We start from the raw sequence: 120,460 nt of genomic DNA on the forward strand, positions 1-120,460 counted from the left end.
CTATCCTGTTGTAACCTTAGACAACCTTCTTCCAGTATACCACCAATTTTGATGTCATCTGTAAACTTACTAATCATGCCCCTACATTCACATCCAAGTCATTAATACATATGACAAACAACAGAGGGCCCAGCAGCGATCCCTGTGGCACACCACTGGTCACCAGCCTCCAATCTGAAAAACAACCCACCACTAACACCCTCTACCTCCTATCACCAAGCCAATTTTGTATCCAATTGGCTAGCTGACCCTGGATCCGATGTGTTCGAACCTTCTGGACCAGCCTACCATGCGGGACCCTGTCAAAGGCCTTGCTAAAGTCCATGTCGACAACGACCATCGCCCTGCCCTCATCAATCCTCTTGGTCACCTCCTCGAAAAACTCAATCAAATTCGTGAGACATGATTTCCCACGCACAAAGCCATGCAGACTATCTCTAATCAGACCATGCCTTTCCAAATGCATATAAATCCTGTCTCTCAGAATCCCTTCCAATAACTTTCCCACCACTGATGTAAGGGTTGTTTTGTTTCAACAGCCTGGCAAATATTGGTAACACCAGTGTTTACGCAATCTGCACATTCAGAAATGATTCTACTGCTCCTCAGGAGGTTGATAAAGTTATTGTGTACCACGAGTTCAGAGACAACACAAAGAACATCTCCACCTTAGGAACATATTCACTGGACAAAAACAGCCTCTACGTAAATGGTATTTTTCATTTTGGATTATATTCTGTCCATTCTATTTGTTTGAATATGCTATTTCGATTGAATTTAGCTAATTTTAGAAAAAGAACCCTGAATTTTATTACACTTTCTAAAGATGATTTTCCACGTGGCACATTTCATACAAAACACCTGCTGTTGATTTTTCAGGTTACCATGTCTCAACTCCTTTACCCAGTAAGTATTCTTTATATTCCTTTGTTCCATGACTATTTCTTTCTATTAAAAGGGTAACAACAAAGCAAATTCTTTATTGATACCTCTTTATATATTGTCAAATTGCACCACATAATTAGAGATGCAATGTTTCCCATTTAATCATTTGTTGAAATGCTGGAATTGTGAATCTATGAAGGTTCAACTCAAAGTTATGAGCGTGCTCTTGTGTCCTGTTTCTTTGATGTGAGGAATGTCAATGCACTGATACTAAAGGTGTATGTAACTAGAACAAGAACAGCAGATAGTACTTGGAACCAGACCTACCACCCAATTCGAAGATTCCATATCACTGGTAGCCACCCAGTAATAAGGGCTTAATTCATCACTAGAGATGCAATACATTCCAAAACCACTATGAACTGCATGCTCTGTACCTACTCACATGATGCTGTAGAAAACATTTGCCTCTCTAATGAGCACACATATTCGTCAGCATTTCAAAAACTTCTGACACTTGCCTGGAAAATTGATATTAGGAATTTTTTCTTGATCGTTGTGTATTTTGCCTCTCGTACAAATGAAGTTCATACAGGTTGCTGTATTCTCAATCTAATATTTTCCTTATCTCTGCTGATAGCGATATCACCAACTGTGACCACAGCACAAACTCCAAGCCTCGAAGTGAAGCCCATTGAATTCAATGTGACCTTTGTTATCACTAACTTACAGTTTACGCAAAATCTACAAGATTCCAGTTCCTTTCTGTACAATTCTGCGTCAAATATTATTTCCCACCAGGTAACCAATATATTACACTATCATATGAAAATTGATCACTTTCCAGATAAGTTAGTGTTATGATGTTGGTTAAAGAAAATTACTGATGGAAGTATTCTTACTGTCATTGAGAGATTCTCCCTCAAACGCTGTGATTGTGTATTTATTGCAGCTCACTGACCTGTACAACAAGAGCAAAATTAATGCAAGGTTTTCAAGTTGTAAAGCTGTTTCCTTCAGGTGAGATAGTTCACAACTATATATTGAAAATTTGTATCAACATTAATTCTAAATATAAGACCACATTATAGAAGGGTGAGTAGATTGTAATTCCTTGAATTGTGTGGAAATGTTTACAATTGCTATTAGCTGTTCAAAGTACAACTCACAAGGAGTATTCTGTGTCTGTATGTTCTGTGTACTGCTGTGTGTTCCCTGATGATGTTGTTTTATATTTGTTTTACATTGGTACATTTCAGTCACCATCATTAGTTCACCAGAATGACATTTGAAGTATTAGCCATAGAACTGTTTCCTTCACCTTTTTCTGTTTCATTATTTGGACATTTGGTTTACCCTGGTATGCAGTGATGGAGGCAAGCACCTGTGTTTGAAACCAGTCTTTTGAGAATAGTGATTGATTGAGATTTATTTAAATTACTGGTATAGAGGATGATTGCAACTTCAGTGAATTAAATACAGAATTGGTGGGGTAAGAAATACAAATTACAATGACAAATAATCTGTTCAGAACAATATATGCTATTTATTTTCCCACTTTAACATATTTTATAGAGTCATAGATTCATACAGTATAGAAACAGGACCTTCAGCCCACCGCATCCATGCTGACCATAATGCCTATCAATACTAATCCCACCACCCTGCATTAATTCCATATCCCTCTATGCCTTGCTCATTCAAGTACCTGTCCAGATGCCTCTTAAATGTTGCTACTGTTCCTGCCTCCACCACCTCCTCAGGCAGCTCATTCCAGATATGCACTATTCTTTGTGTGGAAAATTTACCCCTATGATCCCCTTTAAACCTCCTTCCTCACCTTAAATCTATGCCCTCTAGTGTTAGTCACCCCTACCATGGAAAAAGACTCTGGCTATCTACCCTATCTGTGCCTCTCATCATTTTATATACCTCTTTAATGTCCTCTCTCAGCCTCCTTTGCTCCAGGGAAAACAGAAACAGCCTATCCAATCTCTCTTTATAACTCAAGCCCTCCAAACCAGGCAACATTCTTGTGACTCTTTTCTGCACCCTCTGCAGCTTAATCACATCTTTCCTGTAGTGCGGCGACCAGAACTGCACACAGTACTCCAAATGCAGCCTAACAAACGTTATGTACAACTGTAACATGACGTCCCAACTCCTGTACTCAATGCCTCGGCCAATGAAGGCAAGCATGCCATACGCCTTCTTCACCACCCTGTCTACCTGTGTTGCCACTTTCAGGGAACAATGTACTTGCACCCCAAGGTCTCTCTGCTCAACAAAACTCCCCAGGGCCCTGCCATTCACTGTATTTGTTCTGCCCTGGTTTAATATCCCAAAATGCATCACTTCACACTTGTCTGCATTAAATTCCATTTGCCAATCCCTTGCCCACTTTCTCAGTTGATCTCTATCCTGTTGTAACCTTAGACAACCTTCTTCCAGTATACCACCAATTTTGATGTCATCTGTAAACTTACTAATCATGCCCCTACATTCACATCCAAGTCATTAATACATATGACAAACAACAGAGGGCCCAGCAGCGATCCCTGCGGCACACCACTGGTCACCAGCCTCCAATCTGAAAAACAACCCACCACTAACACCCGCTACCTCCTATCACCAAGCCAATTTTGTATCCAATTGGCTAGCTGACCCTGGATCCGATGTGTTCGAACCTTCTGGACCAGCCTACCATGCGGGACCCTGTCAAAGGCCTTGCTAAAGTCCATGTCGACAACGACCATCGCCCTGCCCTCATCAATCCTCTTGGTCACCTCCTCGAAAAACTCAATCAAATTCGTGAGACATGATTTCCCACGCACAAAGCCATGCAGACTATCTCTAATCAGACCATGCCTTTCCAAATGCATATAAATCCTGTCTCTCAGAATCCCTTCCAATAACTTTCCCACCACTGATGTAAGGGTTGTTTTGTTTTAACAGCCTGGCAAATATTGGTAACACCAGTGTTTACGCAATCTGCACATTCAGAAATGATTCTACTGCTCCTCAGGAGGTTGATAAAGTTATTGTGTACCACGAGTTCAGAGACAACACAAAGAACATCTCCACCTTAGGAACATATTCACTGGACAAAAACAGCCTCTACGTAAATGGTATTTTTCATTTTGGATTATATTCTGTCCATTCTATTTGTTTGAATATGCTATTTCGATTGAATTTAGCTAATTTTAGAAAAAGAACCCTGAATTTTATTACACTTTCTAAAGATGATTTTCCACGTGGCACATTTCATACAAAACACCTGCTGTTGATTTTTCAGGTTACCATGTCTCAACTCCTTTACCCAGTAAGTATTCTTTATATTCCTTTGTTCCATGACTATTTCTTTCTATTAAAAGGGTAACAACAAAGCAAATTCTTTATTGATACCTCTTTATATATTGTCAAATTGCACCACATAATTAGAGATGCAATGTTTCCCATTTAATCATTTGTTGAAATGCTGGAATTGTGAATCTATGAAGGTTCAACTCAAAGTTATGAGCGTGCTCTTGTGTCCTGTTTCTTTGATGTGAGGAATGTCAATGCACTGATACTAAAGGTGTATGTAACTAGAACAAGAACAGCAGATAGTACTTGGAACCAGACCTACCACCCAATTCGAAGATTCCATATCACTGGTAGCCACCCAGTAATAAGGGCTTAATTCATCACTAGAGATGCAATACATTCCAAAACCACTATGAACTGCATGCTCTGTACCTACTCACATGATGCTGTAGAAAACATTTGCCTCTCTAATGAGCACACATATTCGTCAGCATTTCAAAAACTTCTGACACTTGCCTGGAAAATTGATATTAGGAATTTTTTCTTGATCGTTGTGTATTTTGCCTCTCGTACAAATGAAGTTCATACAGGTTGCTGTATTCTCAATCTAATATTTTCCTTATCTCTGCTGATAGCGATATCACCAACTGTGACCACAGCACAAACTCCAAGCCTCGAAGTGAAGCCCATTGAATTCAATGTGACCTTTGTTATCACTAACTTACAGTTTACGCAAAATCTACAAGATTCCAGTTCCTTTCTGTACAATTCTGCGTCAAATATTATTTCCCACCAGGTAACCAATATATTACACTATCATATGAAAATTGATCACTTTCCAGATAAGTTAGTGTTATGATGTTGGTTAAAGAAAATTACTGATGGAAGTATTCTTACTGTCATTGAGAGATTCTCCCTCAAACGCTGTGATTGTGTATTTATTGCAGCTCACTGACCTGTACAACAAGAGCAAAATTAATGCAAGGTTTTCAAGTTGTAAAGCTGTTTCCTTCAGGTGAGATAGTTCACAACTATATATTGAAAATTTGTATCAACATTAATTCTAAATATAAGACCACATTATAGAAGGGTGAGTAGATTGTAATTCCTTGAATTGTGTGGAAATGTTTACAATTGCTATTAGCTGTTCAAAGTACAACTCACAAGGAGTATTCTGTGTCTGTATGTTCTGTGTACTGCTGTGTGTTCCCTGATGATGTTGTTTTATATTTGTTTTACATTGGTACATTTCAGTCACCATCATTAGTTCACCAGAATGACATTTGAAGTATTAGCCATAGAACTGTTTCCTTCACCTTTTTCTGTTTCATTATTTGGACATTTGGTTTACCCTGGTATGCAGTGATGGAGGCAAGCACCTGTGTTTGAAACCAGTCTTTTGAGAATAGTGATTGATTGAGATTTATTTAAATTACTGGTATAGAGGATGATTGCAACTTCAGTGAATTAAATACAGAATTGGTGGGGTAAGAAATACAAATTACAATGACAAATAATCTGTTCAGAACAATATATGCTATTTATTTTCCCACTTTAACATATTTTATAGAGTCATAGATTCATACAGTATAGAAACAGGCCCTTCAGCCCACCGCATCCATGCTGACCATAATGCCGATCAATACTAATCCCACCACCCTGCATTAATTCCATATCCCTCTATGCCTTGCTCATTCAAGTACCTGTCCAGATGCCTCTTAAATGTTGCTACTGTTCCTGCCTCCACCACCTCCTCAGGCAGCTCATTCCAGATATGCACTATTCTTTGTGTGGAAAATTTACCCCTATGATCCCCTTTAAACCTCCTTCCTCACCTTAAATCTATGCCCTCTAGTGTTAGTCACCCCTACCATGGAAAAAGACTCTGGCTATCTACCCTATCTGTGCCTCTCATCATTTTATATACCTCTTTAATGTCCTCTCTCAGCCTCCTTTGCTCCAGGGAAAACAGAAACAGCCTATCCAATCTCTCTTTATAACTCAAGCCCTCCAAACCAGGCAACATTCTTGTGACTCTTTTCTGCACCCTCTGCAGCTTAATCACATCTTTCCTGTAGTGCGGCGACCAGAACTGCACACAGTACTCCAAATGCAGCCTAACCAACGTTATGTACAACTGTAACATGACGTCCCAACTCCTGTACTCAATGCCTCGGCCAATGAAGGCAAGCATGCCATACGCCTTCTTCACCACCCTGTCTACCTGTGTTGCCACTTTCAGGGAACAATGTACTTGCACCCCAAGGTCTCTCTGCTCAACAAAACTCCCCAGGGCCCTGCCATTCACTGTATTTGTTCTGCCCTGGTTTAATATCCCAAAATGCATCACTTCACACTTGTCTGCATTAAATTCCATTTGCCAATCCCTTGCCCACTTTCTCAGTTGATCTCTATCCTGTTGTAACCTTAGACAACCTTCTTCCAGTATACCACCAATTTTGATGTCATCTGTAAACTTACTAATCATGCCCCTACATTCACATCCAAGTCATTAATACATATGACAAACAACAGAGGGCCCAGCAGCGATCCCTGCGGCACACCACTGGTCACCAGCCTCCAATCTGAAAAACAACCCACCACTAACACCCTCTACCTCCTATCACCAAGCCAATTTTGTATCCAATTGGCTAGCTGACCCTGGATCCGATGTGTTCGAACCTTCTGGACCAGCCTACCATGCGGGACCCTGTCAAAGGCCTTGCTAAAGTCCATGTCGACAACGACCATCGCCCTGCCCTCATCAATCCTCTTGGTCACCTCCTTGAAAAACTCAATCAAATTCGTGAGACATGATTTCCCACGCACAAAGCCATGCAGACTATCTCTAATCAGACCATGCCTTTCCAAATGCATATAAATCCTGTCTCTCAGAATCCCTTCCAATAACTTTCCCACCACTGATGTAAGGGTTGTTTTGTTTTAACAGCCTGGCAAATATTGGTAACACCAGTGTTTACGCAATCTGCACATTCAGAAATGATTCTACTGCTCCTCAGGAGGTTGATAAAGTTATTGTGTACCACGAGTTCAGAGACAACACAAAGAACATCTCCACCTTAGGAACATATTCACTGGACAAAAACAGCCTCTACGTAAATGGTATTTTTCATTTTGGATTATATTCTGTCCATTCTATTTGTTTGAATATGCTATTTCGATTGAATTTAGCTAATTTTAGAAAAAGAACCCTGAATTTTATTACACTTTCTAAAGATGATTTTCCACGTGGCACATTTCATACAAAACACCTGCTGTTGATTTTTCAGGTTACCATGTCTCAACTCCTTTACCCAGTAAGTATTCTTTATATTCCTTTGTTCCATGACTATTTCTTTCTATTAAAAGGGTAACAACAAAGCAAATTCTTTATTGATACCTCTTTATATATTGTCAAATTGCACCACATAATTAGAGATGCAATGTTTCCCATTTAATCATTTGTTGAAATGCTGGAATTGTGAATCTATGAAGGTTCAACTCAAAGTTATGAGCGTGCTCTTGTGTCCTGTTTCTTTGATGTGAGGAATGTCAATGCACTGATACTAAAGGTGTATGTAACTAGAACAAGAACAGCAGATAGTACTTGGAACCAGACCTACCACCCAATTCGAAGATTCCATATCACTGGTAGCCACCCAGTAATAAGGGCTTAATTCATCACTAGAGATGCAATACATTCCAAAACCACTATGAACTGCATGCTCTGTACCTACTCACATGATGCTGTAGAAAACATTTGCCTCTCTAATGAGCACACATATTCGTCAGCATTTCAAAAACTTCTGACACTTGCCTGGAAAATTGATATTAGGAATTTTTTCTTGATCGTTGTGTATTTTGCCTCTCGTACAAATGAAGTTCATACAGGTTGCTGTATTCTCAATCTAATATTTTCCTTATCTCTGCTGATAGCGATATCACCAACTGTGACCACAGCACAAACTCCAAGCCTCGAAGTGAAGCCCATTGAATTCAATGTGACCTTTGTTATCACTAACTTACAGTTTACGCAAAATCTACAAGATTCCAGTTCCTTTCTGTACAATTCTGCGTCAAATATTATTTCCCACCAGGTAACCAATATATTACACTATCATATGAAAATTGATCACTTTCCAGATAAGTTAGTGTTATGATGTTGGTTAAAGAAAATTACTGATGGAAGTATTCTTACTGTCATTGAGAGATTCTCCCTCAAACGCTGTGATTGTGTATTTATTGCAGCTCACTGACCTGTACAACAAGAGCAAAATTAATGCAAGGTTTTCAAGTTGTAAAGCTGTTTCCTTCAGGTGAGATAGTTCACAACTATATATTGAAAATTTGTATCAACATTAATTCTAAATATAAGACCACATTATAGAAGGGTGAGTAGATTGTAATTCCTTGAATTGTGTGGAAATGTTTACAATTGCTATTAGCTGTTCAAAGTACAACTCACAAGGAGTATTCTGTGTCTGTATGTTCTGTGTACTGCTGTGTGTTCCCTGATGATGTTGTTTTATATTTGTTTTACATTGGTACATTTCAGTCACCATCATTAGTTCACCAGAATGACATTTGAAGTATTAGCCATAGAACTGTTTCCTTCACCTTTTTCTGTTTCATTATTTGGACATTTGGTTTACCCTGGTATGCAGTGATGGAGGCAAGCACCTGTGTTTGAAACCAGTCTTTTGAGAATAGTGATTGATTGAGATTTATTTAAATTACTGGTATAGAGGATGATTGCAACTTCAGTGAATTAAATACAGAATTGGTGGGGTAAGAAATACAAATTACAATGACAAATAATCTGTTCAGAACAATATATGCTATTTATTTTCCCACTTTAACATATTTTATAGAGTCATAGATTCATACAGTATAGAAACAGGCCCTTCAGCCCACCGCATCCATGCTGACCATAATGCCGATCAATACTAATCCCACCACCCTGCATTAATTCCATATCCCTCTATGCCTTGCTCATTCAAGTACCTGTCCAGATGCCTCTTAAATGTTGCTACTGTTCCTGCCTCCACCACCTCCTCAGGCAGCTCATTCCAGATATGCACTATTCTTTGTGTGGAAAATTTACCCCTATGATCCCCTTTAAACCTCCTTCCTCACCTTAAATCTATGCCCTCTAGTGTTAGTCACCCCTACCATGGAAAAAGACTCTGGCTATCTACCCTATCTGTGCCTCTCATCATTTTATATACCTCTTTAATGTCCTCTCTCAGCCTCCTTTGCTCCAGGGAAAACAGAAACAGCCTATCCAATCTCTCTTTATAACTCAAGCCCTCCAAACCAGGCAACATTCTTGTGACTCTTTTCTGCACCCTCTGCAGCTTAATCACATCTTTCCTGTAGTGCGGCGACCAGAACTGCACACAGTACTCCAAATGCAGCCTAACCAACGTTATGTACAACTGTAACATGACGTCCCAACTCCTGTACTCAATGCCTCGGCCAATGAAGGCAAGCATGCCATACGCCTTCTTCACCACCCTGTCTACCTGTGTTGCCACTTTCAGGGAACAATGTACTTGCACCCCAAGGTCTCTCTGCTCAACAAAACTCCCCAGGGCCCTGCCATTCACTGTATTTGTTCTGCCCTGGTTTAATATCCCAAAATGCATCACTTCACACTTGTCTGCATTAAATTCCATTTGCCAATCCCTTGCCCACTTTCTCAGTTGATCTCTATCCTGTTGTAACCTTAGACAACCTTCTTCCAGTATACCACCAATTTTGATGTCATCTGTAAACTTACTAATCATGCCCCTACATTCACATCCAAGTCATTAATACATATGACAAACAACAGAGGGCCCAGCAGCGATCCCTGCGGCACACCACTGGTCACCAGCCTCCAATCTGAAAAACAACCCACCACTAACACCCTCTACCTCCTATCACCAAGCCAATTTTGTATCCAATTGGCTAGCTGACCCTGGATCCGATGTGTTCGAACCTTCTGGACCAGCCTACCATGCGGGACCCTGTCAAAGGCCTTGCTAAAGTCCATGTCGACAACGACCATCGCCCTGCCCTCATCAATCCTCTTGGTCACCTCCTCGAAAAACTCAATCAAATTCGTGAGACATGATTTCCCACGCACAAAGCCATGCAGACTATCTCTAATCAGACCATGCCTTTCCAAATGCATATAAATCCTGTCTCTCAGAATCCCTTCCAATAACTTTCCCACCACTGATGTAAGGGTTGTTTTGTTTTAACAGCCTGGCAAATATTGGTAACACCAGTGTTTACGCAATCTGCACATTCAGAAATGATTCTACTGCTCCTCAGGAGGTTGATAAAGTTATTGTGTACCACGAGTTCAGAGACAACACAAAGAACATCTCCACCTTAGGAACATATTCACTGGACAAAAACAGCCTCTACGTAAATGGTATTTTTCATTTTGGATTATATTCTGTCCATTCTATTTGTTTGAATATGCTATTTCGATTGAATTTAGCTAATTTTAGAAAAAGAACCCTGAATTTTATTACACTTTCTAAAGATGATTTTCCACGTGGCACATTTCATACAAAACACCTGCTGTTGATTTTTCAGGTTACCATGTCTCAACTCCTTTACCCAGTAAGTATTCTTTATATTCCTTTGTTCCATGACTATTTCTTTCTATTAAAAGGGTAACAACAAAGCAAATTCTTTATTGATACCTCTTTATATATTGTCAAATTGCACCACATAATTAGAGATGCAATGTTTCCCATTTAATCATTTGTTGAAATGCTGGAATTGTGAATCTATGAAGGTTCAACTCAAAGTTATGAGCGTGCTCTTGTGTCCTGTTTCTTTGATGTGAGGAATGTCAATGCACTGATACTAAAGGTGTATGTAACTAGAACAAGAACAGCAGATAGTACTTGGAACCAGACCTACCACCCAATTCGAAGATTCCATATCACTGGTAGCCACCCAGTAATAAGGGCTTAATTCATCACTAGAGATGCAATACATTCCAAAACCACTATGAACTGCATGCTCTGTACCTACTCACATGATGCTGTAGAAAACATTTGCCTCTCTAATGAGCACACATATTCGTCAGCATTTCAAAAACTTCTGACACTTGCCTGGAAAATTGATATTAGGAATTTTTTCTTGATCGTTGTGTATTTTGCCTCTCGTACAAATGAAGTTCATACAGGTTGCTGTATTCTCAATCTAATATTTTCCTTATCTCTGCTGATAGCGATATCACCAACTGTGACCACAGCACAAACTCCAAGCCTCGAAGTGAAGCCCATTGAATTCAATGTGACCTTTGTTATCACTAACTTACAGTTTACGCAAAATCTACAAGATTCCAGTTCCTTTCTGTACAATTCTGCGTCAAATATTATTTCCCACCAGGTAACCAATATATTACACTATCATATGAAAATTGATCACTTTCCAGATAAGTTAGTGTTATGATGTTGGTTAAAGAAAATTACTGATGGAAGTATTCTTACTGTCATTGAGAGATTCTCCCTCAAACGCTGTGATTGTGTATTTATTGCAGCTCACTGACCTGTACAACAAGAGCAAAATTAATGCAAGGTTTTCAAGTTGTAAAGCTGTTTCCTTCAGGTGAGATAGTTCACAACTATATATTGAAAATTTGTATCAACATTAATTCTAAATATAAGACCACATTATAGAAGGGTGAGTAGATTGTAATTCCTTGAATTGTGTGGAAATGTTTACAATTGCTATTAGCTGTTCAAAGTACAACTCACAAGGAGTATTCTGTGTCTGTATGTTCTGTGTACTGCTGTGTGTTCCCTGATGATGTTGTTTTATATTTGTTTTACATTGGTACATTTCAGTCACCATCATTAGTTCACCAGAATGACATTTGAAGTATTAGCCATAGAACTGTTTCCTTCACCTTTTTCTGTTTCATTATTTGGACATTTGGTTTACCCTGGTATGCAGTGATGGAGGCAAGCACCTGTGTTTGAAACCAGTCTTTTGAGAATAGTGATTGATTGAGATTTATTTAAATTACTGGTATAGAGGATGATTGCAACTTCAGTGAATTAAATACAGAATTGGTGGGGTAAGAAATACAAATTACAATGACAAATAATCTGTTCAGAACAATATATGCTATTTATTTTCCCACTTTAACATATTTTATAGAGTCATAGATTCATACAGTATAGAAACAGGCCCTTCAGCCCACCGCATCCATGCTGACCATAATGCCGATCAATACTAATCCCACCACCCTGCATTAATTCCATATCCCTCTATGCCTTGCTCATTCAAGTACCTGTCCAGATGCCTCTTAAATGTTGCTACTGTTCCTGCCTCCACCACCTCCTCAGGCAGCTCATTCCAGATATGCACTATTCTTTGTGTGGAAAATTTACCCCTATGATCCCCTTTAAACCTCCTTCCTCACCTTAAATCTATGCCCTCTAGTGTTAGTCACCCCTACCATGGAAAAAGACTCTGGCTATCTACCCTATCTGTGCCTCTCATCATTTTATATACCTCTTTAATGTCCTCTCTCAGCCTCCTTTGCTCCAGGGAAAACAGAAACAGCCTATCCAATCTCTCTTTATAACTCAAGCCCTCCAAACCAGGCAACATTCTTGTGACTCTTTTCTGCACCCTCTGCAGCTTAATCACATCTTTCCTGTAGTGCGGCGACCAGAACTGCACACAGTACTCCAAATGCAGCCTAACCAACGTTATGTACAACTGTAACATGACGTCCCAACTCCTGTACTCAATGCCTCGGCCAATGAAGGCAAGCATGCCATACGCCTTCTTCACCACCCTGTCTACCTGTGTTGCCACTTTCAGGGAACAATGTACTTGCACCCCAAGGTCTCTCTGCTCAACAAAACTCCCCAGGGCCCTGCCATTCACTGTATTTGTTCTGCCCTGGTTTAATATCCCAAAATGCATCACTTCACACTTGTCTGCATTAAATTCCATTTGCCAATCCCTTGCCCACTTTCTCAGTTGATCTCTATCCTGTTGTAACCTTAGACAACCTTCTTCCAGTATACCACCAATTTTGATGTCATCTGTAAACTTACTAATCATGCCCCTACATTCACATCCAAGTCATTAATACATATGACAAACAACAGAGGGCCCAGCAGCGATCCCTGCGGCACACCACTGGTCACCAGCCTCCAATCTGAAAAACAACCCACCACTAACACCCTCTACCTCCTATCACCAAGCCAATTTTGTATCCAATTGGCTAGCTGACCCTGGATCCGATGTGTTCGAACCTTCTGGACCAGCCTACCATGCGGGACCCTGTCAAAGGCCTTGCTAAAGTCCATGTCGACAACGACCATCGCCCTGCCCTCATCAATCCTCTTGGTCACCTCCTTGAAAAACTCAATCAAATTCGTGAGACATGATTTCCCACGCACAAAGCCATGCAGACTATCTCTAATCAGACCATGCCTTTCCAAATGCATATAAATCCTGTCTCTCAGAATCCCTTCCAATAACTTTCCCACCACTGATGTAAGGGTTGTTTTGTTTTAACAGCCTGGCAAATATTGGTAACACCAGTGTTTACGCAATCTGCACATTCAGAAATGATTCTACTGCTCCTCAGGAGGTTGATAAAGTTATTGTGTACCACGAGTTCAGAGACAACACAAAGAACATCTCCACCTTAGGAACATATTCACTGGACAAAAACAGCCTCTACGTAAATGGTATTTTTCATTTTGGATTATATTCTGTCCATTCTATTTGTTTGAATATGCTATTTCGATTGAATTTAGCTAATTTTAGAAAAAGAACCCTGAATTTTATTACACTTTCTAAAGATGATTTTCCACGTGGCACATTTCATACAAAACACCTGCTGTTGATTTTTCAGGTTACCATGTCTCAACTCCTTTACCCAGTAAGTATTCTTTATATTCCTTTGTTCCATGACTATTTCTTTCTATTAAAAGGGTAACAACAAAGCAAATTCTTTATTGATACCTCTTTATATATTGTCAAATTGCACCACATAATTAGAGATGCAATGTTTCCCATTTAATCATTTGTTGAAATGCTGGAATTGTGAATCTATGAAGGTTCAACTCAAAGTTATGAGCGTGCTCTTGTGTCCTGTTTCTTTGATGTGAGGAATGTCAATGCACTGATACTAAAGGTGTATGTAACTAGAACAAGAACAGCAGATAGTACTTGGAACCAGACCTACCACCCAATTCGAAGATTCCATATCACTGGTAGCCACCCAGTAATAAGGGCTTAATTCATCACTAGAGATGCAATACATTCCAAAACCACTATGAACTGCATGCTCTGTACCTACTCACATGATGCTGTAGAAAACATTTGCCTCTCTAATGAGCACACATATTCGTCAGCATTTCAAAAACTTCTGACACTTGCCTGGAAAATTGATATTAGGAATTTTTTCTTGATCGTTGTGTATTTTGCCTCTCGTACAAATGAAGTTCATACAGGTTGCTGTATTCTCAATCTAATATTTTCCTTATCTCTGCTGATAGCGATATCACCAACTGTGACCACAGCACAAACTCCAAGCCTCGAAGTGAAGCCCATTGAATTCAATGTGACCTTTGTTATCACTAACTTACAGTTTACGCAAAATCTACAAGATTCCAGTTCCTTTCTGTACAATTCTGCGTCAAATATTATTTCCCACCAGGTAACCAATATATTACACTATCATATGAAAATTGATCACTTTCCAGATAAGTTAGTGTTATGATGTTGGTTAAAGAAAATTACTGATGGAAGTATTCTTACTGTCATTGAGAGATTCTCCCTCAAACGCTGTGATTGTGTATTTATTGCAGCTCACTGACCTGTACAACAAGAGCAAAATTAATGCAAGGTTTTCAAGTTGTAAAGCTGTTTCCTTCAGGTGAGATAGTTCACAACTATATATTGAAAATTTGTATCAACATTAATTCTAAATATAAGACCACATTATAGAAGGGTGAGTAGATTGTAATTCCTTGAATTGTGTGGAAATGTTTACAATTGCTATTAGCTGTTCAAAGTACAGCTCACAAGCAGTATTCTGTGTTCTGCTGTGTGATTCCTGATGATGCTGTTTTATATTTGTTTTACATTGGTACATTTCAGTCACCATCATTAGTTCACCAGAATGACATTTGAAGTATTAGCCATAGAACTGTTTCCTTCACCTTTTTCTGTTTCATTATTTGGACATTTGGTTTACCCTGGTATGCAGGCAAGCACCTGTGTTTGAAACCAGTCTTTTGAGAATAGTGATTGATTGAGATTTATTTAAATTACTGGTATAGAGGATGATTGCAACTTCAGTGAATTAAATACAGAATTGGTGGGGTAAGAAATACAAATTACAATGACAAATAATCTGTTCAGAACAATATATGCTATTTATTTTCCCACTTTAACATACTTTGTTTCAACAGCCTGGCAAATATTGGTAACACCAGTGTTTACGCAATCTGCACATTCAGAAATGATTCTACTGCTCCTCAGGAGGTTGATAAAGTTATTGTGTACCATGAGTTCAGAGACAACACAAAGAACATCGCCACCTTAGGAACATATTCACTGGACAAAAACAGCCTCTACGTAAATGGTATTTTTCATTTTGGATTATATTCTGTCCATTCTATTTGTTTGAATATGTTATTTCGATTGAATTTAGCTAATTTTAGAAAAAGAACCCTGAATTTTATTACACTTTCTAATGATGATTTTCCACGTGGCACATTTCATCCAAAACACCTGCTATTGATTTTTCAGGTTACCATGTCTCAACTCCTTTACCCAGTAAGTATTCTTTATGTTCCTTTGTTCCATTAACATTTCTTTCTATTAAAAGGGTAACAACAAAGCAAATTCTATACTAATACCTATTGAAATATTGTCAAACAATACCACTGTATTTGGAATGCAATGTTTTCTAATTGTAGCTGGTGCATAATTTCTTTTTTTGTTGGTCCATTTCGTGAAACTTTGGAATTAAGAATGTATTGAAGGTTTAACCAGTGAGTCTGTGTATGACATGTGATCCTTTCAACTTTTTGTGAGGCATTCTAATCGACCAATCATATGGGCAGGATTTTCCATTTTGTGCCTGACTGCAGTGGCAAATATGGGTCTCGAACCTGCACTGTGTTGGGAGCAGTCAACCAACATGGATTTTTCTTTGGCTAATTATTGGCCAGAGAGTGCACGCACAGTTCAGTTAAGGATGATGGGTGGGTTCTTGAAGCTGGTGAGCCAATTTGAGGCCCTCCAACATTGCAGGAGCTCCAGGCTGCCATTGCAGGTCAGGGAGAGAGAGGGTGCCTCCATCTTGAAATGCCGTTTCAGTACTTTTAAAAGAATTAAATTAAGAAATTGCCACAGCTGCCAGACCACCATTGTGGAGGAAGAACCTCTCCACAGGGTGACCTGCGGCCACAGCTGTGACTAGCTAGGTGATGGTGGCTGCAGAGTCATCCTGGAGTGCTGGCCCCCCAGTCTGCTGCCAGAAGGCCATCTTTAGGCAACTGCCGTGCTGCTGATGCCATGGGGAGGGGGGGGCCCACAGGCCAACTGGAAAATTCAGTCAGCCTCTGATGAATGGCCTTTTTTGACCTTTTAATCACCTTAACTTGCTACGTACCGCTTGCGGGCATGTAGCCGTTTCACCCACAACCCGGCCTTCTTGAAAATGACTTGGCGACAGGATGCCTGCCCACCTCCATTCTCACCCTGACATCAAGATGTGAATCCTGCCCCATGACTGTGAGTAACTATAACAAAAGCAGAAGAATTTGTCCCACAGCATAACTTTTAAAATAACCTAGGTCAGTAAGAGACTCACTGAAAGTAGTAGGGCTTTCTCCATCAAAAATCAATCTACTGCATGATCAGTTGCTAAGATCGTAGCAGTGCAACTGCGCACGTGATAGAAAATGTTGTTAGATGGGCCTTTGAATGAGAGATCTCACCTCAAAACATTCCAGAATCATCTGGAAATATTCTGCTGTGGTTTCCCTATTCTTCAGGCTTCCACCCTTTCGAATATAAATTACGCAATTGTGCAATCAGGGAGATACTCAATTTAATACTTTTCTCATTTTTCTTAATAGCAACATCACCAATTGTGACCACAGCCCCAAACCTAGAAATAAGGCCCCTTGATTTTAATGTGACCTTCACTGTAACTAACCTGGCCCTGACAGCAACTCTGCAAGACTCCACAACTGCACTGTACAAATCTGCATCGATGATGATTGCTTACCAGGTTAGAGAATGACGTATAATTACAAACTAATGTTTAAATCAATTATAACATTTTATACATCTATCAATGTTCATTATTTTTCTCTCTAAACCTGTGATTATTCCTTCTCCATAGTTGAACACCTTATTTACCAACAGCAATATCAACACAACATTCTCAAGTTGCAGAGTTCTCTCTTTCAGGTAAGGAATGTTGACATAAAACCTAAATGTTGTGTGTTTCAAAATCATTTAAATGTTTAGGAAAATGCTTAATATTGAAAAATTAAGTTGGTTAAAATTTTCAGTTATTTTATAGAATTTTTTAAATTAGTTTTTGGGATGTGGGCGTCGCTGGCTAGGCCAGCATTTATTGCCCATTCCCAATTGCCCTTGAGAAGGTGGTGGTGAGCTGCCTTCTTGAACCATTGAATTCTAGTAGTTGTTTCTGTACTCAAATCTTTCATATTATTCAAGTGCAATTTGTTTTTCTATTTGTTCCATTTGACTGTTAAAACTCCTGCTGCTAAAAGCAGCAGTGATTTCCGTAGCTCACCAGTCAATTTGTTTGGGGTGTCAGCATAGACTGACAGGAGATATTTTCCTGAACACAGATTCAAGAAAGTGTTCTGTCATTGGTCGCTTATCCATTCAATGTTTCTACTGAAGTTAAAAGTTTACACCTCCTCTAGATTCATCTTTTGTTTCCCATTGCCATCTTCTTTTGCCTGCACCGTACAGGGAAAACAGCAATTTACTAGTACTTTCAATTTAGTGTACTGTATTCACTGCTCACAATACAGTTTCTTTTATGGCACAGTGGTGCAGTGGTTAGCACCGCAGCCTCACAGCTCCAGGGACCCGGGTTCGATTCTGGGCACTGTCTGTGCGGAGTTTGCAAGTTCTCCCTGTGACCGCGTTGGTTTTCACCGGATGCTCCGGTTTCCTCCCACAGCCAAAGACTTGCAGGTGATAGGTAAATTGGCTGTTGTAAATTGCCCCTAGTGTAGGTAGGTGGTAGGGAATATGGGATTACTGTAGGGTTAGTAAAAACGGGTGGTTGTTGGTCGGCAAAGACTCAGTGGGCCGAAGGGCCTGTTTCAGTGCTGTATCTCTAAATAAATAAATAAAATACTGCGAAGACCAAATGCAGATTGGGTGACCACTTTGCGGAACACGTCTGCTCATCCCGCACGTGTGACCCTGCAATTCAGGTTGCTTTTCATTTTAATTCTCCATCTCGCTCCCACCCTGACTTCGACTTCCTTCAGCGACTAGTGTATGAGAACACCCAGGACTCGCTGCATATTCCCCTCTCTCAGTTTATAGCCGTTCAGACAATAATCTGCCTTCCTGTTTTTGCTACCAAAATGGATAACCTCACATTTATCCACATTATACTGCATCTACCATGCATTAGACCACTTACTCAACTTGTCCAAATCACCCTGAAGCCTCTCTGCATCCTCCTCACAACTCACCCTCCCACCCAGTTTTATGTCATCTGCAAATTTGGAGATATTACATTTAGTTCCCTCATCTAAATCATGAATATATATTGTGAATAGCTGGGGTCCTAGCACTGATCCCTGCGGTACCCCACTAGTCACTGCCTGCCATTCGGAAAAAGACCCATTTTCCCCTACTCTTTGTTTCCTGTCTACCAACCAATTTTCTATCCATCGCAATACACTAACCCCAATCCCATGCGCTTTAATTTTATACGCTAATCACTTATGTGGGATTTGTCGAAAGCCTTCTGAAAGTCCAAATTAACCACATCCACTGGCTCCCCATCATCAACTCTACTCGTTACATCCTAGAAGAATTCTAGTAGATTTGTCAAACATGATTTCCCTTTCGTAAATCCATGTTGACTCTGCCCGATTCTACCACTGTTCTCCAAGCGCTCTGCTATAAAATCTTTGATAATGGACTCTAGAATTTTCCCCAGTACCTGCGTTAGACTGACTGGTCTACAATTCTCTGCTTTCTCTCTACCTCCCTTTTTAAATAGTGGAGTTACATTAGCTACCCTCCAATCTGTAGGAACTGTTCCAGAGTCCATAGGATTTTGGAAGATGACCACCAATGCATCAACTATTTCTAGGGCCACTTCCTTAAGTACTCTGGGATGCATACCATCAGGCCCCAGGGATTTATCGGCCTTCAATCCCATCAATTTCCCCAACACCATTTCTCTACTCATACTGATTTCCTTCAGTTCCTCTCTCTCACTAAGCCCTGTGTTCCCCAACATTTCTGGTATGATATTTGTGTCCTCCTTTGTGAAGACAGAACCACAGTATGCATGTAGTTGGTCCGCCATTTCTTTATTCCCCATAATAAATTCCCCTGTTTCTGACTGTAAGGGACCTACATTTGTCTTCATTATGGCTCGAACCAGAATTTCATTTCTGATTTACTTAGCTGTATGTCTATTTATTTTACAGCCCAGCAAATATTGATGACACCAGTGTGTATGCAATCTGCACTTTCAAAAATGATTCTGCTGCTCAGGAGGTTAATAAAGTTATTGTGTACCACGAGTTCAGAGACAACACAAAGAACATCTCCACATTAGGAACATATTCACTGGACAAAAACAGCCTCTACGTAAATGGTATTTTTCATTTTGGATTATATACTGTCCATTCTATTTGTTTGAATATGCTATTTCGATTGAATTTCGCTAATTTTAGAAAAAGAACCCTGAATTTTATTACACTTTCTAAAGATGATTTTCCACGTGGCACATTTCATACAAAACACCTGCTGTTGATTTTTCAGGTTACCATGTCTCAACTCCTTTACCCAGTAAGTATTCTTTATATTCCTTTGTTCCATGACTATTTCTTTCTATTAAAAGGGGAACAACAAAGCAAATTCTTTATTGATACCTCTTTATATATTGTCAAATTGCACCACATAATTAGAGATGCAATGTATCCCATTTAATCATTTGTTGAAATGCTGGAATTGTGAATCTATGAAGGTTCAACTCAAAGTTATGAGTGTGCTCTTGTGTCCTGTCTCTTTGATGTGAGGAATGTCAATGCACTGATACTAAAGGTGTATGTAACTAGAACAAGAACAGCAGATAGTACTTGGAACCAGCCCTACCACCCAATTTGAAGATTCCATATCACTGGTAATATGGCCACCCAGTAATAAGGGCTTAATTCATCACCATAGGAGCAATACATTCCAAAACTACTATGAACTGCATGCTCTGTACCTACTCACATGATGCTGTAGAAATCATTTGCCTCTCTAATGAGCACACATATTCGTCAGCATTTCAAAAACATCTGACACTTGCCTGGAAAATTGATATTAGGAATTTTTTCTTGATCGTTGTGTATTTTGGCTCTCGTACAAATGATGTTTATACAGGTTGCTGTATTCTCAATCTAATATTTTCCTTATCTCTGCTGATAGCGATATCACCAACTGTGACCACAGCACAAACTCCAAGCCTCGAAGTGAAGCCCATTGAATTCAATGTGACCTTTGTTATCACTAACTTACAGTTTACGCAAAATCTACAAGATTCCAGTTCCTTTCTGTACAATTCTGCGTCAAATATTATTTCCCACCAGGTAACCAATATATTACACTATCATATGAAAATTGATCACTTTCCAGATAAGTTTGTATGATGTTGGTTAAAGAAAATTACTAATGCAAGTATTCTTACTGTCATTGAGAGATTCTCCCTCAAACACTGTGATTGTGTATTTATTGCAGCTCACTGACCTGTACAACAAGAGCAAAATTAATGCAAGGTTTTCAAGTTGTAAAGCTGTTTCCTTCAGGTGAGATAGTTCACAACTATATATTGAAAATCTGTATCAACATCAATTCTTAATATAAGACCACATTATAGAAGGGTGAGTAGATTGTAATTCCTTGAACCGTGTGGAAATGTTTACAATTGCTATTAGCTGTTCAACGTACAACTCACAAAAGGATATTCTGTGGCTGTATGTTCTGTGTACTGCTGTGTGTTCCCTGATGATGCTGTTTTATATTTGTTTTACATTGGTACATTTCAGTCACCATCATTCAGTTCACCAGAATGACATTTGAAGTATTAGCCATAGAACTGTTTGCTTCACCTTTTTCTGTTTCATTATTTGGACATTTGGTTTACCCTGGTATGCAGTGATGGAGGCAAGCACCTGTGTTTGAAACCTGTCTTTTGAGAATAGTGATTGACTGAGATTTATTTAAATTACTGGTATAGAGGATGATTGCAACTTCAGTGAATTAAATACAGAATTGGTGGGGTAAGAAATACAAATTACAATGACAAATAATCTGTTCAGAACAATATATGCTATTTATTTTCCAACCTTAACGTACTTTGTTTCAACAGCCTGGCAAATATTGGTAACACCAGTGTTTACGCAATCTGCACATTCAGAAATGATTCTACTGCTCCTCAGGAGGTTGATAAAGTTATTGTGTACCACGAGTTCAGAGACAACACAAAGAACATCTCCACCTTAGGAACATATTCACTGGACAAAAACAGCCTCTACGTAAATGGTATTTTTCATTTTGGTTTATATTCTGTCCATTCTATTTGTTTGAATATGCTATTTCGATTGAATTTAGCTAATTTTAGAAAAAGAACCCTGAATTTTATTACACTTTCGAAAGATGATTTTCCACGTGGCACATTTCGTACAAAACACCTGCTATTGATTTTTCAGGTTACCATGTCTCAACTCCTTTACCCAGTAAGTATTCTTTATGTTCCTTTGTTCCATTAATATTTCTTTCTTTTAAAAGGGTAACAACAAAGCAAATTCTATACTAATACCTAGTGAAATATTGTCAAACAATACCACTGTATTTGGAATGCAATGTTTTCTATTTGTAGCTGGTGCATAATTTCTTTTTTTGTTGGTGCATTTCGTGAAACTTTAGAATTAATAATGTATTGAAGGTTTAACCTGTGAGTCTGTGTATGACATGTGATCCATTCAACTTTTTGTGAGGCATACTAATAGACCAATCATATGGGCAGGATTTTCCATTTTGTGCCTGACTGCAGTGGCAAATATGGGTCTCGAACCTGCACTGTGTTGGGAGCAGTCAACCAACATGGATTTTTCTTTGGCTAATTATTGGCCAGAGAGTGCACGCACAGTTCAATTAAGGATGATTGAATGAGAGATCTCACCTCTAAACATTCCAGCATCATCTGGAAATATTCTGCTGTGGTTTCCCTATTCTTCAGGCTTCCACCCTTTCGAATATAAATTATGCAATTGTGCAATCAGGGAGATGCTCAATTTAATACTTTTCTCATTTTTCTTAATAGCAACATCACCAATTGTGACCACAGCCCCAAACCTAGAAATAAGGCCCCTTGATTTTAATGTGACCTTCACTGTAACTAACCTGGCCCTGACAGCAACTCTGCAAGACTCCACAACTGCACTGTACAAATCTGCATCCATGATGATTGCTTACCAGGTTAGAGAATGACGTATAATTACAAACTAATGTTTAAATCAATTATAACATTTTATACATCTATCAATGTTCATTATTTTCCTCTCTAAACCTGTGATTATTCCTTCTCCATAGTTGAACACCTTATTTACCAACAGCAATATCAACACAACATTCTCAAGTTGCAGAATTCTCTCTTTCAGGTAAGGAATGTTGACATAAAACCTAAATGTTGTTTGTTTCAAAATCATTTAAATGGTTAAGAAAATGCTTATTATTGAAAAATTATGTTTTGTTAAAATTTTCTGTTATTCTATAGAATTTTTTTTATTATTAGTTTTTGGGATGTGGGCGTCGCTTGCTCGGCCAGCATTTATTGCCCATTCCTAATTGCCCTTGAGAAGGTGGTGGTGAGCTGCCTTCTTGAACCATTGAATTCTAGTAGTTGTTTCTGTACTCAAATCTTTCATATTATTCAAGTGCAATTTGTTTTTCTATTTGTTCCATTTGACTGTTAAAACTCCTGCTGCTAAAAGCAGCAGTGATTTCCGTAGCTCACCAGTCAATTTGTTTGGGGTGTCAGCATAGACTGACAGGAGATATTTTCCTGAACACAGATTCAAGAAAGTGTTCTGTCATTGGTCGCTTATCCATTCAATGTTTCTACTGAAGTTAAAAGTTTACACCTCCTCTAGATTCATCTTTTGTTTCCCATTGCCATCTTCTTTTGCCTGCACCGTGCAGAGAAAACAGCAATTTACTAGTACTTTCAATTTAGTGTACTGTATTCACTGCTCACAATACAGTTTCCTTTATACTGCGAAGACCAAATGCAGATCGGGTGACCACTTTGCGGAACACGTCTGCTCATCCCGCACGTGTGACCCTGCAATTCAGGTTGCTTTTCATTTTAATTCTCCATCTCGCTCCCACTCTGACTTCGACTTCCTTCAGCGACTAGTGTATGAGAACACCCAGGATTCGCTGCATATTCCCCTCTCTCAGTTTATAGCCGTTCAGACAATAATCTGCCTTCCTGTTTTTGCTACCAAAATGGATAACCTCACATTTATCCACATTATACTGCATCTGCCATGCATTAGACCACTTACTCAACATGTCCAAATCACCCTGAAGCCTCTCTGCATCCTCCTCACAACTCACCCACCCACCCAGTTTTGTGTCATCTGCAAATTTGGAGATATTACTTTTAGTTCCCTCATCTAAATCATGAATATATATTGTGAGTAGCTGGGGTCCTAGCACTGATCCCTGCGGTACCCCACTAGTCACTGCCTGCCATTCGGAAAAAGACCCATTTTCCCCTACTCTGTTTCCTGTCTGCCAACCAATTTTCTATCCATCGCAATACACTAACCCCAATCCCATGCGCTTTAATTTTACACGCTAATCTCTTATGTGGGATTTGTCGAAAGCCTTCTGAAAGTCCAAATTAACCACATCCACTGGCTCACCATCATCAACTCTACTCATTACATCCTCGAAGAATTCTAGTAGATTTGTCAAACATGATTTCCCTTTCGTAAATCCATGTTGACTCTGCCCGATTCTACCACTGTTCTCCAAGTGCTCTGCTATAAAATCTTTGATAATGGACTCTAGAATTTTCCCCACTACCGGCGTCAGGCTGACTGGTCTACAATTCTCTGCTTTCTCTCTACCTCCCTTTTTAAATAGTGGAGTTACATTAGCTACCCTCCAATCTGTCGGAACTGTTCCAGAGTCCATAGGATTTTGGAAGAATACCACCAATGCATCAACTATTTCTAGGGCCACTTCCTTAAGTACTCTGGGATGCATACCATCAGGCCCCAGGGATTTATCGGCCTTCAATCCCATCAATTTCCCCAACACCATTTCTCTACTCATACTGATTTCCTTCAGTTCCTCTCGCTCACTAAGCCCTGTGTTCCCCAACATTTTTTTATTTTCTTTATATTCTGCTATGATATTTGTGTCCTCCTTTGTGAAAACAGAACCAAAGTATGCATTTAGTTTGTCCGCCATTTCTTTGTTCCCCATAATAAATTCCCCTGTTTCTGACTGTAAGAGACCTACATTTGTCTTCATTATGGCTCTAACCAGAATTTCATTTCTGATTCACTTAGCTGCACGTCCATTTATTTTACAGCCCAGCAAATATTGATGACACCAGTGTGTATGCAATCTGCACTTTCAAAAATGATTCTGCTGCTCAGGAGATTAATAAAGTTACTGTGTACCATGAGTTCAGAGACAACACGAAGAGCATCTCCACCTTGGGAACATATTCACTGGACAATAACAGCCTCTACATAAATGGTATTTAGCATTTAAATTAGATGTTTTGAGCTTTTAAATTTTATTCTATCACGTGAATGTGTTAATCGGTTCAAATTGAGAAGAACCAAAGCCCTGAATTTCACTCTTTAATGATGACTTTCCACTGGATTCATTTCATAGAAAACACATACCATTGATTTTTCAGGTTACCATGAAACAGCTCCTTCACCCAGTGAGTATGGTTTCTGTTTATCTTTTTCTTTACAGTTTTCTTTTATTACAGTGGGTAACAAAACAAAATTTATACTAATCTCTGTTGTTATATTACCAATACATCCAACTTATTGTGGTTGTAATGTTTCCCAGTTAGAACTGTTGCATCATTTTAATTTCTGTTCGACCATTTAGTTAAATGTTAGAATTGAGAATGTTTAACCAGAGAATTTGTCTGTGCTATGTGCTGTGAGGAACATAGGAACAGGAGAAGGCCATTCAGCCCCTCAAGCCTGTTCCGCCATTCCATCAGATTATGGCTGATCTGTGTCTTATCTTCACCTACCTTCCTTCATTCTGTAATCCTCAATGCCCTCACCTAACATGAACCTATCAATCTAATTTTTCAAATTTTCAAATGACCTCTCCTCAACAGCTTTATGGAGGAGAATTCCTGATATTACCCTTGAACTGCCGAGCTCCAAGTTTAAGGTTATGCCTCCTGGTTCTGAACTCACCCATCAGAGGAAATAGTTTTCTTCTATCTACCCGACAAATCCTTCATTCATCTTAAGCACCTCAATTAGATCACTCCTTAATCTTGTAAACTCAAGGTAATACTAACCTAGTCAATGCAAGTTGTCCTTATAATTTAACCCTTTTAGCCCCTGTATTATTCTGTTGAACCTGTGCTGCACCACCTTCAAGGCCAATATATCGGGCTGGATTTTAAGAGTCCGCCACCGCTCTCGGCCGCGGGCTCAAAAAATGCCAAAGAGCCAATGCGATCTCCCGCACGGTAGCTCACTTGAATAGCCGGGGCAGCTCGCCCCCTGCCCCACTCCCCCCAATCATGTGGAGGGGGTGGGCTGTCTGTCACCGGTAATGGCGTCAGCTGCCTGAATTTGAATTTTTAAAGTGAACCCCCCTCCCCCACCAAAATTTGCAAAGTAAAATTGTAATGTCCTTTTCCAACCCCCCAATAAAAATTGCATTTGGTATTTGCCCTTCCCCCCCCAAAAACACATATCTTTTCAAGATGATCTTGCCCCTCACAGACTGCAAGAGTTTAAAGTTCACCCTTTCCCACCATCCCCTACACTCATTACATTTATTTGACCCCGTTCCCCCCACCAACACTGGAAATCTTAACACCTCCCCCCTCCCCACCAAAGTCATGCCAGCTTTCCCCAGACAGGGAATTGAAGGCATGGGAGCGCCGGCTGCCGCACTGAGGATCGCAGCGGGCCGGAAGGTTGCAGGTAAGTTCATTTAAATTTGTTCATGTCATTGATTAAAATATTGAAATTGAGGTCCCGTTTCCCAGCAGTGGGAGCGGGGCAGGGGCCACCATGGAGTCTCACCGCTGCCAGGAGGATCGGGCCGGGCTTCCCGGTGTCGGCCTCCGTGCAGGCTTCTGACGGAACCATCTTCTGCATCTCCCGCCCGCCACAGAGCCCAACGTCGTGGGCTTGGTAAAATCCAGCTCATCCTTTCTGCAATGTGATGCTTTACGAAATAGTTGTCGAATGGCTTCACAAAATTTTCAGAAATTAATTGAATACTTTAAAAGAGCTCTGTCTCTCTCTCTCTTCCTCTCTCTCTGGCTAAATGTTTCCCAGCAGATTGTTTCTTCTGACATGAATAAGCTCTTTTCATCTGACCAAGGACATAGGTTAGGTACAGACCTTTGTGAAAGCTTAGCTAGATCTGATAAGAAGTTAGGAGATGTACACATATCAAAAACAAACTGTCTGGAAGAAAGTAGCAATATATACAAGTGATAAGCAAAGATGATCTCAGCACTAACCCCCAAAATTAAGGTATATAAAGGGGCACCGGACAAGGGAATAACAGAGACAAAGGGAGGAGACTCTTTAGGATGGGTCCATGCTAGCTTTGGTTTAACACGCTGATCAGCCCAAAGGCATGGAAGAGATTGTTATGACAGGCAGCACAGAACATACCGTTCTGTCCGTCCAGTCCAGCATCGGTAAACTTTCTCACCTGTCATGGGTTGTATGTTTGCTATGTCTACTCTGATTATGTGTTATATTCGAACTGCTGCCCTTAGCAAGCTGCTTTACATTTTTGTGACTCCTCGACCCCACCCTTTTTGGGTAATCTGTGACACTTGATCAAATCTTAGAATGTCCAGAACTTCACACTCTCGATGGGGTCTTACCAGAGCTTAACTGTTCCATAAATTCTACTGCTTTGTATTCCAGCCCCCTTGAGATAAAAGCCAATATTCCACTAGCCTTTTAAATTATCTTTTGTACCTGTCTATCAGTTTTAGTGACACAGTGCTCTAAATCTTTCTGCTCCTGCACAATTCCTAGTTTCTAACCATTTAAAAAATACTGTGATTTATCTTTCTTAGGTCCAAAATGCATGACCTCACACTTCCCACACTGAACTCCATCTGTCACAATTTTACCCATTCACTTAATCTATCCATATCCTTGTGCAACTTCCTGCTCACATCTACACTATTTACAGTGCCACCTCACTTGGTGTCATCAACAAACCTGAATATATGACTCTTGAGTCCTTCGTCAAAGTCATTCATAAATATACTGAAGAGCTGAAGCATCAGCACATGCTTGGGGGACACCACTAATCACATCTTGTCAAAATGAATACATACCCACTATCCCTACTCAGTCTCCCATCTCGTAACCAATTGCCTATCCATGTCAATAAGTTACCTCTAATTTCATGCGCTCTTATTTTTGTTAATAGCCCTTGTTTGGAACCTGAATAAAATCCTTCTGGAAGTCCATGTAAATAAAATCCGTAGACACGCCCTTATCTATTGCTTTAGTTACCTTCTCAAAAGGTAGATCAATAGACTGATAGTTAAGCTGTGAATAAATGGAACAGGAGCAGCAGTTAGTATTTGGAATTCGACCTGCTGCCCAAAATTAAATTAGGCAGAAGACTCCAAGTCAGTAAGACACTTAATAAAATCAGGACTATTTCATACATAAATAAGCAAATTCCTGCATGATGACTGGATAGGGCAGTTTGCATCCAATTGTATACAGGATAGAAAATGTTGTTCATTAGCCCTTTGAGTGAAAGGTCTCACCAAACCTTATAAAGTTCAGCCTTAAATATTCTGCTGTGATTTCTGTGCTCTTGGTTTATTTTGTCACCACTGTCTTTAATACAAATGATGCAGTCATAGGGATGTTTTATTCTCAATTTAATGCTTTCTCTTGTTTCTTGATAGCAATATCACCAACTGTGACAAGTCCAAACCTGCAAACAAAGCCCTTTGATTTTAATGTGACCTTCATTATTACTAACCTGGTCCTGACACCAAATCTACACGATTCCAGTTCTGTACTGTACAAATCTGCATCATTTGTTATTACTTACCAGGTCAGTTGACAACCTTACTATTCCAAATATGCATTTTAATTAATTATATTACATTTGTCTCTGAACTCTGACTGTTCCTTTGCTTCAGTTGAACAAGCTCTTTGCGAACAGCAATATGAACAGAACATTCTCAAGCTGCAGAGTTCGCTCTTTCAGGTAAAGAATGTTAACATTAAACCTCAGCAGTATTTGTTTCAAGATTGTTTTAAAGTTTAGTATACTATTTCATATTGCATAAATGTTAAAATGGTAAAAGCTTCTAGTTATTCTACAGAATTCTGATTATTGTTTCTATGATTAGATCATTGATATTATTTAAGTTTAATTTATTTTTGTTTGATGTCTGTAGATCCTATAAGCAGAAATGTTTTTCTGTTAGTTCACCAAACAGTTAACCTCTTTGGGCTGTGAGATTTAAATTACTGCATTATTTAAAAGATAGATTTTTCCGAGCAAAGACGCAAAAACATCAAAAGGTCACAGATTCTTGCACATAATCAGACATAAAGGAGGAGTTACAATTTCTACCATTTTTTGTAAACAACTCTCAGGAATGTACATCTTTGCTCTCTACTGTTTCTGGAAGCTACGATATTGAATAGTTTAATTGGCAGTGGTCACACATTTGCATAGTCCTCGAGCCATTTTCTGTTGTTGAAGGTTATCGGACCTTACAAGTGCCTGAATGACAACATTAGAGGAGTTAATGGCACACAATGTTGATGTTTCTCCTGAGCCGCCATCTTCTTCCAGGAGAAGGCACAATTCATTTACTACTTCTTTGAAAAAGCCGCCTGACACATTGAGCCTCAGTGAGGTCAGTGCTGCTTTGCCACCTTGGGTCGTGGGTTCTAGTGGTTAACCTGTTTTTGCTATTTACCTCCCTGGCCATTTTCAGGCTAGACCTTCATGTGCCGACCTGCTGGGAGATGAGTTGGGGGGTGGTGGCCGAGTAGTACGTGGGAAACCTGGAAGTAAGTGCATTGAGTCTGTCAGTGGCCTTTTAACTTAGCCATTTCATTATTATCTCACTTCTGGGTTATCTGTGCAATTTAAGATGGCATTCCGAGGGGTGAATTTAATGAGCCCATCACGGTTCCTGGCAGCAGGCCTGGAAGTGGGTGCCATTCCATCTAGTCATGTGGGCAGCTGGCCCACTATGCTCACACAGCGGGCAGCCACTTTATATAATGGAGGTGCGGGGCCCAGCTAATCACATGGCGGGGGAACGGGATGCGAGACGCTGAATACAGCATTGGATGACTCTGTAGCAGGTGCTGGCGCCATATTTAAAGCACTGCCAGCCCTGCTTGCATTCCTGCCTTGGACTCATTTGCTGCCAGCTCTTCACAACTGAGACCGGTGTTGCAGAAACTCTGGACCCCCCAGGGTGACCCCTGTGATGGCTCCCTCCAGATTCGCTTCCAGGCTGCAAAGGAATGGTGGTAAGTCCTCTTCCCCAGGGATGGCAAGAAGTGGAGCTCCCACCTGACCAATCAAGCCTGGATGGAAATAGCTGAGGAGGTTAGCAGCCATAGGGTCACCCCCCCAATCCTCCGGACACACGTACAGTGCCACAAGAGGGTCAATGACCTCCTTCATTCTGTCAAGGTGACTGCTCCATACCTCTCTCCTTTTTCAAGATTGCGTTACACAGGAAAGAAGCGGGACATGGGGAGGGAGGCGTCACAAATGCACTTGCAGAGGGGGTTAGGCATCACCTCATCCTGACAGATGCATGGCTGCATCTCAACTACAGATCACCTTCTATCATAGCTCACCCCCATTAACACCCCTGAGAGTGGGCAGGAGCATGAGCTGTATAGGGAAACCCCAGTAGGGGACAAGGGGCTGATGGTAGCAGAACTGTCATGTAGATCTCTCTGTGAAGTATGACGATCTCCTTCTTTCCATTTGCAAGAGAAGAGGGCCCATAACAGGAAGAAGACAGCCCAGACTGCAGAGGCATCCCAGATCTTTGGCTTTGCCCCACAGCAGAGGAAGAGGCATTAGAATTGGCAGGGACCCTGGAGGGTCACTCCATATCAGATGGAGAGACTAGAGTCTTTGCACAAGAGAGTGAGGATTAGCTTCCATCGACATATGTTTCACTTCTGGAGACCCACTTCATGTATGGTTGGCATGATGAGATCTGCACAGCTTAACCCACACATGTTTGTTTTCTCTCATGCAAGTTGGCATCCACAGGAGACTCAAGCAGAAGGAGGACAGCCATTAACCTCTGAGGAGGAACCATAGTCAGGGGAAGCACTATCTCATGACTCTACTGTGCAGATACTTTCAACTGGGATCTGCTGGCCTTAGAACCAGGGTCACAAGCTGGTGAGGGCACCACACACACGCTCGAGCAGCTGGCTGGGGCTGAGACAACCGAGGCCTCTGACAGTCAGAGGACTGTGGGTGGCCAAGCCCATGCTGAGCCCCAGGCTGATGACCAGTCTCTGGTGTTGACAGCACATGTCTTGCTGGAGTTGCAGAGAAAGATAAGGCAACATCTGGCAGAGATGCCAGAGGCCATGCGTAGCCATAAGCGGATAATGGAGGAGTCCATCCATGCCATGAGTGCTGCTATGTATCAGGCATGTGATTGCATTGCTTCCTCCATCAAGAGGTTCCTGAGCTTCATGGAGAGCCAGATCCCACAAATGCGACAGACACCATTGCCTTGGCCATGAGCTGAACTCAGCAGTGGCAAGGCAAGAGAAGGTTGAGGTGCCTGGAGTCTTCTCCAACTTCTCGTCCCTTTCTGGTGACCAGGGAGGTTCAAATGAGTCTTGAAAGGGAGAAGGAGAGGCTGACCTCCACAGCAAGCTCCCCTCAAGGTGCTCCGAGTGTGGACAATGGCTCGTCAGCCCCTCCGCCAATGAGCTGAGCTCCAGCAACCACGTGCCTGAAGAGAGTCCTGCAACAGTGCAGGAAACCCTCAGGCAGCCGGGGCTCTCCAGACCTCAGGCAGCCAAAGGATGTCCGCAGAAGTCCTCACCAGCCAAGGGCAGCCTGATGAGCAGTCTGCCTCCAGCCCAGTTGTTAGTGTTGGGTTCACACCTGGTAGAAGCACTCATAAACGTATAAAGAAAACCACCTAGAGACATTTGGGGGTTCACAGATGTTTGAAATTTGACATGTGCTGCATCATATAAAGTTCTTTTGTTCTGGCAATTAACTTTCATTGTATAAAAGTGATTATTTTAACATGCATTCATTGTGAGCTCCTGACTTCCCCCTTCCCCCTTAGTGGAATGCAAATGTAGGTACAGCCCTCATTTGAATAGGATCTCCCATGGGCCATAGCGCGTGGTGCAGCTGGGTGCTAGGCATGGAACACAAATAGAAAGGAGACAATAGACGGCATCAGGGTGGTTGGAAGTGTGCAATATGAGATTGTCTCTTGCCTCCTTGACCTGTTGCTCAATCTGCCTGGCCTCAGGTGCAAGGGCTTCAACATCCAGAGCTGCTTGAGTGAGCCTGTATCCTCCTCATCAGTGCAGGAGTGTCGTTCAGTCATGTTATCATCATGCAAGGCCTTCCCCCCTCTGCAGTGCTAGATTCCACAGAGCATCACAATATGTGAAACTCTCGCTGAGGCATACTGCACAGTTCCACCGGATTAATCTAGGCAACGGAATCTCATCTTCAGCAGCCCAATGGCCTGCTTGGTGGTTGCTCGGGTGGAGCAGTGACAAATGTTGCATTTCTCCTCTGCTGCATTGCGAGGTTTCCTCACAGGCAACAGTTGATTGTTCATTGAATGGAAGCCCTTCCTGTTGATGAAGGCAGCTGGCTGGTCCATTGGAGCCTTTATGACCACATGTATGCAATCCACCACACCTTGCACCCGGCGGAATTCAGCAATGGCCCCAAATCCAATAGCCCTTTCAGCCTGACTGTCAGCGACGATGCAGTAGCGCACATAGTTGCATTGGTCACCTCCTTGATGCAGCGGTGGGATGCTGCCTAGGAAGCCCCACATATGTCCCTGGTGGATCCTTGGAACGATCCAGACACATAAAAGTTTAGTGCCACTGTGATCTTCAGGGTCACTGGCATAGGATGACCCCTAAATCCCAGAGGTCACAAATCATCCTGTAGTATGGTGCATAAATTGATGACAGCCTCCTTGGAGGGTCGTGGTCTTTGTTAACAATGGTGCTCAGACATTTGGAGGTAGCTGATTTGAGTCTGGTACACCTACTGGCACAGATGGGCCCTTCTTGGCATTGCCACCTGCTGCTGCTGGAGCTTCACAGGCAGGCGCAGTTGCTTCCTGGCCCTCCCTCCATCTGAGGCACCGCATCACGCCACGGTGGTCCAAAAAGATCGGGTGTATGAGACTCATGCCAGGTGAAGAGTGGACACCCAGAATGTTGTCGGTGCAGAGTCAATCCTGTCTTGGCAGCTGTGCCTTTGCTACTTCTCCCGGCAGACATCCTGATGGCCCTCAGTGCCCTCCCTTGATGATAGCTGACCCTCTCATCCAGCCATATGTGCAGCTAAATATCTCACCCAACAGTATGGTTTCCCGATACAGCCACCCAAACCCAAGCCCCCAGTTGCAGACCACCCGAGAACCTGTTCAGCTGGCAATCCCACCCGAGATCCTGCTCAGTTGGCACTTCCCCCCGAGACTACGACCTGCCTCTCGCAGAGCACCCAAAACCACGACCCCCCGGCTTGGAGAGCACAGAGCTTTGCAAGCCAATAATGAATTCCGCTCCCCCTTGCTCTAGGCAGTGCTGGTCACAGCTGCCTATTTGTCGCGGCACTGAGGCCCCACCTCAGTGCTGTCAGCTTTCAACAGTCGAGAATTTGAAGGCACGTGAGGGCTGCCCGTTGTCCACTTAATCCCAAACCTCCCAATTGAATCATGATAAATTGAATGCTAATACATTAAAAGTAAGTGTTCTACAATTTAAATTGCACTCCCATCGTGTCAGAGCAGCGATGCGGCCTTGGTGCGTTCCTGCCACTGACTAAATTTGGAATGACGTCACGACACTGGATTTCCGGGTAGATGCTTCCGACGAGATTCTCTGTTCCCTCACGCCTCCATTCCTGCTCCAAATAGTCACACTAAATTCAGCCCATTGGGCTGGATTTAACCAGGCCCCTGACGTCAGGCTCCATGGCAGGGGGTTTGGAAGATCATTCTGACAGAGGACCGCCACGGAGCCCGATGTCAGGAGGGCCCGACCTAATCTCCCCTGGGTGACAGGACCTCAATTTCAATAATTAAATCAGTAAAATGCATACATTTAAGTGTACTTACCCTCAATCTTCCGGGCCTGCCTCGATCTTCAGTGCGGCGGCTGTCACTCCCGCACCTTCAATTCCCCATGTGGGTAAAGCAGCCGTGACACTGGTGGGGAGGGGCGAGGAATTAAGGTTTTCAGTGCGGGGTGGGGGGGGGGGGACAGGGTCAAATAAATGTAATAAGTGTAGGGGATGATGCGAAGGGATGAACTTTAAACCTTGCGTAGTCTGGAGGGGGGGAAAGGTCAGATTTAAAAGGTAAGTATTTTTTTGGGGGGAAAGGGAAAATAGTTAATGTAATTATTATTGGGGGAGTGGGAAAGGGGCGTTAGAATTTCACTTGATAAATTTTGGTGAGGGGGATATCTTTAAAAATTTTATATTTGCCGGCAGGGCTGGCTGCCCTTTAAAAAGGGCACCAGCTGACGCCATTGCCGGAATCGGACAGTGCGTCTCCTCCACACAATTGTGGGGGGGGTGCCCTGGCTATTTAAATGAGCCGCCACATGGGAGATCGCAGTGGCTCTGTGGCACAGGCCTCCATTCTTTTCGCCCACCTCGGCTCTCAAAATCCAGCCCTACGCCTGGTGCCCCAGTTGCTAAGTCTGCCCCTGCACAATTGCAGGTGGATCAGTTTTTAACGGGGCTCTCATGGGCTCCAAAATCCAAAAGACTTCAGCCAAGAACAATTCAACAGTCAGAGCAGGGATCTGAACAGCCTGCCTCAACTTTTGTTGATGCCATAGGGGTTGCACCAAGTAGAAGTGCTAAGAAAAGGAAAAGATTTGTAGTTGCACAAGAGTATGCATATGGGTGTGTTACACACTGTTAGATTTTTTTTTAGAGCTACAGCACTGAAACAGGCCCTTCGGCCCACCGAGTCTGTGCCGACCATTAACCACCCATTTATACTAATCCTACACTAATCCCATATTCCTACCACATCCTCACCTGTCCCTATATTCCCCTACCACCTACCTATACTAGGGGCAATTTATAATGGCCAATTTACCTATCAACCTGCAAGTCTTTTGGCTGTGGGAGGAAACCGGAGCACCCGGAGGAAACCCACGCAGACACAGGGAGAACTTGCAAACTCCACACAGGCAGTACCCAGAATTGAACCCGGGTCGCTGGAGCTGTGAGGCTGCGGTGCTAACCACTGCGCCACTGTGCTGTGTTGGATCTTTGAACCACATAAATATTATTCCTATGCACCACTTTTCCATCTTGCCCTTTCTTGTTTGCTGGCTGGCAGGTAGCCATTTCAATTGTGTGATGATGAATGGGAAAACATCAATTGGCATCAAGCCATGGAGGCTTGTGAAAGGATGCTTAATTGTTTGCAGAACTGCGTTGTGTTAATGGAATTAAGGCGAGGTGGGGTTGGAGGGGAAAAGGTGCTTTTTACATGTGGCTGTACGATGGTTGCATTGGTGTAAACTAAGTTAAACTGGCAATAACGATGGCCTCCCATACAACGATGTGCACCATTGATGGTGCATCAACCTCCATCTCCTCTTCTTCCTCTTACTCCTCCTCAGAATCAACCAAAGACATTCGGTGCTCTGTGCCTCGTTCCTCCTGCAGCTCAAAATATTGCTGCTGCACAATGCTTTGCAAAGCGCATAATGAGGGGTTCTTCCAGATCTGTCCAGGCACCTGAAATGCTTCTTCAGCATGCTTATGGCTTGTTCGATGACACATTTGGTGGCTATATATTCATTGCATTGCTCCTGGCTTCATTACTCAGGTTTCTGGGAGGTGTCATCAGTCAAATTTTAAGTGGGTATTCCTTGCCACCAAGCAGCTTCTGATAACTTTGCTTTGAGGTGCAAAGAGATCAGGGAGAATGGACTGCCAAGGGACAAAACCATAATGGCAACTGCCAGGGAATCCTGCACACAGCTTCATAAGGATCTTTTTTGTGGTTGCAAACCATCTACACATAGATGGAAACACTTGTGGTTAATGAGTTCTCCTGGGTGATCCAGGAGTGCCTTAACTGTCATATGCATGCAGTCAATGATGCCCTGCACTTGTGAGAAGCCAGCGAGAGCTGCAAACCCAAGTGTGTGTTCTTTCTGACTGGCATCATTGCAGGCAAAGTTGACATAATCAGCAGCCCCTGGCAAACTAGCCTGTGTTCCATAGGCTGCAAAATGTGCAAATGTCATCGGCAGATCCTGGGAGGATCCAGAGGCAAATAAGTTGAGGGCAATGGTGACTTTGACAGCCACTGCTAAAATGTGACCAGCAGGTCCAGTTGGCTGCAGGCCTTGTTCTAGCAGGATGCACATGTCTACCATACCTGGCGGGACACCCAGAGACCCCTGAGACACTGAGACAAATGCCAAGGAAGCTTACCCACTGCCTGCAAACTGTGTGTGCCAGGTATGTCCTCCTGCAAGCTGCTGATCACCTCTCTCCTATGGAACTGCAGGTCTGTGAGCAGCAGACTGTTGGTATTGCTGCTTCTGTTCATCATTTTGGTCCTCATCTAAAGTCAAATCTAACACAGCATGAGCAACATCTAGCTGATGAGACAGATCACAGCTCCAAAGTACAGATCAGACTGTCAAACCTCCAAAATGTAGATGAAGCCTCCAAAGTGTGTAAAGTAACCTGTAATTGTAATTACTGTGAACAAACCCTTTCACACAAGCAGGCAAGAAAGCAACTGTGAGCATTGAGTACTTAGCATCTTTCCCTGTTGTGGCCTCAGCACCCCCAATTGCTGTTGTATTCTCACCTTGCTTTCACTGGCGAGTTCCAGGAAGTGTGGGAAATGAAGTTAATGTGCAAAACCCACGTCAATATCTTTCTAATTGAGTAGTAATATATGTTCACTGACAATTTGCCTCTCCCTGGGGGATAGCTCGCATTCAGCCGAATGCCTATTGCGAAATGCAGAAGTCAGCGTGTTGGAGCCAGCTTCCCGATGTGCTCACACTTTTGCCAGATTCAACTCCTTACCAACCCCATGTGTTCCTCCAGGTTAAAATTCCCCCATTTGTTTCTCCTCCACTTCCTCCAACATCTCCAAGAAAATAATGTTTCATTGATGCACCAAAGCCACTGTAAGACTAAAACAATTAACTCAGTTTTTACAGTCTCTTCTGCTGTGTTCCAAACTCTGTCAATTCTCTCCATGGTTTAAACCAACTTTTACAGGGTGTCATTAATACAAAGTGGGTGAGATGGAAAGTATGAATGATTTTACACAGTCACCTTGAACTGAGGTTTAACTCTTCTTCTTCTTTGGCCTCCTTGTCTCAAGAGACAATGGGTAAGCGACTGGAGGTGGTCAGTGGTTTGTGGAGCAGCGCCTGGAGTGGCTATAAAGGCCAATATTAGAGTGACAGACTCTTCCACAGGTGCTGCAGAAAAAATTGTGTGTCGGGGCTGTTACACGGTTGGCTCTCCCCTTGCGCTTCTGTCTTTTTTCCTGCCAACTGCTAAGTCTCTTCGACTCGCCACACTTTAGCCCCACCTTTATGGCTGCCCGCCAGCTCTGGCGATCGCTGGCAACTGACTCCCACAACTTGTGATCAATGTCACAGGACTTCATGTCGCGTTTGCAGACGCCTTTAAAGCGGAAACATGGACGGCCAGTGGGTCTGATACCAGTGGTGAGCTTGCTGTACAATGTGTCTTTGGGGATCCTGCCATCTTCCATGCGGCTCACATGGCCAAGCCATCTCAAGCGCCGCTGACTCAGTAATGTGTATAAGCTGGGGATGTTGGCTGCCTCGAGGACTTCTGTGTTGGAGATACGGTCCTACCACCTGATGCCAAGGATTCTCCGGAGGCAGCGAAGATGGAATGAATTGAGACGTCGCTCTTGGCTGACATACGTTGTCCAGGCCTCGCTGCCATAGAGCAAGGTACTGAGGACACAGGCTTGATACACTCGGACTTTTGTGTTCCGTGTCAGTGCACCATTTTCCCACACTCTCTTGGCCAGTCTGGACAGAGCATTGGAAGCCTTTCCCATGCACTTGTTGATTTCTGCATCGAGAGACAGGTCACTGGTGATAGTTGAGCCTAGGTAGGTGAACTCTTGAACCACTTCCAGAGCATGGTCGCTGATATTGATGGATGGAGCATTTCTGACATCCTGTCCCATGATGTTTGTTTTCTTGAGGCTGATGGTTAGGCCAAATTTGTTGCAGGCAGCCGCAAACCTGATGATGAGACTCTGCAGACACACTTCAGTGTGAGATGTTAAAGCAGCATCGTCAGCAAAGAGGAGTTCCCTGATGAGGACTTTCCGTACTTTGGTCTTCGCTCTTAGACGGGCAAGGTTGAACAACCTGCCCCCTGATCTTGTGTGGAGGAAAATTCCTTCTTCTGAAGACTTGAACGCATGTGAGAGCAGCAGGGAGAAGAAAATCCCAAACAGTGTAGGTGCGAGAACACAGCCCTGTTTCACGCCACTCAGGATAGGTTATACACCAAAAACCTGTTATCAGCTTTATGGATTGAACAGATTTGATACTGAGAACATAAGCAAATAGGGAATGATGCTTTGTGAATACAAACATACCAGTGTTATGGGCTATTACTGCACTATTTTAAACAAATAATATCCTGGACAAAGAAATTTCAATGTACACATTAAATGTTCAACAGTCAATCAATCACCATAATTAAATCCCTTTTAATTTAAACCTATTCACTTTAATATACAGGAGACAAAAATATTAGATATACCACATTGAGGAAATCTGACCGCAGTATATTAACATTTTGCACACACAGCCATGAAAGCTTCGGGCACTGTCTAGAATTTCAGTTTATGTTTTCTGATTCACTTAGTTGTATGTCTTTTTATTTTACAGCCCAGGAAATATAGAAGACACCAGTGTGGACGCAGTCTGCACTTTCAGAAATGATTCTAATCCATGGGATGTTAATAAAGTTACCGTGTACCACGAGTTCAGAGACAACACGAAGAGCATCTCCACCTTAGGAACATATTCATTGGACAATAACAGCCTTTACGTAAATGGTATTTAGCATTTAATAGAGATCTTCTGTTCTCAACATTCCATTCTATCAACTTGAATGTGTTAATCTGATTACGCTGATTAAACCAAACCTATGAATTTTGTTCCACTCTTTAATGATGATTTCCACATGCCTCATTTTATAGAAAACACATGCTATTGATTTTTCAGGTTACCATGAAACAGCTCCTTCATCCAGTAAGTAGTCTGTCTGCTTCTTTATTATTTCCTTTTATTACAGTTGGTAACACAGAGGAAATTCTTGATTAAACCCGTTTTATCCATATTGTCAAATATATTTGGGATGCAATGTTTCATGTGTAGAGTTATTAGATTTTTGTATTCCTGTTTGACCATTCAGTTAAAAGCTTGGAATTTAGAATTTTTGAAGTTTCAGCCCGAGATCCTGGGCTGGATTTTATAGAGGCCTCAAAGTCGGGATCTGTTGTGATACGGGGCCGGGGGACATGAAAATTGCCCTGGACGAGGCCCGCCACGGACCTCAATGCCGGCAGGACCCGTCCCGATATTGCCGGTGGTGGCGAGGCTTCATTGTGGCACCACCCCACGCCCCCCTGCCGCTTGGCAACAGGACCGTAATTTAAATATTCAAATTAATTTACATACCTGCATTAATGATTTTCCCGTCACCTCCTAAAATGCCGCCGCAATCTTCATCCCAGTGGCTGGCACTACCGCGGCTTCGGATCCCCACCTGGGAAAACGAGGCGCAACACTGGTGGGGAGGGTGGAGAAGGTACGTTTATCAGTGTGACGGGGGTGGGGAATGGGGTCAAATAAACGTCACAGCTGTAGGGGACAGTGGGAAGGGTAATAGTTGAAAGTTTGTGCAGTTTGGGAGGGGTTGGGGGAAGGTCTCATTCTGAAGGTAAGTGTTTTTTGGGGAGAAAGGGCAAATAATTAATTTCATTGATATGGGAGGGTGGCAGTGGGGCAAAAGAAATGTTTTTATTTTCTTTCATTTAATGTTTCTTTAAATATTTAATTTTACTGGTAGGGCTAACAGCCCTTTAAAAATGGTGTCAACGCCTGTGCACAGGCAGCTGATGCCATTTCCGGAGACTGACAGCCCGTCCCTCCACATGATCGGGGGCGGGGAAGGTTGCAGCATGCCTGGCTATTTAAATGAGACTTGGAATCGCAGCGGCTCTTTGGCATGCGGCCCGCACAAGCAGACCGCCATTGTTCTTGTGCCTTATATAATTCAGCCCCCTCTGTGTGCTATGTCATCCTGTCTCTCTCTGCAAGTTATATTGATGGACTTATACCAAAGCTATGAACAACTAGAACAGAAGCAACAGTTTGTGTATAGAATAAGTCCTGGAGCCCAAATTTAAGAATGAGAAGACTCCAAGCCAATGAGAGACTAAACAAGAACAGAACTATTTCATACAGAAATCAGCAAACTGCTGCATGATCACTGGTTAGGCCGGTTTCTGTCCAATTACATACTTGACAGAAAATGTTGTTGGACAGCCTTTGAGTGAGAGGTCTCAACAAACCTCATAAAGCTCTAACTCAAACTTGTTTTCTATATTCTTGGTTTATTTAGCCTCTACTGTCTTTAAAACAAATGATGCAGTCACAGAGATGTTTTATAGCCAATTTAATGCCTTCTTGTGTTTCTTGATAGCAATATCATCCATTGTGAACACAACTCCAAACCTGCAAACAAAGCCCTTTGATTTTAATGTGACCTTCATGATTACTAACCTGGGCCTGACACCAAATCTACACGATCCCAGTTCTGTACTGTACAAATCTGCATCAAATATTATTGCTTATCAGGTCAGTTGATAACTTAATTATTACAAATATGTATTTAATTATATGATATTTGTCTCTAAAACTGTGACTGTTCCTTTGCTTCAGTTGAACAAGCTGTTTGCAAACAGCAATATCAACAGAACATTCTCAAGCTGCAGAGTTCACTCTTTCAGGTAAGGAATGTTAACATTAAACCTCAGCAGTATCTGTTTCACCATTACTATAATGTTTCATACACTACTTCATATTGCATAAATGTTACAATGGTAACATTTTCCAGTTACGATACAGAATTCTGAAGCAGCAAGGGTTTAGTTCACCAAACAACCAACCTCTCTGAGGTGTGAAATTCAAATCACTGCATAGAGCAAAAACATTTTCCTGAGCAAAGACTCAAAAATATCAATCGGTCACAGATACTTGAACATAGACATATTAGAGGAGTTATAATTTCTGCCATTTTTTATGAACACTCTCGGGAACGTACATCTTTGCTCGCTACTGTTTTTGCAGGCTAAGCTAATGAATGATTTGGCAGTGGTGACATAACATTTGCATGTTCCCCAAAAGGCTTGCTTTTCTGTTGTTGAAAATATTCAGACCTTACACCTGAGCTTGAATGACAACATTAGTGGAGTTAATGGCACCTTATGTCCCTGTAAAATACTGAATGACCCTTTAGCCACTTCTTCATTTGTAAGCTGTGACTGATTTTAATACATTCACCATCAAGTCAGTTTTTGACCTGGCCAATGTAGCTGTGAACCACAAATCTACTGATCTTTGCTGAGTCTCCTGCTATGTCGCGGAATGCGGCCTATGGCAAAAAATTAAATAGCATCTGCAGTATTATAGTTTCTATAGTAGAATCACTAATGTTTCTCCTGAGCTGTGGAATAGCCTCCTGGAGAACACACAATTTGCCTATTGCTACTTTGAAAATCCACCTTACACAGCGAGCCTCAGTGAGGTCATGAATGCTCTGCCACCTGGGGGTTATGGGTTCTAGCAGTTATCCTGTTTTGGCTTTAGAACTCTGTGGCCATTTTTATTTCTTCTCTACCTCTTTCAACATATTCAAGAAAATAATGTTTACTAATGCACCAATACCACTGTAAAGACTAAAACAATTAACTCGCTTTTTATAATCTCTTCTGCTCTGTTAGATATTGGAACTCTGCTAACTCTCTCCACTGGTTTAAACACAATTTTACAGTAGGCATCATTAGTACAAAGTGGGTGAGATGGAATGTACGAATGACTTTGCACAGTCACCATGAATTGACGTATAACAATTCATTAATGAACCGAAAACTTGTTACCAGCTCTTTGTGTTAAATAGCTTTGATTTTGAGACAAATTGTGGGAATGATAGCTGAAATGTGCTAATGTCTTGTCAATACTAACAAACTAGTGGTAGGAGCAATTAACGCACTATTTTAAACAATTGATATTACTGCACAAAGGATTTTCATTGTACATATTAAGGGCTGGATTTCAAGGGCCTGCTGCCAATCTCAGTGGCAAGCTCAAAAAATGGTAGCCCGCATGCCAAAGAGCAGCCGCAATCTCAAGCATGGTGGCTCATTTAAATAGCCAGGGTGGCTCACACCACCACCCCCCACCCCCACCAATCTCGTGGAGGGGGCAGGCTGTCCGTCCCTGGCAATGGCATCAGCTGCCTGCGCGTAGGCGCTGGTGCCATTTTTAAAGCAGCCCTGCCACCAAATTTCAATTTTGAAAGTCCTAACCCCCAAAATTAAATAAATAAAATTCTAACACCCTTTCCCACCCTCCAATAACAATCACAATAACTATTTTTCCTTACCGCCCAAAAAAACCCTTACCTTTAACATCTGACCTCTCCCCCAAACTGCACAAAGTTTAAGGTTCAACCCTTCCCACCATCCCCGACACACATTATGTTTATTTGACCTTGTCCCCACCCCAACCCCCACTGACAAACTTACCTCCTCCCCCCTCCCCATCAGGGTGCTGCGTTTCCCTGGACGGGGATCTGAAGGCGCTGGAGTGCCAGTGGCCACACTAAAGATTGTGCCGGGCCCTCAAAATTGGAGGCAATTGTATGTAAATTCATTAATTTTAATCATTTGCATATTTAAATTGTGGTCCCATCACCCAGTGGCAAGGGGGGTCACCATGGAGCCCCAACACTGTTGGGAGGATGGGGGGCCTCATCCGGAGCCATCTTCAGGCCCTCCCCGTCACAGATCATGACGTCGAGGCTTGGTAAAATCCAGCCCTAAATTTTCAACGGTCAGTCAATTAGCATGATTAAATCCTGTTTTCACTTTAACACACAGCTGACATAAATATTAGATATACCACATTGATGAACTTAGGCCACAATATGTTAACATTTTGCACACACACCCTGAAAGCTTAGGGCTCTTACTTGCATTTCAAATTATAGTTTCTGATTCACTTAGTTGTATATCTATTTATTTTACAGCCTGGCAAATATTAAGGACACCAGCGTGAATGCAGTCTGCACTTTCAGAAATGATTCCACACCTCAGGAAGTTAATAAAGTTACAGTATACCACAGGTTCAGAGACAACACAAACAGCATCTCCACCTTAGGAATATATTCACTGGACAATAACAGCCTCTACGTAAATGGTACTTAGCATTTCAAGGAGATATTCTGTTCCACTACATTCTATTCTTCAACTTGAATGTATTAATCTGATCAAATTGAGAATGTTTAAACCAAACACGTGAATTTTATTTCTCTTTTAAATGATGACTTTCCACCAGGCTCATTTCATAGAAAACACTTGCTATTGATTTTCAGGTTACCATGAAACAGTTCCGTCATCCAGTGAGTATGGTTTCCATTTCTGTGTTTCTTTATCACTTCCTTTTGTTACAGTTGGTAACACAGAGGAAATTCTGGATTAAACCCATTTTATTTATATTGTCAAAATATATTTGGGATGTAATGTTTTATGTTTAGGGTTAATAGATTTTCGTATTGCTGTTTGGCCATTCAGTTAAACTCTTGGAATTTAGAATTTTTGAAGTTTCAACCAGAGATCCTGTGTGTCATCCTGTCTCCCTCTAATAGTTACATAGATAGGCTGATAGCAAAGCTGTGAACAGGAGCAACAGTTTGTATTTGGAATTAGATCTGTGGCCCAAATTTAAAAATAAGTAGGAAACTCAAAGCCAATGAGAGACTAAACAAAAACAGGAATATTTCATACAGAAATAAGCAATCTGCTGCAGATCACTGGTTAGGGCAGTTTCTGTACAATTGCATACATGATGCAAAAAAATTGAGGCCTCACCAAACCTCATAACGCTCTAACTCCAGCTTGGAATATTCTGCTGTGAGTTCTATATTGGTTTATTTCGCATCCACTGTCATCAATACAATAGATGCAGTCACATAGATGTTTTATTCTCAATTTAATACTTTTCTAATGTTTCTTGATAGCAATATTACCCATTGTGAGCACAACGCCAAACTTGCAAACAAAGCCCTTCGATTTTAATGTGACCTTCATTATAACTAACCTGGCCCTGACTGCAAGTCTGCAAGATTCCAGTTCTGTACTGCACAAATCTGCATCAAATATTATTGCTTTCCAGGTCAGTTGACAATTTAATTATTACAAATATGTTAAAATAAGTATTTTAATTAATTGTATTACATTTGTCTCTAAAACTGTGGCTGTTCCTTTCCTTTAGTTGAACAATCTGTTCACAAACAGTGATATCAACAGAACATTCTCAAGCTGCAGAGTTCGCTCTTTCAGGTAAGGAATGTTGACATTAAACCTCAGCAGTATATGCTTCAAGATTGCTTCAATGTTTAATAAACTATTTGATATTGCATAAATGTTAAAAAGGTAAAATTTTTCAGTTATTCTACAGAATTCTTATTGTTGGTTCTACGATCAGATCATTAATATTTAAGTTTAATTTGTTCCTGTTAGATGTCTATAAAAATTCCTTTCTGACATGTTTTTATAAACACTCTCAGGAATGTACATTTTTGCCCTCTATTTTTTCTGCAAGCTAAGATAATGAATGCTTTGGCAGTAGTCACACATTTGCATGTTCCTCAAGTGGACTGATTTTCTTTTGTTGGAAGCATTTGTACTGTACACATAAAATCATAGAAAGTTTAAGGCACAGAAAGAGGCCACTTGGCTCATCGTGTCTGTGCCAGCCGAAAAATGATCCACCTATTCTAATCCCACCTTCCAGCATTTGGTCCGTAGCCCTGCAGCTTACGGCACTTGAGGTGCATATCCAGACTCCTTTTGAATGAGTTGAGGGTCTCTGCCTCAACTACCCTTTCAGACAGTGAGTTCCAGACCATCACCACCCTCTGGGTGAAAAAGTTTTTCCTCATCTTACCTCTAATTTTTCTAACAATCACTTTAAATCTATGCCCCCTCATCACTGACCTCTCTGCTCAGGTGAATAGACCCTTCACCTCCACTCTATCCAGGTCCCTCAAAATTTTGTACATTTCAATCAGAATTCCCCTCAGCTTTCTCTGTTCTGAGGAAAACAACCCCAGACTATCCAATCTTTCCTCATAACTGCATTTTTCCAATCCTGGCAACATCCTCGTGAATCTCCTCTGTACCCTCTCTAGTGCAATTACATCCTTTCTATAATGAGGTGACCAGAACTGCACACAGTACTCAAGTTGCGGCCTGATCAATGAGTTATACAGTTCCAGCATAACCTCCCTGCTCTTGTATGCTATACCTCAGCTAATAAAGGAAAGGATTCCATATGCCTCCTTAACCACCTTATCGACCTGTGTTGCTACCTTCAGGGATCTGTGGACATTCACTCCAAGGTCCCTCACTTCCTCTACACTTCTCAGTTTTTTCCCATTAGTCGTGCATTCCTTTGCCTTGTTTGACCTCTCCAAATGCAACACCTCACACTTCTCCAAATTGAATTCCATTTGCCACTTTTCTGCCCATCTGACTAAACTATCAACATCTTCCTGCAGCCTACAGCAATTCTCCTTGCTATCTACCACATGGCCAATCTTTGTGTCATCTGCAAAATTCTTGATTATGCCCCCTACACTTACGTCCAAATCATTAATATATACCACAAAAAGCAGGGGACCCAGTACGGAGCCCTGCGGAACGCCACTGGAAACAGCCCTCCAGTCACTAAAACAGCCGTCAACAATTATCCTTTGTTTCCTGCCAATTTCGTATCTGCCTTGCTGCATTTCCCTGGATCCCATGGGATTTTATTATTTTTAACCAGTCTGCCATGTGGGGCCTTATCAAAAGCCTTGCTAAAATCCATGTAGACCATATCAACTGCACTACCCTCATCTATCTTCCTTGTTACTTCTTCAAAAAATTCAATCAAGTTGGTCAGACAAGATCTTCCCTTAACAAATCCATGATGACTATCCTTGATTAACCTGTGCCTTTCTAAGTGACAGTTTATTCCGTCTCTCAGAATAGATTCCAATATTTTGCTCGCTACTGAGGTTAGACTGACTGGCCTGTAATTATTCGGTCTATACTTCGCTCCCTTTTTAAACAGAGGTACAACGTTAGCAATTCTCCAATCCTTTGGCACCACACCTGTATCCAGAAAGGACTGGAAAATGATGGTCAGATCCTCTGTTATTTCCTCTCTTGCTCCTTTTAACAGCCTAAGATACATTTCATCTAGCGCTGGTGACTTATCAACTTTCAAGGATGCTAATCCCATTAATACTTCCTCTTTTTGCCCTATGTTTATCACATCTAGAACTTCACACTCTTCCTCCTTAAGCACAGTATCTGCATTGTCTTTTGTGAAGACAGACGCAAAGTATTCATTAAGAACCATACCAATATCTTCCGCTCCTACACATAGGTTACCATTTTGGTCTTTTATGGGCCCTACTCTCTCCTTAGTTATCTTCTTACCTTCATGTATTGATAAAACATCTTTGGGTTCACTTTAATTTTGCTTGCCAATATTATTTCATGCCCTCTCTTTGCTTTCTTAATTTCCTTTTTGATTTCACCCCTCCACTTTCTATACTCCTCCTGGCTTTTTGTAGTATTGAGTTTTTGGTGTCAGACATAAGCTTTTCTTATTCGCCGCTCACAATGTGGTCTCCTCTATATTGGGGAGTCCAAACGCTGATTGGGTGACTGTTTTGCGGAACACCGCCACTCAGTCCGTAAGCATGACCCTGAGCTTCCGGTTGCTGGCCATTTCAACACCCCCGCACCCCCCCTGCTCTCATGCTCACATCTCTGTCCTGGGATTGCTGCAGTGATCCAGCGAACATCAACACAAGCTCGAGGAACAGCATCTCATTTACCGATTAGGCATGCTACAGCCTGCGGGACTGAACATTGAATTCAATAATTTCAGAGCATGATGGGCCCCCCCCCTTTTTATGTTTAATTATTTTTTATTTTTTATTTTATTTTAGGTTTTTTAGTGTGTTTAGTTTGTTTCTACTGTGCCTACCCACTGTTCCTGTTTTTTTCAAATTTTTTTAATGTTGTGCTTGGAGTGCTTTGTGCTTTACAGTCTATTCACACCCTCTCTGTACTAACGCTTTGTCTTTCAGCATACCATTAACATACAGTTTGTCTTTGTTCCATGACCTCCTGGTCAGTTATTCTCTGTGACCTTGTCCTAACTACACCTTCTCTTTTGTTATCTCTTTCCCCACCCCCCGCCTAACTTGCTTAAAATCTTTTATATTTCGGATATTTGTCAGTTCTGAAGAAGGGACACTGACCTGAAACGTTAACTCTGCTTCTCTCTCCATAGATGCTGCCAGACCTGCTGAGTATTTCCAGTATTTCTTGTTTTTATTTCAGATTTCCAGCATCTGCAGTATTTTGCTTTTATGTAAGCTTTTCTTTTCTGCCTTATCTTACCCTGTAGGTACCTTGACATCCATGGGGCTCTAGATTTGGCCATCTCACCCTTTTCTTTGTGGGAACATCTTTACTCTGAACCCCTTGAATCTCCCCTTTGAATGCCTTCCACTGTTCTGACATTGATTTATCTTCAAGTAGCTGTTTCAAGTCCACTTTCGTTAAATCACTCCTTAGTTTAGTAAAATCAGCCTTGCCCCAATTGAGAACTCTAAGTCCCATTCTGTCTCTGTCCTTTTCCATAATTATCTTAAAACTGACTGAATTATGATCACTACCACCAAAATGCTCTCCCACTGCCACTCCTTCCACCTGCCCATCTTCATTTCCTAAAACTAAGTCTAAAACTGTGGCCTCTCTTGATGGACTTACTACATACTGGGCAAAAACGTTCTCCTGAATGCTACTCTCTCAATTCCTTTCACACTAAAATTATCCCAGTTAATACTGGGGTAGTTAAAATTCCCTACTATTACTACCCTGTTGTTCTTGCACTTCTCAGAGATTTGCCTACATATCTGCTCTTCTATCTCCCTCTGACTGTTTGGGGGTCTATAGTACACTCCCAGCAGTGTGGTTGCCTCTTTTTTGTTCCTTAGCTCATTCCATATGGCCTCATTTGATGAACCTTCCAACATATCATCCCTCCTCACAGCTGTAATAGTTTCCTTGACCGAAATTGCCACTCCCCCTCCTTTTTTATCCCCTTCCCTATCGCGTCTGAAAACCCTGTAACCAGGAATGTTGAGATGCCATTTCTGTCCCTCCTTAAGCCATGTTTCTGTTATAAACATGATATCATACTGCCCTGTGTCTATCTGTGCCTTCAGCTCATCTGCTTTATTTGCTATACTCCTTGCATTGAAATAGATACCGTTGAGCACTGCCAAACTTTTTTTTAATTTTCTATCCTTCGTTTCCTCTGTCTTCCAGACTCATCCATTAATTTTCCACCTTCCACATTAATTTCTGATTTTGTCCCAACTGAGTCTACCCTCAGGTCCCCATCCCCCTGCCAAACTAGATAAAACCCTCCCCAACAGCACTAGCAAAACATCCCACAAGGAACTCAGTCCTGGCTCTGTTCAGGTGCAACCCATCTGGCCTGTACAGGTCCCATTTCCCCCAGAGCCAGTCCCAATGTCCCAGGAATCTGAAGTCCTCCCTCCAGCACCACCTTTCCAGCCACGCATTTATCTGTCTTATCCTTCTATTTCTATATTCACTTGCACGTGGCACTGGATATAATCCAGAGATTACTACTTTTGAGGTCCTGCTTGCTAATTTCTTACCTAGCTCCCTAAATTCTGACTGCAAGACCACATCCCTCTTTCCAGAGGCCTGCTTTAGGTCGTGAAAAAGAACACGACCCAAACCTGACTGAACCACAGTGGGCCCGGGCCGGACCCAGCCCGAGTCCCTCCGATTTTGCCCTGAGCTCGACCTGACCCAAACCCGCCACTACTCGGCCTGACCCAAGCCCGACCCGACCATCCCTTTACTTACCTTCCTGACAGAAGCTGCAGCGCATGCGCGAGACGTCATAGTGACATCACTCGTTCACTGCACAGACTCAGTTTTGTGCCGGACTCCCAGCTCAGGTAAGTTTTTTATTTTTAATACTTACCAGCAGAGCAGTTACTGTGTGCGTCTGGCCTGACCCGACCCGAGCCCGACAGCCGGCCCCGGAAGATGGGCCCGACCCGACCCGAACCCGACACATGTCGTCGAGTCCCGTCGGGTTCGGGTCGGGTAGCAGGCTTCTACCTCTTTCTGCCTGTGTCGTTGGTTGCAATGTGCTTGAATGACAACATCAGAGGAGTTAATGAAAGCTTATGACCTGGAAATACATTGAATAACCCTTTAGCCACTTCTTCACTGTAAGTTGTGACTGATTTTAATACATTCACCATCAGGTCAATTTGTGATCTGGGCAACGTAGTTGTGAACTACAAATCTACTGATCTTTACCAAGTCTCCAGCCACGTCACAAAAGCAGCCTGTGGCAAAAAGTTCAATAGCATTTCCACTATTACAATTCCTCATAGTAGACACATCTGCAAGTCAGTTTCCTGGAGAAGGTGCAATTCACCCACTGCTACTTTGAAAATCCACCTTACACAGCGAGCCTCAGTGAGGTCATGGATGCTCTGCCACCTGGGGGTTATGGGTTCCAGCAGTTATCCTGTTTTGGCTTTAGAACTCTGTGGCCATTTTTATTTCTTCTCTACCTCTTTCAACATCTTCAAGAAGATAACATTTACTGATGGACCAATGCCACAGTAGAGACTAAAACATTTAATACAAAAGCAAAATACTGCAGACACTGGAAATCTGAAATGAAAACAGAAAATGCTGGGAATGCTGAGCAGGTCTGACAAAATCTGTGGAGAGAGAAAAAGAGTTAATGTTTCAAGTCTGTGACCTTTCATCAAAACTGACAAAAGTTAGCAATGTAATAGGATTTGAGCAAGTGAAGGGGGTGGGGGGGGGGGGGCGGTTAGTGTGTAAAGAAGAACAAAAGGGAAGGTCGGTGATAAGATGGAGGGCAAGACAAACTAAATTACAAAAGGTTTCATGGTACAAAGCCAAAGGGAGTGGTAATGATACAAGTAAAGAAACAGAAGCTGTCTCTAGATGAGATTTGAATGGCAGGATAGCAGGCACCCAAACACAAAGTAAAGGGGTTATGAAAGAAACAAGAGAAAAAACTGAACCAGCAAAAAAAAACCAAAATGGGGGCAGAGGGTATGATCTAAAGTTGTCGCACCCAATGTTAAGTCCAGAAGGCCCAGCTGAAAAATAATATGCTGTTACTCAAATTAACTGTTAATTCACTTTTTAAAATCTCTTCTGTTCTGTTCCATATTGGAATTCTGCCAACTCTCTCCACTTGTTTGAATCCACTTTTATTGTGCATATCATTAATACAAAGTGGGTGAGATGTAAAGTATGAATGACTTTGCACAGTCATCTTGAATTGATATTTAACTCAGTAAGTGAACCAAAAATGTGTTATCAGCTTTATGGGCTTAATTTTCCCAACAGTGTGGAGACAGGTTTGGAGGGGAGGGGGACTGGGAAAATAGAAGGAAACCACGTCAGAATGGCTCCCCGATGCCTCTGGTGGAATTGTCCTGGGGTGGGCTGGGAACAAAATTGGTAGGCTGCTTCCCAGAGATGGGCAGCCAATTAGGCCAAATAAGGCCCCAATTAGGGGCTATTTTTTGAAAGGGATGGTGTGCCCCCACTCCCCTTACCATTGGATGTGGAGCCTGGTAGCTCCTTGGAAGCATCCATCCAGTGGCAGGCTGAGGGGGGGAGGGGAAGAGGGGGGCCGTCAGAGACAGAGGCTCCATGCCCCAATGAAGGAGCTGCCAGATGAAAGGCTGCAGCTGCAGCAAAAATCCTGTGGAGAGGCCCCCTCCACAACATTGTCCCTACCAGGTGTGGGCCTCTTCATTTTCAAATTTACAGAAGGTGTCCGAGAGAGTTTCCATACTGAGGCACCCTCACAATTGCATTTCTGCCTCAGCCTTTCCAACTCTCCCACTGGGGTTGGTGGCCCTCAGTTTGAGCCTCCTGCCTCAGGAACCTGCTAGTTGTCCTTAATAGGACAGCAAACATGGAGGTGGCCAATTAGGAGGCTTCCTCCCTTAAGGTTGCACCGCCGGGAGCCCTGATGACACGTGCTGTCTCAGGATACCCATATGATCCTGACGTTGTGGTCCTGATGCCCGCCAGAAAATTCAGCCCCATGTGTTAAATAGATTTGGTTTGGGATGAATTGTGGGAACATAAACAGAAATTTGCTGATGCCATGTCAATACTAAAACACCAATGTTATAGGAAATTAATGCATAATTTTGAACAATATCCCGGGACAAAGGAATTTCAATGTACATATTGAATTTTCAACAGTCACTCAATCAGCATGAATAAATTCTGCTTACTTTAAACCTATTCACTTTAACACACAGCTGACATGCATTTTAGTTATAACACATTGAAGAATTTCAGCCCCAATATTTTAAACATTTGCACACACCCCCATGAAAGCTTAGGACTCTTACAAGAATTTCAAATCAAGTTTTCTGATTCATTTAGTTGTATATCTGTTTACTTTACAGCCCAGCAAATATTGAGGACACTAGTGTGAACGCAGTCTGCACTTTCAGAAATGATTCTATTCCTGAGGAAGTTAACAAAGTTACTGTGTACCACGAGTTCAGAGACAACACAAACAGCATCTCCACTTTAGGAACATATTCATTAGACAATAACAGCCTCTACGTAAATGGTATTTAACATTTAAAGGAGATATTCTGTCCTGTAACATTCCATTCTATCAACTTGAATGTGTTAATCTAATCAAATTGAGAATGATTAAACCAAAACCATGAATTTTATTTCATTCTTTAATGATGACTTTCCACCTGACTCATTTCATAGAAAACACATGCTATTGATTTTTCAGGTTACCATGAAACAGCTCCTTCATCCAGTGAGTATGGTTTCTGTTTCTGTGTTTCTTTAACATTTCCTTTTATTACATTGGGAAACACAAAGGAAATTCCCGATTAAACCCTATTTATATATTGCCAAAATTATTTGGGATGCAATGTTTCATGTTTAGGGCCAATAGATTTTCCTATTCCTGTAAACCATTTAGTTGTGCTCATTGAATTGAGAATTTTTGAAGTTTCAACCAGTGATCCTGGCTGGGATTTTGTCTTGTCAACGGGGTTCTTGACCACTGGCAAAAGCAGTGGCGAGAGCCCTGCGTCGCCTCCTCTGGGGAAGGCCCGCCAAATCAAGTGCCAATTACGCACTTAAGTGGACAGCGGCGGGCCTTCCCCAGGATCAAGGACCCCAGTGACAGAAGTCCCGCCTACTGAGAGCTGTCAGCCAATCAGAGGCCAGCAGCTCTTTAACTGAGCAGCACCACCGCAGAGGCTGCTGCCGGGGAGCACTTCCCGAAGGCCCTGGAACCAGGCCATAGTTAAGTCACAGTGGGAGGGGCTTTGCAGGCTGGGGGTCGCGGGAGAGGGGTTTTTAGGGGGATCGGCAGCCAGGGCGGTGTGTGGCTCTCAGTGGGCCCCTCCCTTCCCAATGCCAGATCCCTTGTTCAGGTACTGTGCCTTTTAACGAAGGACCCACCACCCCCCCCAACCCCCGCCACCTGGAGCCAGCAAACAACCCACATGGGTTTGCCTGTTGTGCTCTCCATGCAGTGACAGGCCCACCCCCTGCTGGGCTAATTCTGCCGGCGATGGGATGAGGCCCTTAATTGGGCATTAATTGCCCACTTTAAGGCCTCAATGGTGGAGGGCGGGGAGGCCGTTCACAGGCCTTCCCACCCAGGACTTAATTTGCATGGAGGTGGGAAGGTGACAGGGTGCCCCCACTGCCACCAACCCGCCCTATTATGTGCTCTCCCCACCTCCAAACCTGACATGGTGGAGAGCATAAAATTCCTTCCCTGTGTGTGCTGTGTCATCCTGTCTCCCTCTGTGAGTCATATTAACAGACTGATACCAAAGCAGTGCGCAACTAGAACAGGAGCAGCAGTTTGTACTTAGAACTAGACCTGTAGCCCAAATCTAAAAGCAGAAGACTCCAAACCAATGAGAGACTGAACAAAATCAGGACAAATTTCTACATAAACTGTTGCATGATCACTTGGTAAGGTAGTTGCTGTTCGATTGCATACGTGATAGCAAACATTGCTGGATAGTCCTCTGAATGAGTGGTGTCACTCCATCTCAAAAAGCCCAAACTCCAGCTTGAAATATTCTGCTGTGGTTTCTATATTCCTGGTTTATTTTGTCTTCAATACAACTTATGCAATCAAAGAGATGTTTTATTCTCAATTTAATACTTTTCTGATCTTTCCTGATAGCAATATTACCAATTGTGAGCACAACTCCAAACCTGCAAACAAAGCCCTTTGATTTTAATGTGACCTTCATTATAACTAACCTGGCCCTAACAGCAAGTCTACAAGATTCCAGTTCTGTACTGTACAAATCTGCATCAAATATTATTGCTTTCCAGGTCAGTTGACAATTTAATTATTACAAATATGTGTCTTTAATTAATGACATATTTATCACTAAAACTGTGACTGTTCCTTTCCTTCAGTTGAACAAGCTGTTTACCAACAGCAATATCAACAGAACATTTTCAAGCTGTAGGGTTCGATCTTTCAGGTAATGAGTGTTGACATTAAACTGTTTTAAGACTAGTTAATAGTTTAGTAAACTACTTAATATTACAAAATTGTTGAAATGGTTAAAAAAAATTCCATTTATTCTACAGAATACTGATTGTTTTTTCTGTGATCAGATCATTAATATTATTGCAGTTTAATTTATTTTCCCACAGCTCACTGCACAGGGGTTTGAGATGTAAATCACTACATAGATTAATAGATAGATTTTCCTGAACAAGGACCCATGACAGTCTCCTGTAATAGGGCACTGATCCATTCAATGTTTCTAGTGAAGATATCCTATTGAAATATTTGTCAGTTCTGAAGAAGGGTCACTGACCTGAAACGTTAACTCTGCTTCTCTCTCCACAGATGCTGCCAGAACTGCTGAGTATTTCCAGCATTTCTTTTTTTTATCTCTATTTATGAAGCACAAGATCCCATATGTTTTGCTGACCACTCTCTCAATATGTCCTGACACCTTCAAAGATATATGTGCATTCACTCCCAGGTCCTTCTGTCGCTGCACACTCTTTAGAATTGCGCTATTGGCCGGGATTTTATGTAGGCCCCTGAGGCGGGGTTGGAGGAGGGGGGCACGGAGTATCACGATGGGTGGCGGGGAGCAGAGGGCCTGTCGCCAAGCAATCTTCCTGGGGGCAGGATAGGCCGATGATGGCTTTCCTATCCAGTAGCCAATTGAGCCCCTAAAGTGGCCTATTAACGGCCAATTAAGGGCCTCTTCCGGCCGCTGCTGGGGTCTTACCAGTGGCAGGGAGGACGCCTTATAACACAAGGTACCCTCCCTGCGGATTTGGGGGAGGGGTGTCTCCTCCATGGGCAATCTATGGCCCACTGAGGAACCCCGCCAGAACCACTTTACCACCTAGGACTCCCCTCCGCCTGTACTGCATGACCACTACCCCCCCCCCCCACCCTCGCTGGGGCCTTCCAGACTGACCCCGGTGACCCCACCTCACTTACCTGAGGCCTAGGGTTCCAGCGCTGAACCTGGGTCCGAGGCCTCTGCAGTATTGGCAATGGCCACGCTCCCAGTGTCACAGCCCATACTGCTGAGCTGCCTGCCCCATGATTGGCCGACAGCTCTTGGAGGCGGGATCCCCATCCTTAAAAGGACAGGGATCCCGGCTCTTGAAACTTAGATTTAAAAAGACTGGAGGATTGCTCCCGGAGGCACGAAAAGGCAGAGGCAGACTTTCTCCCACCTTTTCAGCCCAGTGCTGGAAATCCCGCCTCCAACACACAATTCAGCCCATTAAGTTTATCTCTCCATTCATTCTGCCAAAATGCATCAGTTCACACTTTTTTGTATTAAATTCATATGCGACTTGTCTGCCCATTCTGCTAACCTATCTGTCCTGTTGCAGTCAATTTGTATCATCCTCAATGTTTGCCACTCCTCCAAGTTGGTATTATTGGCAAATTTGGAAATGTTATTCTCTATTCCAATATCTAAGTCATTTACACATATCAGAAAAACAGTGGTCCTTGCACTGACCCTTAGGGAACACCACTGTTTACCATCCTCCGGACTGAAAAATATTCATTTACCACGACTCACTTTTTTTCTGTCCCAAAGCCAAATTTTTATCCAAGCTGACACTTACTCTCCCATTCCATGAGCCTCAATTTTGTTAGCCAGCCTTTTATGTGGTACTTTGTCAAATGCTTTCTTAAAATCTAAATAGACAACATCCATTGCATTCCCTTCATCAACCTTCTCTGTTACTTCAATTAGATGAGTTAAGCATAATCTGCCTTTTACAAATCCATGCTGCCTATCTTACTTAGCTCAAACCTCTCCAAGTGCCTGTTGATGGTTTTTCTCTATTATTGTTTCTAAAACCTTACCCTCCACTGATACTAAACTGACCAGCCTGTAGCTACTAGGACTGTCCTTACACCCTTTCTTGAATAAGGGTGTCACATTTGTCACTGTCCAATCCTCTGGCACCTCTCCCATATTCTAGGGAAGATTGGAAGATTGTGGTAAGCCTTTCTGTTATCTCCACCCCCACTTCCTCTAGCAATTTGGGATGCAAGCCATCTGGATCATGTGACTTATCCACTCTAAGCATAGCCAGCCTTTCCAGTATATCCTGCCTCTCAATTTCCACCCTATCCTTTACCTCTACCATTTCCGCTTCTACTGATATTTTGTTGGCATCCTCTTCCTTAATAAATACCGATACAAAGTACTCATTCAGTATTCTAGCCTTACCCTGCACCTAAGTATATATCAGCCACTTTTTCCCGAATAGGGCCTAACCCATCTCTTATTACCTCTTAGCATTTACATGCTGGTAGAAGATTTTTGGGTTCCCTTTTATGTTGACTGCCATTCTATTCTTATATTCTCCCTTTGCCAGTCATACTTTCCTCTTCCCCTCTCAACTTATTCTATTTGGGCTGGTTCTCACTGCAACAATTCAGCTGACATGCACCTTACATCCTCTTTTTATTGTTTCATCATATTCTCTATCTCCCTCATTACCCTGGCTTTGGTTACCAACCTGTCGTCCTTGTTGGAATGTACCTAGCCTCTAACTAAAGCATCTCCCCTTTAAAGATCACCCATTGTTCCGTTACAGATTTTTCTGTCAGTCTTTGGTTCCATTTTACTTTGGCTGGGCCCCTTCTGATCCCATTGAAATTAGCCCTCTTCCAATTTAGATGTTCCACTTTAGATTGTTCCTTGTTCTTCTCCATTACTAGTCTAAACCTTCTGATACCATTATCAGTCTTACCCAAGTGTTCTCCCACAGACACTTGGTCCACTTGGCCCACCTCATTCCCCAGTACCAGCTCTTGCAATACCTCCTTCCTAGTTGGGCTGAGAACATACTGGTCAAGGAAGTTCCCCTGAACACATTTCAGAAATACTTCCCCCTTCTTACCCTTTACTCTAATACTATCACATGATTCCCTGCAGATTTGCTCCTCTATCTCTCTCTCACTATCTTACTATTTGGATACCTATAGAATTCTCCCAGAAGTGAGATAATCTCCTTTTTGCTCTTTAATTCTAACCAAATGAATTCTGGTTTTGCCTCCTCAAGGACATCTGCTCTTTCCAACACCACAATGTCCTCCCTGATCAGCACTACCACCCCACCTTCCTTTTTTCATTTCTGAACACTTTGAATATTATGTGCCCAGTCCTCACTATTTTTCAGCTATGTTTCCGTTATTGCTACTACATCATATTTTTTGCTGGAAATGTGGATGATGTTTTTCGGAGGTTGGAGTTGTGTCATATTTGTGGGTCAGAATAAAGGGAGCTTTTCTCTGCATCTAATAATGCTATAACTGTCCTGGAGATGCTTGCAAGGGACATTGGGGTGAAATTGGCCTACATAGTGCCCATGTTTTAAGCACTATGTAGGTTCCCAACACGCGAAGATGTGGTGCAGCAAAGTGTGCAGATGGCATCCGACAATCGCCGGCAGCCTGCAGAGCAAGCAGATTATGATGCCAATCAGTGTGCAACACTGATGTGAAGCCAACACTGCAATTTTTGAACTCTACACTCCAGCCTACACCCTGTCTTAACCTCACACAGCTGATCACATCGTTAAACAAAATAAAGGATCTCCACCGCAACAGTGTGTTACAACTTCAGTGAGATCGTTACCATGAAAAGTACCAGATATGAACTCTCAGGCCAATTGAAAGAATTACACAGCAAGATGTCACATTTTAAGACCTTTATTATAACAATTAAACTAAAAGAAATCCCCATTAACTAAATAGTACTTTGTAAGTAGCTGATACCCCAAATTACAAAGAAAGGTATTTTCTTTACTTATTAAAATACTTGAAAAACCTCACTTACACGTTACACAGTCCTTTTTGATGGCAAAATCATTTGTGGTTAAAAGACCCAAAAACTCCTCCCAGTTGCATTGGGTTGAATTTCCCAGACCTTTTCAAAACTCATTGCCCTCTTTGTTCTTCAAGCAATTCCAACCTGAACGTCCATGAATAAGGTGGCCTGGTGATCCTGCTGGTCTTCTACATCTCTGCAAGTTCCAGCTTTCAAAACAGGTTCAAGTCTTCACTGCCATTCGCTGTCTCCGGCTTCCAAGAAAAGATGTTCCCTCTCTCCCTCTCGAGGCTGCCACCACTGGTTGTCTTCCTTACCGCCTGCTCTGAGGCTGCAACCGCTGGGTTCCCTCCTTACAGCCTGCCTGCCTTCAAAAAATCTGTTAAATTGATCTGGACTCAAAAGTCAATAGCTTATTGTCCTTTTCCAATATGCAAACTCCAGAAGTCTGATCAGTACTGGGCCTTCCATTGTTCACAGGTGTTAACAGCTGCCTGGTACATTTTCATCTACAGAATCACAGACTCCTTGTTTACGACCCATAAGTCAGGGAGGGTGAAACCCATTGTTCTTCAGGTGTTACCCCTACAGTCTCTTTTTTTCAAAAAATGTCTTTGATCTGTGCTGTCTGTTGTCCTGGCAACCAAGGTTTCTGTCTTGACCGTTAGCGCAGTGGATGTGAGGTCACCTGACCTTCTGGACTCCATCTTAAACTTTTTAAAAATCACAATTTTAAAAATATAATAATGTTACAAAGTCTAGAGTTCATAACACAGTGCTATTTAAAGGAATCATGAACTACCTACTAGTTAGTTACTGAATTATTTCGTATGGCTGCTGGAGCAATTGTACATGTATTTGGAGCTTTCCTATACCTGTCTAAAGTCTATAGGGAGGGGTCTGGCTGGTGCTGAGCCTTTGTTGGTTTAAAAGCCTGTGCTGAAACAAGTTGCTTCCAGATATGAGTGGCCCTGTGGGCTTCCTCTCGGAATTGAGCATGACTTGGAGAATGAGGAGAGGCCACGCAGAACAGGACAATCGACTAGAAGAGGAAGGAGGAGGGGCATAAGGGCTCTCAGCAGGTGACCATATGTGCTGATGATCTTTAGGAAGCAGGTCTCTTATTTCAACTTCAATGAGGACCAATGCATGAGGTGTTTTCGCTTCACAAAGGAGGTAATGCCTGAAATTTGCCTATCCTGCAGCCATAGCGGCAACCTCAAAGTAGGGTAAGGACAACATCGCCTGTAGCTGTCAAGCTAATTGTAGTTCTTAACTTTTATGGGACAAGGGTTGGGTTATGGTGAAGGCAGAAGAAAAATTAAGAAGTGACTGCCATTTGCAGTCTACGTGTCAGAAGGGATTGTGGGTTGAGGGAGATGTGGAACAAGAAAGGAAAGATTAGGAATGCAGTTACCCCTATCACTGATCTTTCTAACCCTGCCAGTGGCCACAACTTCAGCGATACCCCTTCCGATGATGGCCAGTACTGTCTCCTCCCTACTGCTTGCGGTTATGCACCACCTTCTCCTGCGAGAAAGAAGAAAGTGCATCAGCGTGAGCTCTACAGTATGTTTGGGTGATGTGAATGCCATGGCAGAACAGCTGCCAGTGTGTGCGAGCTGTGAATTTTGGGACTGAGGCTTGCAACAATGTTAAGTGTGTGAAAGTGAAATGAAGCATATGAATTGTAGGGTTGAGTCCTGATTGATAAAGATTGTTGGTAGATGGATAATGTGGATGAAGTGAATTGAGCAGTAGATGAAGCAACTGGTAGGATTTGCCATTTGAAGATGTACTCATTCATCTTGACAACTCATGTCACATTGTTAAAACTTCTGCACTGCATCCATATTCTTGGAATGACATCCCTTGCATTGTCCCCCACCAATACTTGTTCCTGAACATATGTCTTGAGGGCCTCCTGCCCCCTTGCGGATACAGGACACCTCTCTATCTCTCAACATCTTGCACCAAGATCTCCAGTGCACTGTCTCACTCGCTCACATATTCAGCCATTCCTCAAAGTTTCACAGTCCAGATTTACTTTTCAAAAGTTTCCACCACTGCTTGTAGACATAATGCACTTCCCCCTTAAGGGATGCAGGCTGCCTTTAAGTAGCACTAGCCACTCAATATTGGTACCCTTCCTGATGTATGCAGCCAATGAACAGCATGGGCAGTTCGTGCTGGCTGTACACAGCAATCATTTAAAAAAGCAATATAAATTAAATGTGCTATCTGCAATGCAGTTAATCGTGTAACACAATCCCCAAGCCTATTGTCAGGGGTTAGCTAATCTAACTCACTAAGGATTGACGTGGGAGGTGTTGTTTGGCAAGAGTTCTCAGCTGGCATTCATATTAGCTGTAAAACACTTAGCCCCAATATTCTAATTTCATGCCCAGAAGATCATGGAAACTTATGTCTTCTAACCTGATCACAACATAATGTTTTCTAATTCACTTAATTAATTTTTTTAATTTGCAGGCCAGCAAATGTTGGTAGCACCAGCATATACGCAATCTGTACATTCCAAAATGATTCATCTGCTCAGGAGGTTAATAAAGTTACTGTGTACCACCAATTTCAACACAACACGAAGGACATTTCAACCTTAGGAATATATGCACTGGACGATAACAGCCTCTACGTAAATGGTATTTGGTATTACATATTTTTGTTTACATTTTAATTTAGTAGCTGTGTCTTCAAAACTCAGCAATTCTACTAAAGGAGTGCAACCGTCAGAAAAAGGCAATGCCTTCCATCAGGTCCATCCCATTACAACGTTGCAATGTTTCTTATTGTGACCAATATTCTTACTAAGCTGTGGGGGTGCATGGCTGTGCAGATTGGCACTTTGCTATCTGAGGAGGCCGCCCAGTAATACCTGGCAGTCTCCTTGTGGGGGGGGTTGCCCTCCTGATCGGGCATCATGTGCCCCACAGAGGGCACCCCCAGTTACAAATGTTGCCCCTGCTGCAGCATCCCATCCTGCCCTCTCAATCAACCTCCTCCATCCTCACTGGGGCCTGGCTGATTGGCCTGTCGAACCCCAAACACACTTACCAGTTCCAAGTCCGGCATCCATGATGGTTTTACTTGCTGAATGCAGCCCCAGCAGTAGCCACTGCTCCCAGTGGTGCAGCTGGGACTGAGCTGATTGGCTGGTAGCTCTTGGAGGTGGGACATCTAGCCTCGGTGGGACAGAAGCCACAACAGCAGGCAATTAATTGCCTGAGGGCCATTAAATATGGTTGTGGCTTTCACGGCCGGCGGAAGCGGGCTCAACCCCAGCTTTCCAGCCAGCGGGTGGGGCTACCACCTTCTCATGAATTTCTGGCCCACAACTCTAAAGATAACTCAATTTTTCTTTAATTACAATTAGCTTATGAATATGACAGGCAATTATTCAAAATCCTCCATGTCTAAGCAACTCTTCGGTAGGTTGTAAAAGAAACAATGACCTAGAAATTGGATGTGCCCAAACTGGGGTGCAATGCGATCGGTCAGCTTGAGATCATTGGGTGAGTTTGGGGGGTAGGTAGGGAGGTCATAGCGAGGGCTGGCAACTGTGTCTGGCAACAACCCATGGATATAATGTAAAAATGGGAGTAGAACTCCTCCTCCAAGCTCAGGAAGTTAGGTAAGCAAAAAAGATTCAATCTTACTTGCCATCATAGGTTCCTTTAAGGACAATTGGTTCAGCTGCCAAACACCTGAAGAAACTGACCGTGCAGTTTGCCCAGCACATGCCACATTCATGCACAATCCAATTTTGCAAAGGGGGCCTGAAAGGGATGCCAGACCCCCCATTTGTAAATGCAGTGGACCTGATGTCTGTTTCAGACTCAGCCCTGAAATGCTAAGAGGAAACCTTTACCAATATGGTGCATGGAGCAGATGCACACAGATTGCCATAACAGGCACAGTGCAATCCAATTGCAAGGCTATTGAGTTTGAATTAAAACAATTGAAAATTTCAATGAGAAAGGCCAGAGAAACAGACTGACAGTTTAAAAATGAATGACAGTTTTAAATTCATCAGTGAAATAATGAACAGTGTGTATTTTAAAATCTTTTTTGAAAGCCTAAGTTAGTTCTTAGAGTTCTGATATTTTATTATTGTGTCTATTTAAGGAGTCAGATCAAAACAATTGCTATGATATCACTGTGAGATACAGCACAGAAGGAGGCCATTCCACCCCATTGGGTCTGTGCCGGCTCTTTGGTGGAGTTATCCACTTAATCCTACTTCCCTCCACTTTTCCCATGGCCCTGTTAAGTTTTTCCCTTCAAGTATTTATCCAATTCTCTTTTTTGAATGTTACTGTTGAATCTGTTTCCACCATCCTTTCAGGCAGTGCATTCCAGATCACGGCAATTCTTTCGGTTTCTTTATGTTGCCTCTGGTTCTTTTGCCAATCACCTTAAATCTGTGTCCTCTGGTTACCAACTCTTTTGTCACTGGAAACTGTTTCCTCTTATCAAAACCATTCATGATTTTGACCACCTGTATCAAATCCCTCTTGACCTTCTCTGCTCTCAGGAGAACAACCCCAGCTTCTCCAGTTTCTCTACATTACGGAAGCCCCTCATCCCTGGGACCATTATAGTAAATCTTCTTCTCCAAAGCCTTGACATCATTCCTAAAGTGTGGTCCCAGAATTGAACACAATACTCCAGCAGAGGTCCAACCAGTGTTTTAGAAAGGCTTAAATAACTCCCTTGCTTTTATATTTTAGTCCTCCATTAATAAAGCTAAGGATTCCATATACTTTTTAACAGCCTTCTCAAAACACCTTTTTTAGATCGATATCTGGATACTAATGACATGAAGGGATATGAGGATAGTGGGGGAAAATGGCATAGAGGTAGATGATCAGCCATGATCTGTTTGAATGGTGGAGTAGGCTTGACGGGCTGAATGGCCCTATTTCCTGCCCCTATTTCCTATGATTCTATGATCAACTTGTCCTGCCACCTTCAAAGATTTGTGTAGGCGTACTCCCAGGTCTCTCTCTGTTCCTGTACTCCTACAATATTGTACTATTTAGTTCATATTCACTCTCCTCATTCTTCCTACCAAAATATATCACCTCACACTTCACTGTGTTAAATTTAATCTGCTATGTATCTGCCCATTTCATCAGTCTACGTCCTCCTGAAGTCTGTTACTATCCTCATTGTTTGTTTACTACATGCCAAGTTTCATATCATCTGAAAACTTTGAAATTATGCCCTGTATACCCAAGTCCAGATTATTAATATTTACCAAAGACAGCAGTGGTCCTCATACTGACTCTTGAGGAATTCCATGGTATACATCTCTCCAGTTTGAAAAAATATTTTCACCACTACTCTCCACTTTCTGTCCCTTAGACAATTTTGAGTCCATGCTGCCTCTTTCCCTTTAATCCCATGGGCTTTAATTTTGCTCGCAGGTCTTGTTAAGAAGATAATTTGTTTGCTTATTATTTGTCTGATAATTTGTCTGATTTCTTTCAGACATTAAACCAGAAAGGAGGTTTAATGTAAAGCTGTCCCAGTTTTGAAGAATAAAGTGTCAGACCCATTAGGTGGTCCAGTATCTAGAAACAATTAACAAATAGGGTTTGCTGTTCATTTATTTAAGCATGTTATAGAAAGCTTGCCTAAATCTTGGGACAAAGATAGACACTCCTAAAAATTTGGGAAGTTATGCTCATCCATGCGAATGGTCTAAGATACAAGAGCCAAAATAATCTAAAATTAGAGGGTTAGAAAAGAACCTAAAATTTAACTATTTCTATTAGATTTTACTCTATCTGCTGAATACATTTATTTCATATTATTAAGAACAATTCATTCAAACTCTTGAATTTTATTCCACTATTAAATAATGCCTTTCTACTTGATTCATTTCATTGAAGCACAATTTTGTTTTTGCAGGTTACCATGAATCAGCTCCTTTACCCAGTAAGTAGTGTTCTTTTTTTTTTCTAAATGTTTTGGACATGTATATCAACACCAGATTTTAGATTTTGTAAGATCTGTTATAGATTGTTTTCCTAATGATAGTACATTTTTGATCAAAGCACTTGCACTATATATGTTATCACACCATATCACAAGGGTCTCATCTAGTTCAAAAGGGCATTGTATGTACTCAGGGAACCAATCAGATCCAAGACAATTGGACAGGATTGGCTAACTACCATATGATACAATACAAAAGAAAATCCTGTGCTATGCTATGCCAAACAGTTCTTCCCAAGTTCAGGATGCTCTAATTCCAGCATAGATTTTCATACTCTTCTGCTAATATCCCAGGCTTGACTCCCTCTTGGATAAATGTAAGTATTCCTCTGTGCCTCTTGGCATCCTGCGAAGGGCCCAGTGAAACACTTGTGCCATTCTACTCTTTCAGCAACCTTCCCATCCAATCCACCCCCAGGGGCTAATCTTGCCTCCTATCACTGCCACTCTCCACATCTCCCTCCGAACAAGGCCCCTGCCATCCATAAGCTTATATGAATGCTTGCATTGACATCATGGCCTTGACAGCTACTTGGCTGATGGGTGATAATACCTTCCCTTATAATGAAGTCTCCCCTCCTGGCTATATATTCTACCACTTGCCCTGTTTAAACCGTTGTGGTGTTGCTGTGGCTTTTATCACCAAATCATACCTTGGTCTGACACCCTGCTCCTTTACCACCTTCTCTTTTACATCTCAACTGATCATTCTCCCCGAGTTCACAGCCCTTTAATCCTCCCTTATTCTCTTCCTCCACATAAACTCTCCTACCCATATTCATAGCTACCCTCTTGACCTTACCATCTCATGTGGCCTCTCTAGTCACATTCTGTCATTCTCTGATAAGGCCATCTCTGATCACTTCCTTGTATTGTTTTCCACCCACATTCCCCTTCCATCTCCCAACCCCATTTCCTTCTGTGCCCACCCCTGGAAAAAAGTCTCCCCCCGAGTAACTTACAACTGCACTTTCAAATCCCCAACTGTCTAGCCTTTGGCTGTCTATTCACTACAACATTTCTGCAGTGACCTTTGATGGCCTTGTCCCCATTGAAACCATTACTCTCTCTCACCATGGTCATTCCCTCGCTATGGTCCATATGGTACTGCCTGTGCGGAGTTTGCAAGTTCTCCCTGTGTCTGCGTGGGTTTCCTCCGGGTGCTCCGGTTTCCTCCCACATGCCAAAGACTTGCAGGTTGATAGGTTAATTGGCCATTATAAAAATTGCCCCTAGTATAGGTAGGTGGTAGGGAAATATATAGGTGGGGATGTGGTAGGAATATGGGATTAGTGTAGGATTAGTATAAATGGGTGGTTGATGGTCGGCACAGACTCGGTGGGCCGAAGGGCCTGTTTCAGTGCTGTATCTCTAAACTAAACTAAACATCTCAACTCCCTTAAGTCCTTGAACGGATATGGCAGACAATTGGCTTAGCCATTCATTGCCAGATCTGGCTGAACAACATAAGCACGAATACAAAAGCAAAATACTGTGGATGCTGGAAATCTGAACTGAAAACAGAAAATGCTGGAAATACTAAGCACTTCATTAGTGGAGTTAATGTTTCAGGTCAATGACGTACAAGGATAAGAAAACCTATATGCTGCTTCATGCTGCATCTTCCAAAGAAATGTTAAGCATGGAAACGCAGAACTGGAAAAAGGTAGAGATGTAATCGGCTTTAAGCAAGTACAGAGGACGGGAAAGGAGGGAGAAGGAAAAAACAAAACTCAAACCTGTGTTAGATTGGAAGACAGGAGAGATAAAATGACAAAAGGGTGATGGTGCAAGGCAAAAGGAAATGATGAGGAAACAAAAGATGGGTCTCGAGGAGGTGTAAATGAGGAAAACAGAATCATTATCAACAGCCAGTGTCATCAGTGATAAACATTAGGTTCCACATGTACGATGACCACACCCAACTCTACCTCACCACCACCTCTTTTGATCCTTCCAATGAATCTGATTTGTCACACTGTTCATCCAGTACTGGTTGAGCAGTATATTCCTCCAGTTCAATATTGGGAACACTGAAGCAATTGTCTTCAGTCCCCATCATGAACACCGTTGAGATCTCAAGATGAAATTCTGACCATATAGCTGCTCCATCACCAAAACCATCTACTTGCACCTCCATAACAACATCACTAACTCGCCACTGCCTCAGTTCATCTGATACTGAAACTGTCATCCATGCCTCTGTTACTTCTAGACTTGTCTATTCCAATTATCTCCTAGCTAACCTCCCATCTTCCATCCTACATATGTTCATCCAAAACTCAGCTGCCCATATCCTAACTCACCATAAGTCCCATTCACCAATCATCGCTCTCCTTTCTTACCTTGATTGGCTCCTGGACTGGTAACACCTCAATTTTAAAGTTCTCATGCTCAAATCCCTCCTTGCCCATCGCCCCTGCCTACCTCTGTAACCATCTGTAGTCCTACAACCCTCTGAAATCTCTGTGCTCCTCCAATTCTGGCATCTTGCGCATTCCCGATTTTAATTGCTCCACCACCTAGGCCATCAGCTCTGGAATTCACTCTCTAAACCTCTCCACCTCCCTACTTTTCTCTCCACCTTTAAGACTCTCCTTGAAACCTACCTATTTGGCCAAGCTTTTGGTCATCTGCTCTAATATCTCCCTGTGTAGCTCAGTGTCAAATTTTGTTGGATAATGTCCTGTGAAGCAATTTAGGATGTTTTACTATGTTAAATGCGCTATATAAATGCAAGATGTTGTTGCTGATGTAATTATATATTCTTGTTTTTTTTTGTCTTCACTCTCTGTTCTCCAAATAATGCAGTTACAAGAATGTTGACATTTATTCTATCCTCAGATTAAAGCTTTATTTTATGTTTCTTGATAGCGATACCACCAATTGTGACAACTCCAAACCTGCAAGCAAAGCCCTTTCATTTCAATGTGACTTTCATTATAACAAATCTGGCCCTGACAGCAAATCTGCAAGATTCCAGTTCTTCCCTACACAAATCTGCATCAAATATCATTGCTTACCAGGTCAGTTGGCAACATACTAATTACTATAAATATATATTTAAACTAAATGCATTATTTACTCTCTAAAATTGTGACTGTTCCTTTCCTTCAGTTGAACAAGCTGTTTACTAACAGCAATATCAAAAGAACATTCTCAAGCTGTAGAGTTCACTCTTTCAGGTAAGAAACATTGATATTAAACTTGATCAGTTATTAATCAAGACAATTTTTAAAGTATTGTTAAGTTGATAAACACAATTTGTTTTCTTCTTGTTTTAACAGTCCAGCAAATGTTGGTAGCGCCAGTGTCTATGCAATCTGCTCTTTCAGAAATGATTCTGCTGCTCAGGAGGTTAATAAAGTTACTGTGTATCATGAGTTCAGAGACATCACGAAGAACATCTCCACCCTAGGAGCATATTCACTGGACAAAAACAGCCTCTATGTAAATGGTATTTAGCATTTCAAGGAGCTATTCTGTTCCATTCAATTTAATTCTAATTGAATCATAGGCATTTCAACCATACACATTAATTTTATTGCACATTTAATGATGATGCTTCACTTGGCTTATTTCATAGAAAACACATTTTTGATTTTTCAGCTTACCATGAATCAGTTCCTTCACCAAGTGAGTATGATGTCTGCTTCTGTGTTTCATTTTTTTTTTGTCATCATAGTGGGTATCAACACTGTAAATTCTTTACTAATCACTATTTATATATAATAGAATACATTCAACTTATTAGGGATGTGATCTGCTGTTCAAGACTACTGAATTGCTGATAAAATATCCAAATGTTTAATAATGAGCCTCAAATATAATCAGGATGCTACTTGTTCGTGAATCCTCTTTAGCAGAATTAGTGTGCAACCTTGCCTTCCAGACAGCTGGCACTGTGGTGGCATATCCCCTTGCCCTAGCTCCTGCACACTTGTGCCCAAAAAGTCACCATGTGTAGCCAACTCCTTTAACCTAGCCTGCTAAGTACTCGTGGTACTGGAGCTTGCAAGGGTGAGAGCGAGTGATGGTGCAGCTTCAGAAAGTCTCACCTCCTCTTCCTCCACCAGCACAGGATTTCCACATTCTCAGTACATGCAATAAAAGAGAGGAAGAAGAGTTTGCCTGTGGGAGAATAGAGAGCGAGAGGTCAGTGTCGAACGCATCTACAGCTTGCCATGCAGAGCTTGTGGGGTGAGATAGATGTCAGAAGGGGCAAAGAGGAGAAACCCTGAGTGAAATCTCCTCCAGCTTTGCCAGTTGCCATGGCCTTGACTCTGCCCCTGCCCATGATAGCTAGAATGGCTTTCTTAAAGGGGGGATTGGGTGTGCAGGCAGGCTCTTCCTCCTCCAGTTCCAGCCTGCTGTCTTGGGTTGTGTGCAACCTTCTTCTGCTAAAATGCAGCAAGTGTGTTAATGAATTAAAAGCAAAATACTGCGGATGCTGGAAATCTGAAATAAAAACAAGAAATGCTGGAACCACTCAGCAGGTCTGGCAGCATCTGTGGAAAGAGAAGTGTGTTAATGAGTCTTGTGAGGTGAATGAACAATTTGCCTTTCATGGTAGAACAGCTAATAGTCAGTACATAAAATGTGGTTGAGTGAGGGTTGGAATAGTGGTGATTTTAGGAAGTATATACTTGCATTTGAGGTGATACAGCCAAGGTTCAGTTGACCTATTCATGGGATGAGAGGTTTGTCCTATGATGAGATGCTGAGTAAATTGGGCCTATATTCTCTGGAGTTTAGAAGAATGAGAGGTGATCTCATTGAAATATGCAAGATTCTGAAGGGGTTTGACAAGGTAGACACTGAGAGGTTGTTTGCCTTGACTGGAGAATCTGGAACACAGGGGCACAGTCTCAGAATAAGAAGTCAATCATTAAGCACTGAGATGACAAGAAACTTCTTCACTCAAAGGATTTTGAATCTTTAGAATTCTCTGTTAATTGTGTATCAGTTGTTTAATTATATGTAAGTGGATGGTGTTAATTGGGGTCCTACTTGAGCACTTATAAGGAGACACTTACTGAGACTGGTAGAGGTTTTGAGTGAGGAGCTACATGTTTGTAATTCTTTTACTCTATACAATAAATGTGAAACAGAGTAAAGATAGGCTCCAGCATTATTCTTCCACAACATGCTTTCTGGAATGTCACATTCTGTACCCAGAGGGGTGTGGATGTTCATTTGTTGAGTATATTTAAGGCTGAGATAGACAAATTTTTGTCTCTCCGGGAATCAAAGGATATGGGGAGTGGGCGGGAACGTGGAGTTGAGGCAGAAGATTAGCCATGATCTAATTGAATGGTGGAGCAGGCTCAAGGGGCTGATGGTCTACTTCTTATGCTCTTATGTTCTTTTGAGTGCGTGAGCCTAAGGAGAAGGAGGTATGATGCAATGACTGTAGAAGGAAGGAAGTTAGGGAGGGGAGTCTCATGATTTGTTCGATTGAAAGTGCTAGGAGACTAGTATTCTTACCTTGGCAATCCTAGTGAGGCTATTCAACTTCTTCCAGCATTACAGCTACCTGTTGCATTAACATATGCTGGGATTTCTTCCTGTTGCTGGTATATATGATGATTGGAGGGCTTCCTGCCTGGAGTTGGGAGGAGGGTGAAAAGAAGATATCCCTCCAAATGTCTATTTGCATCAGAGCCTCTAAGCCAGCATCCAAGAACCTTGGTGCTCTCTCAGCACTTGCTTCAACCATATTTCTGATTGCAACAGTGTTCCCCTAGTATCTGCAGCCAGCATACACCTCCCCTTTGAGAAGTTATGGCTGCCTTTCAGTGGTGTCATAGATGCCCGTTATGCACTCCCCTGCACCTACCCATTCCCATCTTACAGCAATACAGTTTGTGTGATTAAACTGCTTAGGCAGCACAAACATTGCATGCTACCCAAGTCAATAGCAACAAGAGCAGCCTAAACCCTGTGCCCCCGATTCCAGTGCTATCTGATTTCTAAACCAAGACTTCGGGAAGTTAATGGGCAAGATCAGATTTTCGAGACAGGGCAATCTATTTCAACTGTAATGGGTGAAGTTAGGAAATGTTTTATAACATAATTCTTACATCTGCTGCATTCCCTGTATAATTATTTATTCCTTATAGCTGAAGAGTCCATTGTGGTAGTGACACTACATCCAAATGAGGGGACAAGACCCATTGACTTAAACGTCACTTTCACTATAAGAGATTTGGCATTCACAGCAGATTTACAAAATCTTAATTCGCCTCAGTATACATCTGCATCAAGCCATATTATTAATTCGGTAAGTCTATACTGGAATTATGCATTATTGATTGATATCAATCAGAATATATTGATGGTGTGTTCCTCTCTCTCAAACATTTACTGCATATTTTTTTGTAGCTCAACAAGCTGTACAGAAAGAGCAAGATAAAGAAAACATTCTTAAAATGTAAACTCGCATCTTTCAGGTAAGACTAATTTCTATTGTCTGTTCATTGCTTGCATCAAGATATTTCTACAGAAGCCTGCTGAGAGGATGGTAATGCCTTTAATTCATAATTTAATTTGTTTAAAAGAAAAATAGAAAATGTTGGAAACATTCAGCATGTCAGTCAAATGATGACACTTTGTCAAAAGTGAAAGATATTGCAGATGAAGATTTTTTTCTAAATACACACACACACACACACATGCGCCAAGTGCTTAAGTAGAAAACAGAAGATGGTTAAATGACTGAAATGTCATTAACATGAGACAGTAAGAGGCACGATGAAAAATATAAGCAATTAAAGACATCAACAAGACACAGGCAACATGAAAGTAAGATGTATATTTAAAGTCTAAAGTTATTGAAGCCAACATTAAGGCTGGAGAGCTGCAGAATGCCCAAAAGGAAGAAAAAGTGTTTTTCCTTGAACATGAATGAGCTTCATTGGAACAGTGTCAAAGACCAATGACAGAGAAGTCTGACTGGGAGCAGGAGGGGTAATTGAAGTGACAAGGGACAGCGATTTCGGAGCTACACTCCACAGAGTGGAGGTGTTTGGCAAAGTTATTATCTGCAATTAAAAGTTTGGCTTATTTCAGTTTATTAAGCTTTAAATTTTTTGAATGAAAATAATGACAATTATCAGATGCTACCATCATTTAAAAGTATATTGGAAATGAATTTTGGTCACTCGACCTTCACTGTTAGTGTGTAGTGTAAATCATACTCAGATATAACTGCTTTGGAAATTAGGGTCGTACCCACCACTGAACTCTGCAGCTGATCCTGTCAAAATTCGTGGGGGTGGGGCTCATTAGCTGGGCCTCAAGACCCCACCAAAGATGCTAGATATGAGTGCAGAAGCTCACCAGCCCAAGGACTGGTTGCTGACCGTCTCAGGAAAGTAGCTGATTCTGGCCCTGGTGGCCACATGTGCCAGGGGCTGTTTTAAAAGTTATTTTGATTGGTCTCAGTGACCTTGTTGAGACCAGTATACTGTGATGATGCTACACCAGGTCCCAACTGTGGGCCCAAGAACAGGAACTCTGAATTTAGGGAGTCTCTGTCCCAGCCACATCCCTGGTATCAATGGTCTTGTACTGCTGAATGGAAGGTCTTAAGTGGAGTCCATCAGAATGGCTGTAGATTTTCAGGACCACATTCTTTGGAGAGAATCTTTAAGCCAGTGTCAGGAAAAGATTTTAAAAGCAACTTGCCTCCTGCAACCTACAACTTTTAATATATAATAAGTTATTTGTTTAAAACGTACATTTTATGTTCTATTTGTAATTAAATATTGAAGTAACCCACTTCAGCAGACCAATTTTAATTCACCAATCTACACTATATTTCAACATTACCCTATAATCTTAAAACAATTAAAGTGATCTTAGTTACTTTACAAATGATCCATATGTATTGTTACTGCAAAATGTCTAGAAATTTTAATATTTTAGTGCTGATAATAAAGCAGTATTGTAATTTGTAATGAATTTCACAAATTCTATATTCCTTTTCCTTCCATAGGCCTGGAAATCAAGGCAATACTAAAGTTGAAACACTCTGTTCTTTTAAAAATAATCCCACTGTTCAAGGAGTTGATAAAGTCACTGCTTACAATGAATTCAGAGACAACACTGAGAAAATTACTGCATTAGGAGTATATTCTCTGGACAAAAACAGCCTCTATGTAAATGGTATGTACTGATTCAAATTAAATAATAATAAAACTCAAACAGCAAAACATTACAATACTGTACACCTTTCCACAGCTTTAACTTAAAATTAGTTGGACCCAAATGGTTTCCTATAGTTATGAACCATGCAAACTCCAAAGCCATCAGCATGACAAAAAAAGCATGGAGGCCGCCCTGACTCCTGCTCATCTCCAATTATCCAGAAAGTTTTTATGGATATTCAAATTGCACATCATGAGAGTAGAGATAGTAAAGGGTTCAATATAGATTACTCACAGAAGCTTCCCACTTTCAGAGAAGGAAAATTAATTTTAAATGTTTTTGTAACATTGAAACTATTACACTTAAGATATTCAATAATAAGTGATATTCTCACTGAAACCCTGGGCAACATATTTACTTTTCACATCTTAATTTCAGGTTATCAAGAATTTCAACCAACTGCAACACCAACTACATCTTTACCTGCATTCCGAGAAGGAGACTTGTCATTTGAACTTAACTTCACAATAATAAATAGAAATTTTACTGAAGCACTTAATGACCCAAATTCCCCTGAATATCAAAGAATAGTTGCCAATGTTACCAAAATGGTATGAATTATTTTTCAGTCACTGCTTGAACTTTTAACATGTTATGCAGAAGACCAGATGCATCAATTACTTTCAAGCAAATTTTCTCAGTGGAGTATTATTTAGTTATTAATGTGTGCATATTTTGTTAAAAATCTACTTCATAAATCTTTGTTTCAACATTTTCAGTAAGATTTATTTCACGTTTCTTGGAAAGTATGCAACCCGTACTTACTATTGTATATATTTTGCAGCTCACGGGGTTATTTAAGAAGAGCTCTGTAAAGGGGAGCTACCGTATCTGTAAAGTTACAGGACTGAGGTGAGACGGTTTATTGTGCATGTCAGGTACCATTCAGATAAAGCAAAAGAATTACTAGCCCCAGTTACAATCCTGATCTTTTAGGTTTCCCCAGCCACCCACTCTGCCAACCCGATCACGGCCTGGAGTGCTCCACCCCCATACTGACTGCCAGTGATCGTTCTCCCAGGTCTCCGGCTACAGCCTCCTGTGCTAATTTCTATTCCCATGAGCTGGCCAGGCAGTCAATCTGGCTGGCTTTCGGGCAGAGTTTGCAGTGATTTATGCAAACAATCGTGTCCCAACCTCCAGAACCATTGAAAATACACATCTCACATAAATGGGATGTAGACCTAGCTCTAGGTCTCAAAGACAGTTTTCTGATTCACTATGCCTTGTGAACTGTGTCACATGGAGAGTAACAGACTTAAAACTTAGTCACAGAATGTGTCCTCAGACTGTGAGTGTGTTATGAAATCCTGAACTTCTCTAGAGTATATTGCATTATGATACAGTGAAAATTACAGTTCAACTGTTAATATATTTGCTGCACCAAACAAATATTTTGGAATAGTCATGAAAGGATAAGATACTTTGATTCAAACTTAACTTGATATGTAGATATTTGTGATATATACTGAATCACTGGATCTTAAATATTATGTGAGAGCACCCTACGTGTGCTGTCAAGTTACTCGTCCATTTAGGTTATGCACCTTTGTGAAGGGAAAACGATCACTTTTTTCTTTAACTTTGAATTTTCCTCCAATAGAATTGGATCAGTTAAATGCACCTGCATGTGCTACTTCAACCCAAATGTTGCAACTGAACCTGTGACAGCAGAAAAAGTCAGAACAGAATTTTCTACTGGAACAAATGGAACAAACTTGCTTGAAAATGTCTATCAGCTGCGAAATAGCAGTTTGGCAGTGGGTAAAGTATCAACTCTTTGACCAGGAGTCCTTCCCACAATCAGTAGACCCATTCATCCACCTCCAGCATCCTCCATCTACCTGGACCCCTCCCCCTGGCCTCTTACCCGCTCTTGAACTTTTCATTGAAAACTGTCGGCAAAACATTGGTCATCTCAATTTCTCTGCCCCCCTCACTCACTCTAACCTGTCCCCCTTTGAACTTGAGGCACTCCGTTCTCTCAGGTCTAACCCCGACATGGTCATCAAACCTGCAGACAAGGGTGGTGCTGTTGTTGTATGGCGTACCGACCTCTACCTTGCAGAGGCTCAGCGCCAACTCTCAGACACTTCTTCCTACCTCCCTCTGGACCATGACCCCACCACTGAACATCAAGCTACTGTCCACAGGACTGTCACTGACCTCATCTCCTCTGGAGATCTTCCCTCTACAGCTTCCAATCTCATAGTTCCACAACCCCGGACAGCCCGCTTCTACCTCCTTCCCAAAATCCACAAACAAGACTGTCCCGGCAGACCCATTGTGTCAGCCTGCTCCTGCCCCACTGAACTTATCTCTTCCTATCTTGATGCTATCTTTTCTCCGCTGGTCCAGTCTCTTCCCACCTACATCCGTGACTCTTCTGACGCCCTACGTCATTTTGACAATTTCCAGTTTCCTGGCCCCAACCGCTGCCTCTTCACTATGGACGTCCAATCTCTCTACACCTCCATCCTCCACCAGGACAGTTTGAGGGCTCTCCGCTTCTTCCTTGAACAGAGGCCCTACCAGTCCCCATCCACCACCACCCTCCTCTGTCTGGCTGAACTTGTTAAACATTAAACAACTTCTCCTTCAACTCCACTCACTTCCTTCAAGTAAAGGGACTTCCCATCCCTTCCTCGACTTCTCTATCTCCATCTCTGGGGATAGGCTGTCTACTAATATCCATTATAAGCCCACCAACTCCCACAGCTACCTCGACTACACTTCTTCACACCCTGCCTCCTGTAAGGACTCCATTCCATTCTCCCAGTTTCTCCATCTCAGACACATCTACTCTGATGATGCTACCTTCCATGACAGCGCTTCTGATATGTCTTCCTTTTTCCTCAACCGAGGATTCCCCCCCACTGTGGTTGACAGGGCCCTCAACCGTGTCCGGCCCATTTCCCGCACCTCTACTCTCCCCCCTTCCCCTCCCTCCCAGAACTGCGACAGGGTTCCCCTTGTCCTCACTTTCCACCCCATCAGCCTCCATATCCAAAGGAGCATCCTCCGCCATTTCCACCACCTCCAGCGTGATGCCACTACCAAACGCATCTTCCCTTGTCAGCATTCCGAAGGGATCGTTCCCTCCGTGACACCCTGGTCCACTCCTCCATTACCCCCACCACCACGTCCCCTTCCCAGGGCACCTTCCCCTGCAATCACAGGATGTGTAATACCTGCCCATTTACCTCCTCTCTCCTCACTACGCCCGGCCCCAAACACTCCTTTCAGGTGAAGCAGTGATTTACTTGTACTTCTTTCAATTTAGTATACTGTATTCGCTGCTCACAATGTGGTCTCCTCTATATTGGGGAGACCAAACGTAGACTGGGTGACCGCTTTGCCGAACACCTCCGCTCAGTCCACAAACAGGACCCTGAGCTTCCGGCTGCTTGCCATTTCAACACTCCCCCCTGCTCTCATGCTCACATCTTTGTCCTGGGATTGCTGCAGTGTTCCAGTGGACATCAACGCAAGCTCGAGGAACAGCATCTCATTTACCGATTAGGCACAGTACAGCCTGCCGGACTGAACATTGAGTTCAATAATTTCAGAGCATGATGGGCCCCCCATTTTACTTTTATTTTTAGTTATTTTTTCTTTTTCCTTTTTATATATTTTTTTGTGTTTATTTTATTTTATTTCATCTTAGTTTGTTCAGTTTGCTTACCCACTGTTTTTTTTCATGTTTATACTTGCGGCTGTTCAATTTTCAGTCCGTTAACACCCTATCTGTACGAATGCTTTGTCTTTCAACACACCATTAACATATTGTTTGCCTTTGCTCCACGACCTTCTGGTCAGCTATTCTGTGACCTTGTCCTACCTACACCTTCTCCTTTGTTATCTCTTGCCCCACTCCCGCTTTACTTACTTATAACCTTTTACATTTCTAATATTTGCCACTTCTGAAGAAGGGTCACTGAGCCGAAACGTTAACTCTGCTTCTCTCTCCACAGATGCTGCCAGACCTGCTGAGTATTTCCAGCATTTCTTGCTTCTATTTCAGATTTCCAGCATCCGCAGTATTTTGCTTTTATTAAAGTATCAACTCTAATTGCCTTTATTTCTAAATATTTCATTTGAATTATTAATTAACATGATTCAAGGCTGGTTCGCTCTTGTGAAAAATGTGGACAGAAGTAATCTTTTGGGGGTGGTGAATGATCAAATAATGGTGTTGAGCATGATTATTTAGTGTCACACAGGTGGAGCTCTCAATCTGAGCTACTCCAAGTAGGGCAATTATGATCAGTGGCTACGACATCTCCCAGCTAGGGTGTGAGCAATGGCAGAGCCACTGGAGGGTCAAGGTGGGTGGGAGGAGTTAAACAGATTACTAAAAAGGTGGTGACTATAAATTCTCTACAAAGACACATTTTTTCACCAGGAGTGCAATTTTGAAAAAGCTTTCCTATAATCATTGGGAATGTACAATGTTTTTAGCTTTTCAGGTTTTGGGCTCGAGGGAGTTAGCAACAAACAGTTGTTTGACAAAGTCAGTTATTTAATATAAATGCTAAGCCTGCCAACAAGAACATGTAAACATTTTTTCGAAATAATGATGTAACCAATATAATTGCTGAAAAATAGATTTTGAATTACAATTAATTATACAAAATGCATATTTTACAAGCTCCAGTTTCCAGGTAAATTAAAATCAAAATGATTTTACATGAGCATCTGAAGCAGAGCTGCAGTATAAGCTAACAAACTGACAATCTGGCTCCTAACTTACTGAAAATGAGAAGTGCAGGACCACCTCCAGCTTCACACCTAGTGCAGTGCAGTTTGAACTTAAGGCAGTAACAAGCTTGTTTTTTTAAACTGAATGGGAGCTAAATTTGATAGCATCATAAATGGGCGCAGGGATCACATTGCGCGATTAACTCAAGCCTGCTGATTGTAATGCAGCTAGCACACCAACTTTGTGCTGCCCTATCATTTCAATGATTTCAGCATGGCTAACTGCGCTGTTAATTGGCTGGATGCATCAGCAGGGGGTCCATATCGTGAGTGGCTAGTACCATTTAATAAGTTAGCCTACGCTACTTAAAGCTAGCCTGCACCTCTTAAAGGGGAGGTACCTTGTCGCTGAAGGTGCTTGATGTGAATCTGACCTGGCAAACAGTGAAAAATGGCACAACATGGGAGAGCGCGGGCTCCAAGATTTTCGGACACCGTACTGGAGGCCTTGGTGGAGGAGGTGGAAAGGAGAAGAGATGTTCTTCATCCGCAGGGGGCCAGGAAGTCCTCCAGACACATGTTAAGAAGGCAGTGGGAGCAGATAGTAATGGAAGCTAATGCCAGGAGTCTAGTCACGAAGACCTAGATGCACTGCCGCAAGAACTTCGAGGTCAACGAATACATCTTCAAATGCCATATTCTACCAACTGCACCACGAGCCTCACACACTTGCTTATTTCAACACATCCCCACAGCTCACCAACCTCTACCAATCAGGACTTATATCTGACATTGATATACTTTACCACACCCTTACACACTTAATACTGCTGCTAGACATGCACCCACATCTCACGGGTTGTACACCAGCTATTCAACCATGTCAGCCATATTACCCAAACAGATTGCAAGACACCCACTGACACACTTACTTCTCTGTTGCAGGACAAGGCGGCACAAGCTAGAAGCAGCAAGAGCTAACCAGAGGGTGTTAAGTGTGCCTGCATAATCTAACCTCATAGAGGAGATGATGCTGACTATCCATGAATCGGCCATTTCTGAGGTGGTAGCCAGTGGTTGGGCTGAAACTACTGAAGAAGATGGTACCCTCATAATCATCCTTCTCACATCCCACTATCCCCTCATCCCACACTGTCTTCTGATTCCCATGTTGCAGCTGGTGTAAGCATGCACCTCTTATCTTTACGCATCCCCATCCCTCCCCGTAGCACAACCTTACCCTTGTGCCTTTCTCCTTTCAGAAACCAAATAAATGCAACGTGGCCCAGCAGTGGAGGATCAACAGAAGACAGTGATGATGAAAACACAGCATCATTCAATTTCACACTCACAGCCACCAGCTCGGATACTGATACAGCGCATAATTGAGAGGAAAGCATAAAGGTGGTGACAGCACATGGTGAGACACTGGACACAAGTGGCTTACAGCCATGGCAGGGTGCAAGGATAGTGCAGGTGCCAGCTCACCAGAGGACGAGGCTGCACACAGGTTCTGCTGCAGAGGACTCACCTGAGCACTTCAATGGGGAATCTACTGATGAACGCTGATGGGTATGCACAATGCTTGGTGCATTGGGAAGCTTGCCAGAAAGCCAACAGTCAATGTCAAGGAGCATGAAGGAGTCTGGCACCAACCTGGCACAAGGCTTTGCGCAGAGCTTGAAGCCCATTCTTTCCAGCATGGAAGTGGTGGCCACTCCGTTTGCACACTTGGGGACCCAACCATGATGCAATGTCTGATGACCAATGTCGCAGCTTCCATTGCAGCACAAGCAGCAGCCACCCAATGTCTGAGTGAAAGCTCAGACTACTATCATGCAAACTCAGCTTGCTTCTGTGCAAGCTCAGACTACTGCCATCATGACTGTGGATTGCAATGTCCAAAAGGACTTGCAGGGTGTCACAGCAATTCAGCAACCTATCCTCCAACAGATTACTAGGATTGCTGAGGCGTCATCCTGGGGTAGTGGCAGTCACTCCATAGAGCACAAACCTGCTGCCCTAACTCAAGATGACTGCAATTTTTGTCCAAAACCTGTCACTCTGTCCTTGCTGTAGCCAGCCAGTCAACCCAGACTGCTGCAACCCAGAATGAGAAGGCACAGTCTGAAGCAGGACCTTCTAGGCTCAGAGCTACTCAAGGTCATCTGTCAAGGCCATCTGCAGTCTTCCCTGCTGAAAGTCAGCAGCTGTCCATCAGCCATGCAGCAGCCACTGGGGTAGCACTGTGTAGGAGTACTAAGACAAGCATAGGGATATGGAAGACAAGCACCAAGGGAGTGCGCAAGGTTAATTTATTGACTTTTGTACGTAATAGGACATGATTTCATTTGGTTTTAATTTTGAGATGGCTTTTATTTTTGCATTGTGGCCAAACAGACACTTTGATCAATAGCAGAGACAAGATAAAGGTGTAGGACTGTTGATGAATGGGGTTGCGGTTACTAGTATCACATGCGGATGAGTTCTTCATGGACAGTCCAGCCAAAAAGCGGCTGTATAGATTACCTCATCCCTTCCAAATCTAGGCCAATACTCCAGTGCAGTACTGAGGGAGTGCTGCACTGCCAGAGGTGCCGTCTTTCAGTTGAGTCATTAAACCGAGCCCCCTTCTGCTTCCTCAGGTGGACATAAAAAATCCCATGGCACTATTTTGTGCAAGAGCAGAGGAGTTCTTCCTGGTGTCCTGGCCAATATATAATCCTTCAGTCAGCATCATAAAACAGATTAGCTGGCCTTTATCACATTGTTGTCTGTGGGAGCTTGCTGCGTGTAAATTGGCTACCACATTTCTTACATTACAACAGTGACTGTCAAGTGCTTTGAGACTTCTGGTGAAAGGTACTATATAAATACAAGTCTTTCTTTGTTTTCCTCTGCCTCCTTCTCCTCATCCTCCTGCTCCTCAACTGCTCAGCAGATAGCTGGTGGCAAGGACTGTCTCCTCATGATGGTGAGGTTGTGCAGCATGCAGCAGACAACCATGAATTGTGACATCCACTCTGCTGAGTACTATGGGCTCTTCCCAAGCAGTCCAGGCAACAGACGTGTTGCTTCATCATGCCAACGATCACATTCAGCTATCACACTTTGGCCAGGATTTTCTGGGTCCCCCCTGAGGCAGGACCAGAGGCGGTTGGGGGGGGTGGGTGGGGCACGGAGTATCGCGACGGGCAGCGGGGCAGAGGGGCTGTCACCCAGCGATTTCCCGGGGGTGGGATAGGCCGACAATGGCCTTCCCACCCAGAGACCAACTGAAGCCCTTAACTAGCCTATTAATGGCAAATTAAGGGCCTCTTCCTGCCGCTGCTGGAATCTTCCCAGGGGTGGGGTTGGGGGTGGTGGTGGGGTGGTGTCCTCCGCTACACAGAGAGGACACCTTGAAAAAATTAGGTGCCCTCCCTGCCGGCTTGTGGGGGTGGGGCGGTGTGTGTCCCTCCTCCGTGAGCAATTTGTGCCCCACGGAGGACCCCCACCGGGAAGAACTTTACCCTGCCAGGACCCTCCTCCCCCGGGACTGAACAACCATCACCCTCCCAGTCCCCTCACTGCGGCCTTCTGGACTGACCCCAGCGACCCCCGGCTCACCTACCTCTATTCCGGGGTTCCACCACTGGGCCTGGGTCCAAGGCCTCTGCAGTACCGGCAATGGACACCGTTCCCGGTGGCGATACCGATACTGCTGAGCTGCTGGCCCTCTGATTGGTCGGCAGCTCCTGGAGGCAGGATCCCCATCCCTTTAAAGTCTTTAAAGGGAGGGGGATCCCGCCTCCTAAAATTTTGTATCAATAAGACCGAAGGAATGCTCCGGGAGGGCATAAAAACACAGAGGCGGGGTTCTCCCCGCCTTTTCGGCCTAGTGCCGGGAGCCCTGCCTCCAGCACAAAATCCAGCCCTTTGTGTGGCAGCACGGTTTACATCATATGCATGCTGGCCATTTGGTCAGTAGGTGGTCCATGTCACCAAGTCGCCACACTTCAGTTTGCCGTGGTGGCTCAAATGCAGATTGCACAGCAAACTGCCATGGAATGACAGCATCATCACTGCTGCCAAGATACTGGGCACTGATCCACATGATTCACTGCCTATGGTCACATACCAGCTGTCGCTGAGGGAGGGTCCCTTTCAGTTCCAGCATAGGGAAGAGTCGATATTCAGTGCCTGCAAAACCACATACATGCAGTCAATGGCACCCTGCACCGTGGGGAAGCCTGCAATCCTAGTGAAGCCACTTGCTTGCTCCACCTGACAAGAGAGATTGAAATGTAATTAGCTCTCATTGAGTAGAGAGCCTCAGTGGCCTCCCTTGCGCAACGGTGGATGGTAAACTACAAGATGTTGCAAATATTCCCAGTTCCAGCCTGGAAGGAGCCAGATGCATAAAAGTTCATCACCACAGTCACCTTCACAGTCATCGGCAATGTGATTCTTACCCTGCTGTGAGGTTGCAGTTGTTGCTGCAACAGCTGCCATTTTTCAGTGATGACATCCTTAGTGAAGTGCAGACATCTCACACATTGTTCTTCGCTGAGGTTCAGGTCTGAGAATTGCTCCCTGAACACCCTGGGCAGATATGGCCTCTTGCTGAAAGGCCTCCTCCCTCTTCTCCTCCTCCCTCTTCCAACAGCTTGTTCTGCTCTGCTTGTCCTCTGTTCACTCTCCCAGTCATGCTGTCTTCCAAGGGGAATGTCCACTAGTGGATTCATGTATGGGAGCAACTGGCTTGTGCAGAAGACTTGAATTCAGCAAAAACCCCTTCAGCGCCAACTACACCACTCCCTGTAGACATTTGCAACTTTAAACAACTATACAAAGCACCAAACATGTGTAGAATTGAAACAACAGCCAGAGGAAATCAACCAGCAACTAACCTCAAACTAACCAACTAACCAGCTGATCTCTTTAAATTGCACTGGTGGTTGTGAGGGTGGGGGGCGGGTCCTTCCTGTTGGTGAACGTGTGGTCAGCTGTGCGCGGTTAAATGAGGTGTTAGCTGGAAAGTGGAGTTCCAAAATGGTACTGCTGGCATCAAATTATCATGCACCATGATCTGCCTGTTTTGCATACTTCTGGCAGCCGTTCACTGCACGTGTGCCAAAGTCCTCACCAATTTGGCTCCTCGCACTATTAGGGTGAAACAGTGTGCATGCATGCTGCAGAGGTCATGTTGGACCTCTAAGGGCAGGCATAATGCCCCAAAACGGTCCCAATTTCTCACCTCATTATATTTAATGCTGATTCCAAGCAGCTGTTCCCGCCAGCTTTCTGTTCACCTTAAAATCTAAGTTTCCAATTCTTACAGGCATGTGCTAACCATTTTATTTTCAAGACTGCCTATAGACATATCAAATAGTCTTGCACATCATGTAAAGTGTCAATCAATGTTGCATTAAGTTGTTTCTATCTCAAGCTGCAGTTACCAACAATCTGGGTATCATGATTTGCATTTATTTACCAAAAGACAATTGATTCATGACTTTATTGACAGGCTGTATGGACCTCATGTGACCCATAAAGTTTGGACAGCCTTTTTACATTCATACCTAGAGTTCCTTTATCTCTGGGCAGACGTGATAAGCATCTGACAGTATAACTTGAGTCAGCTGGCTTTTTTTATTTGTTCATTGGATGTGAATATCACTGGCAAGGCCAGTCATAGGGTTATAAAGCACAGAAACAGGCCCTTCAGCCCATCATGTCTGTGCCGGCCACCAAGCACCTATCTATTCTAATCCCATTTTCCAGCACTTGGCCCGCAGCCTTGTATGCTATGGCATTTCAAGTACTCATCTAAATACTTCTTAAATGTTGTGAGGGTTCCTGCATCTACCACCCCTTCAGGCAGTGTGTTCCAGTTTCCAACCACCCTCTGGGTGAACAAGTTTTTCATCTAATCCCTTCTAAACCTCCTGCTCCTTACCTTAAATCTATGCCCCCCTGGTTATTGACCCCTCCACAAAGGGAAAAAGTTTCTTCCTATCTATCCTATCAATGCACCTCATAATTTTGTATACCTCAATCAGGTCCCCCCTCAGCCTTCTCTGTTCTAAGGAAAACAACCCTAGCCTATTCAGTCTCTCTTCATAGCTGAAATGCTCCAGCCCAGGCAACATCCTGGTGTATTTCCTCTGCACCCTCTCCATTGCAATCTTCCTATATGTCGTGACTAGAACTGTGCACAGTACTCCAGCTGTGGCCTAACTAGCGTTTTATACAGCTCCATCATAACCTCCCTGCTCTTATATTCTATGCCTTGGCTAATAAAGGCAAGTGTCCCATATGCCTTCCTAACTACCTTATCTACCTGTGCTGCTGCCTTCAGTGATCTATGGACAAGTACACCAAGAGCCCTCTGACCCTCTGTGCTTCCTCTGGTCCTACCATCCATTGTAAATTCCCTTGCCTTGTTAGTCCTCCCAAAATGCCTCACCTCACACTTCTCAGGATAAATTTCATTTGCCACTGCTCTGCCTATCTTACCAGCCCGTCTATATCGTCCTGTAATCTAAGGCTTTCCTGCTGATTACTTACGACACCATCAATTTTCATGTCATCTGCAAACTTACCAATCATACCTCCGATATTCATGTATAAATCACTAATGTACACTACAAAAAGCAAGGGTCCCAGCACCGATCCCTGCGGTACACCACTGGTCACAGGCTTCCACTTGCAAAAACAACCCTCGACCATCACCCTCTGCCTCCTGCCACTTAGCCAATTTTGGATCCAATTTGCCAAATTGCCCTGGATCCCATGGGCTCTTACCTTCTTAACCAATCTCTCATGCGGGACCTTATCAAAAGCCTACTGAAGTCCAGGTAAACTACAGCAACTGCTTTACCCTCATTTACACATCTAGTCACTGCCTCGAAAAATTCAATCAAGTTAGTTAGACACGATCTCCCCCTGACAAAGCCATGCTGACTATCCCTGATTAATCCTGACTTCTCCAAGTGGAGATTAATCCTGTCCCTCAGAATATTTTCCAATAGTTTCCCTACCACTGATGTTAGACTCACCGGTCTGTGATTACCTGGTTTATCACTGCTACCCTTCTTGAATAATGGTACCACATTTGCTGTCCTCTAATCCTCTGGTACCTCTCCTGTGGCCAGAGAGGATTTGAAAATTTGTGTCAGAGCCCCTGCTATCTCCTCCCTTGCCTCGCATAACAGCCTAGGATACATCTCATCTGGGCCTTTTCAATTCCTAACTGCCCTTGAGAAAGCTGTGGTGAGCCGCCTTCTTGAACCTCTGCGTCTGTGTGGTGTAGGTGCATCCACAGTGCTGTTAGAGGTGGTACTTTTACTACAGAGCTACTGGTCTGACACAGTATCTGTGATATAGCAATGTCTGCAACTATTTGAATTGTATTATCCAGGCTATCATATTTAGATTCATGGCACTGAGTCTGACCACCAAAACAATCTAACACAGATAATTCAGTTTGGATTCAGCAAAAGTTGAATTTAACTTTTCACACGCTGTCACAGAGTGAACGAACCTTTCAAAGCCATCTTTTATTTTCTGAGTAGCAAACGTTTTTCTGATATACTGTATATTTGAACTCATTCCAATCAGGCTATACAATGGATAATTCTATGAATCCACACTCCCAGTGGGGAACCTTGCTTAGAGAATAAGGACGACAGTGTTGTAACTCTATCTCTGACTCCTGTTCCCTTTAACTGCAGTGGCCCCACTGGAAATGCAAGATTGTAGAATTACCCCATGTAGTTCCAAAATCATTAACCAACCGGGCTCAAAACTGCACAAGAACTTAAGTTGTGAGGCTGTAATAAAAGCAAAATACTGCAGATGCTGGAAATCTGAAGTTATTATGCATCGATGGGGTGATAAGATTTTATTCAATTACATTTCTCTATTAATTGTCCTGTATCTTGTAATTATTTTATGCAGAAGCCAAAGCACCCATCTCTACTAGCAAAATAGAACTACCATATTGGGGAATCATACTCATCGTCCTAGGCATACTTCTTGTTCTATTTCTGCTCTTCCTCTTATGTTTATTGGTACGTACATCCGATATTTCAATATTGTGCAGTGTCTCATTGCAGTGCTCAACTTGTACAGCATATAATAGAAAATAATTCATAGTGTATGAGCAAGACTAGTACATAGGCATGATATAGAAAATCACTGGTCAAATCAGTCATAAGGATCATTTGTCTCCAAAATTTAACAGCACATAGATATCATTGTTATTTTACTTTAAGTGCAGAATAAAATCTATTACTCCCTCTTAAGAAGAAGTAGAGTCTTTCAAAAAAACATGCTCTTAACATGAAACAAATTACTGGAAACACTGAGCAGGTCAGCCAGTCAGTCAGTGTTCCAGGTATAGCCTTCAGAACTAGAAAGAAAGATAAGCAAATAAGGGAGGAGGGACAACAACTGACCCCATCATACCATCAGCACCTCCCACGATAAAGAAACTGGTAGTTATAGAGACAGTCTGAAGTTACAAAAGTCAATATTTAGAACAAAGAACAGTACAGCACAGGAACAGGCCATTCGGCCCTCCAAGCCTGTGCCGTAAACCAGAGATTTAGACCAGAGATTAGTTGCAAATTGCCCGGGAGAAAAATGGGATACTGCTCCTGAACTTAATTGGAACAGATTAGGAGCCAAAAGTTCAGAGGATAAAGTGGGATTAGGAGGGGGAATTGTAGTAGTGAGCTACACAGAGATCATAATCATACTTGCAGAAATAAAGATGTTCATTAAAACAGTCACCTAACCTTCCTCTGGCCTCTCCTATGTAGAGGAGACTGTACCATGAGCACTAAATACAGTAACTAGATTGGAGATTATTGCACACCATTGGAACCATTAATGGCCTCCCTGTGCTCTGAGTATGTTAACTTTTTCTCTTTCTCCTGCCACAGTTAATCACAGTAGAAATTGTAGGAGTCACCTTCGTTATAAACAATTTTGCTGGACAGAACACGAGCAGGATTTTCCATTCCAGCAGAAACTAAACGTATATTTGGCATGGGTTTTCCACCTGCCTCAATGATTGCTCACTGGCTGATTTGCCTGGGTCAGGCATCACATTTGGCTGCAATAGGCCTTGAGTACCTAACGTAGCCTAGCCTAGTCGGCGGCCAAATTAAAAAGAAATCTCACTTTGAACAATGCAGTTATTGCACAGGCAAAGCTGCCATTTAAATTGTTTGTCTATCCCAATAGTAACCCTAAATACCAGGACTGCCATGTGTTACTATGACATAAATAACAGGGGATATAGGTCACGTGTATCGTTTCAGTTTTCTCAGCCGTTTTAGAACAGGTTTATTCTATTTCTTGATCACTTCCATCGGAAAATCCCGGAAGCATATTTTTCCCCCACTGCCTGGAGTTTCACAAGGGAGCCAGTGTTGGTCAAGCAGAAAATCCAGTTGTTCACTTTGGCAGGAAGAATAAAAAAGCAGAGTATTTCTTAAACGGGGAACGACTGCAGATTTCTGAGGTGCAGAGGGATCTAGGTGTTCTAGTGCATGAGTCACAAATGTTAGTATGCAGGTACAGCAAGTAATAAAGAAGGCTAATGGAATGCTATCCTTTATTACAAGTGGAATTGAAAATAAAAGTAAGGAAGTTTTGCTTTAGTTATACAGGGCATTGGTGAGACCACATCTTGAATACTGTGTGCAGTTTTGGTCTCCATATTTAGGAAAGGATGTGATGCGTTTGATGCAATTCAGAGGAGGTTTACTAGATTGATGCCTGGAATGAGCGGGTTCTCTTATGAGGAAAGGTTAGACAGACGGCTTGTTTTCACTGGAGTTTAGAAGAGTGAGGGAGACTTGATTGAAGTATATAAGATCCCGAACAGTCTTGACAAGATGGATGTGGAAAGGATTTTCCTCTTGTGGGTGAGTCCAGAACAAGGGACACTGTTTTAAAACTTTGGAGCAGCATTAAATCTTTGACTGCGATCACTGATTTTCCTGTTTTGGGAGCCTTTTAATGCCGCTCCAAAGACACTAGCAGCAAAACACATAAGATTGTGTGTCACAGTAAATGGCCCTTCTGCTATTCAATTTTAAAAGAGCAGCCTGTGAAACAGAATTCAGTAACCTTTCTTTCACAAAGCAAACTGAATGGAGAGCTGAGCCATACTCAGTTGACAATGAGAGGCACCTGTGCACATTGTTACACTCGGATGATATAACAGACCATAATGTTTTATTTATAGTTATATATGTTACATAATAAATAACGATAATGTTTGCTAACCAATAACATTTTAATCTTTTAGATTGCATTACGTTTGAAAAGGAAGCATCATGGGTTCTACAACATGATGCAAAACCCTGCTGGCTTCTACTTTCCGCACCAGAAATTCTACTGATAAGAAATATTCATAATAAAGAATCATATTAGTAATAAATAGCAATCATGCAAATTACAAAGTGTTCAAAGTAGAGATAGATGAGTAGAATTATGTAGCTAAACAGATCTAATCTAAAATTAAAAATTGTTGATTTATTTCCTGGAACTCTCTTGCAACTGAAATAAATGCTCTGTAGTAAAATCTTACTTTTTTCATATGCTCTGAATTCAGATATGCAAAGACACGTTGGCCTGTAAACCTATGATGCTTTCAGAGCTTCTATGTGCAATAGCTCAAGCAGAGGTGCATCTGCTTACATTGGGTTTCTGCCCCTTTTGTCCTGCATTGCAATTTGCTGGGTAAGGGATGGGGAGGATGAACCCTTTGAAACTGACATCATGGCTGGAGATGGGAGTGAATGTTTCAGTGATATCAAAATTGTACGGACATCTGCCCACTGTAGTTAGATTGCCTCATCCTAGATATTTCAATGTGATAAAGTATATAACTGTCCAGTGCAGAACAGGTCCTTTACTGTGTTTTATTGTAGTGTTGTGATTGCATAATTATTTCTTTATTAATGAAATTCCAAGAAAAGAATATACATTTCTGATGTTCTACATTCCTCAAGGATACTTTTAGGATTTTACCTGAAGTATGACGTAGAAGGATTAAATAGACTTGAATGTTTAAGTGTTAAAGTCAAAAAAATGTCAGAAGTTACCAACAGTTGAGTATTTCTGAGTCACTGATGTTTCCCATGTGAATCATTTTTGATTGAAGAAATTTTTGATTGCCTCTAATCTGAGCAGAAAGGGGGCAAGGCAGTAACTTATTGTCACGTCAGATCTTTACTGTATTATCTCAAATGTTATGTTTATTTGTATTATCTTAACACAAACTTCAGGATATGAATTTTGGTGATCACTATTACTGTTGTGATCGAAGAGTTCCATTATATAATTACAGAAAACTATTTAAAATAATTTAGATGACATTCGAAATAGATCTAAGTATTTAGATAATTTTTTTTCATGTGATGAACATTTTCAAATCTGTCTATTTTTGTAAATCTTTTCATCTAATGAAACCCAGGAATAAACTACTCATGGTAATAATTTTTCATTTTGTATTTAATTTTCAACAGCAAAGTTGAATATTGTAACCTATGTTAGTATTACACATTTTCTTCAATCAAAATTGATGGTATTCAGAATAGAGATAGCAACCCAACTTTCCTCCTTAGGATAACGCACAGCGCAGGCTCAACTCTGATAAGGGCTGTTGCTGAGATTTGGGTAGGCAGAAATCCAGTTGCCTCTAATCTGAGCAGAAAGGGGGCAAGGCTGACTATCTGCTTCTTTGGGGCACTTCTCTAAATGCAGTTAATCCAGTGCTATTTAAATACCATTACAATCATTATGCCTGCTCCAGGCACAAGCAATCTGCCCTTATCTAGGAAAACCTCAGAAATTCCTGATAACGCAAAGGTAGCAGAAGCCCAGCACACATCTTCACACCTTTTTCCCAAACTTTGCACCAAGGAACTATGCATGCCCCAGCTGCGAGTGAGAGAATAGGGCCTATATTTTCTTGTCTTTTAAACAGAAAATAAGAGTAAGTCCCTGATACGTGGAGCATTTAAAATCAAAGAAAAAGAATGTCATAGTAAGAACATGGCTTGGACAAGAAACAATGCTTAAAAGAACAAAGAACAAGAACAAAGAACAGTACAGCACAGGAACAGGCCATTCGGCCCTCCAAGCCTGCGCCGATCTTGATGCCTGCCTAACCTAAAACCTTCTGCACTTCCGGGGTCCGTATCCCTCTATTCCCATCCTATTCATGTATTTGTCAAGATGCCTCTTAAACGTCTCTGTGGTACCTGCTTCCACCACCTCCCCCGGCAACAAGTTCCAGGCACTCACCACCCACTGTGTAAAGAACTTGCCTCACACATCCCCTCTAAACTTTGCCCCTCTCACCTTAAACCTATGTCCCCTAGTAACTGACTCTTCCACCCTGGGAAAAAGCTTCTGACTATCCACTTTGTCCATACCGCTTATAACTTTGTAAACCTCTATCATGTCGCCCCTCCACCTCCGTCGTTCCAGTGAAAACAATCCGAGTTTATCCAACCTCTCCTCATAACTAATGCCCTCCAGACCAGGCAACATCCTGGTAAACCTCTTCTGTACCCTCTCCAAAGCCTCCACATCCTTCTGGTAGTGTGGCGACCAGAATTGCACACAATATTGTAAGTGTGGCCTAACTAAAGTTCTGTACAGCTGCGGCATGACTTGCCAATTTTTATACTCTATGCCCCAACCGATGAAGGCAAGCATGCCGTATGCCTTCTTGACTACCTTATCCACCTGCGTTGCCACTTTCAGTGACCTGTGGAACTGTACGTCCAGATCTCTCTGCCTGTCAATACTCCTCAGGGTTCTGCCATTTACTGTATACTTCCCACCCGCATGAGACCTTCCAAAATGCATTACCTCACGTTTGTCCGGATTAAACTCCATCTGCCATTTCTCTGCCCAAGTCTCCAACTGATCTATATCCTGCTGTATCCTCTGACAATCCTCATCACTGTCCGCAACTCCACCAACCTTTGTGTCGTCCGCAAACTTACTGATCAAATTATACAGAAGATCCAAGAAAATGGTTCGTGTCAGAAATGCTCAAGAACAGAAGCAACTAGAAAACCATTATTACAGATCTTAGAACCTTGAAACAAGAACATGAGGAAGACCAAGAATGACCAAAGTGGATAGACAATGTCATCAGTGTTCCAGTTGCCTGCACGTCAACTTGCAGTAGATTGTACAACAATGTGACATTGTGTTTTGTAAAGAGAGGCAATAAAGACAGATATCCTGTAGCATGTCCTGAAATATGTACAAGGATCTGTAAATGGCCTCAGGGTAGTGTCTGTAGCGAACAAAATGCTTCAAAAGTTTTTGTACTCATTTGTTGACACTTCATAGCTCATCTTCCTTGCTTCAATCATGTGGAATTGCTGGGTTGAATTTTATCAACCCTCTAGGGATGGCCAGGGAGGTGATTGGTGGAGGGAGGCTATAAAATAGCAAGGAAAGGCGGGAGGTGGACTTCCCATCAACTTCCGTTGCCATTGAATTTTGTCAGGGTGGGGAAGGTCAAGTATGGCCTTCCTGCCTAGAGGTCAATTGAGTCCCTTAAGTGACCAATTAATGGACACTTAAATGCCTCTTCCCACCAGTGCTGGTATTTTATCAACAGTTGGTGTGTGCCCTGCCATGTGAGGAGGTCGCCCAGTACAACCAGGCAGCCTGCCTGTGGGCTGAGGAGAGGGGGCCACTCCTGCTTTGGCAATTTGTGGCCCACAGCGGGTCCCTGGTCCCAATACCTCTCCCCCCACCCTCAACAAACACAACCATCAACCCCCCGCCACCCCTCACTGGGAACTGCCTGACCAGCCCCAGGAAGCTCACCCGACTTAACTGCAATCCGGGCCTCCAGCACTGCTCCTGGTTCCGGGCCTACTTCAGTCTCAGCAGTGGTCACCGCTTCCAACTTTAATATATGCTGAGTTGCTGGCCCTCTGATTGGCTGGCAGCTGTTGGAGGCAGGATCCCTATCCTTAAAGGGATGGGGAATCCTCGTGCCAGGCAGTTAACTGAGCGCCATTAAATGCAGACAGAGGTCACCCAAATGGCTGAAGCTGGGTTCCCCTCACCTTTCTGGCCCGGCATCAGTAGTCCCGGCGTCTGCATAACATTTATGCCATTGAAACTCTCCAATGTAATTCCATATCTTTGAATTTTTTACCCCAGAGGGCTGTGGATGCTTAGGTGAAGAGAATATTCAAGACTGAGACAGATAGATTTTTGGGCACTAAGGGAATCAAGAGATATGGGGAGAGGGCAGGAAAGTCAAGTTTATGTAGAAGTTCAGCCATTACCTTATTGAATGGAAGAGCAGGCTCAAGGTGGTCATACAGGCTACTCCTGCTCCTATTTCTTGTGTTCTTATTAATGTGCAAATCAACCAACAGGTTCAGGGGAAGAAGACTTGAGTTGTGAATCTCCAGAACATGCTAGACAATTTACACCGCACCACTGTTTCGTTTGCACAAATGGCAGCTCACCCTTAGACTTCCCCTTCAGGATTTGTTGGATTTGCACATTAGTTGCCCATGAAGCTTGCCACAGAATGTTATGTCTGGTAATTAACAACCAAAGTACCTTTTAATAACATGATAATTGTTAATACAGTGCCAATCAATCATTCTGGCCCCAGATATTGAACAATTTAAACAGTTGAATCTTATTCTTAAATGTAATTAATTATTGTTAGAGACATTAAAAATATTGAATATTACATTTTTTCTTACTTCTTTTACTCTCAATTCAATTTTTCTTCTTTCTATTTCTCCTTCTGTATCTGATTTGACTCTATTTCACCAAATCTAATTCATCCTCCTTCTCAGTCTTAGTTATTCCTGTTTCTCAATCCTTATATCTTTATTGGTTAAGGAGCTACACTGTTGGCCACATCATTCACTGAGATGCCAGATGCCCACTTGGTCTTGCCACACTATTATCAGCTTGCATTTCCACCAATATACAGTGCAAAAGATTTTTGTGCTGAAGGATGCACAGAAAAGTGTAACCGGGAACGCTGCAAGATGCCCTGCTGCAGCAAGATCCAACCCAATAAAGGAAAGTATTAGAAGAAAACCCCCATAAATATAAACTAGCAAAGTACCCAGCAACACAAACCAATAAGAAAGCAAAATGTAATTACAACTCCAATCCCCATGCCTGTTTATGGGGATGAACCAATTTAACCCTCATGCACTGCTGCCACCATTGCATCTAAGTTATACAATGTGGCATGGGATGCACTTCTGGCCTGAAGTATCCACATGTTTCTTGCCTGCCATATTGGGCAGTAAGCCATTTAGTGCCTTAAAAACACGTGCTGCATGACCAAATTTCTAAACCTATATTTCCCTCATAATGTAAAATGTTCAGTGCACAAACTGGTGAGAAATGCTGATATTCTTAAAGACTGAAAAGAAGCTGTTCAAGGCTAGTACCAGTTTATGGACTTAAATGTGTTGCATGCCATTTTTATAATTTTAATGTTTATAGCTATGCAGGCCCCCACCTGCCAAGAATGAGGCACATTAATTTTGCCAGATGGACATTAAATTTCAAATTGTTGCTGGGAAGAAGGCCTGTGACAAGGGGTTGCCAGGCCCCTGGCTGGAAAGACATTTCTGCATATTAAAAGACTGTGTTTGGGAACAAAGAAGCTATCCCCTGCTCCAAAACAATTCACAAACAGATGTGGTCAAACCAGTTAGTCACATGACTAACCTGCTTGGCAGTCTGGGTTTTTTTCTGAATTAAACAGTTTTGAACTGAGAGTCTGCAGAAGGCTGTTTGCTCCTGGATTGCAAAGACCTCTCCTGGCTGGTTCGCCACAGCCTCTCCTGTCTGCTCCCATCTTTTTCTCATGGAACTCCAAAAACCGACTGAAGACACATGAACCCCAAGAGAGAAATGTCTCCTACAGTGAACAAGGTTTAAGAAGAATACTGGGCCCCAAAGAAAAGAATGACCTAACTACAATCAAGGACTCTACAGTGAGCTCAGGGAACCGTAACAAGAACTCTTCAGATATTGCCTCAAACCTTTCCACTTTAATTTTTCCTCTACTCTTTTCTGTCCCTATTTGCATGTGTGTATCGCATATGCATGCTAGCGTGGGCATGTTGTGTATCCATATCTGATGGTCACTGACCTGAAACGTTAACTCTGCTTCTCTCTCCACAGATGCTGCCAGACCTGCTGAGTATTTCCAGCATTTCTTGTTTTTATTTCAGATTTCCAGCATCTGCAGTATTTTGCTTTTATTTTAGCTAATACTGGGATGTTACTTGTATCCTCAATAGTGAAGACCGATGTAAAATACCTGTTGAAATGATCTGCCATCTCCTTATTATCCATTATTAATTTCCCAGACTCACTTTCTGTCGGACCAATGCTCACTTTGTTAACTCTTTTTAAAATATCTATAGAAATTCTTACTATCTTTATATTACCAGCTAGCTTTTTCTCGTACTCTAATTTTACCTTCCTTATCAATCTTTCAGTCATTCTTTGCTTTTTTTTATATTCTGTCCAATCTCCTGACCTGCCTCCCATCTTTGTGCAATTATATACTTTTTCTTTAAGTTTGATACTATCTTTAACTGTTTTAGTTAACCACGGATGGCAGGTCCCACCCTTGGAATTTTTCTTTCTCATTGAAATGTATCTACCTTTACTACATGCTTGTCTAATCTCTGCATTTATGCAATCTACTACTTCACAACTGCTACCAAGGGGCCTGTTCACATCTCCGACCAGTCTTAAATCCTTTTCTATTTCTTAATTTTACCCATGAAGTCCCCACAGCCTGCTTACCTCTCATTATATCCTTTCTTGCCATTGAAGAGATTTCGCCCTTCATTACTAAAACTACTCTTCCTACTACCATTTTCCCTATCTTTCATATAGACTTTATAACCTGGTATATTTAGTTCCCAATCCTGACCATCTTGCAGCTATGCATCAGTAATGGCTACCCTCCAAGTTGAATTTGTGCCTGTAATTCATTCAATTTGTTGCTTATGCAGCATGCATTTGTATAAACCATGCTTATTTGGGTCACACACCAGCATTTTCTGTTTTTATACTAAGATTCTAGATTTAGGTAAGGCTGACTTCAATGCAATGAGAGCGACTGCCCACAGTAAACTGGACAAATCTGTTAATGGGTAAAATGACAAAAGATCAGTGGGAGGAGTTCAAAAAAGAATTTAATATGATCAGTTTATACCCTCAGGGGCAAGAGCTCTACTTGCCAAAAAAAAGCCATGGATGGCTAAAGGGGTAAGAGACAGCATCCAACTAAAAGAAAACGTTTACAAAATTGTAAAACACAGCACAAGTCCTGGCAAATAGGAAAGATACAAAAAACAGCAAACAGTGTCAAAGCAGATAGTGAGAGCTACAAAAGGGAGTATGAAAAGAAACTTGCAAGGGACATCAATATCAACAAAAATCTTTTACAATTGTATTAGGACAAAAAGGGTAGTCAGAAGCAATATGGGTCTCTTGAAAACTGATAAAGGAAATGGTGGACACGTTGAATAATTGCTTTAGCATTTACAGTAGAGGAAGAGGATAGCCTGCCAGAAATCCCAAGGAAAATAATATTAAAGCAGGGACAGAGACTCACCAAAATTCCATAAGCAAAATAATTGTAATGAAGAAAATAATGGCACTGAAGGGTGTCAAATCCCAGGGATCAGATAGTTTCCATCCCAGAGTTTTAAAGGAAGTAGGTGCGAACATTGTTCATGCCCTAACAATATCCACCAAATTTCTCTCAATTTGGGAACCAGCTCTTTAGATTGGAAAAAAATGCATGTCACTCTGCTATTTAAGAAAAATGAGAAAGAGAAACCAATAGTGATCTATGTTAGCCTAACATCTGTTGTTGGGAAATTACTAGATTAACATCCTGAAAATTTTCAGCTGATCAGCGAGAACAAGTGTGGATTTGTAAAGGGTAGGCCATGTCTTAGGAATCTTAAGGTGACTACAGCAGTGGACAGGGGAATGTCTACAGACTTCCAGAAGGCATTTTGATAAAGTTCCTTATAAGAGACTGTTAGCTAAAGTTGAAGCCCAAGGAATTGCAAGTAAATTATTGACCTGGTTAGGAAATTGGCTGAGCAGCAGGAGGCAGAGATTAGGGATAATAGGCAGGTACACTAATTGGCAGGATGTGGCTAGTAGTGTCCCACAAGGATTTATAATGGGGCCTCAACTATTCATCTTATTTATTGATGACCTCGATGATAAATTAGAAAGCCATATAGCCAAATGTGTTGATGACAGGTGGCATTGTAAGCAGTGTAGATGGAAGTGTAACATTACAAAGAGATATTGATAGATTAAGTGAATGGGAAAAACTATGGAAAATGCAATGTAGGCAAATGTGAGGTCATCCACTTTGGAACTAAAATAGATAAAGTACACTTTCCGAATGATGAAAGGCCAGAAACAGAGCATGTCGAAAGAGTTCATTAAAAGGTCATGAACAGGTACAGAAAATAATGAAAAGGTAAATGGAATACTGACCTTTATATCTAGAGGAATAGATTACCACTGAGTACAGGTCATGCTTCAGTTATACAAAGCTCTAGTTAGGCCACACCTGGAGTACTGAGCAGTTCTGTGTACCACACGTTACAAAGGATATATTGACTTTGGAGGAAGTGCAGCATAAATTTACCAGAATAACACCGGCATACCTAGGTTTAAATTACAAAGTGGGGTTATATTCCTAAGAATTTAAAAGGTTAAGGAGTGATTTGAATGAAGTTTTCACAATATTAAGGGGGATGGATAGGGTAGAGAGAAACTATTTCTGCTGGTTGGGGAGTCTTGGAATAAAGGGCATAGTTTAAAAATTAGAGCCAGATCGGTCAGGAGTGAAATTAGGAAACACTTCTACACATAAAGTGTGGTAGATGTTTGGAACTCTTCTGCAAAAAGCAATTGATGCTAGATCAATTGTAAATTTTAAACTTGGGATTGATAGATTTTTGTTATCCAAAAGTATTAAAAGAAATGGGGAAAAGTTGAGTCTATGGAATGTTACGACCAAGGTGGGAGAAATGCACTGTTAATTCAGTCCCACTTCTCCACAGGTCACAGCAGATCAATAAATTTCCCACCTACCAAAGAATAGCCAATTAGACACTTTAATTGTCCCCCAGAATAAAGCACAACAACCAGGTTTCTTTAAAGAATGACAATATTAACTATTTATTAGAAAAAATAATAAGTCTTAACCACTAATGAGGTAAATCTATATATATAAAAAGCTTCTTATTTCCCTAGCCCTCATGCACACACACATACATTTTAAAAAATGGTTAACAGGGAAAAAAGGATTTTGGTTTACAGCTGTTGCATAGGAATAAAAGGAATAATAAAATAATTGAGTTTGTCATAGCTAAGACTGGGTGCTACTGAATTTGGTATTGCCATCTGTATAAAACACACCACATAGATTTGTGGATGTTTATCATTGGTTGCGTAAGGCACACAAAACATTTATACAGGTCATCTGTACTATCTTTACACTATAATTTCATTGATACCATTTCAGCTATGTAACAAAAAAAAATCCTGCCATCAACACAGTCAGGCTTTCCTACTCAATATTCAATATGTCCATCAACAATATGCTGTGTCTCATGCTCTAATAATAATCTTCTGATGTAGCAACCACACATACATTTCTCAACTGAGTATTGATTCACATATTAGCCAGTATCAGCTAAAGTTTGCCTTATGACTGAATACCCATTTCTGCCATGTTGCTACCATGCCATCCATCTCATTCATCCTGATATTGACTGTAACCAACTATTTCAACTGTTATAACTATTTGGTCACCAATTTAGTTAAAACAAAAATCTAAAGCTTTTTTCAAATACATTCAGCATTTGACATACAGATGCAGCACACACACTGTATGTGATGCAGTTGTATTTATGATGCTTTTGAATGCCACTAAGATGAATTCTTGTTAAGTGGACACAGCCTCTGGCCAATCAAAATTTTGTTTAGAGGGAACTGTGGAGTGAGAGATTAGTGTGGTTCTTATCCACATGACATTTTCTTTCCTAGCACATGCAGCAGATTAGCAGAAATAACAGAGTAGGCCACTGCTTTACAGCCCTGCACCTCACAGCCTGGATTATCAGGCAACCCCAGACAGATCTGCAGAAGATTCTATCGCCACAATGGTTCAAATGTGGAAGTGAGCAGAAAGGCATGGAACTATGCTTAATGGGAAATATAGCCAAGTTAGGAATAGTAGCTTTGCTGAGCTTTGATTTTAAGTGGCAGAAATCACAATGAAATAGTTAAAAGTAAAGGCAGAGCGTGTGAGACTGTAAAGACTAGCCGACACTGGTAATTGCCAGGACATCTGTTCTTTATGGCCTGATTGTGTGACTCCCTCTGGTTTGGAACAAATGGACTCCTGTCACCACATGGGTGAAGTCGAATTGTATCGCATTGATTGGTTAAACAAGGAGGTGGAGCATGAATCTTAATGTATAAACAGTGGTACCTGTATCACAAACTTTACTTACTCTGGGGGGGGGGACCCGACAGACTCTGGTGGAGTCAGTGCCGCTGTTCTCAGAGTAAGTCCGCTGGCGACTGCGCAAATAAAGTAATTGATTTTACCTACACATCCGACTCAGTATATTTACTGAACCAGACTGAAGGCAAAAAGAACTCAGATTCACACAAAGATCTGTCAATAGATATGCAGACTGCTGTCTTTGAGGCCATGAGTGACTGCTTGCAAAAGACAAACACCCTTTGGTGCTTTCAAGATCTGATTGCAAACATTAAATCAGTCCCTTGCGAATCAGTGACAGGCAGTGGCTGAATCATGCCAGGAATCTGTTGTCGTTCAGGATAGTAGCACACGCAAACTCCCCAGCCAGACCCTCACAAGTATGTATAAGTGGTCACAAGAAGGCACGGCCTGGCTGTATATGCAGCAGCACCAAAGACACAGCCTGGAGACGGGCCATTCCAGGACTCAGCTGCCATGATATATAGACCAGGTCAATTCCAAGATACTCAGTGTTATATTCATCAGCCATGCACCTCACATGTTCCTAGCCTTCAGGTAACAATTATAGGAATCAGATTACAATTAAGAATGCCTTTAGGGAAAGCCGCAATCTGTAAACACATGAATCATAAGGAGGGTCAGAAATAAAAAGGCTGTCGGATTCAAAGTACTTTGCGTGAGAAGAATGTTTTTGTAAGTTTGGAACTGGTTTGGGTGAGGTGAAATGAATGAGAGCAGTGTTGCACACAGAAAACAGACTACAGGTGGGGACATTTTAGTGATGGGCAGGGGGAGTTTTTTTTAATTCTTTCATGGGATGAGGGCGTCGCTGGAAAGGCCAGCATTTGTTGCTCATCCCTAATTGTTCTTGAACTGAATGGCTTGCTAGGCCATTTCAGAGGGCATTACTATGGATCTAGAGTCATATGCAGGTCAGATGAGGTAAGGACGGCAGCGTTCCTTCCCTAAAGGAATATTAGTGAACCAGATGGGTTCTTATGACAATCGATGAAAGTTTCATGGCACCATTACTGAGAATGGCTTTCAATTCCAGATTTTTATTAATTAACTGAATTTAAATTCCACCAGCTGCCATGGAGGAATTTGAACCCATGTCCCGAGGGCATTAGCCTGAGCCCCTGGGACTCCTGCTCTTCATGATATATATTAATGACTTAGACCTTGGTGTACAGGGCACAATTTCAAAATTTGTGGATGATATGAAACTTGGAAGCATTGTGAACTGTGAGAAGGATAGTACAGAACTTCAAAAGGACATAGACAAGCTGATGGAATGAGCAGACAAGTGGCAGATGATGTTCAATGCAGAGAAATATGAAGTGATTAATTTTGGTAGGAAGAACAGGGAGAGACAATATAAAATAAAGGATACAACTATAAAGGGGGTGCAGGAACAGAGGGACCTGGATGTATATGTGCATAAGTCATTGGAGGTGGCAGGACAGGTTGAGAGAGTGGTCAATAAAGCATACAGTATCCTGGGCTTTATTAATAGGGGCATAGAGTACAAGAGCAAGGAGGTTACGTTGAACTTGTATAAGACATTATTTCGGCCACAGTTGGAGTATTGCATCCAGTTCTGGGTGCCACATTTAAGGAAAGATGTGAAGGCATTGGAGAAAGTGCAGAAAACATTCATGAGAATGGTTCCAGGGATGAGGAACTTCATTAACGAAAATAAATTGGAGAAGTTGGGACTCTTTCTCTTGGAGAAGAGAAGGCTATAGGAGATTTGATAGAGGTATTCAAAATCATGAGGGGTCAGGACAGAGTAGATAGGAAGAAGCTGTTCCCACTCATGAAACGATCAAGAAAGAGAGGGCACAGATTTAAGGTAATTAATGAAAGATGCAATGGCGACATGAGAAAAAACCTTTTCACGCGAGTGGTTAAGATCGGGAATGTGCTGCCAGAGAGTGCATTGGAGGCAGGTTCAATCACGGGTATTCAAAAGGGAATTAGATAGTTGCTTGAAAAGGAAGAATATACCGGGTTATGGGGAGAAGGCGGGGGAATGGCACTAAGTGAATTGCTCACTCGGAGTGCCAGTGAAGACACAATGGGCTGAATGGCCTCCTTCTGCACTGTAACAATCCTGTGTTTCTGTGATTTTGGCCTACCAACCATGAAGTAACAGCAATATACTGCCAAGACAAGATGGTGTGTGACTTGGAGACAGACTTGGAGGCAGTGGTGCGCCCATGTGCCTGCTGCCCTTGTCGTTCTAGGTGCTACAGGTTATGGGTTCGGGAGCTGCTGTCGAAGAAGCCTTGCTGACTTGCTGTAGTGCATCTTGTAGGTGGTACATACTGTAGCCATACTGCGCCAGTGGTTGAGGCAATGAATGTTTAAGGTGATGGATGGGGTTCCAATTAAGAGGGCTTCTTTTTCCTGGATGGCTTTAAGATTTTTGAGTGTTGTTGGAGCTGCACTTATTCAGACTACTGGAGAATAGTCTATCACACTCCAGATTTGTGCTTTGTAGGCAGTGGACAGGCTTTGCGGATTCAGGAGGTGAGTTACTCCTTGAGAACTTGTTCTCTGAGTGTGGACTCCTGCCCGTCTGCAGCTGGCTCTGTGGGTGACATGAGAAGATGGCAATGAGAGATCAACAGATGTTACTGCTGCTTAAAATGCTGAGATGTCAGCTTATGCATTGACAGCTGGTTGCATGGGGAACATTGCCATGCATGCCCTGAACCTTGAGATATTGGGATGCCTTCATGTTATCTGTGATGGACTCCCACTTCTCTGTCCCCAGCGTCCCTTAAGCTGGACACTTTGACCACACCAAGGGCCTACTCCTAGAATTGTGTCAGTACGGTGAGCTGTGGCAGCCAACCTTCCAGGCGTGCCCTCTCATTCACCTGCACGTTCAACTCCCTTTTGGTCAGCAAGGTGAAGAACGGTGCTTAGAACAATGCCTCCCTCCCTCCCTCTCCACTTGCAGCTTCTCATTTGCATATGATATTGCAGTCTGCACTCCAGCCTCCTGACCAGCAACACAGGGTTCTGACCTAGGCTTATGGCTCAGCAAGGCACCTGAGCACACCCCTCTCCCATGGTGAGGTCACCTCTATGTGCCATCAGAATGCACCTTTCTTTTGCACTCTGGTGACTGCTGACTGGAAGGCATACATTCTGGGTTCAATTCAAAGGGTTCCACAAAAGTATATTCCATTCCAAAACAAAAACTCATCAAGAAAGACCCATCCGTGGCTCACACAGGAAGTTAAAGAGAGTATTAGACTGGGAGTAGCAGAGTAGCGTGGATAGAGGATTGGTTAACAGACACGAAGCAGAGAGTGGGCATAAATGGGGCATTTTCAAGTTGGCAGGCAGTGAATAGTGGAATGCCGCAAGGATTGCAAAAAATAGTAGCAAGTCTAAGGATTGGGAGTGTTTTACAAACCAGCAAAGGGCCACCAAAGGGTAGATAAAAAGGGAAAAATTAGAACATGAGAGTAAACTGGCCAGCAATATAAAAACAGATTGTAAGGGCTTTTATAAGTACATAAAAAAGAGAGTAGCTAAAGTAGCCGTTGGTCTCTTAGAGGCAGAGACAGGAGGAATAGAAAATAGGAGCAGGAGTAGGCCATTCGGCCCTTCATGGGGAATGAAGAAATGGCAGAGGCATTGAACAAATATACTGTGTCTGTCTTCACAGTAGAAGACACAAGTTCCATACCAGAAATAGGCAAAATCTAGGGGCTAAGAAGAGTGAGGAAATTGATATGAAACAAGAATAAGTATTGGAGAAATTTGAGGGACTAAAATCTGACAAGTCCTTGGATGGCCTATACCCTAGGGTTCTAAAAAGAGATAGCTGCAGAGATAGTGGATGTGTTAGCTATGATTTTCCAGAATTCCTTAGATTCAGGAATGGTCCCGTCATATTGGAAGTTGGCAAATGTTACACCGCTTTTCAAGAAAGGGGGTAGAGAGAAAACAAGGAACTACAGGTCAGTTAGCCTAACATCAGTCTTTGGGTAGATGCCGGAAACTATTATTAAAGAAGTCTTAACATTGCACTTGGAAAAGCATAGTATGATTAGAACAAGTCAGCATGGTTTTACTAAAGGGAGATCCTGTTTGACAAATTTATTAGAGTTTTTTGAGGATGGAACTAGTAGGATAAAGGGGTTAGTAGATGGCTGACCAACGCAAGCAAATGGACCGCTGGGTGGAGCACTACCTAGAACTGGGAAAATGTTGTCACTGATACCAGCACAATGCAGCACAGTCTCTGCCAGTCATGGATGAGCTGGACGAACAGCCAACAAAATGGGAACTCAGTGATGCCATTGATTCTCCAACCAGTGGAAAAGCCCCGGGAAAGGACAGCATTACCCCTGAAATAATCAAGAGTCAGTTATACTCTCAGCACTCCATGAACTGCTTTGCCTGTGCTGGGATGAGGGAGCAGTACCACAGGACATGCACGATGCCAATATCATCACCCTCTATAAGAACAAGGGTGACCGCGGTGACTGCCACAACTACCGTGGAATCTCCCCGCTCAGCATAGTGGGGAAAGTGTTCGCTCGAGTCATTTTAAACAGACTCCAGAGGATGGCTGAGCGTGTCTACCCTGAGGTACAGTGCGGCTTTCGAGCAGAGAGATCCATCATTGACATAAAAACAAGAAATGCTGGAACCACTCAGCAGGTCTGGCAGCATCTGTGAAAAGAGAAGCAGAGTTAACGTTTCGGGTCAGTGACCCTTCTTCGGATCCTTCTTCGCTCAACTATCACCAGTAACCTGTTTCTCGATGCAGAAATCAACAAGCGCATGGGAAAGGCGTCCGCTGCCATGTCCAGACCAGCCAAGAGGGTGTGGGAAAATGGCACACTGACACGGAACACAAATGTCCAAGTGTTTCAAGCCTGTGTCCTCAGTACCTTGCTCACGGCAGCGAGGCCTGGACAACGTATGTCAGCCAAGAGCTACGTCTCAACTCATTCCATCTTCGCTGCCTCCGGAGAATCCTTGGCATTAGGTGGCAGGACCGTATCTCCAATGAAGACGTCCTCGAGGCAGCCAACATTCTTAGCATATACACCCTACTGAGCCAACGGCACTTGAGATGGCTTGGCCATGTGAGCCGCATGGAAGATGGCAGGATCCCCAAGGACACATTACACAGTGAGCTCGTCATTGGTATCAGACCCACCGGCCATCTATGTCTCCACTTTAAAGACGTCTGCAAACGTGACATGAAGTCCTGTGACATTGACCACAAGTCATGGGAGTCAGTTGCCAGTGATCGCGAGAGCTGGCGGACAGCCATAAAGGCGGGGCTAAAGAGTGGCGAGTCGAAGAGACTCAGAAGTTGGCAGGAAAAAAGACAGAAGCGCAAGGAGAGAGCCAACTGTGTAACAGCCCTGACAACCAATTGTATCTGTAGTGCCTGTGGAAGAGTCTGTCACTCTAGAATTGGCCTTTATAGCCACTCCAGGCGCTGCTTCACAAACCACTGACCACCTCGAGGCGCTTACCCATTGTCTCTCGAGACAAGGAGGCCAAAGAAAGAAAAAAAAAGATCTAGTATACCTGGATTTCCAAAAGGCATTCAATAAGGTGCCACACAAAAGTTTAATTGGCAAGATAAGGGCCCATGGTGTTGGGGGTAATATATTAGCATGGATAGAGGATTGGTTAACAGACAGGAAGCAGAGAGTGAGCATAAATGGGGCATTTTCAAGTTGGCAGACAGTGAATAGTGGAGTGCCGCAAGGATCAGTGCTGGGGCCTCAGCTACTTACGCTCTATATGAATGACTTGGATGCAGTGACAGAGAGTAATGTATCTAAGTCTACTGATGATATGAAGCTCGGTGGAAAGGTAGGCTGCAGGGAGGACAGAGAGGCTGCAAAGAGATAGAGACAGCTTAAGAGTGGGCAACAAGATGGCAAATGGAGTAAAATGTAGGGAAGTGTGAAGTTGTTCACTTTGGTCATAAAAATAGAAAAGCAGAATATTTTTTAAAAGGTGTGGAACTGGTAAGTGTTGATGTTCAGAGAGACTTGGGGATACTCATACAAGGAATGCTTAACATGCAGATGCAGCAGGCTATTAGGAAGGCAAATGGCATGTTGGCCTTTATTGCAAGGGGTTTAGAGTACCAGAATAAACAAGTCTTACTAAAATTGTATAGGGTTTTGGTGAGACTACCACCTGGAATACTGTGTGCAGTTTTAGTCTCCACAGTTAAGAAAGGATATACTTGCATTGGAGGCAGTGCAGTGAATATTTACTAAATTGGTCCCTGGGATGAGGGGATTGTCCTATGATAAAAGGCTGAGTAAATTGGGCCTATAGAATAGTTTAGAAGAATGAGAGGTGATCGAATTGAGACATACAAGATTCTGAAAGGGCTTGATAGGGTAGAAGCTGAGTGATTATTTCCACTGGTTGGGGAATCTAGAGCGCAGGGGCACAGTCTCAGGATAAGGGGATGATCATTCAGGACTGAGTTGAGGAGAAATTACTACACTCAAAGCATTGTGAATCTTTGGAATTCTCTCCCCCAGAGGGTGTGGATGCTCCATCGTTGAATACATTTAAGGCTGGGATAGATACATTTTTGGTCTCGCAGGGAATCAAGGGATATGGGGAGCAGGCAGAAAAGTGGAACTGAAGCCCAAGATCAACCATAATCATATTGAATGGCGGAGAAGGCTTGATGGTCTACTTCTGCTCCTATTGTGTTCTTTTGTGTCTCTCTTGCTAATCATCTTGCATACTATAATTTTTTATACTTTCCATTTGAGAAATGGAAAGGAATAAAAATTAAATACATAGGTAAAATACATATATTAACTGATATATTTCCCTATGTATATTTCTATATTCCTATTTAAAATGTACACTGAATAATGCACAAAGTTACAAAATTCAATCTCCAAAGTACCAGAAATAAATTCCAGAATTCATTTACACACATGCATGCAAACACAACCACTCCCTAACTACTCCTTTGAGTGGAATGTAATCTTGGCTTCTTTGCAGCAAAATGTCATGCAATAAATCAGCATAAAAGACCAACAACTTAATGAGCACCAATCTTCAGCATGACACTCTGAAAATATCTAGTGGCTGTAAATTTTCACCTTAGTATCATGCTCTCGAGAAGTGCAGCAATGAAAATACAGAACCAAATTGAAGAGTTATTACCACTTTTAAAGAGATTAGTACATTGACAAAATGGAGGACAAGACACATGCCTCAGCATCTCTTTCCCTCAAATCCACATCCGTGTCTACTAAGACTGAACACCGATTAACTCCCGTCTGCATGGAAATGTGAGAGACCTGGATGTGAGCTATACTCAAATACAATAAGACAAGATTTTTCACAGATTTGTTGTCTCTGAATAACCTCCATTACAATGGAGTGTGAACCACTTTCATCTTCTCAGAATGGAGCCCTCATCAAGGCTTTTACAGAGGCCAGTTAGGATTAAAACCTGAAGTCACATGGTGAAAGCAACCCTTCTAAAAATTCACTTTAAAAGGTAATTGTCTGAGGAACAAAGGGGGAGTCTTTTCAGGACAGGACAGAACTAGACAGCAACATCAGTGTGATCTGTCTTCATCTCTCACATTACAACAACAAAAAAGCCATTTTGAATTTCAGCAGGGCAAAGAGAGAGAGAGAGAGATCGATTCCAGCCAAAACAGTTGAACACTGCAGAAACAAGTTGGAAGCTAGCTACAGCAGAGACAAGAGAGTGCCTTTGCAAAAATGACTTTTCTACCATGAGAATTGACTGAAGACATCAGCACCGTCTTCAATCCAAAGTGAACTGCCTGGAGACTGTAACAGCCCAATGAATACCAGACCACCAGCAAACAGGCCTGCAACTTTTAAATTTGCCTCCTAAGGGGATCCTACAAGTTATTTCTGAAACAACCGACTTTTACAATCTGAACTTTGAACACCTCTTACTCTGTACTTTTCTAGCTATCTTCTCTTGAGAGTGTGTGTGAGAGTGAACGCGGGCGTGAGTGGTGTTTCGATCATTTCAGGATTTGTTAAAAATATTTTTTTTTTTACCTATGAGATAACCTGTCATCTGTCTGTTTATTTGGCAAATAAAATACAAGGGGTTAAAACATTACTAACAAATCACTTGTTGTGCTCAGTTGGGAGTTAAACAGTGGGAACAAGCCACGCCATCACCCACCTGGACGTAACGAATTGGGGGCTTGAAACCGAGATCTGAATAATCAGATTACGTGAAAGATTTTGAAAGAGGAGGAAAATTGACATCTAAAATTGTGGAAAAGTAAACAAACAGGTTTTCTTGATTTCTTCTGTTTTCCTCTACAGTGCTAGAAACAAAAGACATGGCCACCTTTAATGCGAAGGAGTTTGTAGAGCAGGGAGACTTTGCCATGATAAGTTAAATAAATTAAGTATTGAAGATTTTAAAACCCTAGCTACTGAGGTGGGAGTCACTTTTAAATATAAAACAAAGAAACCTGAAGTAGTGAAGAGTCTGGCTAACCATGTTAAACTTATCCCTGAACCAGAAGAAGGAAGCCTGGAATCTGAATCTGAAAAGGTAGCTGTAGATAGAATTCAGTTGCAGTTGAAAAGGGAGGAGATGCAGTTTCAGAAGGAAAAGGGGAAAGAGAAGTGAAACAGTTTGAGTTAGAAAGGCTAAGAGCGCAACATAAAAATGCCACCAGCCACTCAAACCTTATCCCCAATTCAAGCAAAACTTTGACGTAGTGAGATTCTCTAAGGAGTGCAAAAAAAGGGCAGTAATAACAGGGGATTTCAACTACCCTAATATTAACTGGGATAGAATTAGTGTGAAAGGCACAAAGAAAGATGAATTTTTAAAATGCATTCAGGAGAACTTTTTTAACCAGTACATAGCAAGCCAACAAGACAGTAGGCAATTTCATCGTCCTGAAACATTATCTCTGTTTCTTTCTCCACAGATGCTGCCAGACCTGCTGAGTATTTCCAGCACTTTCTGTTTTTATTTAAGACAGGGGGCAATTCTGGACTTAGTTTTAAGGAATGAAGCTGGGCAGGTGGACGGGGTATCAGTTGGGGAGCACTTTGGTGGAAGTGATCATAATTCAGTTAGATTTAGGATAGTTATGGAAAAGGACAAAGATTGACCAGGAATGAAAGTTCTCAATTGGGAAAAACTAATTTTACTCAGCTGAGATGTTATTTAGCTAAAGTGGACTGGAAACAGTTACATGAGGTAAATCAATGCCAGATCAGTGGGAGACATTCAAGGAAGAGATAGTGAGGGTCCAGAGCAAGTATGTTCCCTTAAAGAAAAAGGATACGACTAATAAATCCACAGCCCCTGAATGTCAAGGGGCTTAAAGGAGAGGATCAAGAAAATAAAGGGAAGCTGATGACACATACCAAGGGCTCAATACTGCAGAAAGCATATAGGCCGGAATTTTACACCGCCCCAGCGGGTTGGATGGTGGCGTGGGGGCAGCGTAAAATTGAGCAGCAGGCTCCAGGAGGCCTACCTGCCCCGCTTCCGCCTCCGGGCAAGTTTACGGCGGTCAGGCGGGGGGTGGAAAACAGCCCGCCCGCCCGAGGCCAATCAAGACCCTTAAGTGGCCACTTAACAGCCACTTAAGGGCCCTCACCCGCCTCCACAGGTATTTTACCTGTGGCAAGCAGGTGTGCTGGGGATGTGAAAGGCTGCCCAGCAATAGCTGCCAGCCTTTCCGCGCCCTGGGGGGGAGGGGGGCATGGCAGTCGGACACAGGGTTCCCGATTGAGGGCTGCCCCCGCCTCCCAACCCACTCCCGGGACCCAAGACACCTCCCCCCCCACCCCCAAATGACCACTCCAGCCTCACAAGGGAAGGACCGATCCCCCTAGTGAGGCATGCTCCTACTTACCTTCCCTCCTCAATCCATGGCGTTGGATGGGCTGCAGTCCCAGCAGTGGCCACCGCTCCTGCAGGCACTGCTGGGACTAAGAGCTGCCAGCCCGCTGATTGTGGGTGGAAGTCCCACCTCGGGACAATTAAAGCCCGGGGACCCATAAAATACGGGATGGATCCCCAGGCGAGGCGGAAGCGGGTTCGCCACTGACTTTCACGTCGGAGTTGGCTCCCATCCATCCACTGTAAAATTACGGCCAGAATATAAAAAGTGTAGGGGTGAAATTAGGAAAGCAAAGAGAGGGCAATGAAAGAATATTGGCAAGTAAAATCATGAAAAACCCGAAGATTTTTTATAAATACATCAAGAGCAAAAGGCTAACTAAAGAAAGAGTTGGGTCGATTACGGACCATAAGGGTAATCTGTGTGTGGAGGCGGAGGACGTTGGTATTGTTCTTAATGAATACTTTGCATCTGTTTTCACAAAATAGAGAGATGATAGTGCAATCAAGAAGGAGGAGTGTGAAATATTAGATGAAATCAATATAGTGAGAGAAAAAAATTAAGGGATTTAACATCTTTGCAACTGGATAAATCCACAGGCCCAGATGAAATGTTCAGGGAAGCAAGAAAAGATATAGTGGAGGCTCTGACCATCATTTTCCAATCCTCTCTGGATACAGGTGCGGATCCAAAGGACTGGAGGATAGCTGGCGTTGTACCATTGCTTAAAAAGGGAGAAAGGGATACACCAAGTAATTACAGGCTAGTCAGCCTAACCTCAGTGGTGGGAATATTATTGGACAAACTTCTGAGGGATGGGATTAAATCTTCATTTAGAAAGAAATGGATTAAGTAAAGACAGTCATCATGGATTTGTTAGAGGAAAGTCATGTCTGACCAACATCACAGAATCACAGAATTGTTACAGCACAAAAGGAGGTCATTTGGCATACGTTCCTGCGCTGGCTCTCCGAAGAAGCAATTTACCTAGTTCCACTCCCCTGCCATCTCCCCAACCCTGCACCTTCGTCCTTTTCAGATAACAATCCAATTTCCTCTTCAATGACTCAATTGAACCGGCCTCCACCACACTCTCAAGCAATGCATTCCAGATCCTAAACACTCACTGTGTGAAAACATTTTCCCCCATGTTGCCATTGTTTCTTCTGTCAATTAGCTTAACTCTGTGCTCTCTTGTTCTCATTCCTTCCACCAATGGGAACAATTTTTCTCTATCTACTCTGTCCAAACCCCTCATGACTTTGAACACCTCTATCAAATCTCCACTGAAACTTCTCTTCTCCAAGGAAAATAGTCCCAACTTCTCCAATCTATCTATGGAACTGAAGTTCCTCATCCCTGGAACCATTCTCATGAATCTCTTCTGCAATTTCTATAATGCCTTCACAACTTTCCGAAAGTGTGGCACCCAGAACTGGATACAATACTCTAGTTGAGCCTGACCCAGTGTTCTATACAAGTTTAATGTAACTTTCGTGCTTTTGTACTCTATGCCCCTAATGCTGTATGCTTTATTAATTGTGCTCTCAACTTGTCCTGCCACCTTCAAAGATTTATGCACATAAACACCCAGTTCCCTCTCCTCCTGCACCCCCTTTAGAATTGTACCCTTAATTTTATATTGTCCCTCTGCGTTCTTCCTCCCAAAATGAATCACTTCACACCTTCTGCATTACATTTCATCTGCCACTTGTCTGCCCATTCCACCAGCCTATGTCCTTTTGAAGTTCTACACTATCCCCCTCACAGTTCACATGCTTCCAAGTTTCGTATCACCGCAAATTTTGAAATTGTGCCCTATACACCAAGGTCTAGGTCATTAATATATATCAGGAAGAGCAAGGGTCCTAACATGACCCCTGGGGAACTCCACTACAAACCTTCCTCCAGTATGAAAAACATCCATTAACCACTACTCTCCATTTCCTGTCACTCAGCCAATTTTGTAACCATGTTGCTACTGTAGATAAGTCCCCAGGGCCTGATGGGATCTACCCTAGAATACTGAGGGAGGCAAGGGAGGAAATTGCTGGGGCCTTGACAGAAATCTTTGCATCCTCATTGGCTACAGGTGAGGTCCCAGAGGACTGGAGAATAGCCAATGTTGTTCCTTTGTTTAAGAAGGGTGGCAAGGATAATACAGGAAATTATAGGCCGGTGAGCCTTACGTCAGTGGTAGGGAAACTATTAGAGAGGATTATTCGGGACAGGATTTACTCCCATTTGGAAACAAACGAACTCATTAGAGAGAGACAGCATGGTTTTGTGAAGTGGAGGTCGTGTCTTACTAATTTGATTGAGTTTTTTGAGGAAGTGACGAAGATGATTGATGAAGGAAGGGCAGTGGATGTTATCTATATGGACCTTAGTAAAGCCTTTGACAAGGTCCCGCATGGCAGACTGGTACAAAAAGTGAAGTCACACGGGATCAGAGGTGAGCTGGCAAGATGGATACAGAACTGGCTCGGTCATAGAAGACAGAGGGTATCAGTGGATGGGTGTTTTTCTGAATGGAGGGATGTGACTAGTGGTGTTCCGCAGGGATCAGTGCTGGGACCTTTGCTGTTTGTAGTATATATAAATGATTTGGAGGAAAATGTAGCTGGTCTGATTAGTAAGTTTGCGGACGACACAAAGGTTGGTGGAGCTGGGAGGTTATGCTGGAACTGTATGAAACACTAGTTAGGCACAGCTGGAGTACTGCAAGCAGTTCTGGTCACCGCCTTATAGGAAAGATGGTACAGAAGAGATTTATGAGGATGAAAGGTCACTGACCTGAAAAGTTAACTTTGCTTCTCTCTCCACAGATGCTGCCAGATCTGCTGAATATTTTCAGCACTTATTTGATTTTATTTCAGATTTACAGCACCTGTAGTATTTTGCTTTTATTTAGATTTATGAGGATGTTGCCTGGACTGGAAAATTTTAGTTATGAGGAAAGTTTGGATAGGTTAGGGTCATTTTCTTTGGAACAGAGGAGGCTGGGGAAGATCTAATTGGTGTATAAAATTATGAGGGGTCTACATAGAGTGGCTAGGAAGGCCTTATTCCCCTTGGTTGAGGTAGGAGGTTTAGACAGGATTTGAGGGGACATTTTTGACCCAGAAGGTGGTGGGGATCTGAAACTAATTGCCTGAAAGGGTGGTAGAGGCAGAAACCCTCATAATATTTAAAAAGTACTTGAATATGTTCTTGAAGTGCTGTAACCTACAAGGCTATGGACCAAAAGCTGGAAAGTATGATTAGGTTGGATGGCAACTCGTCAGCCAGTGCAGACATGATGGGCCAAATGGCCTCCTTCTGTGCAGTAAATTTCTATAATTCTATGATTGTGACATGAGGAAACACTTTTCCACACAAGTAGTTAGGATTTGGAATGCGCTGCGCGGTAGAGTGCTGGATATAAATTCAGTAGTAGCCTCCAAAAGGGAACTGTTTAAATACATGAAGGGAAAAAATATTGCAAGATTAAGGGGAAAGTGTGGGTGAGTGGGACTAACTGGATTGCTTTTCAGAAGAGTTGGCGCAGACTTAATGGGCTGAATCGCTTCCTCCTGTGCTGTACTATTCCGTGATATGAATTGACACATGCTGGTTGGGGTGGTTGCCATCTTTCCATCTACAAGATGGACACACAACAAACAATCCATTTAGGTGGGGTGTCTTCTCTTGGTGCACCTTTGCTGATGGTTGTGAAAGTCACTCCTTGAGAGGCAGGATCTGCCACAAGTGCCACACAGGAAGCTGCCAAGTGACACCGTGAGTTGTTTTCAGCATTGACACCAGCTGCCATGCTGCAGTAGCTACTGGTTGTCGTGGCAGTGCATGCCAGTTGACAGGATGTACTGCCATTTCCCTCTTTCACCAGCTAGTGATTCCCGGGTACAATAGTCGACATTTAGGGTCTTCATGTCACACTTGCAAGCATCCTTGAAGTGGAGTTTTGGGCACCACACTGGTCATCTGTCCCCAGCTACCTCACCATAACAGAAGGTCCTTTGGTATGCGACTGTCTTCCATCCTGTGGACGTGTCCAATCCACCAGAGCCACCTCTGTTTGATTAGTGCCAATACACTGGCAGCTCTGCCTCTGAAAGGACTGTCTCATCTGTGATTTTGTCCTGCCAGGATATATCGATAATGCGCCGCAAAGAGCGACAATGGAAATCATTGAGATTCTTTTCCTGGTAGCTATAAGACGCCCATGTTTCACAGCGATACAGCAAGGTGCTGAGAACTCAGGCCTTATAAACCATCAGCTTAGTGTTATTTCATGTGTTGGGAGTGGGCTAAAGGTGGTAGCTGCTTTCCCAATGCATGTATCGAGCCTGGCATCACGGGACAGATTGCCTGTCACCTATTAATCAACTTATTTGTCTCTATATGTACTGCTGTATTCATAATTTACAGACATGCTACAGAACTTAGATTCTCATGCAAAATTTGTTTGGGTTTGCTGCAGAAATTGACATTTAAGTGATGTACTATTTTGGGTCTTTTGTTATTTCTGAAGTTTTGGCTGAGTACTCAACTAAGTGGTGCCATCAGTTATTCAGGAAAACTTCTACATTAATTTTCTATTAATAAAGATATGGAGACTGTGGCAGAGGAATTGGCTAAGCCACGAAAAAAGGCACGCAGATCAAGATACATGATTATTCTGCGTCCGATCATTGTGTTGCTAGAGAACATTAAATTGGTGTAGCCTGCTGTTTTAAATGATTTCTGTGTACACCAAACACCACCCACATTGTTGAGTGGCTGCAAGTATCAACAGGCAGCATGAGATCATGAGCGGCTAATGCTGCTTAAAGGCAGCTTGCACCTCTTAAAGAGAAGCTGCACTGTGGCTAGAAGAAGTGGTGGGTGATCCTGCCAGACAGGGGATCTGCAGAGCCCTCTGGTTCTGCTTTTCCATGGGGAAAATGTTAAAAGTCTGTCAGTGACTTGTTTAATGCAACTATGAAATGTAAGCCAACTGTTGTTTCAAAATGCCCTTCAGGTACCTCGGACAAAGCCAAAAGCATAAATGTTCAGTGCTGTGCTGACCTGCAGTGTCATTGGTACTGTTATCCCTATGGTTAACATCTGCAGGCCAGATTTTGGCAGGTGACACAAATTAACCACTATCTCCCTAATGAAAGAAGCCGGCAAAAGCTGCAAGCATTCCAAAGTAGGTGTGCTCAAGTCTGTCAACACAACTCCATCATTAAATATGGGTAAGGGTTCTCTGACTCCACAGGACATTTTCAACATCTTCAAAAAGTTGTGAGGCATCATGACATCAGACCTGAATTCAGACTTTGATCACAACCTATATTTTGTATTCTTTTCCTCTTATAACGCTTTATTATTGGTGGGAACTAGCTAGTCTAAATTTGCTTTCTCTGAAGAGCCCAATCAATTTGACTCAATTTAACTCTGTTCAATTCAATTCAGCTTGTTGAACAGCTTCAGCTCATTTAAATACCCATGTAAACTGTCAGATTTACTGACAATCATTCACATAACTGAGGAACTCTTAATGTCTCATGGTTTGAATATGGCTTGGCTCCTTTTTCAAACCATTTTATTATAAAATCAGACTATGCTGTCCTTGCAACCTTTAGATTGACCAGAGGCTGACTGGGAGAGGAGCCATGAATTTCATAAACTTTGTGCCTCCTCCTGTCATCATAAGATTTGCAGTACTTGCCTTTAAAGCTATCTTCCCTTATTCTTTAAGGCACAATTTTACAGCAATTAGGCCAAGAAACTATTTGCTTTGCCTGCCCATTGTTACTTTAGATGCCTAACAATTGAAGTTCACAACTGATGGAGACCGTCAGGGAACACTCTGTTCTTTGTCAAAAAATCTAGGATCTTCTACAATCACCTGAACAGGCAGATGGGGATCCAATTTTAACATCTCATCCAAAAGACGGATGACTCACAGTTGTCTCGTAATTAACACACAGACAGCAATTTGCAGACTTGTATATCTTATTCCTTGTAGACTTACATTACTAAATTAATTTGATACTTTATTACTAGTCTTCAATAAACATAGAGGCCACAAAATTCGATTTCCTAGCGTCGATTTTTTCAGTGCTATGGGTAACGTTTTGGGTGCAAAATGGCATCTGCGCTGTGCGAGCACACATCAAGTATGGGCCACACTGGACACCGCTTTGGTGAAGGTGCTCGTGCAAGTATTAGGAACATGCAGTTAGCAGGTCGTGACGTCAGTCAGTGTGTAACACTGATCTGACTCCAGTGGTGCCATTTTCGATCTCAACACTCCAGATAACATTCTCTCTTAATCTTGCATGGCTGAACATGTGTTCAGTAGCAGAAATCACCCCCAACCAGTGCTCTTTAAAGGGTTCAGGTTAGTTGCTGATTGATTTCTACTGGCTGTTGTGGAGTTGGTAGAAGTATTTGGTGGTTTGTACTGCTACTTAAAGTTGGCAAAGTCTATAGCAAGTGGTGTATATGGTGAAGGCCTTGGTTCTCACTTCAAGAGTTCTGCTCAGACCACTTGCTCCCAGTCACGGGTCCTATAGTTACCACCCCACTTGGCCTGCACCGGTTCAAGAAGGCAGTTCACCACCACCTTCTCAAGGGCAATTAGGGATGGGCAATAAATGCTGGCCTGGCCAGCAACACCGACATCCCATGAATGAATAAAAAAAAAAATGACCAGGAGCTTGAACAGAAGCAATACAGAGAGGAGGAGGAGGAGCAGCGGTAGAGGGCAATAAGCAAGAGGCCATATCCCCCCAGGGGTCTTGCAGCAGGAATATTGTTACATCAACTTCAGTGAAAAACAGTGTGTGCAATGTCTCTGTTCTACAAAGGAGGTGCTCAATGAAAACTGCCACCCACTGCAGGCAGTCCTGCAGCCTCAGAGCAGGGCGAGATGGCTCTGCCAGTGACTGTATAAAGGTGACCGTAGCCATGAACCTCTTCATGTTGGGTTTCTTCCAGGCTGGAATTGACAACATCTCCAACTTGTTATAGTTCACCATCCACTGCTGTCAAGGTCACCAAAGCTCTGTTTACGAGAAGAAGAATACACTGCACTCTCTTTTTCCAGAGAGAGGATGGCAGAGCATGCATATAGCTTTGCTAAGATAGCAAGCTTCCCAATGGTGCAGGGTGTCATTGACTGACAGACTCTGAGACTTCATCAATAACACCCTGGCTACACGACAACTACAACTACAACACAACACTAATAATCAGATGGAGGACAGAGTGCTGGACTGCTGTGAGAACATGATGACAGTAGTCTCAGCCTGAATGGCAGCAAGCTGCACTTGCATCTCAACAAGTTGAGCTTGCATGACATCTGTCTGAACTTCCACTTTAGCACTCAGATGTTCGATGGCTTCTGCTTGTGCTGCTATGGAAGCTGAGACTTCAGCCATCAGACACTACATCATGGTTGGCTCTGCATGTGTTTTCATAGAGTTGGCCAGCACTTCCATGCTGGAAAGGATGGGCTCTAATTTTTGCGCAAAGCCCTGTGCCAAGTTGATGCGGACTCCTCTATTCTCCTTGACAGTAACTGCAGGATTTCTGGCAGGCATGCCAATACAATATGGATTTTTATATGCATATCCATCAGCTTTTTCCTGTACACTGCCCCATTGAAATCCTCATCTGAGTCCCCTGCAACAGAACTCATCTGTGACCTCGCCCTCCAGCAAGCTAGCACCCTTAACCCCTGTCCTGGCTGCAAACCATTTGTGACTCCCACTTGGTGACTCACCACATGCAGATCCCACCCTTATGCTATCCTCTAAAAGTACATGCAGGCTGCGAGTTTGAGAGAGTGGGGATGTTTCATCATCATTAGTGTCTTTTTCCTTTTCCACTTCACACTCCTGCATCACTGCCTGGTCAGGCTAGACATTAGGAGCTGAATTTTCAAGACCCGCTGAAGTCAGGGACAGAAACGGACTGGGCCCAGAAATACTGGCGCTGGCCAGTGTGCAGGTTTCCTGACTCCCGTTCCTGGCACTAGCCACTTTTTGCTGAGGCGGGTTCGGAGCCGGTTATGAGCCTTAAGGGCAGTTAAAAGAGACGGACTGGGATTTTCCAGTTGGCCTCCAGTTTCTCGACACGATGGGTAGGGGCAATTTAACTGCCTGGAGGCAAGCCTCCAGGCCCTCCTTGCTTACCTGGGTACAGATGCAGCCAAAGGCTGTAGAGGGATTTCCCCATTTCCCCCACCCACCCCACCACCCTAGGCTGCTTTTACAATGTTTTAATTTACTGCCGCCTGCTGCTTCTCTCAAGCTGGAAGACCTCTGATAGGCTCTCCAGCTTCAAGAGCCCACCTGCCATGCTTAATTGGACAGGGAACCTGCTCCACCTTGAACAAAATCCCAAAGAGTGACTGCTTCCCCCCAAGGAACGGCTTGGGACTAGGAAGCAATCCCGACTCCTTTTTTACTGTCCTCAAAGCGAAAATTCAGCCCTAGATACCCAGTGTTATTTAAAAAGCATCAAGCAACACTATGAAACCTTTAATCCAGGAAAGCTACAAAACCCAATGGGCTATCCAGCAAGCTTTTTCATCTTCCACTCTACAAATAGAAAGCTGTCACTTGGAAGACAATATTCAAAGTTGTGCGCCTCTGCAGCTCTAATATGCTCAATGAAGAAAAAGTATTTTATTGAGTGGGTTGGGAATTCTTTTTCACAGTACTCAAGTGAGTGGCCTCAGATGATTCATCCCAAAAATTCCATATTCACAATATATACCATTAGATTCAACTCTATTACATTCTGCTTCCAACAAGGATGCCTTCGTATCCCCCTCTCCAACTTTGTGTTGGCCATTGAACCACCGATAAAAAATATGAGAATGAAGCAGAATATAATTCATTGCTGTACACAGATGATGCTCTATGTAACTAAGTCCTACAGCTCACTGCTCAAATCTACAAAGTATTATTTTTTCTTAATAACTTTACATGAGTAAAAGGTTTTTTTGGGTGTGCACAGCCTGTGTTTGTTGTATTGTAACAAAAACAATTTCATGTTGTCACCCAACGCAGATATTCTGTCACAACAAAATAAAGTTTCACCTCATCCTTTTGTGTTGAATTCCTTTTGAACATTATGTGTTGGCCAATTGCAATTACCAGCAGTACAGACACTACCTGCTTTCCAAAAGTTTTAACCTGTTAGTGGCAGCTACCATCAGCTTTCACATTTTCCACTTTTCCGAGAGTAAGAAGCAGCTGATATTTCCCAATTAGGTAAGGTTAAAATTCTGTCTTTTGGCTTTCAACCATGTGTTCTGACTGTAAGTCAAGTAACAAAGTTTTAAGCTTTAAACTTGGGCCTTACTATTTGAAACTTTCTGGCTGTTTATTTTAAATTGATTGAGGCCCATAGTGCAGGATTTGAAATAAGAGTGGAGACACCAATTTACACACACTCTTACTTCATGCATCTTCGTTCTATTGAAATTAACACAAATCACACTGTTTGCTCTTAGTCATTCGTTCCCTGCACCTCCAAACCATGGAACTTACTATCTCTCTCATTAACCCTTTCTTCCGACAAGTTACCGGGTTTTTTCTTAAATCCAAGTTTGGCATCACCTTAATCATCACTTTTTTTATTCTTTCACGACATGTGGGTGTCACTGGCTAGGCCAGCATTTATTGCCCATCCCCAATTGCCCTTGAGAAGGTGGTGGTGAGCTGCCTTCTTGAACTGCTGCAGCCCATGTGGGGTAGGTACACCCAAAGTGCTGTAAGGAAGGGAGTTCCAGGATTTTGACCTAGCGATGGTGAAGAAATGGCGATATCATTCCAAGTCAGGACGGTGTGTGGCTTGGAGGGGAACTTGCAGATGGTGGTGTTCCCATGCATCTGCTGCCCTTATCCTTCTAGGTGGTAGAGGTCGGGGTTTGGAAGGTGCTGTTGAAGGAGCCTTGGTGAGGTGCTGTAGTGCATCTTGTATACGGTACACACTGCTGCCACTGTGTCGGTGGTGGAGGGAGTGAATGTTGAAGGTGGTGGATGGGGTGCCAATCAAGCAGGATGCTTTTTCCTGGATGGTGTCGAGCTTCTTGAGTGTTGTTGGAGCTGTACTCATCCAGGCAAGTGGAGAGTATTCCATCACACTCCCGAATTGTGCCTTGTAGATAGTGGACAGGCTTTGGGGAGACAGGAGGCGAGTTACTCTGTGCAGAATTCCCAGTTTCTGACCTGCTCTTGTAGCCACCATATTTATCTGGCCGGTCCAGTTCAGTTTCTGGTCAATGTTAGGATGTTGATAGGGGGATTCAGCAATGGTAACGCCTTTGAATGTCAAAGGGAGATGGCTGGATTCTCTCTGGTTGGAGATGGTCATTGTCTGGCACTTATGTGGCGCAAATGTAATTTGCCACTTATCAGCTCAAGCCTGAATGTTGTCCAAGTCTTGCTGCATATGGACATGGACTGCTTCAGTATCTGAGGAGCCATGAATGATGCTGAACATTGCGCAATCATCAGTGTCCACCCCCACTTCTGACTTTATGATCAAGGGAAGGTCATTGATGAAGCAGCTGAAGTTGGTTGGATCTAGGACACTACCCTGATGTACTTCTGCAGTGATGTTTGGGACTGAAATGATTGACCGCCAACAACCAGAACCATCTTCTTTTGTGCTAGATATGACTCCAATCAGTGGAGAGTTTTCCCCAATTCCCATTGACTTCAGTTGTGCTAGGGCTCCTTGATGTCATACTCGGGCAATTCTTGTCTTATTGTCAAAGGTAGTCACTCTCACTCACCTCTGGAGTTCAGCTCTTTTGTCCCTGTTTGGACCAAGGCTATTATGAAGTCTGTAGCTGTGTGGCCCTGGCAGGACACAAACTGAGTGTCGGTGACCCAGGTTATTGCTGAGTAAGTACCGCTTGATGGCACTGTTGATGACACCTTCCATCACTTTGCTGATGATCGCGAGTAGACTAACGGGGCAGTAGTTGACTGGGTTGGTTTTGTCCTGCTTTTTGTGTACAGCACATACCTGGGCAATTTTCATATTGTTAGGTAGATGCCAGTGTTGTAGCTGTACTGGAAGAGCTTGGCTCGGGGGAATGGCCAGTTCTGGAGCATAAGTCTTCAGTACTACTGCCTGAATGTTGTCAGGGCCCATAGTCTTTACAGTATCCAGTTCCATCAACCATATCTTGATATAACATGGATTGATGGCTGAAGACAGGCATTTGTGATGCTGGGACCTCAGGAAGAGGCCAAGATGGATCATCCACTCAGCAATTCTGGCTGAAGATGGTTGTGAATGCTTCAGCTTTGTCTTTTGCACTGATGTGCTGGGCTCCCCCATCATTGAGGATAGGGATATTTGTGGAGTCTCCTACTCCTGTTTATTGTTTAATTGTCCAGCACCATTTATGACTGGATGTGTCAGGACTGCAGAGCTTAGATCTTATCCGTTGGTTGTGTGATCGCATAGCTCTGTCTATCGTATGCTGCTTACACTGTTTGGTACGCAAGTAGTCCTGTGTTGTAGCTTCACCAGCTTGACACCTTATTTTTAGGTATGCCTGGTGCTGCTCATGGCATGCCCTCCTGCAATCTTCATTGAATCAGTGTGAAGACGGGACTCGTCTCCATAAAGTCTGTGCGGTGGTCACCTACCAATACTGTCATGGACAGATGCAACATCTGCGAAAGGTAGATTGGTGATGACAAGGTCAAGTTGGTTTTTCCCTCTTGTTGGCTCTCTCACCACCTGCCACAGAACCAGTCTAGCAGCTATGTCCTTTAGGACTTAGCCAGTTTGGTCAGTAGTGGTGCTACTGAGCCACTCTTGGTGATGGACATTGAAATCCCACACCCAGAGTATATTCTGTGCCTTGCCACCCTCAGTGCTTCTTCCAAGTGGTGTTCAACATGGAGGAGTACTGATTCATCAGTTGAGGGGGAGCAGTAGATGGTAATCAGCAGGAGGTTTCCGTACCCATATTTGACCTGATTCCATTAAACGTCATTGGGTCCAGAATCAATATTGAGGACTCCCAGGGCAATGCGCTCCCAAGTGTATACCACTGTGCTGCCACCTGTGGTTGGTGGGACAGGACATGCCAGGGATGGTGATGGTGGGGCTGGATTCCACGAGTCCGCCACTGACAAAAAAAATGGCAGCCCGCCAGTGCAGTCCACACGCCAAAGAGCTGCCACCTATATAAGCGCGGTGGCTCATTTAAATAGCTGGGGCAGGCTGCTCCTACCCCCTGATCACATGCAGGGGGCGGGCTGTATGTTCTTGGCAATGGTGTCAGCTGCCTGTGCGCTGGTGCTGTTGCCATTTTTAAAGGGTTATCAGCCCTAACAAGACATTTAAACATTTAGAGTGAAACTGAATTAAAATAAATAAATTTATTTTGCCTTTCACCCACCCCCAAATATCAATTAAATTAATTATTTGCCTTTCTCCCCCAAAACATTTACCTTCACAATCTGACTTTCCCCCCCACCAAACTGCACAAACTTTAAACTCTAACCCTTTACACCATTCCCTACACCCATGACGTTCATTTGACCCTAACCCCTAACCCACACTGAGAAACGTACCTCTTCCCCGCTCCCCACTAGTGTTGCACCTCGCTTCTGCGGACGGGTATCCGAAGACATGGCAGTGTCAGCTGCCGGGGTGAAGATTGCACAGGGACATTAGGAGGCTACGGGAGACTCATTAATTCAGATAATTTAAAGGATTTAAATGGCGGTCCCGTTGCCAAGCGGGGGGGTAGGGGGGCACCATGAGGCCTTTTCGCTGCCAGCAATATTGGGCCAGGCCAGGCCCTGCCGGTGTCGAGGTCCGTGGTGGGCCTCATCCAAGGCCATCTTAATGCACACCCACCCCCCCGCCACAGATCCCGACGTCGAGGCCTTGATGGAATCCAGCCTGTAGTGTCTGGTTATGATTCCATGAGTATGACTATGTCAAACTGTTTCTTAACTAATCTGTGGGACAGCTCTCCCAATTTTGGCACAAGCCCCCAGATTTTAGACTTTGCAGGGTCGACCCCCGCTGCCTTCCCTTAAGCACTCGCTACGGACTTGCCGCTGCCCCCACCTCTCATCCGCTCGCTCCAGACCTCGCCACTGCCCCCTCCTTCCCCTCCCCTCAGCTGATT

At 42.7% G+C, this 120,460-nt stretch overlaps 1 protein-coding gene across 1 annotated transcript; it reads left to right on the plus strand.

The window, feature by feature from the left end:
- The first annotated feature begins 28,763 nt into the window (after window positions 1–28,763).
- Window positions 28,764–88,121, plus strand: LOC137351384 (mucin-16-like). The gene is made up of 28 exons (XM_068015826.1): window positions 28,764–28,812; window positions 28,901–28,968; window positions 38,928–39,097; window positions 39,267–39,293; window positions 40,750–40,904; window positions 40,989–41,056; window positions 43,357–43,526; window positions 43,702–43,728; window positions 44,347–44,501; window positions 44,601–44,668; window positions 51,922–52,091; window positions 52,269–52,295; window positions 53,694–53,848; window positions 53,936–54,003; window positions 60,343–60,512; window positions 63,787–63,813; window positions 66,748–66,899; window positions 66,991–67,058; window positions 67,161–67,330; window positions 67,483–67,509; window positions 69,996–70,156; window positions 70,258–70,325; window positions 71,873–72,042; window positions 72,463–72,635; window positions 72,869–72,936; window positions 73,688–73,848; window positions 84,730–84,842; window positions 87,095–88,121. The coding sequence occupies exons 2-28, from the start codon at window positions 28,928–28,930 to the stop codon at window positions 87,185–87,187; spliced, it is 2,922 nt and encodes a 973-aa protein (XP_067871927.1). The 5' UTR covers window positions 28,764–28,812; window positions 28,901–28,927; the 3' UTR covers window positions 87,188–88,121.
- The last annotated feature ends 32,339 nt before the right edge of the window (window positions 88,122–120,460 follow it).

The sequence above is a fragment of the Heterodontus francisci genome, chromosome 36 (genome assembly GCF_036365525.1).
Source record: "Heterodontus francisci isolate sHetFra1 chromosome 36, sHetFra1.hap1, whole genome shotgun sequence".
Taxonomy (NCBI): Eukaryota; Metazoa; Chordata; class Chondrichthyes; order Heterodontiformes; family Heterodontidae; genus Heterodontus; species Heterodontus francisci.

What these genes read in the sequence shown, in the direction of transcription:
- LOC137351384 (XM_068015826.1), top strand. Translation starts at nt 28,928, where the DNA reads ATGAACAGAACATTCTCAAGCTGCAGAGTTCGCTCTTTCAG. An exon ending in TGAAACAGCTCCTTCATCCA is followed by an intron (nt 52,296 to 53,693) that starts GTGAGTATGGTT and finishes CTTTCCTGATAG; the next exon opens with CAATATTACCAATTGTGAGC. An exon ending in TGAATCAGTTCCTTCACCAA is followed by an intron (nt 67,510 to 69,995) that starts GTGAGTATGATG and finishes TATTCCTTATAG; the next exon opens with CTGAAGAGTCCATTGTGGTA.